The sequence below is a fragment of the Lactuca saligna genome, chromosome 3 (assembly GCF_052625555.1).
Source record: "Lactuca saligna cultivar CGN05327 chromosome 3, ASM5262555v1, whole genome shotgun sequence".
Taxonomy (NCBI): domain Eukaryota; kingdom Viridiplantae; phylum Streptophyta; class Magnoliopsida; order Asterales; family Asteraceae; genus Lactuca; species Lactuca saligna.
Genome location: NC_136419.1, coordinates 82,176,185 through 82,320,363, shown reverse-complemented (window position 1 = coordinate 82,320,363; position 144,179 = coordinate 82,176,185). Strand labels below are relative to the sequence as shown.

The 144,179-nt window shown below is 36.7% G+C and overlaps 7 protein-coding genes, 2 long non-coding RNA genes and 1 pseudogene across 12 annotated transcripts; 6 read left to right on the top strand and 4 right to left on the bottom strand.

The window, feature by feature from the left end:
* Window positions 1-5,866: 5,866 nt before the first annotated feature.
* LOC145036963 (17,18-epoxy-17-hydroxycur-19-ene N-malonyltransferase-like) lies at window positions 5,867-7,411 on the top strand. Its single transcript, XM_078985498.1, has one exon. The coding sequence runs from the start codon at window positions 5,882-5,884 to the stop codon at window positions 7,136-7,138; it is 1,257 nt and encodes a 418-aa protein (XP_078841624.1). The 5' UTR covers window positions 5,867-5,881; the 3' UTR covers window positions 7,139-7,411.
* A 19,987-nt stretch (window positions 7,412-27,398) lies between these two features.
* Window positions 27,399-29,413, top strand: LOC145033813 (uncharacterized). The gene is made up of 3 exons (XR_013677722.1): window positions 27,399-27,495; window positions 27,939-29,161; window positions 29,226-29,413. It is a non-coding gene; the product is annotated as an uncharacterized LOC145033813 (long non-coding RNA).
* Window positions 29,414-41,522: 12,109 nt separating this feature from the next.
* LOC145035728 (diaboline synthase-like) lies at window positions 41,523-42,803 on the top strand. The gene has a single exon (XM_078984232.1). The coding sequence runs from the start codon at window positions 41,523-41,525 to the stop codon at window positions 42,801-42,803; it is 1,281 nt and encodes a 426-aa protein (XP_078840358.1).
* A 23,647-nt stretch (window positions 42,804-66,450) lies between these two features.
* LOC145036962 (uncharacterized) lies at window positions 66,451-68,212 on the bottom strand. Its single transcript, XM_078985496.1, has 4 exons — window positions 67,945-68,212; window positions 67,405-67,754; window positions 67,269-67,311; window positions 66,451-67,200 (listed from the first exon to the last, which is right to left on the bottom strand). The coding sequence occupies exons 1-4, from the start codon at window positions 68,063-68,065 to the stop codon at window positions 66,752-66,754; spliced, it is 963 nt and encodes a 320-aa protein (XP_078841622.1). The 5' UTR covers window positions 68,066-68,212; the 3' UTR covers window positions 66,451-66,751.
* A 1,565-nt stretch (window positions 68,213-69,777) lies between these two features.
* LOC145036961 (carboxypeptidase) lies at window positions 69,778-70,846 on the top strand. Of its 2 annotated transcripts, XM_078985495.1 has the most exons (3): window positions 69,778-70,126; window positions 70,323-70,485; window positions 70,610-70,846. In XM_078985495.1, exons 1-2 carry the CDS (start codon window positions 69,850-69,852, stop codon window positions 70,475-70,477), a joined length of 432 nt encoding a protein of 143 aa, XP_078841621.1. In that variant the 5' UTR covers window positions 69,778-69,849; the 3' UTR covers window positions 70,478-70,485; window positions 70,610-70,846. The 2 variants fall into 2 exon arrangements, with proteins under 2 accessions (XP_078841621.1, XP_078841620.1); XM_078985494.1 differs by having other exon boundaries at window positions 70,323-70,846.
* Window positions 70,847-74,902: 4,056 nt separating this feature from the next.
* LOC145035727 (protein FAR1-RELATED SEQUENCE 5-like) lies at window positions 74,903-76,460 on the bottom strand. The gene is made up of 3 exons (XM_078984231.1): window positions 76,398-76,460; window positions 75,250-76,306; window positions 74,903-75,153 (listed from the first exon to the last, which is right to left on the bottom strand). Exons 1-3 carry the CDS (start codon window positions 76,458-76,460, stop codon window positions 74,903-74,905), a joined length of 1,371 nt encoding a protein of 456 aa, XP_078840357.1.
* A 1,523-nt stretch (window positions 76,461-77,983) lies between these two features.
* LOC145036959 (putative eukaryotic translation initiation factor 5-2) lies at window positions 77,984-80,291 on the top strand. The gene is made up of 2 exons (XM_078985493.1): window positions 77,984-78,089; window positions 78,671-80,291. Exon 2 carries the CDS (start codon window positions 78,963-78,965, stop codon window positions 80,139-80,141), a length of 1,179 nt encoding a protein of 392 aa, XP_078841619.1. The 5' UTR covers window positions 77,984-78,089; window positions 78,671-78,962; the 3' UTR covers window positions 80,142-80,291.
* A 9,353-nt stretch (window positions 80,292-89,644) lies between these two features.
* On the top strand, window positions 89,645-93,495 carry LOC145036958 (uncharacterized). Of its 2 annotated transcripts, XR_013678594.1 has the most exons (8): window positions 89,645-90,302; window positions 90,444-90,676; window positions 90,758-90,939; window positions 91,015-91,134; window positions 91,246-91,348; window positions 91,506-91,605; window positions 91,717-91,758; window positions 93,101-93,495. It is a non-coding gene; the product is annotated as an uncharacterized LOC145036958 (long non-coding RNA). The 2 variants fall into 2 exon arrangements; XR_013678593.1 differs by having other exon boundaries at window positions 89,645-90,676; window positions 93,101-93,494.
* On the bottom strand, window positions 91,811-93,097 carry LOC145036957 (putative fructokinase-7; annotated as a pseudogene). The gene is made up of 5 exons (XR_013678592.1): window positions 92,796-93,097; window positions 92,520-92,718; window positions 92,302-92,442; window positions 92,116-92,230; window positions 91,811-92,031 (listed from the first exon to the last, which is right to left on the bottom strand). The product of XR_013678592.1 is annotated as a putative fructokinase-7 (transcript).
* A 35,884-nt stretch (window positions 93,496-129,379) lies between the features above and the next one.
* Window positions 129,380-130,175, bottom strand: LOC145035726 (uncharacterized). The gene is made up of 3 exons (XM_078984230.1): window positions 129,717-130,175; window positions 129,558-129,611; window positions 129,380-129,427 (listed from the first exon to the last, which is right to left on the bottom strand). Exons 1-3 carry the CDS (start codon window positions 130,173-130,175, stop codon window positions 129,380-129,382), a joined length of 561 nt encoding a protein of 186 aa, XP_078840356.1.
* Between the last annotated feature and the right edge of the window lie 14,004 nt (window positions 130,176-144,179).

Below are 144,179 nucleotides of genomic sequence, written 5' to 3'. Positions count from 1 at the left end.
TTAGTGAGTTCCCCACCCTACCACATACCATGCATAATCCCATACTGAACATACTGGGCCACACCCGCTATCCTGGGCCTCGCCCGCTATAACGGCCCCGCTGCTCCAGGCCCCGCCTGGCTTCAAGCCTCGCTCGAATACAGATCTGTTTCACTTAGGCCTCACCTATCACAGGGCCTCGCCCGCCAACAAATAATAACACATAAACATATCACAACACATAACTAAACACATACAACTGGTTCTGTCCTAAGGCCTCGCCTATCCTGGGCCTTGCCCATGTCCTGCTACTAATGAGTCATGGAACCCCGTCCATGCTCCTACTGGTAGTGAGATACGGGCCCAGCCCACTCTCACTCCTTCCCTAACTTGGGCCTCTCCCCTGTTCTGCTACTAATGAGATATGAAGCCCCATCCATACTCTGCTATTGGTGAGAAACAGGACCTCGCCCACACTCACCTCCCTACCAGGCACATACATGTATCACACAGACAACAAGTATAAACTATCATATAAACAAATCCTTGGGCACCCGCCCGCTATTAATGGACCTTGTCCTGAATATAATACTAGTGTATTGTGCCTAGGGCTAACCCCCGGGTCTTTTACTCATAACTACATGGGCCAGCATTGTGGCCTTAGACCCATTCACACAAAGGAAAACTAACCTGTACTGGCTGAACTTGCTGATGATCTTCTCTAGCTGCTGCCCTGCGACTCACTGAACTCCTGCTCCCTTTGCTCCCCGAACTACCAATATCAATGCAACACTGAGTCTAACTGACCCCCGAAAGATAACCAAGTCAGCCCTGGTCAAAGTCAAAGTCCTGGTCAAGGTCAACCTTCCACGTCAACCCTACTCGCCGAGTCACCCTACTGACTCGCCGAGTTCATATAGACAGAATCCTTCCCTTCGCGTCTCGACTCGCCGAGTCAGTCCATGACTCACCGAGTCTACAGATTTCTGAGTCCTGACCTGTCCAACTCACCGAGTCTCCACCCGACTCACTGATTCGAGTCTCAACTCGAAGGGTTTGGGGTTTCGCAACCTGACTCGCCGAGTACAAGGAAATCTTCATCTGACTCGACGAGCTGTTCATCCCACTCGTCGAGGTGCTCCTCACCTTCATGCTACTCGCCGAGTCCACTTCAAAGGACTCGCCGAGTCCATTCAAATCTCCTTACATGCAGATGACTTTTGAGTCATGCATGGACTCCAAACTGTAGATCTACCCTTCCCAAGCCTATTTCTCACGTAAATTTGTAAACTTTACATGTAGAGAAGGAGATCTAGGCAAAATACACCATGAACTAGGGTTTAAGGCAAAGAGGCTCCATAATCAACTCATGGGCTGCTACTTTATGCTTCTCAAGACCATAATATGCTTAGATCTGAAGTAGCAACTTTAGATCTGGCTTCTAACTTGAAAGAATAACATTATGGCTAAAAAGCCCCAACAACCACACATAGATCTAGGTGCAAAAAGGGTCCAAGAACTAGTTTATTACCTCCAAATGCTCAGAAATGAACTCACAATCCCAAATCTATAGTCCTTTCTTACTCCTCCAAGTTCCTTCTTCCTTCTCCAAGCTTTAATGCACCTTCCAAGGCAACAAATGGCTCAATCAATGGATATGGCAGCTAGGGTTTGATGTTCTGGGTGAAAGAGGCAGTAAAGGAACCTTAGGGGAGAGAATGAGGCGTTTAAATAGGCTCCAAGTCCCGATTTTAGGGTTTTCCTCGCACAAACCAGACTCGCCGAGTCCCCTTTCCCGACTCGCCGAGTCGGTTACTTACTCCTCGACCCGGATCCCGCTCGGACTCACCGATTTCATCCTTGGACTCGCTGAGTCGCCCTTTAAAATTAGGGTTTTCTTTCCCTTCTTGCCCTTCCAGACTTCGGGTGTTACAGCAGGGCCATTATGATGTTTCTGATCCAATCATTGAAATTGGATCCATCAAAAGTAACCCTCCTACAGATGTCTAGGACCGAGAGTGGGTTAAAGGAGTTGTTGTTGGAGGTTGAGCCGGGAGCATTGTTTGGGTCAGACATTTGAAAAAGAAGAAAGACGATTTTTTGATTAGATCAGAAATCCTTAATATAACACCCAAATGAAATATTAAGGCTAGGACCAAAAACAATAATTCACTATTCGAAAAAGGGATGTCGTAATCCAATTGTAAATTATTTGAAAGTAGGTAAATGACGATTTACCAATTCCACCATGAAAAATGAAATTTAAATAAATTAGGTTTTATTAAATGAAATTCGTAGATCTTTTGATATTCATTGAACTTTTCAATGACATGTTTAATCTCTATTATGGCCTTCAAGTTTGTGACTAGGAGACCAATGATCACAAACAAGGTGTGAATAACCTTGCAAATTAGCTTGGTACTCTCCATGTCATTTACCATGTAATTAATGTACCAGTTAACCACACACACTCCATTGATCAATGATAATTTACGAGCTACCCATTTCCACCCTTTATTAGTCCAAGTTAGTGTGCCAGTTAACCACACACGCTCTAACGACTTGGCAAAGTGCAATGCACAATTTCATGGATTAGCATCAAATTCACAATTTCCTAAAACAATTAAGATTGGGAATTTATAAAAGCATTTAGTTACTTTATATTTATCATTATACTTATTAATGAGAGAACTAATGTCCTATCCTACCTGTTTGGCTAACGACTTTCCACTAGTCAAGAGTGCGGTGGGTAAGAATGGATACTCAATGTCAGTCATTTTATAGGTTGCTTTCTTAAACACCCCTTATAGATCAGCTTCGTGAATACGGCCTACTAATGGTAAGATTGAGTTTTCTTATACATATATAATATTAAACTTGTAATTATATATATATATATATATATATATATATATATATATATATATATATATATATATATATAGTATAAGGGTGTACTTTAAACATTTCAAAATACTAGGGTTTTTAATCTGATTTAAAATTTTCGAAATTAATACGTTTTAATTTAAAATCTCAAATATTAAAAATCTTGATTTAATAATTATCCAAAATTAAACAATTAATTAAAATTATTAAATCTCATAGGATTATTCATTAAATAATTTTTTTTAACCTAACCCTTTATCACCTAGACTTCAAAATTTTAGGAAAGGATATCAATTATCCATTTAAACAATTAAAAGATAATACCTACCCAAAACCCTAGATTTTTGAAATCTAATCTTGGGAAAGGCATATTTCGAAAAATCTAGGGTTAGGAAACCTTAAAATTCGAAAGCATGGAGGCCAAATGAACGGGTTCAAAAACCCTAATCAAATTTCGAACCTAGGGTTCTGAATCCCTAATTTTGAAAAATCCAACCCCTAGGGTTTAGTTTCCATAAACCCTAATGGTCCAGTTCACACTATTGTATCAAATCTAATTGAAAATAACAACCAAAGGCTCTGATATCACTAATGAGTTTTTTATAAATAATCCTCTGTATGTATGAAACCTAGTTTGGATCTACGTTTTCTCTATTAGACATACAAAAAATGAACACAAATAGGAAACCCTAATATGCATCTAATATTTTAGAAAATCACATATGAATGATTAGATCACATACCTTTGTTGCTATATAGTAATAACAACTCAAACTTGAAGATCCTTGCTTTTGAGAACAAGTACCACAACTGTAGTACCTCTAATGGCTCACAAACACACTAGGGCAAGAAGGTGAATATGAGAGAGAGGAAAAGGAGTGACTTGCTCTAAAAATCGGCTCCTTCTAGGGTTTCACAAGGTGTGGCCGAATTCAAGAGCTAGGGGCTCTATTTATACTTGAGGTTAGCTAGGGTTTTTAGATGGAAACTCTAATTCTTTAGCATAGGGCCTAAGCAAGTCCTTGGACTCCCTTACCTTACGGCTCGGACGAAAATACCTAGAAACTTCTAGGGATTTTCAACCCTCCTTAATAAGGGTGATCCAATGGCCCAAAGCCTCAACTATCAAATAATTACAAAACAACCCTTGCACTTTCATTCTGTTCCTTTAATCCCAAAACTAATTCCAAATTAAATTTTGATTAAATACTTATTAACAATATGATTTCTAATTAATATATTATTCTTATAATATTAATAAATCATATTTATGCCACAATTTATCATTCTAAATAATAAATTCAACATCTCTCTCCAATGGTCATCATGTCTAGTTGCAAGTGTGAAGGCAACCCAAAATGATCATGCTACCATCAAATCAAATACATACCAATTACAGTTATAGGCTTAGATACCTAATCCAACACTTTTTTTGTTGTAATCTTGTTATAATTTGGTGAAACAAATAAGGTTTGCAAGATCTACTATTGTAGACAGGTTGTAGATAGGGAAAGTTGCCATTTCAAGAACACCTGAAATCACGTAACCCAAAATTGATCTAATTGAGAAAGAAGTGAAATCATTAGTTTCCGATGTTGGACGTTCATATTGTTTTCTAGTTGGTACATGTTCTTTACCTTCAATCAAATGCCAACATAATAACATGGAGTTGAAGATTTAGACAGAGAGATCCTAGGCACCACAACATCTAAATCTATGGAACCATTTACGTTATGTAAGGTGTTGTTTGTTTTTTCGAAGCGAAAATGTCTGAAGTCTGCGGACCCCCTCTACAATCCTCTGTAGCAGAAGAGAAGGACCAAACAGCTGCATCATGTAATAAAAAGTTTGTTTGTTTTTTAACATCTGCAGACTGCTGCAATAAGTTAAAGTAAAGTGTGAAGATGTTTGAAGTAGAGGATCAAGTGTTGTGCCATGCAGCACATGCGCAACAAATTTTAATTCAGAAGTCTTCTTAAAAACAAACAACTACGAAGGGTCAAGTGTTGTGTGTGCTGCGCGGCATAACAATAAGTGGTTAGAAGATGTCTTTTAGAAAAAACAAACAGCACCTAACAATCTTGCTCCTCCAGAGGGTGGTGATTTGTACACAACATTTTTAAGGCATACACAACAATTTATGCTTTACACGATTGTACTGTACAATTGTATGAAGCATAATTTGTTATGTATGACTAAAAAATGTTGTATACATATCATCACCCCTTCAGAAAGGTTTTTTTTTCTCTTTTTTTGCATTCTTGATACGAGATCTCAAAGTACATAAGTTAAGTGCTCCCAAAATCATGTCAGCAATGGCAGTTTGTCTATAGTATCGATTATCAAAATTGCTCTTCCGTTTGTTATCGTTTTACTTATTTTGTTAGGAATATAAGTCTGGTTTTAACCACGGGAGATATGTAAATAAGTTGCTTTCAAATTCATGACATACAATGAATATGTCATCTTTAATACAAGATTTGAATTTTTCGGTTTTCAAAAATCTAAATCCAAAACCAATGGTTCAAGTTCGCATTTGGTGTCGGTTTTTCGGATTTTGGATTTCGGTTTCAGTTTTGCATGATCAGCCTTAGATGTCACGTTCCAATATATATGTGCCATGTTAAATGAATATTGAACTTTTCAATCCTGAAAATGCATGTTTTAAGTTAAAAATAACTTTCTGCTGAACTTTTGTAGAGTTGATTAATATGATTTAAAAAAAATAGTAAAGTTGTATAAAAGTAAATTTTTATCATGTAACAATTGATTAAGATATATAGAGGTAACTGCATTATGAATTAGTTTAATTAATCATCTTCTACTTTGACACTATTATCTCTTACAGAATAGATAAATATAAGTTGCTAGTTGCCACATAAGAACAAAAGTTAAATGAATAAGACGAGAGAAAATCGTTTGGTATCACTGGAAAACCGTTGACGGAATCTTAATAGTTCAAGTTGATGAATTTTTTTATGTTTCATATTTATTCATATATACTACTTATAGATACATGGCTAAAAGGGCAACGAAAATGGAAATAATCACCCAAGAAATCGTCAAACCTTCATCTCCAACCCCCAATTATCTCAAAACTTTTAAGCTTTCGTTGCTCGATCAACTCACCTTGCATTCCTATATTCCAATCTTGCTTTTATATGAATCTGGAAGCTTAACCAATACTGATGTTCTGAAACAAACGTTATCTGAAACGCTAACAAAGTACTACCCTTTTGCAGGTAGGCTTAGAAAAGATGGTATCACTGTTGATTGTGGTGATCAGGGAGTCGTTTTTGTGGAAGCAAAAATTTCGGGTTGTGGGGTAGCCGATTTCCTTCAAAACCCCATGTACGAGACCCAAAAGTTATTGTTTCCTGAAGGTTTCTTATGGAAGGGATCATGCATAGATCAGAGTTTTCTTGCAGCTCAAATAACATCTTTTGAAGGTGGTGGAACTGCGGTTACTGTTTCCATATCGCATAAGGTCGCAGACGGAACCACGATTGCTACTTTTCTAAGTGACTGGGCTTCCATGGCACGAGGCGAAGTGAGACCACTGCCGATGATACTTGCTAGATCCATTCCTTCTTCAGATCTTGGATACACAGTGCCTGAAATCATGTTGGACAATAGTACGTCATGTGTCACAAAAAGATACGTTTTTGATGCCAAAAAGATCGCCGGATTAAAAAACTCTGTGATGGGATTGGTGGAAAACCCCACAAAGGTCCAAGTCGTGACAGCGTATCTTTACAAATGCGCCATTGCTGCTTCACTGGAGAAAACGGGTTATTTTAAAAAATCAACATTGATTCAGCTGGTTAACATGCGACCACGAATGATGCCACAGTTGCCGGAAAATTCTATCGGAAACTTCAGTTGGTACTTCACAATATCAAACAGTGATCAAAACGAAAGAAGTTTAAGCAGTTTGGTGCTTGATTTGAAGGAAGGGATCAAAGAAGTTTGCAATGGTGGAGATCATCTTGATTTGAGTGATTGGTTGATGAATGTTAGCGAGTATGCAGGTAGTGTGAAGCAGTTGTTTGATGATCTTGATGTGTACAGGTGTACCAGTTTGTGCAGAAGACCTTTTTACAAGATGGATTTCGGATGGGGATACCCGAAATGGGTGACTATGGCAGATGTGCATGTGAAGAACACATTCGTGTTGTTTGATACACCAGATGGAGATGGAATTGAAGCCATGGTGAGTCTTGAAAATGATGACATGAGACTATTTCAATGCAATCAATATCTCCTACCTTGATTTGCTTCTATTCTTTGAATCAAGATCTCTTATTCTACAAAATAGTTAATGTTTGATTGTATACAGTTGTCGACTTGTCGTATTTCTAGTTTTGATCCTGCAGAGTATGATGACTTGTATGTTGGGCCCTTTGAATTAACGGATCGGCCTGGGTATGATGACTTTTATGTTGTATGAAGTGTATCTTGTATTGTATGTATTAACTTTTTGTGATGATAGTGGATATATAAGTCTTGTAACGTGGCATGATCACGTGTTATAATTATTTTTAAATACATGAACCTTTCAATTATAAGTTGTTGGTTGTAGAGCATTAAATTTATGGTTCATATACGTATAATTGCAAAAATACCAACATTACAGGGGTATATCTCCATATATTATATCTTTATCACAAAATAGTTATTCTTGTAAAAAAAATGTTGGTGATTTGTTTCACTAATGCGTTTTAAGTATAATGAGATTACTTTTGTTGATCAAAAGTGATCTTGATAAATATTAAACAAGTAAGGAAGGTGTGGGAGTGCACACTTGTTTAAGTTTATTCAAGATTAAAAGTAGATTGTCATTTAGGGGCGAAGCCCCTGAATGAACGGGGGTCCGGGGGCAGCACCCCTGGGAGCGGGGTCCAAGGGGCAGCAGCCCCTACGGGGTCCAAGAGGAGTATTGAAAATGCATCAGAAATCCAAATTTAGAATATTTGATCCGTTTTTGACTTTGTATTAATTCTTATAGAAAACCCGGATTTATGACAGTTTGTTGACTGTTACCAAACTGTTTTATGGCAGTTTTGACAGATTTCAGACAATGAAAGTATTTAACCGATTTTGGTAAGTTTTTTCTGGTAATTACGAAAATTCATACACTCATTCTCTGTTCTTTTCTCTTCTGAGTCTTATCCAATCAAAGATTAGGGAGTACCACCCAATACTTTGATTTGATAGTGAAATCACAATTCTCAGAATTTCCTAGGCTATTTTATCCCTATTATCTTACAAAAATCAAAGTGTTGTGATCATGGCAAATGGTGATTCTGTAAAGGAAATGACAAGTAAGTTTGAAAAACTGAACAAGTTTGAAGGGCAAGATTTTCGTAGATGGCAGAAGAAGATGAAGTTTCTCCTTACCACTCTGAAAGTGGTGTATGTTCTAAGTACACCCATTCCAGTCTTACCAGAATCTGTTGAAGATGAACCTTTAGAGGCAACAAGAAGAAGATCAAAGTGGGAAAATGATGACTATATATGTCGTGGTCATATTCTCAATGGTATGTCTGACTCTCTTTTTGACATTTATCAAAATTTCGGATCTGCAAAAGAACTGTGGGATTCTCTTGAATCCAAGTACATGGCTGAAGATGCTTCTAGTAAGAAGTTTCTTGTTAGTAACTTTAGACGGTTACAAGATGATTGACTCCAGACCTATTATGGAACAATTCCATGAAATGTTGAGGATTCTGAGACAGTTTGCTCAACACAATTTAAAAATGGATGAAGCCATTTCTGTGGCTGTGATAATTGACAAACTGCCCCCTTCCTGGAAGGATTTTAAACACAATCTGAAACATAACAAAGAGGAATTGACTTTGACTCAACTTGGAAGCCATTTAAGGATTGAAGAGTCCATAAGGACTCAAGAACTTGATAACAATCCTAAAGGCAAGAACCAAGTTGGTTCCTCTTCTGTGAACATGGTGGAAGGAGAAAGTTCAAAGAATCCCAAGAAGTCTAATGGAAAAAGGAAGTTTAAAGGAAAGGATGACAAGTCTTCCAACAAAAAGGCTAAGTTGGTTTGTTAGAATTGTAACAAACCGGGTCACTTCAAGAAAGATTGTCGTCTTCGCAAAGTGAACAAGGATGGTGTTGGACCAAGTGGATCCAAGGATCCAGAAAAGCAACAAGGTCAGATTTCTATTTTCATGCAGAATCCTAAATATATTCAGAATTATATTTCTGTGATTTCTGAAGCATTTTATGTGCAGGATGATAAAGTTGCATGGTGGGTTGATTCGGGAGCAACAAGTCATGTTTGCAAAGATCTATATTGGTTCAAGAACTTTCAACCAATTGAAGATGGATCTGTTGTGAAGATGGGAAATGTTGCAACTGAACCAATCAAGGGCATAGGATCTGTTTTACTTACTTTTACTTCTGGGAAATGTTTGTGTTTGAACAATGTTTTATATGTTCCAGGGATTCGTAAGAATCTCGTATCTGAAATTGTATTAAATAATTGTGGTTACCAACAAGTGTTAGAAAGTGACAAGTATATCTTGTCAAGACATGGTTCTTTTATGGGATTTGGATATATATATATATATATATATATATATATATATATATATATATATATATATATATATATATATATATGTAATGGAATGATTAGGCTTAATATTAATTATTCTTCTAGTGATAATTCTATTTGCATGGCTTCTAGTAATAGTAACAATAATTTTCATAAATTTGAATTATGGCATGCTAGATTAGGACCATTCATTACAAGAGATTAAAAGACATGTCTAAAATGAGTTTAATTCCTGCTTTTGATATGAAAAATAATGAAAAATGTAAAACACGCATGCTAACTAAAATCACTAGACAACCTTTCAAAGATGTTGTTAGGGAAAGCAAGGTGTTGGATCTTATACATAGTGATTTATGTGATTTCCATGCAACACCTTCCCTTGGAAACAAGAAGTATGTTGTTACTTTTATTGATGATGCATCTAGATATTGTTATATCTATTTGCTACATTCTAAGGATGAAGCACTTGATAAATTTAAATTTTATAAACAACAAGTTGAGCTTCATAAAAATGAATTAATAAAAGTATTGCGTACTGATAGAGGTGGTGAGTATTATGATCCAAATTATTTTGAATCAACTGGAATAATACATCAAACCACAGCTTCATATACACTACAACAAAATGGTGTAGCTGAAAGGAAGAATAGGACTTTGAAAGAAATGGTAAATTCCATGTTGTCATATTCTGGTTTAAGTGAAGGGTTCGGGGTGAGGCAATGTTAACTGCATGTTACATCTTGAATAGAACTCCAAATAAAAGGAGTAAGAATACTCCTTATGAACTTTGGTGTAAAAAGGTACTAAATTTGAGTTATCTCAAAGTTTGGGGTTGTAGAGCAGTTGTAAGGCTTACTGAACCCAAAAGGAAAACATTGGGTGAGAGAGGTATAGATTGTATCTTTATTGGATATGCTGAGCATTCCAAAGCATGTAGATTCTATGTTTTAGAATCTAATGACTTTGTGTCTATAAACACAGTAATAGAGTCAAGAGATGCTATCTTTGATGAAGAAAGATTTACATCTATACCTAGACCAAGGGACATGATTCATCAATCTTCCAGCAAGAGTACTACTCAATCTGAAGATGTTTCTGGTGGTGCAAGCTCTGTACCTGAACTTAGGAAAAGCACCAGAGCTAGAAAAGCTTAAGTCTTTTGGATTTGATTTTCAACTATATTTAGTTGAAGGAACAAGAAATGAGACTATTTCTCAACATCAATATTGTTTTAATATTAAAGAGGATTTAAAGACTTTCAGTGAAGCTATGGCTTCTAGGGATGTTCATTTCTGGAAAGAGGCAATTCATGATGAGATTGATTCTATCATGCATAACAATACTTGGGTTTTGACTGATTTACCTCCTGGTTGCAAGGCATTAGGATGTAAGTGGATCCTCAAAAGGAAAATGAAGATGGACGGCACAATTGATATGTATAAAGCCAGATTAGTTATCCAAGGCTTTAGACAAAAGGAAGGCATTGATTTCTTTGATACTTATGCTCCTGTTGCCAGAATTTCTACTATTAGATTATTATTAGCTCTTGCAGCTATACATCATCTTGTGATTCACCAAATGGATGTGAAAACTGCATTCTTGAATGGTAACTTGGATGAGGAAATATACATGAAACAACCTGAAGGGTTTGCGATGCCTGGAAATGAACACAAAGTGTGCAAGTTGAAGAAATCATTATATGGTTTGAGACAAGCACCAAAACAATGGCATCAAAAGTTTGATGATGTTGTCTTGTCTAATGGTTTTGCATTAAACCAAGCTGACAAGTGTGTATATAGCAAATTTGATACTTCTGGTAAAGGATTCATGATTTGTTTATATGTAGATGATATGTTGATTTTTGTACTGATTTAGAAGAAGTTGATAAAACCAAGAAATTCTTATCATCTAGTTTTGATATGAAAGACATGGGGGAGGCTGAGGTAATTCTTGGTATAAGAATTAGAAAAGGAAACAATGGGATTTCAATTTCTCAATCACATTATATTGAGAAGATATTGAAAAATTTTAACTTTGAGAATTGTTCTCCTGTTAGCACTCCTATAGATCCTAGTCTTATGCTTCTACCTAATAAAGGATCTCTAGTGTCTCAACTTGAATACTTAAGGGCTATTGGTTGTCTAATGTATGCCATGATTAGTACTAGGCCTGATATAGCATATGCTGTGGGAAGGCTTAGTAGATATACTAGTAATCCTAGTTCACATCATTGGCAAGCTGTGAGTAGAGTATTCAAGTACTTGAAAGGGACCATGAATTGTGGTTTAACTTATAATGGATATCCTTCTGTTTTGGAAGGTTATTCAGATGCCAGCTGGATTAACAACTTAGAGGATACTCCTCTACAAGTGGTTGGGTGTTTCTTCTTGGAGGAGGTACCATTTCTTGGGCGTATAAGAAACAGACTTGTATTACTAACTCAACCATGGAGTCTGAGTTTGTTGCATTGTCTGCTGCTGGTAAAGAAGCTGAGTGGCTAAGGAATTTGATTTATGAAATTCCATTATGGCCCAAACCGATATCTACCATTTCTATTAGATGTGATAGTGCAGCAACCTTGGCTAAGGCTTATAGTCAAGTGTATAATGGAAAATCTAGACATTTAGGTGTTAGACATAGCATGATTCATGAGCTCATCATGACTGGTGTGATATCTGTGGAGTTTGTAAGAACTCAGTTGAATTTAGCCGATCATCTAACCAAAGGGTTAACAAGAGATCTTGTGCACAAGGCGGCTGTAGGGATGGGTTTAAAGTCCACTTAAATCTTTTATATTGAGATACCCAATTCCCATCTAATGCAATATTAGATGTTGAATTCAATGTGGAAAGCTTGATATTTGAAGATTGGAACACATTTTATTATCATCCCAAGGTATGTGTTCAGTACTGCAAGTTAAGGAGGTTGAAATTTTATTTCTTAATAGTTCTTTGAAAAAATGCATTTGCAGATGCAAGAACAAAAGAACTACCTATATAAGCATGAAGTTTAGCTGCTTCAAGAAGTTAGGACTTGACTTTGATATGCTTATTGAAGGATGGGACACAAGCTAGTAAAATAAAGTGTCAAGCTAGAACTTAGAGAATGTAAATTGTTGTGTATATTATCTTCATGTATTCATTTAGAATAGAAAGGGTTCAATCCTTAGTGACACCCTGATATTCAAATATTTGGAATGAATAATATACTAATGTGAAATTCAATCGTCACGATATTTCATTTATGCATCAGTTTGTTATGTTTTTGTTTTAAATTAATCAAGATTACACTTAAATGGGGGAGGTTTGTTGGTGATTTGTTTCACTAATGTGTTTTAAGTGTAATGGGATTACTTTTGTTGACCAAAAGTGATCTTGATAAATATTAAACAAGTAAGGAAGGTGTGGGAGTGCACACTTGTTTAAGTTTATTCAAGATTAAAAGTAGACAGTCATTTAGGGGCGAAGCCCCTGAACGGGGGGTCCGGGGGCAGCGCCCCTGGGAGCGGGGTCCAAGGGGCAGCAGCCCCTGCGGAGTATTGAATATGCATCAGAAATCCAAATTTAGAATATTTGATCCGTTTTTGACTTGGTATTAATTCTTATAGAAAACCCGGATTTATGATAGTTTGTTGACTGTTGCCAAACTGTTTTATGGCAGTTTTGACAGTTTTCAGACAAAGAAAGTATTTTACCGATTTTGGTAAGTTTTTTCTGGTACTTACGAAAATTCATACACTCATTCTCTGTTCTTTTCTCTTCTGAGTCTTATCCAATCAAAGATTAGGGAGTACCACCCAATACTTTGATTTGATAGTGAAATCACAATTCTCAGAATTTCCTAGGCTATTTTATCCCTATTATCTTACAAAAATCAAAGTGTTGTGATCATGGCAAATAGTGATTCTGTAAAGGAAATGACAAGTAAGTTTGAAAAACTGAACAAGTTTGAAGGGCAAGATTTTCGTAGATGGCAGAAGAGGATGAAGTTTCTCCTTACCACTCTGAAAGTGGTGTATGTTCTAAGTACACCCATGCCAGTCTTACCAGAATATGTTGAAGATGAACCTTTGGAGGCAACAAGAAGAAGATCAAAGTGGGAAAATGATGACTATATATGTCCTGGTCATATTCTCAATGGTATGTCTGACTCTCTTTTTGACATTTATCAAAATTTCAAATCTGCAAAAGAACTGTGGGATTCTCTTGAATCCAAGTGTGGGATTCTCTTAAATTTCAAAATTTTATCCCTATTATCTTACAAAAAATATATACTATAAGAAAACAAAATAGCAAAACGTTTTGCTCAATACATAATTTAGTAAAACATTTTTCTTACAGAAACGACGAGTATTGTAACTTTATGTTGCCCTCTTTTTTGCGCAATGTTTAGATTTTGTTTATATATTGAGATGAATATTATTCATCGACGAATTAAAACAGGAATTCTTCAAAAAAAAAATGGTTCCTTTGCTTTCTAAAAAACTTTAACTTTAATCAACGTTGGCTTGTGGTTAAATACATGGTGTTTCCATTAGTTCTTTGCTGTTAAGGGCATCACAATACATTCAATTATTTGGTGTTAAATGGATAGTCACATTATTTTTCTACATTTCATATAATTCTATTAATTTTTTTCCACAATGTATTGAACTTTACCCAGTTCAATAGAAAATTACAAAAGTTAATTTAAAGTATATATTTAAGAACTAAAAATTTTCATTTTTCTCATTGAATAACTCAGTAGCCATTGAACTCAAAAACCATTGAATGTTAAGGCGGCATCCCACTATGATAGTGTTTAATCCATTGAATGACAACAAAACTCACTACTATGGATGCTCTAAGTGATGTGAGGGCAAAATGGTCTTTTCCATACCTCATGCATGGACCATCCTTGAAGCTCTATGATTTTAGTAATAATAAAAAATAGAAAAATAACCCACTACCCCCACCCTATACTACCACCTCATCTTCACCGACTTAACAAACAACATCAAACTGAGGCTACCCTCCGTCACCCTCTTCACCTTCGGGCCTTTTATTTTTGTCACAACATTAGTATATTTGGCAGGGTACTTTTTTATAATGGCGGGTGTCGTCTACATGTCACGGTTGTACTAGATCGGGGACATGGAAACCACAACAAATTGTATCGCATTGTCATGATTAAGATTTGACATTTGAAATTAGTTTTGTTTTGATTCTTTTGGGATATGATATGCATCATTTAGCCATTATATCAATTTCAAAACTTTCCTACTAGGTTTCAACTATCAAAGAGTCGTCGTTAGTGGGAGATGACAAGTGGTATTGTTGTTATACAATGGACATAAACAAAGCGCAATATCTTTTGCATATGGGAAGTCCTTTCATTCATATGTAATTAAGCTCGGAATGGAATCAAGCACATATATTAGAAACTCTATCATCGACTTCTATACAAAAGTTAGGGATATGGTTTCCATAATTAGTGTGTTTGGTTGAATGAAGACCAAGGATTATGTCTCATCGAATATTTTCATTTCTTGGCAGATTGATGATGGTGATTTGGATAGGAATACGTTCGTTTATTGAAGTTAGAGCAAGAGGATTTGAACCCAGTGTCTTCACCTTAGTCCTTGTAACTCAAACAATTCGAACACTCAAAGCTTTACACTAAACATAAAAAATACATGGGTGTATGATTAAAATGGAGTTTCTAGCCATCTCTTAATTTCAAAACTCTCTGTTGTCCATGTATGCAGATACGAGAAAACAGTATACACATAAATTGTTCGATGAAATGTCTAACAATGATGTTATCGCTTAGAATTTCATGATCTCAAGCTTTGTTGTAACTAACAAAAACCATCTTTCTTTAGAGATTTTCAAGAAAATGTAATCAAAATCCAGACCTAAACCAGATGGGGAAAACAATCCTAAGAGCCCTAAAAGCCTGCGACAATTTAAGGAGTCTTATTATACGAAGAACATTACATGGATTTATCTTTCACAAACATTTTCATCACAATATATCTTTGAGAAACTCTTTGATCGATATGTATTCCAAATGCAATGATCCAGATTCCATGTTAAAATCGTGAACATAAATCCCTCTTGAAAACATCATTTCATGGAACTCTATCATATCCAGATTAGTATACAGAGAGAAGCATTGTGTAAAGAAAAACACACCAACGATTTCCAACTTGAACAGTTTATTCACTATAAACCAGTTCGATCATACATCAACTTACAAAGGAAAACCTCTCTACATTCACACTCACACTCAAATGATTAGAAGAACCTGAAGATCAATTTCACAGAAGAGTAACCTTTTAATCTATGTAACCCTAAATATGAACAAACCCTAATATGTGAGAGTTTTTCTACTGAGATGAAAATAAACAAATGTGCTGAACAATCGTAAACTATACATTATATACAATGGGTAAATAAGTCATTAGTCGCTCAATGGAGCAACCCAAGACTCGCATAGAAACCCGAAATCCTGCATACAACTTACACAAAATACCTATCAAAAAGAAGAAATATACAATACTTACCCAAATAAGAATTAATGTTTAGTTTGCTAAAATGAGTAATATATTTCAACCCCCCCCCCCCCCCCTACACACACACACACAAACTGAACATTATTCAGAAAATTATTTTTAAAAACATTAATAAGACCAAGACGACCAGAAATGTATTCATGTTGAGCACACCCAAGTGCTTTAGTCAAAATGTCTGCATTTTGATTTAAAGAATTAATTTTATTTATTTTTAATACACCATTTTCAATCTTTTTTCTCGAATAAAATGAAGGTCAATTTCAAAATGTTTAGTTTTTTTATGAAACACATGATTTAATGCCAACTTAATGGTAGATTCATTATCACAAAAAATATTCACAAGAGTTAAACCTTTTATCCCAAAATCAAACAACAATGCCAAATTCCATATTATTTCACAAGCCATATAATCTAAAGCTCTATATTCAGATTCATCTGAATAACGAGAAATAGTCCTTTGTTTCTTGCTTTTCCAAGATACTAGTGAACCTCCAAAATACACAAGATAACCAGTAATTGATCTACGACTGAAGAGACATTTAGCCTAATCAGCATCCACAAAACCAATATGATCTAAAGAACTATGCCTTGTTATATGAACACCCTTATATGGACTATCTTTCAGATATCCCAAGAGTCTGAATGCAATTTTCAAATATGACTTGTAAGGTTTATGCATATATTAACTTAAAATTTGTACATCATACGATATATCTAGACGAGTAATAGTCAAATAAATCAATTCTCCAATTAAATTATGATATTCAGTTATATTTACCACATAATCAGAACTATCCAAATCACATTCTCGTTTAATAACCAGATTTGCTTCAAGATGAGTCTTAACAAGTTTACAAGCAAGCATTCCAAACTCATGCAATAATTCCAAACAATATTTCATTTGATTAAGACATATTCCTTTTTATTAGATGAATAACCAAGAAATATATATTTATCAGCTCGCTTAGAAAATTTATTCAAATTATTAATTTGGTTGTAAAACATAGACAACCAAACACTCTAAGGTTATCAAAAGTAGGAGAAGTTTTATAAACAAGCTCATAAGGAGAAATACCCTTTACAACAGATGTAGGTGTTCTATTAATCAGGAAAACAGAAGTTAAAACAGCTTCTCCCCAGTACTTAAGAGGTAACCCAGATTGAAACATTAAAGATCTAGCAACATTTAAAATGTGCCTATGTTTTCTCTCCACAACTCCATTTTGTTGTGGAGTGTGAACACTGGAAGTTTGATGTAAAATTCCTTTAGACTCAAACAGTTGTTTCATTTTATGATTTAAAAATTTAGTTCCATTATTACACCTAAGAGTATTAATTTTAACTTCAAACTGATTAAAAAGAATGTTAAAGAAAACAAGAACACAATCAAAAACTTCGTCCTTTGACATTAACAAGTAAACCTAGGTAGCACTAGTAAAGTCATCCACAATAGTTAAGAAACATCTAAATCCTTCTATAGTAGTCACTCTATAAGGACCCCATAGATTTAGATGCATTAATTCACAAAGTTTAGATGTGACATGTTGACTAACAGGAAAGGACTCTTTGGTTTGCTTAGCGTTATGACACACATCACAAGGAGGAAGTGCTTCATTTCCAAAATTTAGTTTGTTTTTTAAAGAATCTAAAGCTTGATCAGAAGGATGACCAAGTTTATTATGCCATGTAAGTTTAGAAACACAAGAAATGGATGAGGAACTATTAATCATAAAAGAATTACCTAAAGGCACACTTGTAACATCCTGACTCCCAGGTATTTATTTAATGTTTTAATATTCACGTGGATTCTAGAACCTACTCGACGAGTTGGAGGACCCAACTGGACGATTAGAGGTTGTACATGAAAACCCTAGTTTTTAGGCTTTGCACCCTATTTAAAGAACCTTAAGTCCTCCTTCCAGACTCCTTACCACCTTTTCATCATCTCCTCACCATAGAAAACCATAATTTCCCCATTATGTGAGTTTGTGAGCTTGGAAGTCATTTTTGGTGCTCTTTTGAAAGGAAACTTGAAGGTTGAGGAGCTTAGATCGAGAAGAAGGTTGTAGATCCGTTGTTTATTTTGTATTGGCAACCAATCTAAGGTATAAAGCTAATACCTTGACTTCTCATAGCTTAGATCTTCCTTTATTAAAGAAAATGTCATTTCTAGTGCAAAACAAAGTCACTTTTGGGTTTGAGCTTCTCATAAGGACATAGTTTCGGATCTGGACTCCTCTAGGCCCTCTTTGACATAAATCCTCAAGCTTTATGAAGCTTTAGCCCTTCTCCATGCCCTAAACTTCTTCTTAGACTTAGTTTTGGTGTTTTAAGCCTTTTGGGACCTTGCATGCATGTAAAGTTAGCAACTTTATGTGGTAACTTCACCCTAGAAAGCTAGATTTGGAGTTTGGAGCTATGAACTCGACTGGAATGAGCTGAATGCGAAATAGATGAAGGAACTCGATGAGTTGCATAGTCAACTTGACAAGTTGGATGAGGGTTTCCCGCTTTCTGTATTCTGCATGAACTCGGCGAGTTGGTTAGGGTTTTCCCGATATTATGGATGTTGCATGGACTCGACGAGCTAGTTGGTAACTCGGTGACTTGACTGGGGTTTTCGTGACTTTCTAAGTTCTAAAGGAACTCAATGAGTCTGCAATCTGTAGTCGACGAGTTGGGTCAATATGGACTGTTGACCTTGACTGTTGACCTTGACTTTGACCAGGGGTTAGCCAAGTTTCACTTCTGAGGGTATTTTGATAATTTGGGAATTTATGGAATTGGATCAATGGTAGTTGTAGGTGTTTAAGTTTGGAGATGTGCTTCGGGAGTTTTATCTTTTTTAGTTCAGTACAGTTTAACCTTGTGAGGTGAGTTGTCCTCACTATACTAACAGGATCGAAGGCACTAATGCCAGCCCTTATTGGATTGTTACCCTGGTTATTGCATGATGATATGCTTAGTGACCTATTAGGTCGTTATCCTGGTATATAGGAAGATATGTTAGTGACCTGTTAGGTCAGTATCCTGGTATATAGGATGATGCTATGATTAGTGATCTGTTAGATAGGTCTGATTGTTTGTACATGCTAGCTAGCTTATGATATCTATGTGTATATTGTTTATGTGGGGTTAGGCTGAGGCATACTTTCTCTATGCTGAAGGCCAACAAACCCAGGGTAGTCTGGAAAGACTGTAGACCCATTAGGGCATATCAGTTAGGCCGAAGGCTGGAGAACAGTCTAGACAAGCTGAAGGCCCGGGTGGGCAGACCAGACATGTTGAACGTTCTGAGAGTAGGTCAGATAGACTGCAGGCACGGTGAGGGAAATCCAATCATAATGTAGACTCTATATGCATGATGTTTACTTGCTATGATATGGTTATGATTTGTATGGCGTTGGTATTTTGGGAAAACTCACTAAGCTTCGGGCTTACAGTTTTGGATTTTGTTACAGGTACTTCAGATGATTGCGGGAAGGCGAAGGCAAGATTGTGCACCTCCTCGCATTTTTATGATTTTGATTATGGGATACTCTGATATGAAATTCTTTTGAAAACATTTTGTAATAGATATTGGTTTTTGAATGCTTGAAAAAGTTTTAAATTTTCCTGAATTTTATGGATTATACAAATTGGTATTAGAGCCTTAGTTTGAGTGAATTGGAGGAGCACTCATGTGAATCCAGTTGCAAACTAAGGAAAAGATTTTTAAAAAGATTTTCAAATGGTTTTCAAAATATTAAAGCAACATGCAGCGTGTACGATCAGCCGCAGCCAGTTAGTAGACCCCAAAATACCATACGGATATTTGATAATATGATATGTTAGAACAGATTGCTAGTGATAGGCTAGGGATCTTCAGGAATTGCATGATAGAACTGCCTGATTATATGATGCCTGATAGCCTAAGGTTTCCCTTATATGAAATTAACATCATTAATGTAGTTGCTTAGTGTATGCACCATAGTCGTACATAATTAAGCTCTTATAGCCTAAGAATGTTTGGTTTGGCCTTATTTCATGTTCTTGTTTGATGAAGGACTTAGGGTAGGATCAGATATTCGAAAGTCTATAGGGTCTAGCGTTATGTATGACTAGCATACATGAGTGTTGCGGGGTTGATGGAAGTTTCATGGATGAGTTGTGTTGGGTCAGTCAGACAGTTATGAGATATTTAGCCTTCCTCTAGGAGTGAGGATTGAGTGTGAGCCTATGTTTATGTATATTGTCAGTGTGTTGTGATTATACTTGAGAAAAATATGGGTAGGTGTGGAAGGTAGTATGAGCCTGTATTAGTGAAAGCACATGACCCATACGCGTAGCGAGGAAGTCACAAACCCTAGGGCTTTATTGGGAGTTGGTTCTCAATTGTTATATAAGATGTCTGATATGTCAGGTATATTTTTAGCATGGTGGTTACGAGGCGATTGTGACCGGATACAGGTCAGGATCACGAGCTGATAGTCAGGGTGGACCAGTAGTTCTTGAGACTATTGGTCAGATGAGTTGGACGCCAGGATTCGAGAGATCCTGCAGGATGTGATTGCTACACTAAGCTAGGCACAGTTACTGAATATGTTTAGGTCTATCAAGACCACTATGGTTGAGTACTTTGATGAGAGGTATGCAGCCATTGCTAAGACGGCAACCGCTATGGCCTCTACCGTTGTTGCAGCCACTAGTGGTGGGACCAGTCGAGCATTTCAGTACCGGGACTTCGATAACATGAACCCCCCCCCCCCCCCAACTTTTGATGGGATTCAAGACCCAATCATATCCATGATGTTTCTATCTGACGTGGAGGGATACTTCATAACATGCTCATGTCCTGCTGAGGTCCGGAGCAAAGGACTATTGGAGGTTGATGATAGGGTCGTATACTGATGATCAGAGAGCTACGGTTACTTGGGATCAGTTCAGGGAGATATTCCACACTCACTATATTCTGCGAGTTGAGCGCGAGTCGCTGGCATATGAGTTATTGAATTTGAGACAGGTTACGGAGTCAGTGAAGGAGATCACCCACATGTTTACGGAGAGGGCAATGTTTTGCCCGGAGTTTTCTTCCAAGTAAGCTCAGATGACACGTTACCTGAGCATGCTCAAGACCGACATCTGACAGTTTTTTGCTACCAAACGTTGTGATACATTGTTGGAGTTACAGGAAGCGGCTAGGCAGCGAGAGCTTGAGATTGAGTTATAGGTACGGGAACAGAGGAAGGCCCCGCCGCAGTTGCAGCCAGCGCCGAAGCGGTCTAAGACCGCTGATACTAGGTCTAGGGGTCAATGTGGCTGCACTTATGAGAAGTACATGAAGGGCCATTTAGGAGTTCATAGATCTGGTGTTGCATGCTGCAAATACAGAAGGTAGGGGCACTTTGTGAGAGATTGCCGCCAGTTAGCCCCGGTCCAAGATCTGAGGATCTGCTACCATTACGATCAGGTTGGTTACGTGAAGAACAATTGTCCATTGCTCGTTGCCCGGCCGGTGTAGGCTCCAACACCGGCTACACTGAGGATTACTGATGGGGGTCAGGGTAGAGTAGAGCCTCCAAAGGCTCGGGGATACACCTTTCAGCTTATAGCTGAGAACACCAGGACAACATCGGATGTGGTGGCTAGTATGTTTCCATCCTTTTTATCTTATTGATTATATATGTTTTATGCTTATGTGTTTGTACATATATTAGGTACGTTTTTAGTGAACTCCTTACCTGCATTGGTATAATTTGACTCTAGGGCGAGTTGGTCATTTGTTTCTTGACTGTTCAGTAAGGAGTTTGGTTTTCCTACGGGAGAGCTTGAGGATCCGTTGCGAGTCTCTATCGCCAACGAACATGGGATTTCTGCTTCTTCAGTCTACCGGGTTGTGTTCTGGAGATCTTCGGAGTATCCTTCCCGGTAGACTTGATTCCAATCCCCATGGGGGATGTATGTGTGATTGTGGGTATGGATTGGCTAAGTTGATTTGGTGCCATGATCAACTGTGAGGGTCAGCGGGTGGTAGTTTGAACCCTAAGTGGGGGAGAACCGGTTATCTACGGTAAGGGCATCATGTTGGGTTTAGGGTTTTGGTGATATTGAAGACGACAAGGTTATTATATATATCACAATTATGATTTAAATTGTTAAATGTTAAGGTGCCTTTCGTTAATAATTATAATGTTTTAATTTTAATGTAGGAGTTGGATGAGAGGATAGACAAAGCAGGGTGTAGTACAAATAAATTCGATGATGATGTGCTTGCTTTTGATGATAATGAAGTTGAACAGGTTGCTATACTTACATTTATTTTATTGTTTGTTAATAGATTCATACATTTTTAATTAATGATTATATCTTATTAATTTAGGTGTTAGAGGAAGATGTAATAATTATAGTGAATGTAAATCATTTTGATGATCATATTTTTGATGGCAACGAAGTTACACCCGATAGACATAGGCCTCGAAATCCATCAAAGTATAGTTGTACTCCTTACACCAAGGTATTCATTGAATTTAAAAGCTTATATCCTAATTATACGTTTTTATATTAATTACTTGATACATAATGATATAAACATTTGAATATTGTTTTAGTTGCACACGACACCAAAGCAAAACAGAAGACCAAAGAAGAAGGTTGATGCCAAATCAACAACCCCCGTTCCTCCTCCAGCATTCACTGTTGTTCATGACTTCTAGGTGTTGCGCCTGCAACCTTATGTAGCAGGCGGTGAGGTTGTGATACAAAATTATTTATTTCATGCATATAACATGCAACACCATTTGTAGAATTTGGTATTAGATAGAGATTTTTGGAGTGCGTTGTTTGGGCATACACACAACGGATGGTTGGATGAAGTGGTAAAATATCTTGTATTTTATTATTGTAATTGTTTTCTATTTCTTAATTAATAACAAAAGTATCATAATTTTTGCAGCATTTGACGATTTGGTTTAGACTGTTGATGGAGAGATGATTTTATAGTGATCAGTATACAATAATGCCTCCAAATTTTTTTGTTTGCCATGTTCTTGAGGATGGTTACGATTATAGGGTGTTTATGTCTGGTATTGCTATATACCCCAACTTCTTGGTTGCTTGGTGGAATGTGGATACGGTAAAATGCTATTTATTTTTTTTTAAATTAATTTCATTATTGTTGTTTTGTTTTTTGTATCGTGTTATGTAAACGTAATAATTTTTTTAAGCTTTGTACAGGTTCTAATGTTGATTCATTCATTTCCTAATCACTGGTTATTTGGGAAACTACGATTGGAGTCAATGGAAGTCCATCATTATGATAATCTCGGTAGGAGTACTTATGAAAAATTCAAGTCTGATAGAACCTTTAGCAAATTTGAGGCTCGGGTGGCAGATGATTTAGACAATATAAACTATTGGGCACGGAGGAACATCCCAAGGATTCCGTTGGATATGAAATTCATTGTGGAAACAAATGTACCCCAACAAAGTAGTGAGTAGGGAGATTGTGATGTTTTCGTTTGTATGTTTATGGAACAATTAGTTTCGGGCCAACGAATACGTGAACTTATTGACCCAAAAAAATGCAGCTTTCGAGTTTCGCCAAAGGATGGCAAAATTTTATTAGGGGTCGTTGATGGTCCTATGTAGTTGGATTATATATATATATATATATATATATATATATATATATATATATATATATATATATATATACATACATATATATACATACATACATATATATATATATATATATATATATGTGTGTGTGTGTAATTGAATGTTGGATTTGATTATTAAGCATTAAATAATAATTACTTCATATGTAGTATAGTAATAACTTCAATAGTTACAACATAACAACAACTCCACCATTAGTTTTAACGTTACAACAACAAAACTTTAAGCATAACAACAAATACACCATGTTGCAACAAAACTTTAAGCATAACAACAAATACACCATGTTACTGACATTACAACTTCAAAGCTATCAAAAAATTATTAAAAAGCTTATAACTTGTAAAAAATAATTTTAAAAAACAACACCCAACTATCAACCAAGGCTATCTTCAACTTCTTATTTTCTTATTAAAAGTGTTTATTAGACATAGCTACCTTAGCTATTACCATAGAAGATTGGTCCTTCTTTTCATCAATCCAACTGATAAACCCACATTTTCGTCCATGTAAATATAAAGATTGACAAGAAGAATAGTTATCATATAAATATGAGGGCGTAAATATCAAGGAAATTAAGATCATGATACCATATATCAGCAAGCGTAAAATAACCTTCCTGGGTTTTTAGTTGTACCCAATATCCTAATGATTCGTTCACCTCCGCAATTGCAATAGGCCATTCGCTTGATTTATTTGATTAAATATGACTTACTTTACAGATAAATTTCATGGAGTGATTATTATCCATTTATACATAAAATTTTATTACAGACAAGTCCACTGCATTGTCTTGTCAATCAGTAAAATTTGACTATGAAATCAACTGGTTTAGTATGAATCCAAAAAGTTGATCTATGAACTTCAGACAAGTACAATGTGTTGTCTTGTCGATCAGTGAAGTTTGACTATGAAATCATATGGTTTGACTATGAATTCAACAATTTGAACTATAAACTGCAGACAAGTACAATGTCTTGTCTTGGAGATCAGTGATGTTTGACTATGAAATCATCTGATGTGACTAAGAATTCAAAAAGTTGAATTCTTAACTGTAAACAAGTAGAATATCTTTTATTGTCGATCAGTGAAGTTCGACTAGGAAATCATCTGGGTTGACTATGAATCCTTCAAGTCGAACTATGAAGTGTAGACAAGCACCAACTTGTGTATAATTATAATCAGATTCTTTTGATGATTGTAAAACACTTTCATTGCTTGTGAAAATGAGTACTTACATCGAAAAAAGCTTTTCTAATCTACCAATACTCTTGCATAATCTTCAAAGAACAAATCGTAATACCTTCACAACCATCAAGAAAATTGATACCAACCGCTTTCAATTCTATTTTGTGGCTTTAGATTGTGTGGTATAACATCTTTATTTTATTTAGTTAATTAATAGTTCTAGGTAATTTACCTCGTTTAGATTTTGCTTGTTGCTACCATAAGTATGTTTTCTTATGTAGATCCGTACCTTCCTTAGGTGCATGATATCGTTAATATATGTGGGTTATTTACCCCTACTTGGTAACTATCTAACAACAATGTACTTTGCGGTGGCTTTAGACGGAAACCATGAACTCCTACTCTTAGCAGTTGGTTTGGGAACCTTCGAGTGTCAAGAATCTTGGGAATGGTTCATGACGAAGTTAAAAGAATGTTTAGGTGAGGATATAGAGGTTGGTTTCATAAGCCACCTATGTCATAAAATAGACTTTGTTGTTGAGAAAGTCAACCCATATTCGTATCATGGGTATTGCCCTAAAGATATAGCTCGAAAAATACGAGATTTTGTCAGACATAATGATACGGGAGTCAAAACGTTGTTTTGGAAGTCATGCAATGCATATAGTGTTCATGATTTTTACTTGTGTTCGGAAAGGTTGCAAAGTGCATGTAGGAAACCACCTTTATGCACCTTACTTAGGAGTCCAATTTTCTGGCTTGACAATATAACAATTTTAAAATGGGTATGATCATATTTTCCCGAAACTACGCTACAATGTTAAATCGATTGATATTCCTGAAATGGTGAAAATCATACCCACGTCCACACATGAGTTACCTATAACAACAATAATTGAGTTAATCAATAAGTCGATACAATCAATGTATTAAAACATCCCAAAAATATAAGCCAAAAATTTCGTTTTGATAATTAATATAAAAACCTTAATCACCTATAATCATAAATAAAACCAAGTGTCATGTATCTCAAAATCTCATATCAAATACTGTGACAAAACATATGACAAAAATATTAGAGTCTTAATCAATCCTAGGCTGAAGGTTGTGGTGTGTGTTGTGCGATCATCCCGAGCTCTTCCCTTTGCTAGTGGAAGTACCTGAAACCAAAATTGAAAACTATAATCACGAAGCTTAGTGAACTCCCCAAAACTACCACATACCATACAATAACACATACTGGTCCTTGCCTACTGCATCGGGCCCCGCCCACATAACTTAGGCCCCGCCCCTGCATCAGGCCCCGCCCGACATCGGACTAGAGTCCGGTAAAATTAACTAAACATAACATAATCATAAACATCTAACACAATCACATATCCTGCATCGGGCTTGCCCAGCATCGGACCGAAGCCCGGTACATATAACACATAACATACAACATGCATGAATCACTAAGACATCAATCATACATAACTACTTCTCAGGACCGCCCCAGCATCGGACCGGAGTCTGGTAACATATAAACTGCGTCGGGCTAACCCCGACATCGGGCTTACCCATATATACTACAACTATATAAACGGGTCGGTGTTGGTGCCTTAGACCCATTCCTACCGGAGGAAAACTCACATCTCAACTGTCGACTCGAAGTGATAAGCTCAAACTCTCGAATCACCGCCACAAACTCCGCCACCTATATTCAACATAGAACAATATTCATAAATTCCCAGAATGCTTTAGAAGTCAATTAATCAACTCTTGGTCAAATTCAAAGTCAACGTGTAACACCCGTATTTTCAACTAATAAAAGCAAGTATAATTTACGACATCATTTATCAAACTTTAAATTAAATTGGTCGTTAAATAATATCTATTATATATTAAGTTCTATTTTGATTAAAAATCGGAATTTATCGATATATTTTACAAAGACATCATGTGTAACAATATAAAAATATGAAGACTTTTGAATATATTAGATATAATTCAGATTATGACAAAAGTATATCGAAAAGTATATAAAAAATCTCTAATATATATATATATATATATATATATATATATATATATATATATATATATATATATATATATATATATTAAATTAATACTTCTTATAAAATAAACATGTATATAATATGTTTGTTATTAAAGTATAAGTTTATGAAATAAAAGAAAACACGTAGGTATATGCATGTAAAGCAAAATGGATTCATATTTCTTAAAGAAAATGGGTGGATCCATATTTCTTAAATGGATTCATATTTCTTACACAAAATGATCCATATTTGCTATGTAAAGATTCGAGAATTTAATATAATAAATTGAAGATAAGAATGTGGGTGGATTGGAGTTTAAGCAACAATTGATACGTGTAACAGTTGATACGTGTAATAATCTGTACAAATAAGAATTAATTAAATGTACACGTGTTGATTTTGTGTGAATGAGGAATTGTGTTGATTACGGATAACTAGAAATTTATGAATGAAAACATTAGTATAAATAGAACCTCGTAGCTTCTTATTTACTCGTTCCTTTTATTTTCAAATATCTCTCTTCTTCGAGATCTCAAGTTCTTTATAGTTCCATTTCTTGTTCTGTAGTCTAATAAACAAAATTCTGAAGTTGCAAGATTATTTAGGTGAGTTATCTCACTATACTATGTATTACAATATATATCTATGTATATTAGGATAGAGAGTTAGTAGAGTAAAAATATAGTCTTTATGTGTTTTATGTTATTATACTTGAGTCATTGAGTAGAATCGAAAATATAATCTCTATGTGCTTATTGTTACTATACTTGAACTAGTAGAATAAGCGTAATATCTATTTGTTTAAATAATTAATTATTACAGTTAAGTTAGGGGTTGATGGCGAAACGGTGAAAACTCGGGAGCCTATAGACCCATGTGTAGACGACGAAATGGTAAGTAGGCCGTAAGTCTAGATACACATTTATTTGGTGGATCGGCGAAAGGTCGTGAACCATTAATTGTATGCATGTATCTGTATTGTGATATATGGTATTTTGGAAAAACTCATTAAGCCTCGGCTTACAGTTATTGAATAACTATTTTTCAGGATGCTCTTCTGATCGTGGAAAGGCTCCAGGATGAGTGTACTCGCATCGAAGAAATTAATAATGTTTTTAGACTTCCGCTAAAACTCTCTTTTATGTTTAATAAATGTATGACAATGATATTTCAATAAATTTGGGCTTTTGGACATATTTTCTATATGTTTAAAAAAAATAGTGTTGAAAAATCGGGACGTAACACAACGGTAAAGGTCAACAGTCCATGTTGACCCGGCTCGTCGAGTGCAGTCACTGACTCATCGAGTCCTTCCAGAACTGGAATAGTCGTGAAATCCCCCAATGACTTGTCGAGTTTCCCTGCAACTCACCGAGGTCATACATATCCAAATTTCGGGAAAACCCTAGCTGACTCGCCGAGTCCATGCAGAAGTCCTTACACGACAATCTTCATCGGACTCGCCGAGTTAACCATGCAACTCATCGAGTCCCTTTACTCCTTTCTCCATTCAGATGCTTTTTAAGGCATTCTAAGGCTCTATATTGCAAATCAAGCTTCCCAATGCATGTTTATCATGTAAAGTTGCAATCTTTACTAGTATGGAAGGCTCTAAAGACCTAGGATGTCAAATCCAAGCTTGCAATGGAGTTTAACAGATAAGGAAAGGTTTACACTTGCTAAAGCTGGAAACTTTATGGACTTAGAGACCAAGGTGAGTTCAAATCTGAAGTTGCAACTTCAGATGCTAGCTCATACCCAATAATGGCTACATAACATGCTAGAAAAGCCCTAATCTTCAACCAAATGAGATATAAAAGGAAAGAAGCTCAAGGTAACGACTTGATACCTTCAAATGATGCTAAATTGGGGTAGATTTCAAATCCACACACGTTCCTTGCTTCAAGCTACTTGAACTTCAAGATCCTCTCACCAAGACCTGCCTTCTAAAGCTTAAAACACACAAGAATGGAGCACACACATGGATTAGGGTTTTCTGGACTCTCAAAAGGCTGTAAGGGAGGCTAATGACCCTTTAAATAGGGTGAAAAACCCCATAAATTAGGATTTCATCCTCCAGCTCCTACTCGTTGAGTCCTGTCTTGGACTCAGTGAGTAGGTCACTTAAACACGTGGCCAACCCGCTTCTACTCGACGAGTCAGGGTATCCAACTCGTCAAGTAGATCTTGCAAATTATGAAAATTAAAGCCATAAAGTTAATACCTAAGAATTGGGGTGTTACAATTATGATGAACAGGATGAAGTTGCAGGTAACTTTATACTTATAGTTTGTTTTCTCTTGTGTTATTATTTATAAATTAACAAATATTGCAGGGAGGTCATCTTGGAAGCTGCTACCGAGGAGGTCATCTTGCAAGCTGCTAGGAAGGAATACAATTCATTAAGTGATGGGTTGGAATTCCAGTTTTAAGCCTCTTGGAATATTTTTGAAATATGTTATGTTTATTTAATATCTATTTCTATGTTTGTACTAGGTTATTTTCATGTATTATGTATGTATTAGATGCACCTCCTCTGTTTAATGTTAATTATAAATACTCGTTGCATTAATTTTGACGATACGTTACTAACAACAATTCCATCAACCATTAAACTTAAAACATTACAAATATTCGAAGTCTCTGCCTTAAACTTAAAACATTACTAACAACAACACATTAAACTTAAAGCATTAAACTAACAACAATTCCATGAAACATTAAACTTACAACATTACTACCAACAAAGCATTAAACTTAAAACAATTACATGAGTTATTTTTAATGGAAATAGAACTGTCTACATCAAATACTAATTATTTTTAACAACCTTCCAAACTTCCTCATATTCGAAGTCTCGTCCTTCACGCTCCAAGATGTAAAAATCTTTAGCAACTTCCAAGAACTCTTCATCACCTGCATAATGAATTTTCGTAATTTTCGCATAATTACACGCTTGATTGAATCATGTGACTTCTTCCTTTACATCCATCCATTTACTGACAATATCTGATTGTTTTTGGTTTGGTCCTTCTCCCATCTCATTGTTGAACAAAGCTATTATACGGGTCCATTCATCACCTACTAGGAAATGTGGGGAAGCCGGTAACGTTACACCCTCCTTAACACTAAGCCAACATCGTGTTAGAACCAACACCTCATTTGTCTTCCATGGTCCTTCAAAATTGGAACAAGGTACTTCATTCGAAGAAGATGCTACATTCAATGACATTTATGAATATGGGAGTTGGTTTCATTTAGATGATATGGGTGTTCGTTTCATAGAGCTTAAACATCTATTTATAATAATAAAAAGAGGAGTTAACAACTCTGACTACGAAATGGTTACATTTGGACTATGATTTGCAGGTTATTGCAGTGACTTATCATGTCAAATAGTCATTTATATGTTGTCATTTTGAAGTTTGACTACGATTTGCAGGTTAATAGAGTGACTTGTCATTAATGTGTAGTTATTTCAAAGTTTGACTGCGAATTACAACTTTGACTACGAAATGGTTGCATTTTGTGACATCCCCAAAATCACGGCCAGAAAAGACCGGTTTTGTTTATACTTTATTTCAAAATCAGAGTTATCTTTTAATAAATGGTTTGCGGAATTTGTCCCAAAACAATAATATGATAAAGATTTATCAAAAGCATTTCCATAGAAATGTATTCATTAAAAGACTCGGGATGTCATGTTCGTACAGATCAAAAGTATAAACAGTACAATATAAGCCTTACTACATTATTTCATATCTACAGGTCTATATCCGTAATCCCTCGTCCAAAACATCACACCTATGCTCATGCGCCACTACCTGTAATACATAAAACTGAGTGGGTCAGGCTTGGGAGCCTGGTGAGCACATAGGGTTTTCAACCCACAATAAATAAGTTTATTAATTTCATCAATCAACAATAACCCGATTACCCGTTCCCGTTATCCTCACTTTACGTCCCTAAACACCTATCATAAGGGACCTAGCCTAAGGATTATCATCGGGACGGACACTACTGCTAAGGGGATTCCTCAGCAATAAATGTCCTAATAGGCAACCATGTGGGGGATGGAGTACACCGGTGAACACATCGTTCACAACACCTACAGGTTGCGAACCTGCTAGTGTTCCACTGGACTGTCTAGAAGAGTCCGTGGTCGTCATCTATACTCCGCTAGATGACTGGATCAACAACAACAACATCGAGGCCTCTCATCATTTTATCACACATCACCTATTACATCTACCCATGTTTTACCCCCAACATTTTCGTAGATATAAAATACATATACAGTTTAAATCATTGAAAACATGTATAACAACGTTCATATAGCATAGATAGCAAGTATTCAGATAATATGCACACATAGCACGTAATTTATATAAAATACTTCATATCTATGTGTAAGTTGAAGGTAACTATGCACTCACCGGAAAAGGTGGTGATTCCGAACTCAGACAGCGCTTCGCTTCTTAAAAAGAATTTTTCTTCGACGAAACCTAGTATTATTACCACTAGAGTTTAGTTTATTATTCGTCGAGACTAATTAATAGTCTAGCTATTATTATTATTATATAAGCGTCAAAAAAATACTTATATAACCCATAATAATAGCCCAAGTATTTATTATAAGTTCCTAATAACGTTACTATAATTAAATAAAAGTTATATTAAAAATAGCGTAGGCGTAGCTCACTTACAGCGGGTTTTATAGAAAACCGGGCTTTGCTTGGAGCAGCGTTCCCGAGCCGAAAAGCTATTCTTCTCGGAGCCTTCAAGCACTCCGGGGCTTCCGCCTCGTGCTAGGGAGGTTCCCTAGGCTTTTCGGGGGATTTCGGGGCTAGAGAGAGGTTCTAGAGAGAGAGAGAGTAAAGAGAAGAAAGAATGGGAAAGGTGTGAAGAAAATGAGGGTGGGAGAGGTGGTATTTATAGGGTGAAATGTGGCTGAACTTGGTGCCACATGTCACCATCTGGTGGCAAGCCTTGGGGAGAAAGCAATGGCCAAGATTGTGCCACATCACCCATTTTCGCACAGCACACTTCCGACTTCTAAAATCCGTAACTTTCACATACGACCTCCGTTTTTGACGTTCTTTATATCCACGCGTAGGTAATAATAAGATCTACAACTTTCATTTTGACACCGTCAGCTAATTCTCGACCGATCTTAAATTTAACAGTACAAGGAGATTATACTGTTAAACGTCTGCGTAAAATTAATAACTTCTACATACGGACTCTGTTTTTGTCTGTCTTTTTACCGTTGATTTCCTATTAATGAGATCTTCAACTCTCATTTATGTTGCGTAAGCCAAAAACCGCTCGAACTAAAATTCGAGTTTCAGGCCGTGCACTGCTAAGCCGAATCTTAGAAAAATCATAACTTCTTCATACGAAGTCAGATTTGGGCGTTCTTTTTATCGATGTTCTTAGTTTAACATATTCTACGACTTTTGTTTAGATTGCTAAGGCTAAAAAGTCTTCTATCGTAAATTCACTATTTACGTTTCCCGGTGTCGTGCCGGTTTTGTCGTAAAACTTCGGCGGACCATAACTTCTTCTTTATAGCTCGGATTTCGGCATTCTTTATATGCACGGAAACCTTGAGACATATTCTACAACTTTATGTAGAGATATCGGGATTATCTCACACTTTAATTTTGACGCTCATTTTTATTCTTTATTAATTATACATTTATAATTAAATAATAAACACATAAACACACATAATTCACATAATACTCAAATATTTCATATTTATTACTTCAAAAAGAGTTACAATAGTTGACCTAGACTATTATATTGACAAAAATGCTTAGCCCTGAAAACCCGGGCGTTACACATTTGGACTATGATTTGTAGATTACTAGTACGTATAAATACAACTTATAGCACCATTTTATTATTACAAATACTAAATAAAATCTCAACTTTATTATGAGTTCCTCCCAAAAGTTCGAAATTTACTCGTGCAATGAATTAGATTGTTACTACTATGATCCAGTCAACCGTTTTTTTACATACTCTTCAGCAGGCCCATATATGTCGAATGAAAATTTGAAGAATTGAAAAAGGCCAAAGAACAACAAAAACAGGATAAAGATTCATCCCGACTTCTCAGTCAACATTGTAATGTTATTGCATCGGAATGCAAACAAACGCAAGAATGGATAGACCTCAATAAAAAGAAAATCAAAGAGCATGAAGAATGGATAAAAAAGACTAAGAAGACAATCAAAATGATTGAAAAATAGCTTGTTGACAAGGACACGGAGATGATACAGCTTAGGGTGCAAAAAGATCATTTGGAATATAATGAGAACTAGGGATGACTATATAACAATCGAGAAAGAGAAGTACCCATTGCAGTTCCTTGAGTTTAATAATTAGTTAAAAAATTATTGTAACATTATCATGACTTGGGTTTGCTGTTTTTTTAGATTAACATGTTTGTTTACCGTTAATTTCCAAGTCACAAAATCATAACAACAACATCTTAGAATATAAAAGCTTCATCTTTGGTCATAATCTGCAAACTAAATTAAAATATGAAAGCATAATAACATCTTATAAGATTTAATAAAAACATTACAATACATAATAAGTTAACAACTCTTCAATTTAAGGTTGTTTTATATAAAAATCAGCGTCATAAGTTTGTGAGCAACTCACAAAAGCACCAATATTAAATGTCATTTCTATAGTAGAAATTTTCGTGCGATGTGCTCCACTACCGGATGGCCATCCAAAACAATTGTTTCTCATGTGTCCAGCTTGACCAAATGTAGAACACTCTTTTTTAATTGGACCCTCGCCTTGAGATGAAATGCGGTTTGTGTTTCTTGGCCTGCCTGGATGACGTTTATCCATTATAGGTGGCTTAACAACCATCAAATCATCAGGGATCTCCCATTCGGATGGCTTTGGCAAAGGGTTTATTGATTCCTCATACGTTTTCCTCAGTGTTTCGGTATAGTAAGCATTTAATTCAAACTTCGAGCAGTCTTGGTAATTGTTGACTGTTAACACTCTTATGACATAACCATAAGGTATGTCATCAAGTTGTGAATGGCTACATGTACATGTTATATGTTGGAAATCAACAATCACGTTTTGTGCCCCCTTTTTGACCTCGCATTTCTTACTTAAGATCATGCGAACATCGCAATTACTAAAAGATTTTTTGTTTTCTTTTACAATATCATCGGCCCAAGGGGTGAGTATTGTTGTTTCTCCCGCTTAAAAAAATAGAAAAAATTACACAGTTAAGATCAATAACATTTAACAAAAACATTAATATTAAAACTTAATACCTGCAAAGTTACGTCTTTGAAACCACCATTGTTGCATTGTTGCATGAAAAAAAATCGATCAACATAAGTATTGGCACCTTACGTGCGTGTCTAGATAATGCATTTATAGACTCCACACTGTTGGACGACATAAAATTGTATCGGCTCCCTCTAAAATGTGCCCTAGACCAAGTTTCAGGATTTATACTTTTTAAGTATTCCCATACTGGTTATTTTTCATAAGTTCCATGGCAGCATCAAAACCATCAACTGTATATGCCCTACAAGCCTCCTAAAAAATTCTTTTAACTGTGTTACTCTTCCTGTATCTAGCTACTACGTTGAAATACAAATGGACACCAGATATTCTGTGATGAGCATGAGAAAAAATGTTGGTAACGGATGTCGCTATAGATGGAGACCTACCAAATATAATTGTAAGTTCCTCCATATTGCCTATGTAATCACGTAGTTTTTTAAAAAACCATGTCCAAGAATCTGTACACTCATTTTTGCGTATATCATATGCAACCGGTAATATTTGGTTTTATCTGTCTTTAGTAATTGCAAGTAACATAGTACATTTGAACTCGCCCTTTAGGTGGGCTCCATGTACTACAATGGTCGGTTTACAAAAATTGACAAAAGCACGTACCCACAATACATTGTATATCTATTCAAATACACCAAAATAAAAATAATATATAATAATAAGAAAATATAATAATACTAACCCAGCAACCAAGTGCAACGTACAAAAACTCAAATAGATCATCATCATCTGTTTGAATATGTGTCACTGTACTCGGATTATGTTTGACCAAATTGTGGAAATAAGCGGGAAGTTTGGTAAAAGAATCATCTTTCGTACCCCTTAACAACAACAATGCATATTGCTTCGCGCCAAGCCTGATGGTATGAGATATTGATTTTCAATTGAGCATTCATATCATTAATAATATCTTTTCCCCGATATATTCTACTATAATCTTCAGTCAAAACATTAGCAAGATATTCACCCAAAACATATTTGTTTGCTTGTCGATGATTAGGTTGCAAAACTGTTAAAGAACATGTGTGTACATCAACAAATTTATTCACTTGGAAAAGTCTGCCAATTTTTTTAATTCCTTTGGCTCTTAGTAACCATGAATAACTTGTGACAACACACACAACCTCATACCTTGATTTGGTGGATCTAATTGTCCTCGTTTGTAAACCTTCTCGAAGACATTTTTTTTCCAATAGCTCATTTTAGAAGATCTTTGTTCTTAAATATACTGAGACATTCAATCTTTTGAAGATTGATGTCTACCATCTGTGTTGGGATTCTTCATTAATATCAACTGGACATGATGGTAAAGGGGGCATACTGTAGCACCTGGTTTCCGGTATGTGAATTTTATTTGAATATTTCCCTATTTTAGCCTTGGACTCGGCGAGTCATAGGTCCGACTCGCCGAGTAGGGACGAGACTCAGGACACGTTTAAGTTGGCGACTCGGCGAGTCCATATCCCGGACTCGGCGAGTCACCGCTGCTGGATGAAACCCTAAATTTCAAGGGTTTGCACCCTATTTAAACCCTCATTCCGCCCCAAACTCGTCCCCATTCACCCCCAGAACTCCCAACATCGTTTCTACCCTTATTTCCTTGAGAGATTGAAGTGTTTTGGAGTGTTCTTGAAGATTTTGAAGAGAAAGAAGAGTAGATCAAGAAGAGGAGAAGGAGACCAGGCATCTTTGTGTCATCTCAACGTTTTCCTTGAGGTATAGCTCGTTTCCCCTCTGTTTTCAAGCTTGTAATCTCTTTTAGCTTCATGGGAGTCCTTCTTGGGCTCTTCCCCAAGCTTTTTTGTGCTTTGTGGGTTGTAATAAGTTGTTAGCCTTTAGATCTAGGCATGATTTAGTCCCTGGAGCTTGGATCTAATGCCTTTATGGGGTCATATTGCATGAAAGCCCTAGATCTACCTCTTTTGGTGCACTTTGAGCCTTAAAATCCATATTGGTGAATATCTACACGTAAAGTTGGAAACTTTACGTGTGATTTGTGCCCTAGAAGCCCAGATCTGTGAATGGCATGGACTGGAATCGAGCAAATCGGTGTATTTGATGGATGCATGGTTGCGACTCGGCTAGTCGTATATGTGACTCGACGAGTCTGGTCGCGAGTCACTGAATTGGTCCCTTTATGAAGTATCGAGTTGAGTCGTGAGTCACAGGGGGTGACTCGGTGAGTTGGAAGCTGAACTCACCTATGATAGGACTCGGCGAGTCAATGCCCTGACTCGGCGAGTCCAAGGCAATCTTCATAGATCAAGAACAGACTCGGCGAGTTGTTCATACAACTCGGCGAGTAGGATGAAGAGGTTGAACGTCAGTCTAGAAGATGAACTCGTCGAGTCATAGCCTAACTCGACGAGTAGAAACAGGGACTCAGGACAATCGTCTGATAGGGAATCGACGAGTTGGAGAGCCAACTCGGCGAGTCGGGTCAACTGAAAGTTGACTCTGACTTTGACTTAGAGCTAGACCAGGGGTAAAATGGTCATTTTACCCAAAGGACAGTTAACAGTGTTTGATTGAGTATGTTGTGGGAATTGCAGTCGGAGGATTTCCGGAGCAGCAGTGGTCAGTTAGTTCCCGATCAGTTCAGCAGCTACTTTAAGGTGAGTTACCTTCCAGTAGTGGTGGGTCTAAGGCCACAATGTCGGCCCACCAGTAGGAGATGTATGATAGATGATTGTCTTTGTGATATCCTCTAGGTTTGCTATTACCTAATATGTTATATGCTATCATGATACGTTATATGCGATAGTAGTAGAGTTCGGTTGTTAGGACCGCAGGGTAGTCAGATACCCCAGAAACGTCTGACAGTATGTGATGATATGTTTGTATGTTGGCCTGTTATGTTATGCGATAGAGGTAGCAGGAGGGGACCAGTCCCCGAGGATCGGTTGTTAGGACCGATGGGTAGTCAGCACCCCAGAATGGCTTGACATGGGTAGTCAGCACCCCATAATGGCTTGACATGGGTAGGACGGCACCCCAGAATGGTCGTATGGGTAGGTCGGCACCCCAGAATGGCCGTACCGGGTAGTCAGGCACCCCAGAATAGCCTGGCAGTACGTATGTTATGTGTTTGTATGGTATGTGGTACGTTGGGGGAACTCACTAAGCTTTGTGCTTACGTTTACAGTTTTGTTTTCAGGTACCCCTTCACCGAAGGGGAAGGAGCCGGCGCGGTAGCGGCACATCATGCACACACTCTGGTTTCCGCATTTACGAGATTCACTGGGATTGTACTCTGATATTTTGATGGGATGTATGGTTTGACTTTTTAAAACAAGGTTTTGTTTATTAATGTTTTCTAAAATAATATTTTAAAATGAAATTTTCGGACATGAAAATTGGGTCGTTACACATATCGTAAAAAAGGTTATCATGAAACTTAGATTTAACTTCATCACCCAACTCATCTCCATCAGAATTAGCAACATCAACATAATCCCCGTAAACATGCACATTTTCATCTTTTTGAATCATAACTTTTTTTCTTTTTACTTTTATCTACTACACACCTATTCATAACTTTAACTTCTTGTTCGGGAACATCAACACAACGACCAACCATGTCATAAAGATATGTACCAACATCATCATCACCAGCATACTTGTAATTCTTAGGATCCATATAGTGAATAGGTGAATACCTAACATTAAGATTTTCAGCAACACTATGAAATTGAGGTACACTAGGAGTATTGAAAGTCCCTATTGGATTGTTGCTCCCTTTATCGCTGGATAAATTAGCAACCGACTCATTTCCACTCTGGCCACCCTCCGTAACCGCGTCACTTTCATCAGCCACCACAAATACTTTCACAACCCTTCCTCCACTACATTTGATTACACTGATCAACATTCTAACATCCATCTCTTCAACCATGACTATATAATGATTCAATTCAGGATGATGGAAACGAAGACTAATTTTATATTTGTCTAACAAACCGGTTTTGCTTCTCACCAAAGATACAAACTCACTATAACTAATATACTCAGAAAATATCAAAGCGAATTCAGAAATACATCCATGTGGACATACGTATTCAAGATTTGTTTTAATAACTTGTCATCTCCTACCAGTTACAAGACAAACAAAATATTCAATCAGTTTTTTAGAGAGATTTTAAACAAATTTTTCAAAGAAATAACAACTAAACTAATAATTTTTTGCAAAAGTTTATATATAATAAAGTTATTTCGTAGTCAAACCCATCAATTTCGTAGTAAAAAAACTCAAAATCGCAAATGAAAACGAAAGGAAATCGCAGATAGACATAGTGCATCTGCGATTTTAGACTAAAAAACAAGGTATATATATACAGGAAAAAAAAACCATCTGCGAATATACAAATGGTAAAAGCATGTCTGTGCTTTAGCCACTTGTACATTCGTAGGTGGCTTGTTGAAATCGCAGATGAGTTTAATCCATTTGTGATTTTAGTGGCTAAAACTGCAATTTTGTTTGTTTTTTTTTTTTTTTGTTATTTTCCACAAACTAATTAATGTATTTGACTAAATTTATAATTTTCTCTTTTTGTTATTATTAGCAGCAAAAAATGATATTGACTTTGTTAAAATTTTGTATAGTTAATGTAAGATTTTTATCTCTATAATTAATTTGGCAACGATGTTTTGTAACTTCATATTGTAACCTTGTGTTGTTTATTTTATTGTTATTTATTTTCATGAAGAACTTAGACAAAGAACATAGTTGCAACATTTTGTTTTTGTTTGTGGTTTTAAAGTTAAAGTAAAAGATATGAATTCTAAACCTATGCGGTTTGATATTTGTAAATGTTTGTTATAAATTTACCTTTTCGATGTACGTAATTCAATAATAATATTTGGTGTAAAATGCAAATTTAAATGACAATGATATATATCATATAAAAAGCTTAAAAGTTAAATTTTAAAGACAAGAAATAATGCTTGATCATTGTTACATAGTTTTTTTTTTTTGGTATTATGTATTTTATAAATTCATGTGTTGTTGTACCTATATCCAAACAAATTTTCTTTTATAAAAAAAAAATAAACATTCAAAAGTTGCCGTCGCAAAGCTTACTGTGTGTTTTTAGTTGATAGCTGCATCAAAAAAAAGTTAGATGTTGTTTGTTTTTTGGAAGTAAAAATTCATAAAGTCTACGGATCACATCTGCAACCATCTACAGTAAAAAAGGTTGACCAAACAGCTGTAAACTGTAATAAGAAACGTGCTTGTTTTTTTAACATTTGCATGCTGCTGCAGATATTAAAAAATTAAAATAAACTGATTTTATAATCCGAAAATAGTTTTTTTAATACCGAAAATTTAATAATATATAACATATCGGCAAATATTTATGATATTTCAATAAAAATAATGATTTTTAACAAAAAAATAATGATATTTTAGCATAAAATAATGATATTAATCAACAAATTATTATTATTCGATATAAAAAAAGAAAAAAATTTCAACAAGAATATATAAAAAAATAACAAAAAAAAAAAGACAAAATGTGAAATAAGATTTCATAAATATATAATCAATATTTTAGCAAGAAGAAGAAGAGATTGGAAGAGGTAGGAAGAGGTAAAACAGGTGTTGCACCGAGAAGAACATACACAGATTTTTTTTAATCTGAAAACTTCTGAAAAACAAACAACTGCGAGATAAAAAATGTTGCACGTGTGCTCTGCTGCACACCAATAAAAGGTGTGAAGATGTTTTTTTTTTTCTAAAAAACAAACAAAAACCTTACTAGTCGTCTACTATACAAAGAAAATATATGTAAAAGATTTTGTACAAAAAAAAAATGAATGGTTACCTCCTATAATATAGCCCCTTTGAAAATTTTAATCTCACACCATATAATATACTATTTGTTATCTTATTTGAAAACTTTTTAAGTTTTAACTTATATGTATTAAATCTAATTCTCCATTTCCAAATGTTAATGTTATTACAAATATGTAATAAGAGTGAAAGACAAAAAAAAACGTAATAATAGCAAATTATAAAGGTACAATCATATATTATTTTTTATAATAACTTTATGTATTAAATAATACTATTAAACGAATCATCTTTAATAAATAAATGTTTTTTTTTTTTTTTTGCTATTTATTACATTTTTTTTTGCTATTTATTACATTCTGATTCAATTTACCAAATTTTCATTTTATGGTTATTTTGAATTAATTTTTTTTTCACATGTTATCTTATGAATTTTTCTATTTTATTAAATTTTACATAATATTTTAATATAATAATTCAAATAAATGTAGTAATAAATAGATATCAATTTTATTAATAAACTTACCTTTTAATTTTAAAATTCTCAAAATTAAAGTTTATTAGTTTCTTTATTTATTTAAATTATTAGTTTAAATTTAAAAGATAAAAAAACATTTTTTTTATTATAATAATTTATTATTTTTCTTATTTTCTTATAAATTCAAAGTTTTCAAATATTTTAACATTTATATTTATTTTTTTAAAAAAGTTACTCATATAATATATGAGTCTCATAACTAGTTTATAATAATTTTGATATTTAGTGAAGTCATATAGACATATTTTTGATATTGTAAATCTCATAACGTATTAAGTCGAGATAAAAAAAAATTCAAAATCAAAAAATTTAAAACTATTTATGAACTAAAGTAAATACAAAATAAGAGTCTTGTTTCACATAAGACTCTTATTTTTCTTATATACATATGGAAACGACGATGAACATTTTATACGACCCAATTATTTGCATGGAAACGGGAGCCGGTTTTGAAACCGGGTTTTATTTCTCTTTTCACATAAGATTCTTTGGTCATAAGACTTGGTTGAAAATATGGTTCTTTGATTTATTTAAGTGGGTTTTATAAGCCTTTTTGTATAAGTGAGAATGATGTTTTTTTTTCTACTTGTGTGCTATACCTTCTCCTGTCTCATGCCGCCTTGCTAGGGTTTTTGCTTTCATAAAATCATTCTACTACTTTCTCCGCCGATAGTAATTAAGACGGCAAACTCACATAGAACAACTAAAACAATTTGAAACCGAAGAACAATATATTCTCTTTGAAACAAATTGAGATCATATTTATTGTAATTTAATTTGCAAGACTAATAATACAAAAACAAAAATTCAAAATTTCAAAATCTGAATGGAGAAAAACAAAAGAAGACAAATTAACATAGTGGATTGTTCAAGGCCATATATATTATTTTATGTTAATATTTATCTACTTAAATTAATGCACAATTGAGCAAAAAGAACATCGAGAATTAATGGAGATCATCTCGAAACAAATCATCAAACCATCATCCCGCACCCCTGATCACCTCAAAACTTTCAAACTCTCATTGCTCGATCAACTCACTTTACATACATACACTCCCATTATCCTCTTATACGACTCAAAAACCCAAATTAGTGGTGATGTTTTGAAGAAATCTTTATCCAAAATCCTAACAAAATATTACCCATTCGCCGGAAGACTTAAAGAAGACGGCATCACCATTGATTGTAATGATGAAGGAGTGGTTTTCGTGGAAGCTAAAATCATTGGTTGTAGACTCTCCGATTTCCTTCAAAATCCAAACTACAAAACACAAAGCTTATTGTTTCCTGAAGGTTTTTTGTGGAAAGGATCATGCATAGGTTACACCTTTCTCGCTACTCAAGCAACGTACTTCGAGGGTGGAGGCATGGCAGTGACTATATCCATGTCCCACAAGGTTGCAGATGCACCATCTGTTGGAATTTTTCTTAGCGACTGGGCTTCCATGGCGCGAGGAGAAGAAAGACCACCACCGTTAATCCTTGCTACATCCATACCTTCGTTGGATCTTGCATACACAATGCCTGAGATCGAGATTGAAATGAGTGAAACCCTAATCACGAAAAGGTACGTGTTCCATGCGGAAAACATATCGAGATTGAAACGATCAGTATCGGGGTTGGTGGAAAACCCTACAAAGATCGGGATTGTTACTGCGTTTCTTTATAGATGTGCGGTTGCTGCTTCCATGGCGAAATTAGGTTCTTTCAAAAAGTCTACTTTGATTCAGTTAGTAAACATGCGGCCACGAATGACACCACCATTACCGGAAAATTCCATCGGAAACTTCACTTGGTACTTCACAACATCAAACAATCACCAAAGTGAAACCAGTCTGGAAAATTTGGTACTTCAGATGAAGAAAGGAGTCAAAGACCTCGGAGATAAAGATGATCTCCATGATTGGTTGAATAGCGTTAGGGATTCTGCATATAATGTAAAAGAGTTGTTTGATAATCTTGAAATTTACAGGTTTAGCCATGTACGTGGAGGTTCTTTTTACCAGATGAATTTTGGGTGGGGGAATCCGAAGTGGGGCACCATTGCAGATGTGTTGGTGAAGAACACATTCATCTTGTATGATACACCAGATGGATATGGAGTTGAAGTTGTGGTGAGTCTTGAAGAAGAACACATGAGATTATTTCAAAGTAATGAAGAACTTCTTGAGTTTGCTTCCGTGAACAAAACTTTTCAATTGGTGTCGATTGCCCAGTCGCGCATGTGACATAGAAACGATGTTCGTTGTCTCAACTGTTGTGTGTGTTTTGCTATGAAATGGCAAAATTGGAAAGTTTCCTTATTTTAGTTTTTGATCTTTATTTAATGCAATGTTTGAATTGGATTTGAATTCTAGTTTCCAATGTCTTATGTTTTAATTAATCGGTGCCTTTCTTATGTTTATCAATAAAGAGCCTTTGGCACAAGTACGTTTCCCCTCCCTCTGATCGTCCTTTACCTTCTAGATTAGGTTTTTGTCCTCTGTTACTCGAATTCCTTGTGCCCAAAGGCACTAGTTGAATCTGTAAATTTACACTTGGTATTAGAGCTAACAAGACTTCAATAAGCATCAAGTACATCGTGCTATTGAAGGCTCATATATGCATTGCCTATTTTATCGGGGAGCAACTATGCGACATGGGGCATAAAAATGAAGACATTTATGCAGGATCAAGAAGTTTGGGTGTTGTGGAGGCCAAGAATCCCCAAAACCTAGTCGGTGTGAAGAAAGACAAAATGGATCTTGCCTCTATCAATCAAGGAATCCTGGAAGACTTGTTGTCAATTACAGAGAAGCATATAGCAAAGGAAGCACAGGAAAAATTAAAGGTTATGTATATAGGTGCATATATCATCCCAAAATTTCAGGGTAAATTTGTCATTTTTAATATAACTAAAAAACTATTGTAACTTTGTTCGCACATAGAAAAGCATTTCAAATAAAACAATTATTAGAGCTCATTCCCAGAAATCACACATTGTGGAAAATCACGGGTGTATGCGCTGCAATCATCCCGAGCTCCTTTATATGAAAACTGGAGGTACCCGAAACCAAAACTGAAACTTTAAGCACGAAGCTTAATGAGTTCCTCAATAATACCACATACCATACAATAAACATATTGCCTAGCATATCCGGCTGTTGGCCTACCACTTCGGTCTCTTTTAACCGATTATGGGGTCTATTTCATCCCTTTACCACTATTACATAATATCATAGCATATAAGCACATAAATCACATACTATCATACATAACCATGAGCCATATATATCATTCATATATCATAATCAGTAAAGATGATGTGTGTCACACATAGTCTTGCCATTATGCCACGGGCCACCTTGTAGTCTGCCAAGCCGGGGGCCACCCCCTCGATCTTACAGACAAGTGCCAAGAGCCACATCAGGGTCTTCAATGCAAGCATCACAAAGACAACTAGCATACATAATACTCTACTTAGTTAATTAGCATATAGTGTGCCACGAGCCACCTCTTAGTCTTTCGTATAGAATGCCTTGGGCTTACCCCCAGGTCGTCCTACAATACACAAAACAAATGGGTCGGTATTGGTGCCTTCGACCCATACAAACAGTAAGGAGACTCAGCTCACACTACTGAACTCCCGCAAATAAAGTTGTGGTTGTTGGCTGACAGATCCCCAAACTTTCAACATCAAAACAACACCCAATTAATAATTAGGTTCCAATACATAACCATAAGTCCATGTTTGGGGTAAAAAGACTACTTTACCCCTAACCTAGCTTGATCCTATCCCAAGGCCCAAACATACACTCTGAAAGCCCGAAAGCCAAACAATGAACTAAGGCCCAACATGTGGCCCAATTTGTACCAATTTAACAAATTGGGCCCATACCCTTCACACAGGCCTTACCTTAAAGCCCATCAAAATTTCGTAGTCCATATACTTGTTATTAGATGACCCATCTAGAATCCAAACATTTAAGACCAACTCAAAACCCAACACAATTAGGGTTTTCACATAAAATGACGATTTGGGTTAATTAAAAACACTTAACCCATTAAGGACTTAATACATTAAGTCTATCATTCTACTAGGTCAATCATACGGTGTGGTCAGGCGTAAATCATAATTCAATTTCGATGTCCAAAGTGCGGGTCCCTACAACTCCAAAACTAGCATATCTGAAATTAGGGTTTTCTAAACCCTACTTAGGGTTTCTAACCCAATCGCATGCCAATTATTCCAATGGTTAAATTTTTAGGTTAACTAATGCTAAATAAATTAAGCACGGCCCACTACCACCTCGGGTATTTGTGGTCAACGATGGTTCACGGTGGTGGTGGTGGTGGTTATGATTTTAAGACAAAACAGTGATAAGTAATTCCAAATATCCGTCCAAAAGGAATCATTGAACTCTAACCGTCTTTAGTCCACGTGAAGGTACAATTCCCTAGACACATCCAATGATCAAACAACTCATGCAACTGACACCACCATCTTCACGCTACCATTCCTTTCCTAGCAACTGTAGTTCCTTGAACTCCAAAGTTCTGCCATAGGCAGATGTTGATCATACTTGAACAAATGATAGAACCACTGAACCCTAACTTCACTGGAGAACTATCCCAAAAATTCCTAACCAAAGATCCTCGAAGCAATATTCCTAAACAGATTCCGACAAAAACCCAGAACAATAACGGTACACGCGGGACCTACTCCGCAAGATACGTCTATCTGAAGATTCATCAAAGAACCCTTGGCATGCAGAATGGCATATGAAAATTCTTGATAACTCAGACGATAGTAGAGATCCGACCCGGGACCTAACTTATTCAAACTCAATCAAAGTTCCAAAGCGATACAATATCCATATATCTACTTTGAAGTAGCAGAAGATAACATACCTGCAAACATCTAAAGGAATCCTGAGTTACCTCAACCATTTTGAGGATATGGTGTTACACTCCCTTCCGATGCCATTGACAGGAACTAACAGTGGGATCCTCCTTCCTGAAGGATTCTAGGGATCCACATGCTTTGGGTTCCAGATGAGTCCCTAGCTGCCCCGCGGAAATTCTGACCTGAAAGGCCCTGAGACGACTATCGAGAGCTCCCAAAATCCCTTCCTTAGCTAAAAGAAAGACCACCGAGGTCCATTCCAAAACTATGCGAGTAATCTATGATGAGATGAACTTCCACGATTGCGCATTGATTGGCCCATGTTATGCTCTTGATCTGGAGCCAGAATCTAGATCCTATTCTTGAGTGCTCCAATTCAGTCTCCTGCTCTCAGGCTCTAAAAATCATATCATTCAGGATCTTACACCCTGACACACTTACTAGCTCAGTCGTCCCTGGCTGAACTGCAGTAGCTGAAGCAACCTCTGCTCTAAACCGGCCTACAAACTACTCCCAAGACATAGTCTCCAATCCCGAAAGCGCAATCGATCGCACATTCAATCCTTACCACCCGATACAAGAGATCCAAGGCGAACCAAACCTGAACCATTTCCCTGCAAGCTCATCTCTCAACTGGAAATCGACAAGGCAACAATCGGAACATACCCAAGAATCCACCTCCCATAAGCTTCTTAGATTTTCCAAGACACTCATCGATTTGAGTATGGATCATGTGCTTTCTGTAGTACGAGCCCAATACTACCTTCCACACCTATCCATACTTTCCTCAGCAATCCTCCTTAATCCTCTAAGTCACTTCTTCAAACCATTATGCCAGTACTCACTGAACCATACTACTAACCTACTGCAGCATATCCTAGGCTTTCTTAGGTTCACAAACCCACCCAATCCTCAGCTGCTAAAGGATTCCCATAATGTCAACTAGTTACCTCATGAATATAGACACATGCAACAGAGATCAGTTAATCCTTCGAGTAAAAGACTCAATCCTAAAGCGGTTGGACTCAAACAAGAGTTGCGCAATAGGGCCAAGTCTATCACATTGAGATTATCCAGCCCGTGCCACATGTGACTTAGCATATTCACTTAAGAGCTAGATCGCATTGCTAAGAGTCCCACAAAGAACAAAGAAATCAACATTCAAAAAATGAAAAAACTAACCAACATACTCCAATCAAACCATTCTATCCTCTAATCAGGAATCTGTACTAGCATGCAATTCGAAGGCTCATACAATTAGGCATAACCTAAACAGGCCATCCTATAACTGGCTGATTAGTTCTAGCATGCAAAACTACAAGCTCATATAAGCATACAAAGGCATCACTCATAGATTCTTGGCTCTAATCTAGCATGCGAATCACATAATCATATCCTATCACATAACAAACATGTACTGATATTTTAGGAACCACTTACTTGAGCTCGGTCGATTACACGCATCACACCCCTTTCTTTTCCTAGATATTATTTTGTAATTAAATGTTTATTTTATAAAACTTTTCATCAAGTTCTCAGTTTGAGTTTAGGCACACCCGAGAGTATGCCCGAATCCCTCAAACTAAGGCTCTGATACCATCTTGTAACATCCAAAAATTTTAGGGTAAAATTTTCATTTTTAATATAAATAAAACACTATTGTAACTTTGTTCACACATAGAAAAGCATTTCAAATAAAACATTTATTTGAGCTCATTCCTAGAAATCACACATTGCGGAAAAACACAGTTGTATGCGCCGCAATCGTCCCGAGCTCCTTTATATGAAAACTGGAGGTACCTGAAACCAAAACTGAAAACTTTAAGCACGAAGCTTAGTGAGTTCCCCAATCATACCACATACCATATAATAAACATACTGTCTAGCATATCCGGTTGTTGGCCTACCCCTTTGATCTCTTTCAACCGGATACTGCCTAGCATATTTGGATGTCGGCCTACCCCTTCGGTCTCTTTCAACCGGTTACAGGGTCTATTTCACCCCTTTACCACTATCACATAATATCATAGCATATAAGCACATAAATCACATACTGCAATACATAACCACAAGCCATATATATCATACATATATCATAATCAATAAAGGTGTTATGTGTCGTACATAGTCTTCCCATTATGCCACGGGCCACCTCATAGTCTACCAAGACGGGGGTCACCCCCTCGGTATTACAGACAAGTGCTAAGAGCCACCTTAGGGTCTTCCAGGCAAGCATCACAAAGACAACTAGCATACATAATATTCTACTTAGCTAATTAGCATATAATGTTCCAGAAGCCGCCTCTTAGTTGTTTGTATATAATGCCTAAGGCTTACCCCCTGGTCATCCTACAATACACAAACCAAATGGTTTGGTATTAATGCCTTCGACCCATATAAATAGTGAGGAGACTCGGCACACATTGTTGAAGTCCCGTAGATAAAGTTGTGGCCGTTGGCTGACAGATCCCCAAACTGTCAACATCAAAACAACACCCAATTAATCATTGGGTTCCAATACATAACTATAAGTCCATGTTTGGGTTAAAAAGACTACTTTACCTCCAACCTAGCTTGATCCCAACCCAAGGCCCAAACACACATTTTGAAGGCCTAAAAGCCAAATAATGAACCAATGCCCAACATATGGCTTAATTTTCCAAATTGGGCCCAACCCCTTCACATGGGCCTTACCCTAAAGCCCATCCAAAGTTTGTAGTCCATATACTTGTTATTAGAGTGCCAATCCGGAATTCAAACATCTAAGCCCAACTCAAAACCCACAATATTAGTGTTTTCACATAAAATGACGATTAGGGTTAATTAAAAACACTTAGCCCATTAAGGACTTAATCTATTAATTCAATCATTCTATTAGGTCAATCATACGATGTCATTAGACATAATTCATAATTCAATTCTAATGGTCCAAAGTGCGGGTCCCGATAACTCCAAAACTAACATATCTAAAATTAGGGTTTTCTAAACACTAATTACGGTTTCCAACCCAATCGCGTGCCAATTATTCCAATGGTTAAATTTTTAGGTTAATTAGTGTTAAATAAGTCAAGCACCACCCACTACCAACTCGGGTATTTCTGGTCAACGGTGGCTCAAGGCGTCAGCCACCACCTCACGGTGGTGGTGATTATAATTGTAGGCAAAAACAATGATAAATCATTCCAAACACCCGTCCAAACACACACACATATATACACGCAGTGTCACAACCCAAAATTTCCATTTTGTACAAACCATATCAAGTCAATAGAAGTTAGAACAGTTACAGTGAATTCCCAGACTTTTGGGTATAAGTTTGAGTATTTTAGGATTTACACTTAAGGAGATATCAGGAGAGTGGATACACTAGGGTTTTGTGCAAATCTGTTATTCCAAAACTCTATGATATTAGAGTTCATTTCGTGAATAAAATATTTTCTGCCAAAAATCCCAGGACTATATTTAGGATTCTGAACCATATTTATTCATTAGTTACATTTCCAACTAGAGAAAAGTCGAATTCTCTCTAACGGATCTTCGGGTTTTCATCCCAAATCGTGAGTACTTCTATCTAGTTGTATTATATAGCTTAGATTGTTCCTAATAACATCAAAATCATGACAAAACAGCAATATTTGAGAGTTTACCGCCCAAGAACACTTGGGGAGTAAACTCTTTTATAAAGGCCAAATGGTGCCTAGTCCCTTCCTTAAGCAATGAAACTAGTTTGGACTTGTATACTAATGAGTTTAAGACTAGAAAACAACCTCAAAACACCAAGTAAATGGTGTTCATGGCCCAAGATCTTCTTAGACCGTGAACACTAAATTTAGGGCCAAAGAGTGCCCAATGTCCCTCCAAACTTTGGAAACTAAACCTAGAGACTAACCATGGCTTGTTTAGACATCAAAAACATTAAGAGTCAAGGGCTAAAAGTGAGTTCATGGCCAAGGATGTTCTTGGGCCGTGAACTCCATTTTAAGTTGCCAAAATGCCCTAAATGCCTTCATTAAGCCAAGAGACTAGCATAGCACTTTACCTTGATGTGTCTAGGACCCAAAACAATCAAAATACCAACACCCATGAGTGTTTATGGCCACAAACACATGACCAAATGGTCCATGGTCCGTAAACTCAAGTTAGGGTGTTTTGATGCCACAAACACTTCCTAAGGCTTAGGCTTGAAGTTAGAATGCTTCCTTATGACCTTTAGGACCCTCATAAACATAAATGGCCATGAGTTTATGGTAGTAAACTCATTAGGTCTGTGAACTCCTCAAAAACTCCAAGGAAGGTGGTCTTTTTCATCCTAGGTTAGAGCTAATGTCCCTAAATCATTCCCTATCCTTCAAACTTGCATTCCCACATGAGTAGTCATGAGTTTACGGCCGTAAACTCCCTTGGGTCATGAACTCATGGTAGTAAACTCATGTGAGTGCCTTTATACCTTCCTATGTTGAATCACATGTGATTCCAACACTTGGTCAAGGTGTTTCCTAGTCCCGGAAGGTGTTTCCTTTCATATAGATGTTATAAACACTATATTCATGTCAATATGTGTCATTATATGTCATTTAGGACTTATTATGTCCCGAGACTTCATTCGTGGAACTTCTCATCCCGACACGCATACCCGTTAGAACCATTCACAATAGGTGAGTTCATACCCCTTAATCAATGTTTTAAATGATTTTAAATGCTTTAATGGGGGGGGGGGGAATACAAGTAGAAAACAGTATGTTATTAAATCACTCATATGTATTTTATAACTGTGTTTTCATCCAGCAGATTTCACATACTTCAAAATGTGATGCATGAAATGGTTTTCTATCTTAAAATACCTTGTTATCAAATGTATCAGTTTTTGAAATGTTTATTAAAATGACATCAAGTCATTGTTAATTGTTGTTCAAAACTCTTATATGTCTTACAAAACCATTTTTACCTTCTTGAACAAAACTATATCTATACACTTATGTTCTTATATATGTATTGATGTTATAGTTTTCATCCTTTATTCAGTTCGCACAATCTTGTGTAGCAAGGGTGTATAAACCTGCTTGGACAACCAATTACCTTCCAGTTAACTATTATAGGGATAGTTAGAAGATACAAAACATTATTCCTATTACAAGGAATTACATCAGAGTCAGTTCATTCATGAGTCTATATTATACATTACAGGTTACATGAATACACTTACATGAGTACGCTTACATGGATACACATACATGAGTACTTTACATGAATACATTACATGAGTACTTTTACGTAGATACATTTACCTGTATACACTTACATGAATACTTGTATCTCGATTCATGAGGATGATTTATTAGTACCTTCTTTGTAAACTGTCCTGCCTATCCCAGTTCAACGGGATGTCTAGACGGGACTAACCATTCCGAATCCCAGCTGTTAGCACCAGTGGTTGATGAACATCTACGGATGCCTACGGTTATTACTTATACTAGGAGTACCTTTACGGGACTAACCATTCCTTGGGTCTACTATTCGCTAAAGAGGTTGATGAACATCTACGGATGCCTACGGTTAATACTTATATTAGGAATACTTTTACGGGACTAACCCTTCCCCCCACCTGCTGTAGCTACAGAGGAAAATTGAACAATCTACGGATGTTCAAAGGTTATACATTTCGCAAATCGCGATGTCGTGTTAATCCTAATACAAAAGGATAACACTTACATGATTATATTTTCCATATTACTTTATTTTGTGATACATTCACATAAATGATGAGTTAGACTAAGTACTGTTCGTAATAGTCAAAAAGAAGGAAAAAATATCATTATCATAGAAAAACATTCGGGTCTTGGTAGAAGACTACATTTCATACTAGTAGGAAATAAGGGATTTTCTAGGGTTTTCATACTTATATCAATTGTTTCATTTAAAGATTTACAAGGCATTCATAACAGCTTTCCAAAACAAGACAATGACACTTAAATACTTATGAATTCACCAACTTTAGGCTGATACTCGCTTTCAAAATAACTTGTATTCTCAGGTCACCAGTTAGACAGGTACGATGGCCAGGCTTTGAGAAGACGGAGCACAGACAAGACTCGTCTTATTTTGATTATTCATTTTATTGTTGTACATTATGAAAGAACACGCATGTATTAAAACTTTACTTTTAATGCAATGGATGATGTTGTTGCTTGTTTACTACTTTCTACTGTTATGATACTTCACATGACATCCTCCACCCCGGGACGTTTCCGTCGTTCTTGGTTTTGGGGTGTGACACACAGTCACCCAAAGCAGAGGCTGATGGCGCCAAACGGTGGCATGAGGTGGTGGTGGTTTTTCTTTAGTTTTTGGTCAAGCAACACTGAAAAACAACTTTAACTTAAATAAACGCACACATAACACCATTTGACACATACACAGGCACCTCTCACGGTGGCTAGTGGTGGTAGAAGGAGTAACATGGATGGCAACTACCATGGTTGGCTGCCATGGTGGTCTTCCTAATCGGTTTTCCTGCCAACAACACGCCAATCACGGGCATCAACACTAAATCACACACATGCGTACATGGATACATACACAAACACGTCTACAACAACCTTCTTCGGGGGTGGTATGTCGACCGGAGAAGCAAATGGGAGGGTTGTACGAGCGGTAGCAGTGGCAGCTAGCTTTTGCGGAACATTAAGAAGGCGAGGGGCGGTCAAACTATTGTGATGCGGAGAACAACAGAAAAGAAGAAGTGGCGAAGGAATGATGGTAGCAATCATTTACGGTTGTTCTGGCCTCGATGACTTCCCTTGCAGAGCTGGTCATCGTCGGTAGAAGAATAGTTGTGGTGGTGGTTCAATGAAGGGGATGGCGGTGCTGGGATAGGAGAGATAAGGTGGTAGTGGCTAGAGTTTTTGGGTTAGGGTTATGGAGTTACATGACCCTTAAAACGGGAGGGGAAAGTGACAGGTTCAAATCCAGTGTTCCAAATGAATCTTTGATACATTTTTACAAGTTTGGTCCCTGACTCCACAGATTAGGTCAATAAGGTCCAATTTTTACAATAGAGCCCCTGCTTTACACAAGTCTATTCATAACTAGTCCATATGATACCGTTTACCCCTCAACACCCAGAAAACATAACTTTTAACACCCCAATGCACACATCCCGTTAATAATACGACTTAGAATTAAAATAAAATATAAAAATTACATCATGAAGTTTTTAAGTATTATTATTTATTTATTTATTTATTTACTTATTTTGCTTTAAACATAATGTTACTGTGCAGACAAGGTAAGGATTGTGAATGTCCAAACCCTAAAGGTTGAGTTCGAGATCTTAAATATGAAGGAATTGAAAACCATAGATAATTTTTCCATGAAGGTAAATAACATGGTAACCAACATTCGGTCCTTAGGAGATACCATAAACGAAGCATATGTTGTGAAAACGTTGATTCATGTTATACTAGGTAAGTTCATGCAAATTGCTTCAATAATTAAGCAATGCGTAGATCTTTAAAAAAATGAATATCGAGGGGGTTATCAGTGTATTGAAAGCTCATGAAGAAAGGGTTGGTGGTCAAACTAAAAATAATTACTTATGAAATTACTAGTAGTAGCTCAAAATATCAAAGAAGAATGGCGGAGAAGCGCAAGGTACCACTCATTCAGGAGGGAAGAACTCTTGTGGTAGCAGTGGTGAACGTCGGAAGAGGGGACATTGGTTGTAACTGAGGTGGATGCCATATAGTGGCCCCCACTATCAAGACAAAAGCATGACCTGGTGTTAAAAATTGTCAATGTTTTGGTCACTATGTCAACGAATGTAAAAATCCACGACGTGAAAGAAACCATGAAGGAAATTTTGATCAAGGGCAAAACGTCGATGAACTAACCTTGTTATTTGCAGCGTGAAACACTTGTAGACATCATAGATGTTGGGGATTAATTGCATTAAGTACATAATAATAAGGTAGCAACAGATTTACCTAAGTGCAAATGCATCCTAGAATCAATAGGTTTTACTAGTTTTATCAATATATGTAACACCCCAAAAACGGAATGGCGGAAACGTCCGGGGGCAGAGGATGTCATGTACAGTATCACAACAATGAATAGTAGTAAACAAGCAACAACATCATCCATTACATTAATAATATAATTTTAATACAAGTGTCCTGACATGTTTAATAGACACTAAAGTATGAATCAAAAGTGAAAGATGAGTCTAGAACGAGCTCCATCTTCTCTAAACCTTGCATCGGTACCTGTCTACTGTTGACCCGAGGATACAAGTTATTTTGAAAGAGAGTGTTAGCTTTAAAGCTGGTGAGATCATAAGTATTTGAGTTACTGTATTTGTAAGAATGTATTTGTAAGACTGTATTTGTAAGTATGAGTATGTAAAAGTTTTCAATATCCTAGAAAACCCTATGCTTCCTACTGAAAGTAGCCTTCTACCAAGGCATCTAGTATCTGACTGTGTATCTTGTAAGAGTGTGTATTTTTCCAAATCTAACTATCATTAACCAAAAATATAGTATTTACATTACGGTGCATCGTGTGAATGTTCACGAAGTGAATATAATGGGGAAAAAATATAGTACTGTAGTATTATAAAAGTGACTACTGTTGTACTAACAACCTTAAACCAAATGAAATTTAAAGTAACATGTGATCGGTATGTATCCTGCTACCGACTCAACAGTAAAAAGACGATGTAAGACACCGTAAGAAATGACATTTGGCACCCGTAGACTTGCAAGTCCCACTGTAGCAAGCAGCAAGGTGTAGGATAGTCAATCCAGTATAGATCTATACGCAAACCCATACGCTCCCTAATTAAGGAGATTTTGGATACAAAAACGGTCATGACAGGTAGTTCCATGCCCCGTTTAATGGCTCACGTAACTGAATTTAATGTATATGTAATGTATGCTAGCTGTATTGTATATTCTCCCTCTGTCTAGCCTGTATGTTCTCTCTGTATAGTATTGTAATGTATTGTGTGTACTAGTTGTATTGTGTGTTCTCTCTCTATCTAGCATGTATAGTAATGTATTGTGTGTACTAGTTGTATTGTGTGTTCTCTCTCTATCTAGCATGTATAGTAATGTACTGTGTGTACTAGTTGTATAGTGTGTTCTCTCTCTCTCTCTATCTAGCATGTATAGTAATGTATTGTGTGTACTAGCTGTATTGTGTTCTCTCTCTATCTAGAAGGTAGTGACTCATGTATGAACTAACTCTTTGTATGATTCATTGTCCTAGTATTAGTATTAGTAAAACCCTAAACTACGCCTATTGTAGTTTACTAGTAATATGACTTGTACGTATGAACATGGAAGTATACCCTTGCTACCCAAGCGTATTGAATTGACTGGAAGAACCTTTATGACTATATATTTACACATGATATATAACTAATATTTAAATGACCTTCGGACGGATGATCGATGCCCTAAAGCCACATCCCAACGAGGAAAAGGAGATAAAGCAAGTTAGCCTTCCTAAGTCCTTTAAACATCACTTATATAACTATACATATCTAGGCATACAATTGACAATATAAAAGTATAAAAGAAGTTTTGTAAAACCTTTGAAGAGTTTAAGAACTAATAAAAGGCGACTTGATGTCAGTTTGTAAAACAGTTTGAAAGCAGTTTATTTGATAAGAATAGTTTAAAGTATAAAGAAACCTTTGTTTTGGAAACACAATTGTAACAGAGTTTTGAAAAGAAACATTCAGTATTGTAATACAGTTTGATAAAGAGTTTTTAAACTAGTAAAAATGTTTTGGAAAGCCATTTGAAGTAATATGTTTGGTAAAACAGTTAACGTATAGTAAATCCATTCGCATGCTAGTTATTAATCACATGTGATTGATATAATAACTAAACATGATTCAACTTGTACACACCCCCCCATAAAGCATTTATAAAAATTTAAAAACATTTAAAAGGTTAATTAAGGGGTATGAACTCACCTGTAGTGAGCGGATCGGATGGAAGTGGCGGGCAAGTGCTTGGTGTCAAGTGAAGACGTAGACACACACAATGAGCCTAATTACATATGAAGACATATGTATATAAACAATTAGTGATTATAACACTCATTAAGAATGTATAAACATCCTATTGCAAGGAAAACACTTTGGTCAAGTGCTAGGAGGCTATCGGGTTGCAACAAGGGAGTACAAGGCCTCATACGGGAGCTTATGGTCCAATGACCATGTTTGTTGGAGTTTACGGCCCAGGGGAGTTTACTCCTGGCTGTAAACTCACAATTGGTCACCAAAAGGGGCTTAAAACTCTAAGGGCTTAAGTGGTTAAGTGCTCCAAAGCTTTAAACAAGTGCTTGGGTGGGTTTAAAGGTCCTAAAATGACCTTGTATGGTGTTTACGGTCCTGGGACCACTTCCCCATGATTTTACGGCCGTAATCTCATGGTAAGAAGTACCATTTCATGAATTTTGGTCATTAGGTCAACGGTGTAAGGTTCTATGTCACTAACCAAGGCTTACTAAGGTGTTAGGGTGTCATTTTCACCCTTAAAAGGGGTTTACGGCCCAACAACATGTCTTGGCCGTAAACTCCTTGAATCCCATGATTTCTTATGCTTTCTAAGCTCTAAATATGATAAACCTAATGTACTATGAGTTGGATCAAGAGTACTTACAAAATGGAATGATTTCACGGATGAAATCATGTAAGATTACTAGTTCATGCAAGATATCAACTAGTTAAGACAATAAGCTTACGAGTTTTGAAGATCGGGGACGAAGATCGGGATGATACTTGAGAGGATTTGGGCCAAATGGAAGGGAGAAATGAACAAATGACTACCTCTTCACCATATAAGTAAGAGTTTATGGCCCACATGGATTTTACGGCCGTAAACTCCCATGTGTTGGCCGTGAACTCCTTGCAGGGGTGTTTAAGGTCATTTCCTTGAGCTATAACTTCAGCTGATAAACCCCGATATTTAAGGTTCTGAACGCTCAAATATACTCCTAATTGTGCTAAAAGATAGTAGAAATGAGTTTAACTTTTAATGAAGTGTTTGACTATATTGGATGGAAATTTTTGGGTTGTCACAATATACTTTAAAATCTACTAAAATAATGATATAAAACTTACCTCTTGATCCTTAGCTCATGTGATGGACATCTTTTGCAAAGGATGAAGAGCACAAATGAAAACCCATTCCTCTATTTTTTTTAAAATATCCTAGGGTTTCTATGGTCTTTCTGATGTTCTTAGTTATAGATTTAATAGAGAAAACATAGATCTTATTTAGGTTGCATAAAAACTTAAGGGTGTTATTTTGTTTGTTTACCTAAAACCCATCAATTGGAATGTTGGGATTCCGTAAAGTTGCCAACTTTATGGATGCCCAGAGTCCCTTTGGGGTTAGGAGTGTTGGATCTGGAATTTCTTAGAGTTTTGAACTACTGCATGTGATCTTGGCCCTTTTTACTCTATTTTGACCTAGTTTGAGTTCAAGATATGAATTGGACATGCATATCGATAAAACAATGATTTTTATGGTTTATTGGATGAGAGAATACCTTATACGAAGTTTGAATGGTTGATTTGATGGATTTAGAACTTATTAGATTAAGTTGGTCTTAACAGTCACCACAACGTGTTGGATGGCTGTCATGCGACTCTTTCGTCTTATAGTCCCCACGGCTTGGTTGGAGCTAACCATGACGTGGCGACTAGTTGAGTTAACTTGTTGACTTTGACCTTTGACCAGGGTTTTGACCATGTTTGACCTGAGGGTATTTTGGATAATATTTTGAGACAAGGTTACTGTTTATTGTATAGGTAACCCGTAGAGTTGGTACATAGAGTTGTGGTGTGATCAGCTATCTTTTCAGATTGAGAGGTGAGTTTCCCTCACTATATTCATGGGTCGAAGGCACCAATGCCGGCCCAATGAATCATGTATTCTGGTTAGAGGATATTGCTAGGTTGTATTGAAATGCTAGAATTGAGTCCTGGTATATAGGATATTGCTATACGGTAGTGATGTATAGATCAGTGTGTTTTCCTGTTAACTGGTTATACGTTATCTGTTATGTATATGTCGACATGTTATAGTTTAGGGTTGAGGCTCTACTACTTTGTGTGTGAGCCAATAGACCGGGGGTATTCCAATCCAATGATTGAGTGGACCCGAGGTTATTCCAATCTAATGACTGAGCGGGCCCGTGCATATAGGCATTCCAGTCTGATGACTGATTGGGTAGTGGTATTCCGGTCTAATGACTGATTGGACCCCGTATGCAATGTTGTATATGTTATGCTGTGTGGTGGTACTTTGGGGGAAATCATTGATCTTTAGCTTATAGTTTTAGTTTATTTTTTCATGTACTTCTGATGGTTGTGGTAAAGCAAATGCGTGATCATACACATCATTCGAAGATATATTTTGGGAGATTTTATGATGTCCTTATCTTGGGGAATATTTGTACTTGATACTTGACTTGCTATGGTTTTGGATTGAAAACAATTATTTGTTTTAATTATAAAATGAATTTTTTTTCCGTGTTTTAGGATGTTACATTATCCTTAGTATAATACGCAAGGATTGGAAGTAATGTCCAAATGGTATTATGAATTCATATGTTTGATTATAGACTAAACATATACGAGAACGAGATATCGTTTGATCCTAGGCTCAAAGAAAATCTTCTCTATGTTTCAATCGTATTTACTGGAAATATATTATTTTAGGTTACAAATCAAATGTGCATGCATAAATTCTCTTAATACTTCAGGGTACATGCAACGTAAAATTAATCTATGTCTATTTCACATCTAATAGCAACATACTTATGAAAACCACAAACTAAACCCTAAGAATCTAAATTCATGGTTAGAATACATACCTTCTATAGATCTAAGAATATTATGGACGAATTAATCATATACATACAAGGTTATATTACATCAAAGTGTGATGAAAATAAGGACATCATAATGAAGCATATGTATAACAAATAGCAAAGGTTGGACATCTTCACAAAGTTGTTAGAGGTTGTAGTTCATAGAGATGTGACAGTTGATGAAAATGAAAAGCATACCTAATTCTTAATTAAGGAGGAAAATGTTGGATTAATTCAATATCATGATTAAAATTGGAAAGTTTCCTTATTTTAGTTTTTGATTATTCCTTGCAATGTTTGAATTATATTAGAATTCTAATTTTTTTTGTATAAATAGGACCAATGTTTTATGTTTTAGTTCTCCGATACATATCCTTTGTTTATCAACAAGGAGCCTATATCACCAAGTGATTTTCTCATGTTCTTCTTCTCCATTTTCTAGTTTAGTTTTTTTGTCCCTTGTTACTCGAATTCCTTGTGCAAAAAGGCACAAGTTGAACCTGCAAATTTACAAGATGCATAATTGTAATCAATAAGTTTCACACCAAGATTATCCCTTCTAAAGATGGTGAAATTGTTGTATCAGCCATCAAGCCTATAAATTGTGTACTGATTAACTTACTTAATAAAAAATTTAAAATATACACTTGAAAATATAATTTTACATTCCACCGCTTCCACCATGGTAGTAAATTAGTAATTCAAGCATTATAGGATAGAATTTAGAAGCATTTTGGTAATAACCCAATATACCCATTGGAGAGAAGCATCACGAATCTTGTGTAACAAAAATTTCTCGTTGAAACTAAAGGGAAAATTTTACAAAGTAATTATTAGGTTGATTATGATATATGAATCTCAATGCGGGTCAAATAAAGAGCATGAGGAGAAAATAAAGTAACATAAATAAATTATCAAGATGATAGAAATTTATTGGATAAGATCCTGAACACAACAATCAAAACTTCGTTGTGAATGGCATCGTCCACCAAAATTTTTGAATGAAGGAAAGATTGAGATGTCCAAAGGAGGCACCGTCGATGAAAATTTGGAGGGCAGAATTAGTTACAGTTGACGTACGAGGAAACATAAGACCATGAAAAAGTTGATTCTTTCTAAGGAATTAACCTCCTATAAAAGGGTATGGAGGGTAAATATTATGGTAGTGGAGTAGTCTAAGTCTCATTTTTTTTTTGAACGGTAGGCATATATTAGAAAAAAACTAGCCAGGGGCTAGGAGGTATAATCAGATTAAAACAGAAAATGAAAGATAGAAACAAACAAAAGGACAACAGAATCACGATCTATGACAACATTCTAGAATTGGGTCGCAGCACCATTCAATCCATCGTATCTTTTGCCCTCTCCTCTTCCTTGCATTGATCCATAAGTGAGAATAGGCTTGTACCTCATACACCAGCATCGATTTTGAGATTAAGCTTGAGTTTGAGTTTGAGTTTGTAGCATGTGCCTTACTATTCCTGAATCTCCAAATTACCCACATGAAGACTAGCACTATAGCTTCGTGGATCTCCTGCAGACTATGGTGTCCATTACGTCGATTTTTACATTCCAGCATCTCCCGACAGGAGTTAGGGGAAGTATCTAATGTTCGCCACCATCTACGCACATGCGACCAGACTTCACTTGAGATAGGACAACCCACAAAGATGTGATCTTCTGATTCAGGAGATACTTGACACATCTTACACATGTTTGAAGAGCTAATGCCAAGATTGAAAAGGTTCAGCATACATGGAAGTTTCCCATGATAGACTCGCCAAGCTAGGATGTTCACCTTACCCGGGACTAAAGGATTCCACTTCCATATTTTGCCACTGTGGGGGAGGACCATATTGTCGATGAGAGAGCGCATAGAAGAAACCGTATATACCCCCGAGGATTCAAGAGACCATGTCCATTTTCTTGAGCCGTCAACATTTTGTACTTGCCGGAGGTGATTCAAGAAAGGAACCTGATCTTTTTCTAAAGATAGAGGGAGGCAGGCTATTGACCCCCAGCAGCCACTTCTCCTTTTTGCAGCCAAAGGGCGGGAAAGACCACCATCAGGTCCATGGATGGCTTTTATCACCAAAGCCCATGTACTGTCAGGATGAGTCCTGAAACGCCACCACCATTTTCCAAGTCGGGCGAGATTTTGCGCCCTCAAACTACCAATACCCAATCCGCCTCTTTCCTTAGCTGCGAGGGTTTTTTCCCAAGCAATCCAGATCATTTTTCTTGATTCCATGGAGCCGCCCCAGAAAAACCTCTTCCGAATCCTTTCAAGGCTATCAATTACCCTAGCAGGGGCCTTATAAATTGAGAAGTAGAATGTACCCAGGCTGCTTAAGACTGCTTTGATTAAGGTCAACCGTCCTCCAAACGAAAGTGTGGAAGCTTTCCATCTAGATTACTTTGCCTGAAATCTTTCAATGATAGGTTTCCATTGGGCTACCCTTGCCATCGAAGCACCAACTGGAAGTCCTAAATAAATGAAAGGAAAAGTGTCAATTTTACAATTGAAAGAGCGAGCCACCAGCTCCAACTCGGAACTTTGTACACCAAGACCATACAATTTACTTTTCGCCATGTTTATCTTGAGTCCTGAGGACAACTCAAAACATCTTAGGATCCTTATCAAGTTTTTTGTGTTTTCCAGCGACCATGAACCCATAAATATCACATCATCGGCGTAAAGGAGGTGGGAAATTACTGGGCCTTGGCGGGGGAGTTGGATACCTCTAAATAAGCCTTTTTCCTTCGCCGCTTCCATTGCAACATGAAGACCTTCCGCTGCAATGATGAACAAAAACGGGGATAGTGGGTCTCCCTGACGAAGCCCACGCTCCATGGCAAATTCTGATGTTGCTGATCCGTTTATAATTACCGAGACCCTAGCCGACGATAAACAACCTCGAATCCATGAACGCCATTTTTCTCCAAAATCCATTTGCAGCATGAATGAGTCAAGGAACTCCCAGCTAAGACTGTCGAAGGCTTTTTCAAAGTCTACTTTGAAAGTGAAAGCTTTCTTTTTATTCCTCTTAACCCAGCTTATGACCTCGTTCAAGATAAAGGGCCCATCGAGAATATTCCGATTTTTAATGAATGTCGACTGTGTTGAGCTGACCACCAAGTGTACCACCTTTTTTAGTCTTTCAGCTAGGACATTTGAGATTATTTTATACATGCATCCAATTAAACTAATTGGGCGGAAGTCATTTATTGTGATCGGGTCTTGAATCTTAGGGACAAGGATAATAAAGGAAGAGTTGCAGCCTTTCTCGAATTGCCCCGAAGCTTCAAAGTGTTTCACTACTAGGTATAGATCCACCCCAAACTCCTCCCAATATTGTTTTAAGAAAGCAAAGGTGAAACCATCAGGGCCTGGTGCCCGGTCCGAGCCACAAGCCCAAATGGCTGATTTCACTTCATCGAGAGAGATAGGCTCTTCTAAGAACGAGCTCGCGTAGGGGGGTAATTTCTTAAACTGAGGGCTGAGGAGTTTAGGGCGCTGCTTGAGAGGCTCAGCGAATCTCCTGGCAAAATGATTAACAGTCAGCTCTTTTATTGCAACGGGGTCGCTTATCCAGAATCCGTTATCCTTGATTCCATTAATCCTTTGGGATCTCTGGTGCTTGTTTATCACACCATGGAAGAAAGCACTATTCTCATCACCTTCTAGGGCCCAAGTGGTTCTAGATTTTTGTTTTAGATCCTCGATACGCCTAGATTCAATTTCCATAATTTTTTGGTATGCGGACTGTCGGCTTAAAAGGAGATCTTTGTTAATTAGGCCCTGCTCGGCCAATTGGTCGATGACGTTTATTCTGTTTGTAAGCTCATCCATCTCTTTTCTGGCTTTCTCGGAAACTTCCTTCCTCCAAGCTTTAATGTGCTCCTTTAAATTCCGCAATTTTCCTGCAACCATGGAGAGGGGAGAACGAAAAACCAGATGGCTTGGATTGCTGTTGATACACCATCCCCGCCTTACGATACCCACTAACTCTGGGTCTTTAAGCCAGGAATTATAGAGCTTGAATGGGGTTGGGCCAAAGTCAAGTTGGGAAGCAGATAGCAAGATAGCGCAATGGTCGGAATGCACCCTAGGCATGGCTGTAACATTTAGAGTTGGCCAGGTCTCGATAGCATTTAGAGAGACAATGAATCTGTCTAGCTTGCTATGTTTATCCCCTGCTGAGTTCATATACGTAAATCGTCGACCCCCCATTTTAATCTCCATCAGACCTATAGAATGTATGAATTCATTGAAATAAAAGGCGCTATTATGACAGAATGTGGAACCGAGTCTTTCTTCCGGCAGGCGAACGGCATTGAAATGTCCAAAGACAAACCAACAGGAGTCTAGGTCTGAATTGATGAGATCAAATAAATTGTTCCACAAGGTTCTCTTCCTCAAAGGATCTTGAGGGGCGTACACGTTTACAAGACAACAATTTTTTCTTAGCCTAAGCCAAATTCCTTTTATGGCAAGAAAGCCGACACCTTTTATTGATTCAGAAACCTGGAAAAAGGAGGGGTCCCATATGGAAGCTATTCCACCAGATAACCCCACCGGGTCAATAACCTCGCACTGGAAGTTTGGAGAGCCCCAAATTTGACTGTCTAGTTTGTTCTTCACCTCTGAGGACTTCGTTTCCTGTAACCCAACAAAAAAAGAGTGATGCTTGATGCGACAGTCTCTAAGCCAGCTCCTCTTTATTTCACACCCAATTCCACGAATATTGTTGGAGAAAATATTCATTGATTGATAATCGTCACTCCTCGAGTTTTGATCATCTGCTTGATTTGATCAGCTTGGTTACTAACCTGGAAACCAACAGATTCACCCACTGTGATTGTTTTGGCGACCTCCCAGGAAGTGGCATTTGACTCAGCGGTTATGGCCTGCGAGGTTGATTGGTGGGGCACCTGAAGAGACCTGGTCGAGGTTCCTTGTAATTGATGGGCGTCGCCGATGGGGTGGGAGAAGGAAGGGGGAATTCTAGACGGAGATGAGGGAGTATGAGGGCGAGACCTCGACGGAGAGAGAGGCCTAAGGGAATGGAACCTAAACTGGTCATTGGATACGGATGGGAAAGACCGAGATGGGGCCCTGTTTAGGTCCAAGGAGCGAGTGGGCCGATGTATTTTGATTACAGGAGAGGGGGAAGCCCGCATTCTATTTTGGCCCAAAGGGGAGAGCACACCCGCCGTGTCGCTACCTGCATCAGATGACGTAAATTCTTCACGCGGGAGTTCCAAGGTGTTATGGAGACGAGGAGACGCATTGGTTCCCGAGCCTGGAATATTTGCTTGCGACTTTTCATATTCCCTATCATGTGACTGCTGGTCTTTCGCCGGAGATGCTTCCGGTGACATTAAGCCAACCTCGTGGAGAGCAGGGGCATCACTGTTGAAGCTGCCATTTTCTCCAATACTATCTTCATCCCACCATGACATTTTCTGGTAGAAATCATTGGCAGCAAGCACCGGACTGAGTTTGCGGGATTCGAAAATGTCTTCCAAGATATTTATTTGGAATGGCTTCCCATCCACCAAGATTTTGATGGAGGAACTAATGATTCCGGGGTGTGATGTAAGTATCCCGACCCTTCCGAATGCCAGATTAGGAGAGCTTGTGTTGCATTCTTCTGGAATGACCACTGACCCCCACGAGTTTGCAATGATACTAAAGGTCTCTTCGCACTATGCATGTTGAGGCACACCTTGAATAATTAGGGATGCGATTCTTTCATTGAAATTTATACCCTCTTCCCAGGCTGATATCGTTTTGAACCAAGGTTGCCAGATCTCCCGTCCTTCGTTCAAAAACTTTTCCTTTTCTGCTATATTTTCAAATTCAAGAAGCATTTTAAGGCCTCCTAAGTATCTTAACTGGATCGACGGGCATCCCGCTTACATTTTTACATGTTTTATTTTGAAGTTTATAGTTACTATCTCTTTTCTACTCGCTTGTATCCTCTTTTTTATGTGTGTATATGCTCTATTGTTGCACCAACTTACTCAACCCCTTCTTTATGCCTTTTTACACATACACATATAAATATGTTGGAGATCATCGATTTGATATAGTCTTTGTACCCCTACTCTTACTCCCCTACTAAGAGGTGTGATTGTCAACATCTGTTACAAAAGAACCAACTTTTGACGATGACATAATTCGGCGCTACACCCCCCCCCCCCTTGGACATGACATGTCATTGCTAAGGGTTCGCTTTGTTCCTCCGTAGTTATAGCTCAAATTTCGTCATCAATACATTTGTCCCTATGGATAACCTTCTACCGCTTAACAATTCCACATCAATCAACATCTATATATCTACTAATATTCAAAATAAATAAATAAATAAATACCTATAACGGCGACCTGCCGTCTCTATATCCAATTATTTGTTCTATATTTTTATTTTTTGTTCGTTTCTAGTTTTCTTTTTCCAAAATATAATAGAAATAAATTCATATTTCCTTATTTCATGACCATAAATCTAAAAACTATGTATCTCTAATACAAAACATTTAAATTTAATTAAAAAACATTCAACTTTTATAATACCAAAAAAAAGTTATTAGAAAATCGTTCAAATTTTAATATCAAACTATAAATATAGCCAATTAGAACCTTCCTCGTCATCTTCTTGTTGGGACAGATCGTATAAGATTTGCATTAGATCCTAGTGGAATTGCATTGATGATAGTTATTGGTATATAGGATTTTGAGCCAAAAAACAACTGATTTAGACTCTCTTGTATCTCTTGAGATTGTGCACTAAATTGTTGACACATTGCTTGCATTAATGCATCCATTGTCGCTTTTTTATAGGAATTCAACCTCATCGATCGAAGATGGATAGTATGATGATCAACCCTCCTGTCTCATTGCATCAAACTCTAACAAGATATTCCCCTCCATTAAACAAATACAATAACACCATACCAAATATTAGAAAACATTTAGCACCATGACTATGATGGACATTTGTCAATATGATAAAAACATAAACCAACTCGACATTTGTCAATATGATAAAAACATAAACCAACTCGACCTAGGTAGTAGGGTAAGTCGAGTCGAACCCACTAGGAATTTATGGATGAATAATGTGTTTGATATAATCAATTAGCTAAATTACAAATTGCAAATATGTCACCAAACAATTGTAAATTAAAGTTAACAAAATGTTAGAAAGTTTTGTAATCTCAAAGAAAAAAAACAAGATGGGGTTATCATGAGGAAATATAATCGTTTTTGGTTCGATTGTTTAGATGATTAAAACTACCACGCGTAACTCCACCTAGAAATCTAGGATCCAACTTAATTACATGGACATGGACATAATTAAAGTTAATTATAAATCTGGGCATACAATATAGCGATCCAATGGATGTTTGGGATTACTTTTAATGCTAAAAAGGTCTTTTTGATAAAAATCATTTTTGATTTTTTGGTTTTTTACAAAAGATAGTTTTAAAATATGTTTGATTTTCTAAAAGCTAAAAACCCAAAAGTTGAAAAAAGTTATAAATTCATGACTTTTCAAAAGGTTATTTTTATTCTTGCCTAAAAGTTGTTTTAAAAAAAACTTCCTAAATACCCAAACATCTTTTTTTAACTTTTAGCTTTTTGGAAAAAGCTAAAAGTTCTAAAAAAATTCCCAAACACCCTCCAAATACTCTCTTGGTCCCTATGTTTATTGAATTATGTTTGACAATAATCTATCTTATTATTAAAAAGGCTAGTGATTCATACATAACAATTTTTCTATTTACACAATAATTTATGTTTTATAAGGTTGTAAAATACAATATTTTAAAGCATAAATTTTTGTTTATAAAGAAAAACCTATTTACGAATCAATTCCCATTATTACACCATTGCAATGTTAGACATTCGATATTACAAATTAGGAATATCGTATGTTTTATTTAACTATCTTAATTACTACACTATTTGAACTTGGAACGATAAGTGAATTGGTACTACAATATCTTAATTGAAATAGCAATACAGCAGAAATTCAAATACTATTAACCAAATATTTAACAATATCTTAATTGAAATAGCAATAAAGCACAAATTCAAATACTAATAACCGAATATTTAACATGAAAACGTTACCATACAAGAAAATTGTTCGGAATCAAGGTAATAATCAAAGTGTTTTCATCCTATCATAATATAACCTTACAAAAAGTAATCTAAAATCTCATCTCCTTGAAGACTTTTATTTAGTTTTTACCAATTATTGCAATTTTTAGCCTAAATATTCCATAACCAATTACCATTTAACTTTTTTTCAACTTTTTAGCTTATATGGCATACAACAATCTTGCCAACACTTTTACTCAACTTACAAAACCCGAAAACATAAAAACTTCTTAAATAGAGTTTACAGAGTCACCATCACCATCACTGCTGTCACTGTCACTGCTACTGCTACTCCCACTGCCACTTCCACTACTACTACTACTACTCCCACTCTCACTCGACGACCCTTCTTTTCTTTCCTCAGCATTCACTTGTGCTCTAAGTGCTTCTGCAGCATTAAGACCTTCATCCCCTTCATCATCACTAACATCAACTTCTGCAATTTCATCATCACTTTCGTTTTGATGAGGAATGTTGATGTCAATTCCAGTGAATGCTTGTTGTTGCCTTTCGGGTTCTGTTTCTGTTTCTATGTTGATGTCGATTTCTTCCTCGTCATCATTGAGTATGTCCAGCTGTTCGTCCAGGTCATCATCGTTTTTGGTATCTGGTGATGTGTAGAGAGAATTTGATGGGTTGAATGGATCTTCAACAACTTTTTCTTCTCGGGGTTTCCCATCTGGGATTTCAAAAAAGATTCTTGTTATGATTGTGGTAAACAGTAAAAAATGAGAAATAAGAACATACCAAAGCCTTTAAAGTTGCCAATTTCAATTCTTTCAACTTCAACCTGTTCAAGTGTGAAATCAAGAATCAAGAATCAAGATCAGATTTTTATGGTTAAATGTGTGAAGTGAAAATCAGAATTGAAAGAATAACTTACTGATGGAGGAAGTAAGTTCTTGTTTGAAGATTGAGGTTTTGATCCCTTTCCAAGTGGTGGTGAACTGGCTTCAGGTGGTGGTAAAGTGGCGGCAGCCACTGCTGCAGACTCGCCAGGTTGGCGGACATGTCGCAATCGCTTAACTGATCTGTGAAGTCTTTCTAACCTAAAACTAGTTCCATCGAAGAACAAAACTGCATCGTTGTCTTTGTAATCTTCGCTGCTACCTTCAAAGCTCACTTTGGGTTTTCCTGGGAGATTGTTCTGGAATTCAACAGCGACCTTGTTATCTTTGGTTTTGTGCAATTTCCCAGGTTGGTTTTTATCGATAGATGCTGGCTTAAATTCATCTGAAATACTCAATTGCTTGAAGATAAACATTACATTCGAAATTCGTAGATTGTTAATTAAATTTCAGCGAACAATTTAACACTGTATTACAGAAAATCATACTAGATGCATAAAGAAGTTGAATAATCTGTCAAAGAGATCAAATTTTATTGCAAATAGCACGTAGAGAAAACAGATACATATACTTACAGCGAAGAGTGCAGAATTTGGAGGAAGGATTGTCTTGAAAAGAGGAACCTAGGGTTAGGTCAAACCATCGATCGACCGGTGGAGCTGTTAAGGGTTCATCTCGCTTGTTGCTATTTGCCATTTATTGAATCTTATTCAACCAATTACACTGTTTGATTGAAGTAGAACGATCACAAATTGGAGCCCTAGAGAATCTATTTGGGATTAAGAACAGATGCATCCGTGTTTGAATCACGGTATTCGTTGCTTGTTTTAGAATAATTACAAAAATAGTCCTTTGGCTTTCAGGAAATTCCCATGTTAAACTTTGTAGTCATGCTTACATCCTTGTTTCTAAGTTTATTGCTTATGAGGACCTTTAAGTACCTAAATGTATTACGATATCACAAAAGCTTACATATCTTATGTATATGATAAATTAAGGCATGATTACAGGGTTTTCTGTTGAATAAAGCTACAAAAAAAGTAGACAATGAAGAGTAATTATGTAAATGATAAAATGAATAAGACTAAAGAATTTATATTTAAAGTCGGTTTAACCAATATTTTTTCGCCTTGAATGATATAAAAATTTGTAAATTGTAAAATTAAAACCAAAGAAATACAAGCAAGTTAATATCTCTTAAACTATAGATCAAACTGAAATACAACGAATGAGTTAAATTACAAAAAAAAAAAAATATGAATATAACCAAACTTATGACATAAAATACATTTTTTTCAAAGAAAATCATCTTTCATTAACACTTATTTATAATACGCATAAATCATAATAATAACGTCATTCGATGAACCAATAAGCGAAAACCCATAAGGATAAATTATCATAAGGACATACTTAAATGCTTATAAAGACCTCATAGTTTTTGCTATAAACCCAAGAGAAATATGATATTATATTCTCACATTTAAATTTTATATATTATTATGTCTATATAGGAAGTTAATCAGACAACTAACATCTTGGGATACATGCATCAAAATAAAATATGAGCTTTTCTAATAGCTTATTAAAACATCCATAACAGTAATTTGTAAGTTCAATAATAGAGTTGAATGAGATGACAAATCTATTTATTATTAAATGGATTAAATGTTATATTACTGAGATGTCGCATTGACATTTAATTGATTTGGTATTCAATGGTAGATCCAACCACAAATGCAGTCTTAGGTACGACTCGAGACCCATATCAGCTCCCCTATTATGGATGCTTGTTAAACGTTTTTTAACGATGGGTCACCTAAAGGTTGAAGACTATGATATTGAAACTTGGGTCAACTTCATTTTAAAGTATTTCATACCAAATGATTACCACTAGGCCATGTGCGATCTTGATGGTTGTTAAACTTTTTTGTTTATTGGTATATCGATAATGCTACAGCAAAAAATATATTGAAAAAGCTCCCTTATTATGTATGCTCTAAGGTCCCAACTACCAATTCATCTCATCATTCTAAAACAATTCATGCATGGTGTATAAAATAATTAGTAATTTTCAAATTTCAACTTAAAACTTATAAAGAAATAACAATTGTAATTCACTCTAAACATAGAAAAAAAAATCATTATTTATGTTTAAAATTACGTTGAAATGAGAACCATGGTGAGCTTAAAATAACTTAAACTTAACGGTGTAATATTGTTGTTAAGGAAATATTCAACTATATGGGTATGAAGTATATGAACTTGAATACTAATTTTAGTAAAGACTCCTAAGTGAATGTAGCAAAAAAGAAGAGCATCATTTTGAAAATAATAAATCTAAAAGGGTCCATTTTGCCAAGCTATAAGGAGTAAGGACCCATCGTTTGTCCAGTTATAGTTTCCCCAAATTATATGAATTTAATCACATCAAAACCCTAGACCATTCATAGTTCTTGAAACTGGAATCGGTAATTACGATGCAAATCTGTTCAATAAACTCGTCAATCGTGCCACTACATGCTTCCTTCGTTCATCAGAATTCCTTAAGACTTCATCACTTTCCTTCCTTAGCTGAATTGTCAACGCAGAATTCGCAACTGCGAATTCATCGGAGTATCAAAAGATACTCGATTCAATGTTCGGTAGAAGAAACAAAACCGGTGAGCTTGAGAACTTGTAAGCAATGTAAAACACAATTCGATCCTTCTCTCAATCATCCCCAAGCGTGTCGTTTTCACACTGCGCATTTTGGCGGTAATCAATCTGTTTTTCCGTTTTTCGACACCATTAATAAACTGAACTGTGTTATACTTTCTAATGTTTTACATTTGAAGATGTCATTTTTCCTGTAAATTGTACGTGTTGAAACTCGAAAGGGGTGAAATTTGTTCATGTTACAGTTTTTGTTAATCTCAGAACTGCGATTGTGACTAGTTTCTTGAATCTTCAGGAGAAACCAAGAGGAAATTCGAGAGTGTGTATAGTGGAGGCACCATGAATACGCCTGAATCTGGTAAAGTGTTCCAGTATTGGCATTGCTGTGGATCTGAAGATCCTTTTGACATTGGCTGCACTGCTTCTCCACATTCTTCATATGATGATTGATACAAAAGGTTTATTACTTCATTTCAACCCAAATTTCTTTGATCTGTTGTATCACCTATTCAAATTCTATCTTGTTCTTGAAACATATACTAATATGAGTCCACTATCTTCATTGGATTATTATGACAATAGGCAAAATGACAATTTTGCCCTCAACCTCAAATTTATACATGCTCTGCCCATCTCATGAGTTGTACGATTTGGTCAATTTTGCCCTCAGCCTTCGTATTGGAGACATGTACTTTGGCTAGTCATGCAAAAATGTTGTAGATGCAATGTGTATATCTTTAATAATTATTGTAATTTGCAAAATATAAAAAGTTTTTATGTAATTTGTGAGATATTGATATTATAGCATCATTTGGTTCACGATTAGTTTGTTGATTGCTTGGTCGAATGGGTTACAATTTGTAAGATATTCTCAATTAGGGTTCAGTCTCATTTTATTATACGTAATTAAAATTTTTTGATTGTTTGTTAATTATGTTTATCATCTAAAAAAAAAAAAAAGATTTCTGTAGTTCACGAGTTGACACTTATTTATGAGCTCAGAGATAATGAAAGATCCATAGTTCGTAATGCTTTTATGAGTTCAAAGTTCAAACAATATAAAAAGTTGTTATAATGAGACACGCATGAATTCATTCAAATAATCATTTTCATTGATCAAAATCAAGTTTTTTTTTTTTTTTAATATATTATTATTATTATTATTATTATTATTATTATTATTATTTAAATTCCAATTAAATACCAAACATACTTTTATTGATTTCCTCGTTTGGGCAACTAATATCTGTGTAGCATGAGCCACACATGTCTTTGTTTTCATATTGTTGGTGGAACTAGGGATGAAAATTTCACCTGACCGGTAGGGAATCCAATTGATCCGCCCCAATCTGGGATGGTTATTCCCCGCCAAAATGAGTACCAGGTATGGGGCCAGGGATTCCCATTATGCTAAAACTGGGGATGGGGTCGGGTATAACAATCCCCAACCCGCCTTGCCCCCGTTTTAATGACTATACATATCGATCATTTATTAAATTTGAATTAAGTCAACTAAAATGAATTGATCTATATTAGACTATCTTAGATAGAGTTTGTATATCAAATTGTGTTCCCAATTCCAAGAGTTCGTCAATCGTCACTTCGTTTGATGATTTGTATACCGAATCATCACTTTTCGTTTTGATGTTTGTTAAACTTTATAATTGATGTTAACAAAATCTGAATATTGCATCTGGTTTTCATCGTTTTTTTTTTTTTTTTTTTTTTTTTTTTTTTTTTTTTTTTGTAAGTTAAGTTTATTATGTTGATAGATTGTGGATGGTTCGGGGAAGGACTGCGGAAAAGCCCAAAATACAAAGGGGAGGGGATTTAATTCACCACATCCGTCGAGATGGGAAAAAGGTTAGACACTCGGGGATGGGGACAAGGATGGTCAACCCCACCCCAAACCCGCCCCATTTCCATCCCTAGGTGGAACATCATTGCAAGAATGACAATATGCGATGAAACTGAGGTGGTATCTAACTTGCATGATGGAAAACATCCTACAACACAAATGCGATTAAATATAGTTTTTTTTTAATTTGGATAAATATGATATTTTAAAATTTTATGAAGAGTATAAATGGTATTTTAAACTTTGATTTATAAGAGGGTTATAATAATCAATTCGAGTGTTCACCATTTTTTTTATCAAGAAGCACAAAGTTTGTATGTCAGAAGTACTATAGTAAAGTTGTAATAAACTGAGACTCTACACCTATATACACGATTGAATATGTGTCGTGAAGGTTTTTGAAAAAAAGGAAGACCATATGAGCATGGGGTGAAAAGAAAAAATTGTGTGAGATGGTTTTGCCAATGGTACTCCTGTCTACATCATCGACCACTACACCAAAACCACATCATTGGAGGTGGTGTGTACACAGTGTCGAGGGGGTCAAATCAACACCACGTCCTAGGCATTACCACTATAACATATAGCCTAGGTTGTGGGAAATGTTGATTATATGACATGGAGGTTAACATTTTTATGTGATAATGTTATAAATATACTTTATAGTGATGCCAATTTTATTTACACTTGTTAAAATAATATATATGTAAAAAGAAAACATAAAACATATAAGAGCTTTAAAAAATAGTCAAATATATTCGCTTATATTATGTATATCTTTTGATTGATAACAAGTTTCATATTTATTCTTTGCAATTCCAAAAAATGAATATAAGAATCTTTTTAATATGAAATAATTTGATAAAGTTTAACTTGATTTCTATATTGATATAGACCAACTTTGTAGACCTTCAAAATAACAAAGAAGTCTCATGCATCTTTGATAAGTTTTTTTTTTCACAATATATGAAGTGGTATAGTTTGTTATTAAAACTAGTAAATATTATGAGGCTTTTTGATGCATTTGTATTAATCTCAAACTACATTTTGTTTTAGTAGTATAATTTTTTAGAGAAATTAAATATCTATTTTTTATTCCTACAAATCCTTCTGTTCAATTAAACGGTGACATGTGTAACATTTAATGTTCCTTTAATGAAATTTAATGATATTTTGGTATACTAATATGACACATGTCATCATTTAATTGTTAAGAAGATATTTAATTTTTCAATTTTTTTATGTATATGAAGGAAAACTTTTATTTTTGTGTTTATTTTAGGGTCCATCTAATTAGACCATTTATTAGTCTTAAAGGACCCTCCTAATCATTACCTTACTTTTTTCCTCAAATAAATAAATTATTATACTAATAATTATCTTTTAATAATCATCATTACATAATAATTTTATGTCTTTTATTTATAATTATTAAGTCAAAGTATTTTAATAATCTTTTTTAAACTTGCAAAATAAAATATGTTAAATATATTTTTTTTAAACTTTCAAAATAAAATAGGTAAAATATAATTTTTTATATATTTTTTAGGTTATTAAACTTGCAAAATAAAATAGGCTAAATATATTTTTTTTATATATATTTTTTAGGTTATTTATATGTAATTTATTAAAATTGTTTTATTTTAAAATATTATAACAAAAGACTACAAATATGACATACTAATAATAAAACAAAATTTTGAAAGCAATACATATCAAAAGAGTTCAATTACATTCATACTTAATCCTTGATATGTATCCAAGGTATTTTAGAACTACGATGCCTATGTTGGTTGTATAATTCGAAACGCGACCAATACATAGTTTGCCATAAAGATGCAGACGAGCTTTTATGAGCATTCCAATATGTTGTGGTTGGAGGCATTGGGTAATTTCCTTTTAAAGACACCGAAATATAATGTCTGCCTACAAGTGCCACTGTAATGTTTCGGTGAGATTGAAACTCTTCAGGACCTCTCCAAAGAGGGAAGCAGGTTGTAGATTGTTCATGGCTTAGACAATGAACACTCACACCAAACTTGTTGGCAATCAAGTAACCAATCAAAGGCATAATCATCCAATGTCGCAAATATACAGGTGACTCGAACCAACACAAAGACTCGTATACCTCATTGAACCCATCAGTAAAACTTGTTGGTATGCATAAAATTGACTTTCTAACTCTTCAAGCAATTGTTGCCTAATGTATAGCCATTGGTCTTCACTGTGCCCTAGACTAACAGCTACCGCTCGAAACCCACAGTTTCCATCACTGAGTACATCTTGTATCTTGTCGATGTAATCATGAAATACATCAGGAATACTCTTCATTAGGAATGGATCATGCATTCGTGGTTCTTCATTTAAGTCAATGTCGTATGAATAATTATGCCTTTCAGGTTCTTTATTTAAATCCAACCCAATGAACTCTGATGTGGTAGAGTCGTTGCATCTAGTAGGAGCTTGATTTGGAGGGTTGACATTCTTTTTATGTTGTTTCTTCATACTCGGCCGTCCGCGGGTCTTATTTTGAACTGTGGGTTCTCCAACATCAATTGTGCGCGGATCGTATATCTCTTTTAGTTTTTTCAAATAATTTTTTTTCCTACTTTTGTCTGCTTGTTGAAATTTTCTTTATACTTTACAACTTCATCATCGCAACAAATATTGCCTTTTTTTTTTTTTCAGGCTTCGTATCAGAAATACTAAGCTTTCTCCAAAAGATATCTATTAAATCCAAGGGTATTTCTTCACTTGTATTAAAATACAAAATAAATATTTTTGTAATATTTAAAAATTTATATATGTTGTAATTGAACATACTAACCTGAGCTTAAGTAAACAGAAAGCATGCAAGCACATGGTAACCCACAACTGGTACGGAGTTTGCAACCACAATTTGAGGAGTCTAACTTTGACACATTTAACCTTTGGAGCTCTCCTACTATTATATAAAGAGCTTCGTTTGAAACAGAACCTCTTAGTAACCCGAAGCAATACAAATTGTGATGCTTATATCAGAAAATTAAGCTTTTTTCAAAGCTTTCATTGATTGAAGTGAGTTGTGATTGCACAATTTCATTAATTCGTTGCACAAATATATCGAGATTAGAACTTGCAGAGTCCAAAAATCTCTTTAAATTGGCATGTGCACTCTCGACTCTATTGGTTGTGTTGTTTCCAAAATTAAGATGTTGATCAATCCAAACAGGTACAAACATTTCTTTGTAGTTGTTCAACCAAGTATCTTCTATGTATTTCAAAACACCTGAATGTTGTGATTTAGAAATATAGTTAACAAATACGTAAATAAATAATAATATGAAGGTTATGATTTATAAATATAGCTAAAAAACAAGCTTACGTGGATATTTTATCAACATTGATTGAAGTCGCATGTAGTTTTTCGTGTAATCCATCAATGTTGGAGAATCAATTAGTAAGTTCCATAATGATCTAAAAGAGCGTCGATCAGCTTCCAACGTGATACTTTTATTGTAATGCTTCAAAATGTTTTGTTCAATATGCCATCTACAAAGTAATCGGGCAGCATCAGGAAAAATTGTTTCACATGCCTTGATGAGTGCCAACTCTCTGTCTGTGATTATTACACGTGGGTGCATACACGTATCAAGCGTCAAATTTAGACAATTTAACACCCAAGTATAGTTGGCCTCCTTTTCTCTATGTATAAAGGCAAAGCCTATAGAGAATGTCTTTTGAGTTGATGTAACACCAACAGTTTGCACCAACGGCTTGTTATATTTGTTGGTTTTATACGTGGCATCTATCATCAACACATGTGGAAATGCACGCCATATCTTCCAAGACGTTGGATGAACGAAGAATAAATTTTCTAACTCATTTGAATCGCCTGTAGTAAACTCATAGACATAATCATTGGTGTGTAAAAGGGACATAAGAACCTGCATTGGAGTTCTTCCTGCTTGCTCGTGCATCCGAATCTTTTGTTGTGCATTGTATATTGTTTTAATTGTCGACACATTGTTTTCTTTTTGAACCTTCAATGCTGATAGGATGTCACGTGGCGCCACGTTCTTTCTTGTTAAATTAGCCACCAAACGAGTCTCGTCGACTGATAACCATCTTGCAAATGGATGACCTTCCATATGTTGTGCCGATGGATGATTATGTTCATCACATATTACCCTTAGCGTCCATTTATCACGTTCTTTTGAATACTTTCCTTCCAATTGAAGTTGACAATTAGTCTTTTTGCTTCCAAATGCTCTACTTGTATACTCTTTAGGTTTATACTCTCTACCACGATCACATATAAGTATGACTGTATGCACGAAGCCGTTCGCATATGCCTTTGATCTTCTAGTAACAATGACATATCCTAAAGAACGTGCAGTGTTTTGTGTCCACTCTAATAATTCCTCACAAGACTTGAACTTCTGCAATCAAATTTCAAGTGAGTTAGTACATATATTGTATCTGAAAGCATCGTAATTGATATAATTATATAAACTGACTGGTGGAAAATGCCAAAGTTTTTGTAGAAAAATCTTTATCTCTAGCCGACAAGTTGATTCCTAAAAACTTAAACATCTCTAAAAAAAAAAAAAAAAAAAAAAAAAAAAAAAAAAAACATCAGATAAGTAATTAAAATATTGAAAAAATAAAAAAAATTAAAAGCAAATAAAAATAAATATTTTAAAAAATTTTAATACTAAAAAGGTTTATTAAAATAAACTTTATATAAAAAGAATTATTTTTTTAAGAAAAAAAAAAACCAATTTTCGTTTTTAAAAAAGCCCAATTTTTTAAACCCAACCCAATACTTTTAAAACCCTAAACCAACATATAAATTAAAAAAAAAAAACCCTAAAATACTAAATTTCTTATATGGCTGCCATCTTCAAGATCGAGCCAAATCTCTCATCCTCAAGATCAGCTCCATCGCAACAACACCCGACAGCAACACCTGCAAAGGGAGCATCATTGGTGGCTACCTTCGACCGTAGAAGAGGAAGGGAAGACGTCAGTGGTCGTCGATGCAGAAGAGGAAGGGAAGATAAATGGCCTTCGTTTCCAGTGGGTTCGGTGGTGAGATGCAAGGCTAGTGGGCGGTCGAAGGAAGTGGCAGTGGGCGGCGAAGGAATGGAGGTTGAAGGAAGCTGGCGGTCGAAGGGAAGCCACTATCATCGCCCCTCATCTCCGGCAAAGAGAATGACGGTCGAAGAACACCACCACCAAATGGTTTCTCTCTCCCTCTCTCTCTCTCTCACACACTTTCATTTTCCGTTCTCTCTCTCACACATTCATTAACGGCTGGAACACCGGTGGTGGGACCGGAGGTGGTGGTGTTCACTGGAGGTGTTAAAATATATTTACATTAATTTTCATTTTACCTTTTGTTAATATGAGAAGTTGTTGTTGTTGTTTGTTTACAGTATTTTGATTTTATATTAGATGTGTTGTTGTTGGATTAGTTGAAAATTAATCATAAATTAAGAGTATATAGTTTTCAATGTTTGATATTTGTAGATATCAATGGTGTAAAAAAGCTGAAAATATTAAATTTTCAAAATCAAAGTTTAATTTTTCAAATATTGAAAATTGACTAAACAACCATAATTACAGGAGGTCTTATAAGTAAATCTACGGTACAATTAGTAGGATCCTTATTTTATTGCATTTGGAATGATCTATAATTTTATGTCTATTTTTAATGTTTGAAGCTGTGATATACAAGTAGGTTGACCGATTGGTCGAACTAGATGGATAAAAGATTGATCACCATTTTGATTCAACCAAAAACCTAATTTTTAAAACATTAAATACAAGGTACCAGAAGTTAAATGAACCTTATTAAGGTCTAAATTTCTAGCAACTAAATGTTTAATCATAAAACTTATCTTAAAGATATTTATACAAAGATAAATAAATTAACATCTTTCTAACATATATCTTTTCAAGATGAGGAAACGGAAATAGGGTTACGCTTTTAGTTCACTATAAACGTTTATTGTAAACCGTCAAATCAGTTGACAAATCAACGGTTGAGATCAAATGGCATTAAAGCCTGAATATCTCCACACGATACCAACCCTATATAAATGTATTGCATAGGTAGCCTCTCCCCTCAGACCTCGATCGCTCTTCTCACATCCACAACTCAAAACCCTAAATAGCGTCTCTCCTCTTTCTCTTCTCAACCTAAGCAGTGTTGAATCGGTAAGTCTATACATACTTTTTATTTGCGTTATCATCATCAAATTGGATTCTGTTATCTGTATGTTCTCAATCTGTATCGGTTTCTATTTGTAGTTTTACACTTATGATTGTGTCGATTAATTATGGATCTCTGATTATATGTTCGTAAATCTCGATAATTTTGAATTTCATCATCTGAATGTGATCGCTGTTTTTGGAGATGTAAGCTGAATCTGACACGACTGTTTGTTAATCACGTTACTTGATTAGTTTAGTAAAAATCTATTCAGTTACGATTTGGTGTAGTCTATACGATAAGGTAGAAATCATCTTTTTTGAAGTTTTAGGTCAGGTCAGATCTAATTGAGTTTGCATTCATCATGTTGTCTCGGAGTTTCTCTGCTTTAATAATTAATGTAGTCGACATTTATTTGTTGATAAATTCGATGTACAGGCTGTTTCCATATTTCAAATTTATATACTTGCTTGAGCTAGACGGTAGTAGATACACCCAAATCATATGAGTAGATAGAATAGATGAGCTTTTGTATTGTTCTTCATGTGGTTATTTAGATACTAACAACACCATTTCTTTTTTGAAGGTTACACAGCCATTTTGCTTTTATAGATTGCAAGTTGGAGCTAGCTAAAAGTCAAAAGTGTTTTTTATGTCCGAGCAGGCTATTCTCTACTTAGGGTGGATTGGGTTGTTAGGTGAATATTCTCCAACATCAAGGAAAAAGACCTCTCTTTATATGCATCAATCACCATTCCATTTCCAACACACCACATCATTCACTGGTCACTCTTGGCCACAACCTTTTCTCTCCACCATATCTCTGAAACATTCCATCACCACCCTCCTCTAATATCTCCACTATCAACCCCCCAAAAATGGCATTACAAAACATTGGTGCTGGCAACAGTGATGACGCCTTTTACAGATACAAAATGCCCAAAATGGTCACCAAAATTGAAGGGCGTGGAAATGGAATTAAAACAAATATAGTCAACATGGTTGATGTTGCTAAAGCTTTAGCTAGACCACCTTCTTATACTACTAAGTATTTCGGGTGTGAACTCGGTGCCCAATCGAAATTTGATGAAAAGACGGGTGTGTCCTTGGTCAACGGGTCCCACGACACTGCAAAACTCGCGGGTCTTCTTGAAATTTTTATTAAAAAATACGTTCAGTGTTACGGATGTGGGAATCCAGAAACTGAAGTTTTGATTACTAAAACTCAAATGGTTCAGCTCAAATGTGCTGCTTGTGGGTTCATATCTGACGTGGACATGAGAGATAAGTTAACATCATTTATCCTCAAAAACCCACCTGAGCAAAAAAAGTCAAAAGACAAAAAAGCCCTTAGGAGGGCTGAAAAGGAGAGGTTAAAAGAAGGGGAAGCAGCTGATGAGGAGAATAAAAAGGTCAAGAGTAAAAAAAAGGGAAAAGAAGTAAAACCCACATCTTCACCACCTGCTGACGTGGCAGATGTCGACGATGACAACATCCAATGGCAGACTGACACGTCAGCGGAAGCCGCACGCCAGCGTGTACAAGAACAGCTGAGCGCGGTGACAGCCGACATGGTGATGCTGTTGGATGAGCCGGAGGAGGCGAAAACGCCACATCAGATTCTAGTGGAGAAAGTGAAGGAGGATTTGGAGAAAGGAGTGGGGCCGGATGTGATGATGTCAGCGCTGACTGGGACGAGAAAGGAGAACGTGAACGCGGTGTATGAAGGGTTATTTGACGGGGTGGAGAAGGGGTTTGCGAAGGTGGTGGTGAAGAGACGGAAGTATCTGGCGGCGGTGGTGGCGGATGGGGAGGAGGGGCAGATGATGTTGCTTGGGGCGGTGGAGGAGTATTGTGGGAAGGTGAAGAATCCGGTGGCGGTGAAGGAGGTGGCGCTTGTTTTGAAGGCGCTTTATGATGCGGATGTGGTGGAGGAGGAGTATGTGGTGAAGTGGTATGGGGAGGGGTTGAAAGGTGGGAATAAGGATTCCGTTATCTGGAGGAATGCGAAGCCGTTTGTGGAATGGCTTCAGAGTGCGGAATCGGAATCAGAGTAGGAATGATGGAATGGAATGGAATGAATTTGAGTGTTTTGGTTTTGGTCTAAAATAATTGAATTATTTTGAGGGTAATGAGTTTGAGTTTTGGATTTTTGACGTGTCACTAAATTGAGCCTTCAATTTTAATCGTATTTGTATGGGCCTCTACATTGTTTGCATTTCTTGAAATCATTGCATTGTTTTAGGCCTCTACGTTTAAAAATTGTTCACACTATGCCTAAAGCACAAAACTAAGCTCGTCATCAATATGCCTAAAGCACAAATCCATACTAAGAAATTGAATTTGATTAGATCCCTAAGTTCGTCTTCAATTTCATATTAGAGTAAATTACATGAATGGTCCCTATGGTTTGGGTTAATTTATGCGTTTGGTCTCTAACTTATTTTTTTAACTCGGAAGATTCCTACTGTTTATTTTTGTTACGCGTTTGGTCCATACTATTTGTTTATGTTAGGCGCTTTGTTCCTATTTTACCTAAAAAGATGATTATTTAAATAGGAAAAAATTGTGGTGTAGGTAAGGTAAGGTGAGGGGTGAGGTTGAGGTGTGTTTATTTAAACAAATTAAAAAAAAATCAAAAGAGAAATAGTTTTTTAGATAAGATAGGGATCAAATGCGTAATAAAAACAAACAGTAGGGATTTTTCGAGTTAAAAAAATAAATTAGAAACAAAGTATGAAAATTACCCCAAACCATAGGGACCATTTGTGTAATTTACTCTTCATAGAGTTTAATGTAACATAGAAGACAACAAAAGAGAAGAAAGGTACATTACAAGCTTCTAATTCAAGTATAAGCTTAGAAGCATTATTGGATCTTAAGTTTTGCTCCCAATTTCATCATCTATCTCCAATTCTCCAAGCGTTAGAATGAGGAATAAGAGAGGGAACTTGGTGTAAGTTCATAACTTTGACATATTGGTAATATTGGTCCTTAGATTTTTAAGTTTCTCGTTTATCACCAATTAATTTCAAATTAAACTAATATGTCTCAGATATTTTTATATGAATCCTAGAAAATTAACTTGTTATTACTTTATATCCAAACATAGCCAAGTCAAGATCATTTTGACTTTTTAATTAATATTTTGTAACACCCCTCCTTAGGGTCTATTTGTAAAATTATTTTCGATGAAGTTTTTAATTGTTAATATTCAAAACTTTCAAGTTTAATGCGGAAAAGTTTAACGGTCCCAAAAGTTTAAAGAAGCAAAGTTATTCATTAGGTATCATAACAAAGGTCCAAGTTCCTCACAAGCCGATGTTTTCAAAAATCCATGCTAACTCCTAAGCATCAACCTCTCAATTTGAACATACATCCAAAATAAGTCCGATACTGAAATGTGTAGTGAGCTATCATAGGATCAACTCATTTTGAATAAGGAATAACAATCCTAATACTCGAATTGATCCTCCCTAAACTTATAATTTATATTTTGAAAGATGCAAAAAATATTTTTCTTTCGTTTAAATAATGCCAAAAGATGTATAAGAATTTCATGTTAAATGCAATGTTATGCATGCATCCATTACCAACCCCATGTCAATCTTAAAGTCCAACTCATAAACTTGATGGTCGAATGTGAAGAACATGCGACAAACAAAATGTCAAATTTGCCCTTATATCCACAAACATGGCACTAGGGGCTATCTAACCTAGGCTACAAGAGGAGTAACACACCTCTACTTGTTCATGTGAGGATTATCTAGAAATCTAATAACAACAATAATCAATGTCCATTAGGGTACTCGGGATCTCAAGTCAAACCCGTCCTGGTATGAATATGCACACACACGATGACGAAAACATTTTTCAAAGTTTCCAAGCTGTTGAGTTTCATGGCTATTAAACAACCAAACATATTTCGGTCGGCCCTCATAGTGTAGATGGAGGATGAAGGAAGATCAATCAAAACATTTCAAGAAAATATTTTGCATAAATGCACAATTACAACATATAACAATCAATGTGTACATAAAGTACCATGAAATGAGAATCAAGTAAGTTTTATAAAAATTTAGTAGGTGTGGGATGTATGTTCCTGGTAACTCACCTTAGTTCCTACCTTCTTATTCCACTTCTCTTCAATAAGTAACCAGTCTCAATCACTACCTATATAAATTGAAATTACATTACTATACTGCTAAAAGTAATCTAAGAATTATACATAAATTCATTTAAAAACAAGGATTACAAGTCATTATAACATAGGGGATGCTTAAAAATGGAATCAAATAGAAGTCGTGAAAGAATTCGCATCATCCGGGATCTGTTGCACCAGGTGCCTCGTGTCTATACATGGATGCCCCACGTCCAAGAAATCCCAATTTCCATTAAGCACTTAACTTAAACCCAATAAGACACCAATAAAAGTACAAAATTATTGTGCCACTCTTATTAATTTGACTTAATTCAATAAGCTTTCCCAATGATTAAAAGCATCAAGTTGTCACTAAGCCACCTAATATGAAAAAGTACTCAATCCACCAAATGATTTAATGTCTTTACTAACCGCTTCCTCCATGAACATAATTTCCAATAGATTGATATATATATATATATATATATATATATATATATATATATATATATATATATATATATATAAGTATGGCAAGTTTCTCAACATTCCAATACATAAAAGTGATCTCAAGAACATGTTTTTCCTCTTTTATTCCCATTTTGCCCTTTTTGTCCCAACAATCACTAGAACCACACTAGGATGATTCTTCATGTTGACCTTCAATTCTTAATCTATAACATAATATTATGGTTATGAACCATACACACTTCTTATATCTCCAACAATCACCATTAAGGTTCATATTTCATAAATGTCCCCAAGCTTCATAATCTAAGTAAATGATTATACCATTGCTTGAATTGTGTTATTCTATGAAGATTTGCAATAAATACTTCCTCAATGGTCATGGAATCGTATAAAGGTTAGATTATCACATCATCATTATTATTGGAACATCTAGGGTTTGTGGAGATTTAGCAATTTCAACTAAATCTCCACTATATGAAAGACTTGAGATAGAAGCTAACATAATCATCTTAGTTTCCTTAGAACACAAACCCTAGTCCTCTAATGGGATGAAAATCAGATTTAACATCCAAACAAAAAGTGAAACTCGGATTTGCACACCAAGGGGGAAAGAAGTTATACCTTAGACCACTAAATTACTTCATAATGTGCTCTAAATGAACTAGAAAAGCTTGAGATCAAATTGTAGGGTCTTTCTATTCTTGAATCGCCATTTATCAACAACCATAAAGCTCCTAAGTCGATCCCATCTGTTGGAGTGCAAGGTGTGAGACTCTTATTTTGAAAATTTACACTTTCCACTCCCTAATTTCGATTTTTTGACAATTATGGCCTAAAGTTCTATTAAGTAGGAATGTAACTTTTCTAGTGTACATCCCAAGTACCTCTCCATCCAAAACAAGAGAAAAATAGTCCTAAGTAGTTAAAATGGGTCAAATTCAAGTCAAACCTATTGAAACATGAAAAGTGAACCTCTAGCAATCACAAGTAATAAAGATTTGACGCCTGTTAAGTCAGAGATATGTGAAGTCCGAGATAGAGATGGAGTACAAGATGAAGATCATTTTGAGATGAAGGGCAATTCTGAGATTTACAATCAATTCGAGCATTTAATGTTTCTTGTCTTATTATGGATGTAACATTTCAGATGAATTTCCTTTATGTATCTTTTAGATAATCAGTTTGTCAGTGACTGATTATTATCCAGTCCTAGGAATCTTTCCCAGTTTGTACGATGTTCCTCCTTAGTCTATTTAAGGAGTGATTTGAATGACAAGAAATATATGTGTTGTTACTCCAAAGATAGCAAAAATTATATTTACTTAACTTTCACTTTTCTCTCAAGTGAAGATCTTTCACAACATTCTTCTTGTTCACTGAATGTCTTTACATTAATTATACTCCTATTTTACTTCATGTAATATTAGAGTACTTTGTTGAATCTTTCTTCAAGTCCTAACTGGTATTGTTAGATTCGTCTGGAACCATTAATTAAGAGCAGACATTGATCTTAAAGATTAACTCAAGGTTTGAGTTTCCAAACCTTGTCCTTGCGCATTGATTCTTATACTCACAATTGGTATCAAAGCTTGAGTTGTTGTCCTTTGAATCCATAAGAACAAATTATAGTTTATTTGAAATTACGTTGGTATTTCAATCATTTCCGTGTTCAAGTTAAAAGTTCTTCTATATACCGCTTCTGCTCTAATATCTTAACTTTAATGGTTGCTCCTAATTCTCAACAAATGTATTCAACGCAAATAACAAATAACTTGGGTTGCTCTTCTCGTGCCCCACTGCTAGTTGTTGAAGAGTATGATCATTGGAAAGTTAGAATGGAAAGATTCTTACTTGGTAAGGAGAAAAGTGAAGCTATCTGGAGACCCGTAAAAGAAGGTCCACATGTTCCAGTAAGACAGAATGTGAGAGATGCTGCTGCAACTCTCATGGAACAGGAAGAACAACTTTCAAACCTTCTCACTGCTGATGATATTGAAAAACTGCATGCATATCAAATTACATATTCCTAAGATGGTGTTCGGTGTTCCTCCTTCTCTCTTTGAGCACATTAAGTTGTGAAAATCCGCTAAAGATATTTGGGACACACTCCAAGGCCTGTTCGAGGGATTAGAAAACATGAAGGATAAGTGTTTGACTTCCTTTGTTAACGAGTTCAATACTTTCACCACAACTCCTGGTGAATCAGTTTCCTTGACCTCTAACTAATACCAAATTGTTGAACAACATGACATCTCATGGTATTTTCCCAACTCCACTAGAATACAATCTAAAATTCATCAATAGTCTTGGTAAGCGATGGGGAAATGTGAAATCATGTCTTAAGAGTAATGGATCTCTGAAGAAGTTGAAGCTTTACCACCTGTTTGATGAGCTTCAAGGTTATGAATCAAATGTTGCACAAACTTTGAGAGAACTCTCAGGAGGTCCTCTTGATCTTGTTAGTTCTTTCGATCCTCACATCTCGAACCCCTCTGTTTCGGACCCGTTCAAAGCTATTATCCCACCTATCCTACCTGTTCAACCCACTCCATATGCTTTACCTGCTCCTGCTAGCTCAAACTATCGGTTTGATGGAGACCTCGACCCTGAAGCAATGGACTCTGAACTTTGCTTTAAACAAGAGTTTGCTTTACTTCCCATGAAATATAAGAGTCCTTTCAATCCCACTCACAAACCATATCACAAACGTTTACAAGCTCCTCATCAAAGTAATGCCCAATCATTTCCCAAACCTTCAGAAAATCAACCTACTTATAAACCTAACATCTCTACACCAAATCATCATTCAGAATCCCATGAAATTCCGAAGTCAGACAAACCAAATATCATTTGTCACAAGTGTGGTCATGCAAATCACTATGCCAAAGATTGCATGGCTGAAGTGCCACAAAAACCCAATATCAAGGACTCTGCATACTATGCATGACGAGCCCAAAGGATGGCTACTAGTGAGAACATTGAACCTATATGCACAAGAATCATTATTAAATAACATTGCTAATGGCATATGATCCTATAGGCTCACACCTTAATCAAGTTAGCACTTATTAAATATTTATTAAGTAATTTGTTATTAATAAATAAATTCAACTCTTGTATTTAATTAGAGAATAATTATTATTTTATGAAAATAATAATAAAAGAAACTAGGAACTAGCCATTATATGAGATGATATCATATAATAAGTCATGTACAAAGTTTTGGACCCTTCACTTAAGCATGATTAAGTTAAAGACTTACTTTACCATGGTTAATAAAGTTGGAGACAATTTTTGTCTTTTCCAAGTCATCATGGCCGAAATGACCTAGTGTATGGGAGATTGCTTATGTTTTCTTCCCAAGTTGGTGTCCATACTTTGTCCCCTTTTCACTTTATGCTTTAAAACACTTTGGAGTATTTCAATGGTTTGACTTTAATTTGCATGGGTGTATAAAAGGGGACTCTTGTGCATGAAATGAAACAAGTTCTTTTGGTCTTTCTCCTCTCTATTTCTCTCTAAAGCCGAGAGCACCTAAGGGAGAGCCTCTCTCCACTTTTGAAGTTGGTGTTTTAGCTTTTAGTGCTTACATTATGTCTTCCTTATAGTGCTTAATTGTTTAAGAACTTAAGGCTTAAAGAACAAAGTCATACAAGAGGAAAGCTAGCATTTTGAGTACCTCATTTTGAGTACCTTATTCTTGTTGGTGGATTACTTGTAGAGAAAATAAAGCTTATTGTTCTTGCTATCTACTTCAACACCCCAAATACAAGAGGGTCTAAAGGCATCAAAGGTTGTTGTTTCTAAACACCCTATGGTTGTTGTAACATCATTCTAACCTCTTTAAAAGGATCCTTGATGATTTGTTTTGTTGTCATACTCAAAATTTATATGAAATTTTAAAGCTCTTGTTGCTAGTTTTTTGTGAAAAACTATATATTTATGCAACAAAAACCCTTCAGTGGTATCATAACCATCTTTTAAATGTTAGAATGATTTTTTATGTGATAATCTTTGGTTTTTTGAAAACAATCATGAATTTCTTTTTGACTAAAGAAATATCTATATTTGTTTTCTTTGGCAATTTGTTGTTAAAAGTGTTTATTTTTATATAATTTTTTTTTTCATGCATTATGGTTATATAAAGGTTGCCTTAGAAAAAACAAAGAGTTGTTTGTTGGTATGTTTGATATGTTTGTTGTGTATAAACAAGCCATTAGGACTTTTGTGGTTACTATTTATTCATATGATGATGTAATAGATAAATAACTATTATTTCATGTGTTTATTTTTATATGTAATAAATTAGTTTTAGACTAGTTGTATTTTATAAAATTGTAAAGATAGACTAGTTTTACCATATACAGACAATGTGCGAATTTCGTTCAATTCGGAGACTGCATCATTCCATCCGAAAAATACGCGAGCTAGCCCAAAACCGAAAAACGACATTTGAGACCCTAAACAGTCCTGAATGACGGAAATAACATCGTCGGTAATCACGAAGTAATTTATATTTTTAGCATATACATACAATGCACGAATTTCATCTAATTTTGAGACTGCATCATTCCACCCGAAAAGTTCATGCGCCAACCCAAAACCAAAAAAACGACATTTTGAGCCCCTAAACAATCCTTAATGGCCGAAATAACATCGTCGGTGATCACAAAGTGATTTATAGATTAACCATATACAAACAATGTGCAAATTTTGTCCAATTCGGAGACTGCATCATTCCACCCGAAAAGTTCGTGCGCCAGCCCAAAATCGAAAAATGACATTTTGAGCCCTAAATCGTCCCGAATAGACGGAAATAACATCGTCGGTGATAACAAATTGCTTTATGGTTTTAGCATATAAATACAATGTGAGAATTTAGTCCCATACGGAGACTACATCATTTCACCAGAAAAGTTCGCGCCATCCCAAAATCGAAAAACGACATTTTGAGCCCCTAAACAGTTCTGAATTGCTAAAATAAAATCGTCGGTGATCACAAAGTGATTTATAGTGTTAAAATATACATATAATGTTCGAATTTCGTCCAATTCAGAGATTGCATCATTCCACCCAAAAAGTTCGTGCGCTAGCCCAAAACTGAAAAAGAACATTATGAGCCCCTAAACAATCCAGAAGGGCCGAAATAACATCGTCGGTGATCACAAAGTGATTTATAGATTTACCATATACATAAAATGTGCGAATTTTGTCCAATTCGAAGACTGTATCATTCCACCCGAAAAGACCGCACCCCAACCCAAAACCGAAAAACGACAATTTAAGCCCCTAAACAGTCCTGAATAGCCGAAATAACCTATTCGGTAATCACAAAGTGATTTATAGTTTTACCAAATACATACAATGTGTAAATTTCGTCCAATTCGGAGACCGCATCATTCCACCCGAAAAGCTCGTGCGCCAACCTAAAACTGAAAAACAACATTTTGAACCCCTAAATAGTCTCGAATACACGAAATAACATCGTTGGTGATCACGAAGTGATTTATTGTTTTATCATATACATAAAGTGTCCCAGTTTCGTAAAATTCGGAGAATGCATCATTCCACCTAAAAGGTTCGCGCGCCAACCTAATACTGGAAAATGACATTTGAAGCCTCTAAACAGTCCCGAATTGCCGAAATAACATTGTCAGTGATCACGAAGTGATTTATTGTTTTAGCGTATATATTCAATGTGCAAATTTCGTACTATTCGAAGACTATATCATTCGACCCGAAAAGTTCATATGCTGGCCCAAAACCAAAAAATGACATTTCGAGCTCTTACATACAATGTGCAAATTTCGACCAATTCAGAGACTACATCATACCACCTGAAAATTTCACGTGCCAGCCCAAAACCGAAAAGCGACATTTTGAGCCCTAAACAACCCTGAGTGGCCGAAATAACATCGTCGGTGATCACGAAGTGGTTTATAGTTTTAACATATAAATACAATGTGCAAATTTCGTTCAATTTGGAGACTGCATCATTCCACCCGAAAAGTTCGTGCGCCAACCCAAAACCGAAAAACGAGATTTTGAGCCCCTAAAAAGTCACGAATGACCAAAATAACATCTTCGCTGATCACAAAGTGATTTATAGTTTTAGCATATAAATTCAACGTGCGAATTTCATCCAATTCGGAAACTACATCATTTCACCCGAAAAGTTCGCGCAACAGCCGAAAACCGAGAAATGATATTTTGAGCCCCTAAACAGTCCGGAATAGGTGAAATAACATCGTTGGTGATCTTGAAGTGATATATAGTTTTAGCACATACATACAATGTGCGAATTTTGTCCTTTTCGGAGACTACATCATTTCATCCGAAAAGTTCACGCGCCACCCCAAAACCGAAAAACAACATTTTGTGCCCCTAAACATTCCCGAATGGCCAAAATTACATCGTCGGTGATCACCAGATGATTTATAATTTTTGCATATACATACTACGTGTGAATTTCGTTCAATTAGGAGACTGCATCATTCCACCCGAAAAGTTCACGCGCCAGCCCAAAACCAAAAAACGACATTTCGAGCCCCTACATAGTTCTGAACGGCAAAAATAAGATCGTCGGTGATCACGAAATAATACATTGTCACTACTAGAAAACAGCCCTTTAACGACACGCAAACAATGACACTCGCTGATAGAGGACGTGCATTGGTGTGTGCCCTAAAAAATAATGTTAATTTTGCAAAATTTGAAGGATAATGGACACGCATTTGTGCGTGCCCTAAAATTAGTGTAAGAAAAGAAAAAAAAATGCGGAGGGCGCCTTTCATAAAGTGTGCATCCTCTGAATGTGCCGCTTTATATATATATATATATATATATATATATATATATATATATATATATATATATATATATATATATATATATATATATATATATATATATTTACCTAAACGCGCGTTTTTAAAGGGGGAAAACGAAATCGTCTGGAATTCTAAAATTTTGTAGAACCCCGCTTCTACCCTCTCTCTGTAGTATCTCCTTTTTCATTCACTCCTTCCTTCTCTCTATAAACCCTAAGCCATTGCCACTGCCACTGCCATTGAACCTTAAAAACTCAATCCACACTAGAATCCTACAATAGAACCCTAATAATCCTTTTAAATCAGCACATCCTTTTGAATCGACTTGTCTTCCTTTACCTCTGCACTCTTTCTCTTTCTTTCTCTCTCTCTCTCTCTCTCTCTCTCTCTCTCTCTCTCTCTCTCTCTCTGCAAGCCCTAATCTGCCACCACCAACATCGAACTTGATAAGCTTTAAGAGTTTGGAGTGCATCTAGAAACCTAAGCACACACTTTCGCCATCTCAAGATACTGGTTCAAGATCGGAACGCCATGTCGTAGTCCACGATGCCATCATCATCTCCACAAACCGCCGTTAATGGCTGAGAAAACGAATGCGACTGGGTCTGGAACGAAATCAAAGCCGAAGCTCGCCATCAACCTAAGCACGCACTTCCGCCTTCTCCTCCAACCCATCTCTCCTCTTCGCCACAGTCGCTGACCTACGCGCCTCCCGTCAAGGAGACGTATCTGATCCTACTCCTTCTTGGTTCACTCCCAAAAGCTACATTCTTCATGTATCTTATCTCACAAATAAATTTTTTCTTCTTTTTGTCTTCAGTTTGACGTCCCTACAACTTCAAGGCTTCAATAAAGTTTCATTATCTTCCCCTTATATAACGATTTCTTGTTTTTGTTTCTTCTACATTCTACCCTAGCTCCAGAGCAACTTTCTTGGTGTGGAATGGACAGTGTATTGCTGTGTTGGGATGATATACTTCTGATGGTGGGCCCTTATGGAGATCCGGTTCGCTATCTTGATGATGAACCCGTTATCCTTATCCCAGAGTGTGATCGAGCTAGGATATTGTCTAACTTAAACATGGAGTTTCTTCAACAGGAGGAATTTCCTCATCCTCTATCCCGTGTCAAGCAACCAGCTGGATATAGAGTAAGTTCAATCGTTAATATTAGTAGTTCTTTTTGTTTCTATTACATAATTAACTTTTGTATTTTACATGTGTTGTTGCAGTTGTCATATCAGATAGATAGTTGACTCTTTAATCTGGCTTGGAATTCGAGACATGATAAATGATGTTAGGAAGAAAAAGTTGAATCTGTGACCTGTCACGTATTTTAGTGGTTCTCAAGGCTCTGAGACTGATATTCCACATGGATACATATGGAGTCCTCATCTTGTTCCTAAACCAAAAGGTAAATTTTCCCTATATTAACTATTTATTAGACTTTATTATATGAGATGGATTAATCAAATCATAATATTCACAGATTGGGGACCTAAAATTTATGTGGTTGGATTTTGTTTCCTTGATCTCGCATCAAACTACAAACCCCCTGAAGAACTTGTACGCTGGCCCAAAGCCTATCTACATTGGATTTGGTAGCCTTGTGAGTTTTCTTTATCCATATCATCAGTTCTTTTATGCTTTTTATAATTTATATTATAAAAAAAAAGTAATCTAAATATAAATTCCCACAATTTTATTTATCCATTATCAGCCAGTTCAAGAGCCTGAGAAAATGACACAGACAATCGTTAAAGCCCTAGAAATATCTGGACAAAGGGGCATCATCAACAAAGGATGGGGTGGTCTTGGTATCTGTAAGTAATAAGTAATAAGTAATAAGTATATATATATATATATATATATATATATATATATATATATATATATATATATATATATATATATATATATATATATATATATATATATATATATATATATATATATATGGTCTTGGTTTTTGTATTACAGGAAACTTTTCGGAGAAGGTCTGGGATCAAGCACCATTGGTGAACTACAAAAGCTTGAACAACAGCTAGAGAGGAGTGTATCCATCATTTGTGCTTGAAAGGTTGACTTTTATCACAGAAAAGAATAAGAAGTTGACTCTCAAATATGGATTTTCATTCATTTGAGCTCGAAATTCTTTGATTTATTTTGAGTTTAATTGTTGGTGTTTCAGATGCAAGTATATAATGAACGAATTCAAGAACTACAAGCAAAGGTACAATACATAAATACAATTATATAATGAACAAACTCTATTTTTTGTTCATATTTGTTCTCTAGTACATTCTACCTTGTAGAAGGCTATTTAATAATCATTTCTTCTAATTTCAAACCAAAAAAATGACACAAGTTATTTATTTTCGGATTCTTCCAACTTCTTATGAACAGCTTCCTTGGAAGGCAATGATGGAATCGCTCCTCTCTCTGTAACTGTAATGGCCCCACAAATATTTGCAAACCTCAATGCATCTCTTAGCTTATTTTCATCCTAAAACGGGGCATGACATAAATCTTATAAAACTCAATATATTCAGAAAATGATTTTTTCAACCAATTTTTTTAAATGTTTAACCTTAAATAATTGAGTATTTTTGGCCAAATTGAGAAGGAGTCCTCGAACAAAAGCATCACCTACACCAGTTGTATCAACACTTCACCTTAACACCACCAACTTTCCCATGAAAATACTGAAAATAAAACTCGCAAATTGATATCAATTAAGATAATCCAACAATCGTATTAAATTTACAAAAATAACCTTGGTGTAGTATCTGCAACCATTAGGACCTTCTATGACTATCAACAACTTGAGATTTGGGTGAAAAAGTTTGGTCAAGACAACTTTGTCATCATAGGGATCATCACCTCCAGTCAAGAACACAATTTCATCTTCACTAATCTGTAATTTCCCGAAAAGTCAATAACCCATCAAAAGGTTTATGTCAAAAAAAGTCAACCCACTATGAAATTTTGCACCTTGATAAAATCTGCTTGATCCCAAATTCTCAGGATGCCTTTTCGAGCAGCCTCAGGTGATGGCCATAAAGGTAGTCTTAAATTAGGATCATATGAAAGAATGCTTCTTGCTTTTTTTAGCAATTTTCAATGCAGCTACGTGAGCTGATTTGCATGGATCTTCAATCAAACTAATGGATCCGTAGTGAAAGATTGTCGACTGGTTAAATAACAAAAAATGGTCGCAATTTAATCTTTCTAAATATACAGCCATCAAAAAAGGATGATTGAATGAACCTTTTGGATCAAATCTGTATCGAGTTCTGCCTCTGTGAGAAGCATATCGACACTTGGATGGCGGAAGAACATGAACTCACGCTCTCCATCGGCTCTTAGGGTTACAAATGCTAATTCATTTCTTGCTTGTTTGTCAAATCTCATTCATGTGTTATCGACATTGTTTTCTTTTCCTAGCACCATTAATGTCATTTATACACCTGACCTGATCTTCCTGACTTTTTTTTTTTTTTTTTTTGTGTAAATTATCAAAAATTATGGTTGGTGGATTGAGCTGACAGATATTTATTTGGTAACTTACGCAGGGGAATTGTCCAGTCGTGACGAGAAAAAGTATAAAGCACTCAAGTGCGCTACAGAACGACAGATATCTCAGAGTGCTGATGTCATTTGTTGCACATGTGTTGGTTCTGGAGATCCTTGGTTGGAAAATTTTAGATTTTGTTGTTGACTTAATTCAGATTGTAGGACAAAAAGAGTCCTAAGGGTGTTTTTGGAATATTTAGTTTATTAAACTTTTTTGAGTTATTTTAGGAGTCTAACTCTTTTAGTATATTTTGGAACTAGGCCATAGATGACTTTTTGCATCAGGTTGTTACTGCTTCAGAATTTTTCCATTCCTTAAGTATACTCTCGTGTAACTAATGCAAGTTATAACTAGTAGGGGTACCCTGATTACAAGGACCAAAATTGTAACTAATGAAAGTTATAACTAGTAGGGTTACCCTGATCACAGGGACCAAAATTGTAACTAATGCAAGTAATTAATTATAAGGACTGGAACTGTAGTTATCAAAACTAAAAATCACACGGATTAAATCTACATATTGAAAACTATACCTATCTTAAACTAACAACTACAAGGACCAAAAATCTAATTGATATAAATTATAAACTGCATGGAATGAAATATATATTATTGAAATAAAAAACTACATTTGGTAAATCTATAGTTACTGAAATTTAAAACTACAGGGACCAAAAATGTACTTATTAATCCAGGGAACTAAAAACATGTTACTATTCCATTAATCCTGGGACCATTTCTGTAATTTCATACTATAGTCCAGTGTCCATTCACTGTTAAAAAAAGAAACATCACAAAACAAAATTAAATTCACTGCTAATGAAAGTTGGGACCTTAGAGAATTCAACTTCAATATGATGTCATTTTCTTGATTTTGTGAATATTTGTTTTCTTTGTCTTGAGCGTGTCCACACTTGTATTTTTCTTTTCTTGGTAAATTTGAATGAAATATAATGTTAAAAACATTAATAATACATATTTCGTTTATTAATAAAAGTGGAAAAAAATGAAAGCAAGTCTTCATGGATTCATAAAGTCTCCTCTTTTACGTTGCATAGCAACCTTTGACATCTTCTCATCATCATATGTAAGTTGTTGGATATTCACATCACCTGTGTCGTTATCAACACTCTTTTTCTTGTGCTCTGTAGGGGTAATGGGTGTGAGTTATACGAAAAAGTGAGTGAGAGTGATATAAATAATCTAAACTACAAAATGAAAATTAAAAATTAACAGATGTAGATCCTAACCATCTTGAAAATGTCAAAATATTTGAAAAGATAAAAACAAATATAAATGTGCTAATAAGTCATCACTCATATATGAGATAAATATTGAAACAATCATAGGATATGCCTAATGCTTGAAATAAACTTGCCCTGTTCATATTAACCTTTATTTCTTAAGAATTCAATATAATTCTAATTAGATTTAAAATGTGAAAAGAGAATGGACACTTAAGGGTGCGTTTAGTTGTGGAAAAATGGACCGTTTTTCAGAAAAATTTTCTAAGAAAAATGAGAATTTTGAAAACGCGTTTAGTTTGTCTATTTTTCTAAATTTTTCACGGAAAATGAAAATTTTCCGTTTTCTAAAATTACAAAGAAGTTGGAAAATTTTGGAAAACTGATAATCATTGTTTTCCATATTTTTCTAATTCCAAAATTTTTCTATAAACACACACCCACTCCACCCCATCCACCTCTACCTACCCCCACACACACCCACCCGCACGCACACACACACACACACACACCAACCCACAAACACACACACATACATACCCATTCACACATACACACACACCAACCCACACACACACATACATACCCAACCACACACACCCACCCACAAACACACACATACATACATATCCACACACACACACACACACACCAACCCGCACACACACACACACACACCAACCCACTCACATACACATACATACCCACCCACCCACACACACCCACCCACAAACACACACACACACATACATACCCACTCCCCCCCCCCCCCACACACACACCCACCCGCACACACACACACACCAACCTCCCCCCCCCCCCCCCCCACACACACACCCACAAACACACACACATACATATACATATCCATTCACACACACACACACACCCACAAACATACACACACACACCCACCCGCACACACGCACACATACCAACCCACAAACACACACACATACATACCCACCCACACACACACACACCAACCCACACACACATACATACCCACCCTCCCACACCCACCCACAAACACACACCCACATACATACATACCCCCACAAACACACACAAACACACACTCGCACCCCCAACCACCCAACACCATCACGACAATCACCGATCTACCATCACCACCGCCTGTCATCACCACCACTGACACAATTGCCGCCGCCACCACCATCGCCTGTCATCACCGCCACCGCCGCCGACCCACTACCGTCACCGCCCCACCCACACCTTACCACCGCTACCGTTTTTTAAAAATGAAAACCAATAGAAAAATACACATCTAAACACGTTTTCTAATTTTCTAAAACTGAAAATGAAAAATGAATAAGTTTAACTAAACACGTTTTCTAAATTTTTCAATGAAAAATGAAAACAGAAAACGAAAATCAAAAAGGGAAAACAAAAAACGAAAAATGAAAACTGTTTTTCCGTAACTAAACGCAACCTAAGAGTCTAACGGTTTTCCAAAAAAAAATTAAAGTTCATGTCTGGATTATAGATGTAAGTTTAGGTATATTTATTATTACTTACCTGTCATTGTTGAAGAAAACCTCTCCGAAATAATCCATATCCAAATATTATCTAATGTGTCTCCTACATAACTGATTCAAGCATTATTTTCGAGAAATGAGTATTCATAAGTAAAGGCATCATAAAGCATAATAATAATAATTGATGGTTGTTTATTTGAACATATGGTTTTGGGTTTCAGGTATATAGAGTTTCAGATATGGAACTTGTGAGTGTGCTTCCGAGTGCAGAAGATGAGGTCAATGTGGCTTGCTTTCATCCTCTTGCTGGAGTTGGTCTTGTTTATGGAACCAAGGTTTGTACTTTATCTAATAAAAAAAACTTTAGTCTATATTTTTATTTTTATTATTTATTTTTGGTTGTAGGAAGGCAAACTTAGAATCCTTCAGCATGATGGTGGTCATGCACCTATACCTGATCACTTTTTTGAAGCAAGAGCAGTTGAGGTACAACAGCTCTTGTATTTGTAATACATTTGCTAAAACTGGGTAGATTTGCTAAAGGTGCTTTTCTATTCTATTCTTTTTCATGAATAAACTTAATAAGTCCATGCATATGTTAAATAGGTCCAATAATAAAACCATTTCTCAGATTTTGTTTTCATTTGCAACATGACTGAGAGGTGTATGGTGTTTCAAGTGAGTTTGGTGGTGAAGTTTTGAAGGCTGAAACAGATAATGAGTGTAGTGGCGAAGGATAGAACAGGTACCATTTCTGCAGTTTTGTTTGGTATTTTTGGTGTTGATCCAAGTGGATAAAACTTTTTCCTAAACACATTTTCTAGAATATACCACGACCTGATTAAATAATAAACACAAACAAATAAATAAAATGAATGTTGCATTCACTTAAGGGATCCCAAGGTTGCATTCAAGTGTTAATCCAAGTGGAATTGCAATCTTACCTGTGAACTTGGTAGGCTTAAAAGTAGAGTGTCGTAATAAGAATTAATTTTACAGGATTGATGAAAGAGAATAGCTCTGGAGTTAGAAGAGGAAAAGAAAGCTCAAGCTGAACGAGATAAGATGCTGCAAATACAAGTGTTGCATTCTTCATTTCAATTGTTACTATGAAACACAGACTAGATTAGATGAATACAAATTTATATATTGTAATGAAATAGAACTGTATGACACTAAATTTTATGCAATGGATTGTATTTTTTGTATATGGTAATTTATTTCTATTATGAGACATTAAATGAAAATTTAATTTAAAAATTAATACATATAAAAATATAGTTTTTTAAACATTTAAAATTATGATATGCAAAAATTTGTGTCATCTTCATTTATAACATGGCCTTTCTTGACATGGGCTTTCTTGATACGCATTGCGTGTCATTAACACGCGCGTCGTAAGGTTACGACACACAAATGCGTGTCGTCTTCCTTTATGATAGGGCCTTCCTTGATACGCACTGCGTGTCGTAAACACGCGTCGTAATTGTGCGTCATAAATGAGACTCGTAAATGCGCGTCGTCTCTCTTTATGACAGGGCCTTCCTTGACGCGCATTTGCGCATCGTCTGAGCCTTTTACGACGTGCAATGAGCGTCGTAAAAGGTTGTTTTTCTAGTAGTGAGTTTTCCTATATACATACAATGTTCGAATTTTTTCCAATTCGGAAACTGCATTATTCCACCCGAAAAGTTCGTGCGACAGCCCAAAACCGAAAAACGACATTTTGAGCTCCTAAACAGTCCAGAATGGCTGATTTTCGTCGCATTCGAAGTGATTTATAGTTTTAGCATATACATACAATGTGCGATTTTCGTCCCATTCGAAGACTACATCATTCTACCCGAAATGTTCGCGCTAGCCCAAAACCGAAAAATGACATTTTGAGCCACTAAACAGTCTTGAATGGGCAAAATAACGTCATCGGTGGTCACGAAGTGATTTATAATTGTGGCATATACAAAAAATGTGCAAATTTCATCTAATTCGGAGACTGCATCATTCCACTCGAAAACCGGAAAATGACATTTTAAGCCCCTAAATAGTCGCGAATAGACGGAAATAACATCGTCTATGATCACAAAGTGATTTATGGTTTTAGCATATAAATACAATGTGAGAATTTCTTCCAATTCAGAGACAAGATCATTCCACCCGAGAAGTTTGTGCGTCAGCCTAAAACCAAAAAAACGACATTTTGAGCCCCTAAACAGTCCCGGATTCCTGAAATAAAATCGTCGGTGATCAGGAAGTGATTTATAGTGTTACCATATACATACAAAGTGCGGATTTAGTCCATTTCGTAGATTGCATCATTCCACCCAAAAAGGACGTGCGCTAGCCCAAAACTGAAAAACAACATTTTGAGCCCCTAAACAGTCCCGAAGGGTCGAAATAACATCGTCGGTTATCACGAAGTGATTTATAGATTTACCATATACAAAAAAGTGTGAATTTCAACCAATTCGGAAACTATATCATTCCAGTCGAAAAGTCTGCACCCCAACCCAAAACCGAAAAACAACAATTTGAGCCCCTAAACAGTCCCGAATGACCGAAACAACATATTCAGTGATCACAAAGTGATTCATAATTTTACCATATACATAAATTGTGTGAATTTCTTCCTATTCGGAGATTGCATCATTCCACCTGAAAAGCTCGCGCGCCAGACCAAAACAGAGAAACGACATTTTAAACCCCTAAATAATCCCGAATGCCCGAAATAACATCATTGGTGATCAAAAAGTGATTTGCAGTTTTATCATAAACATAAAATGTGCGAGTTTCGTCCAATTCTGAGACTTCATCATTCCACCCAAAAAATTCGCGCTCCAGCTCAATACCGAAAAACGATATTTGGAGCCGCTCAACAGTCCCGAATGGCCGAAATAACATCGTCAGTGATCAAGAAGTGATTTATTGTTTTATCATGCACATAAAATGAGTGGGTTTCGTCAAATTCGGAGAATGCATTATTCAACCAGAAAAGTTTGCGCACCAGTCCAATACCGAAAATGAGATTTTGAGCCCTAAACAGTCCCGATTGGCTGAAATAACATCGTCGGTGATCACAAAGTGATTTGTAGTTATAGCATATACATATAATGTTCGAATTTAGTTCAATTATGAAAATGTATCATTCCAACCAAAAAGTTTGCGCGCCAGCCGAAAACAGAAAAACAACTTTTTGAGTGCTGAACAATCTCGAATTGCCAAAATAACATCTAATGTGATCACAAAGTTATTTATAGTTTAACCATAAACATACAATGTGCGAATTTCATCCAATTCGGAGGCTGCATCATTCCACCCGAAAAGTTCGCGCGCCAGCCCAAAACTAAATGGCCGAAATAACATTGTCGGTGATCGTGAAGTGATTTATAGGCTTAGCATATACATACAATGTGTGAATTATGTCAAATTCGAAGACTGCATCATTCCACCAGAAAAGTTTGTGTGCCAGCCAAAAAACTAAAAATGACATTTTGAGCCCCTAAGCATTCCCGAATCGCCGAAATAACATCGTCGGTGACCAAGAAGTGACTTTAAGCTTTAGCATATTCATACAATGTGCGAATTTCGTCCAATTGGGAGACTGCATCATTCCACCCGAAAAGTTCATGCGTCTGCACAAAACCGAAAAACAACTTTTTAAGCCCCTAAAAAGTCCGGAATGGCCGAAATAACATCGTCGGTGATCACAATGTGATTTATCGTTTTAACATATACATATAATGTGCGAATTTCATCCAATTCGGATACTGCATCACTCCACCCGAAAAAGTTCGCGCGCCAGCCAGAAACCGAAAAACGATATTTTGAGCCCCTAAATAGTCCCAAATGGTCGAAATAACATCGTCGGTGATCACAAAGAGAGTTATTGCTTTAGAATATACATACAATGTGCAAATTTTGTAAAATTCAAAGACTGCGTCATTCAACCAGAAAAGTTTCCGCAGCAGCCCAAAAACCAAAAATGACATTATGAGCCCCTAAACATTCCCGAATGGCCGAAAGAACATCATCGGTGATCACGAAGTGACTTATAGATTTAGAATATTCATATAATGTGCGAATTTCGTCCAATTTAGAGACTTCGTTATGCCACCCGAAAAGTTCGTGCGCATGCCTAAAACCGAAGAATGACATTTTGAGCCCCTAAGCAGTCCCGGATGGCTGAAATAACATCGTCAGTGATCATAAGGTGATTTGTAGTTTTAGCATATACCTACAATGTGCGAATTTCGTCCAATTCGGAGACTGCATCATTCAACCTGAAAAGTTGACGCATTAGCCACAAACCGAAAAATAATATTTAGAGCCCCTAAACAGTACCAAATGGTCGAAGTAACATCATCGGTGTTCATAAAGTGATTAATAGTTCTACCATATATATACAATATCCGAATTTTGTCCAATTCGGAGAATGCATCATTCCACTCGAAAAGTTTGCGAGCAAACCCAATACCGAAAAATTACATTTTGAGCCCCTAAACACTCCCGAATGGCCGAGATAACATCGTCGGCAATCACAAGTTGATTTATAGATTTAGCATATACATTCTATGTGTGAATTTCGTCCAATCGAGAGACTTCATCATTCTACCCGAAATATTCACGCACCAGCCCAAAGTCAAAAAACGATACATACAATATGCAAATTTCATCCAATTCGGAGGCTGCATCATTTCATCCGAAAAGTTCGTGCACTAGGCCAAAACCGAAAAATGACATTTTTGGCTCCTAAACTGTGTCGAATGGCCGAAATAATATCGTCGGTAATCACGAATTGATTTATAGTTTTAGCATATACATACAATGTGCGGATATTGTCCACTTCGAAGAATCCATCATTCCACCAGAAAAGTCCGCGCGCCAACAAAAAACCGAAAAAATACATTTTGAGACCTAAACAGTCCCGAATGGCTGAAATTACATCATCGGTGATCACAAAGTGATTTCTAGTTTTAGCAAATACAATGTGCGAATTTCGTGTAATTCGGAGATTGTATCATTCCATCCGAAAAGTTCGCATGCCAGCCTAGAACGAAAAATGACATTCCGGCCCCTAAACAGTCTCGAATGGACAAAATAACATTGTCGGTAATGACGAAGTGATTTTTAGTTTTAGAATATACATACAATGTGCGAATTTCGTCCAATTCGGAGACTACATCATTCCACCCGAAATGTTCGTGCGGTAGCACAAAACCGAAAAACAACATATTGAGCTCCTAAACAGTCATGAATGGCCGAAATAACATCATCGGTGATCGCGAGTGATTTACAGTTTTTGCATATATACAATATATCGTGCGAATTCATCCAATTCGGAGACTACGTCATTCCACTCAAAAAGTTAGCGCACCAGCCCAAAACCGAAAAACAACATCTTAAGCCCCTAAACAGTCCCGAATGGCCGAAATAACATCGTTTATGATCACAAAGTGATTTTCAATTTTAACATATATACATACAATGTGTGAATTTCGTCCATTTCGGAGACTGCATCATTCCACCCGAAATATAGCGCGTCAGCCCAAAACCGAAAAACGACATTTTGAGCTCGTAAACAGTCTCGAATGGCTGGAATAACATTTTCGGTGATCAAAAAGTGATTTATAGTTTTAGCATATACATACAATATGCAAACTTTGTCCTGTTCGCAGACTGCATCGTTACATTCGAAACATTCGCGTGCCAGCCCAAAACTAAAAAACGACATTTTGAGCCTAGGTAGTCACGAATGGCCGAAATAATATCGTCGGTGATCTTACCATATACGTACAATGTGCGAATTTTGTCCAATTCGGAGACTGCTTTATTCCAACCGAAAAGTTCGCGCGCCAGCCTAAAACTGAAAAACGACATTGTGAGCACCTAAACAGTCCCGAATGGCCGAAATAACATCGTCGATGATCACTACGCGTTTTATAGTTTTAGCATATACATACAATGTGCAAATTTCGTCCAATTCAGAGACTGCATAATTCCTTCCGAAATGTTCGCGCGCCAGCCCAAGACCGAAAGATGACATTTTGTGCCCCTAAATAGTCTCGGATGGCCGAAATAATATCGTCGGTGATCACGAAGTGATTTATAGTTTTACCATATACATACAATGTGCGAATTTCATCCAATTCGAAAAGTGCATCATTCCACCCGAAAAGTCCGCGCGGCAACCCGAAACTGAAAAAAAAAGACATTTTGAGCCCCTAAACAGTCCTGAATGGCCGAAATAACATCGTCGGTGATAAAAAAAAGTTATTATAGTTTTGGCATATACAATGTGCGAATTTGAGTCTAATTCCGAGACTGCATCATTCCATCCGAAAAGTTCGCATGCCAGCCCAAAATAACATTGTCGATAATCACGAAGTGATTTATAGTTTTAGCATATACATACAATGTGCGAATTTTGTCCAATTCGAAGACTACATCATTCCACACGAAAAGTTCATGCGCCAGCCCAAAACCGTAAAACGACATTTTAAGCCCCTAAAAAGTCCTGAACGGCCGAAATATCATCGCGGTGATCATAATGTGATTTATGGTGTTAGTTTATACATACTATGTGCGAATTTCGTCCAATTTGAAGACTGCATCATTCCACCCGAAATGTACGTCCGCCAACCAAAAACCGAAAAACGACATTTTGAGCCCTGAACAGTCTCGAATGGACGAAATAACATCGTTGGTGACAATGAAGTAATTTATAGTTTTAGCATATACATACAATGTGTGAATTTCATCCAATTGGGAGACCACTCCATTCCACCCGAAATTTCGCGTGCCAGCCTAAAACCGAAAAACGACATTTTGAGCCCCTAAACAGTCCCGAAAGGCCGAAAAAATATCGTCATTATTCACTACGTAATTTATAGTCTTAGCATATACATTCAATGTGCGAATTTCGTCCAATTCAGAGACTGCATCATTACATTGGAAAAGTTCGTATGTCAACCTAAAACCGAAAAATGACATTTTGGGCCCCTTAACTGTCCCGAATGGCCGAAATAACATCGTTGGTGATAACTACGTGATTTATAGTCTTAGCATATACATACAATGTGTGAATTTCGTACAATTTGGAGACTGCATGATTTCATCAGAAAAGTTCACGCGTCAGCCCAAAACCGAAAAATGACATTGTTTCCCCTAAACAATTCCAAATGGTCAAAATAATATTGTCGGTAATAACGAAGTGATTTATAGTTTTAGCATATACATACAACGTGCGAATTTCGTCCAATTCGGAGACTGCATCATTGCACCCGAAAAGTTCGCGCGCCAGTCCAAAACCGAAAAAAGACATTTTGAGCCCCTAAACAATCCCAGTTGGCCAAAATAACATTGTCGGTGATCACAATGTGATTTATAGTTTTGGGATATACAATGTGCGAATTTCGTCCAATTCGTAGTCTGCATCATTCCATCCGTAAAGTTCGCTATGCCAGCCTAAAACCAAAAATGACATTACGGTCCTCTAAACAGTCTCGAATGGCCAAAATAACATTGTCGGTAATCACAAAGTGATTTATAATTTTAGCATATACATCCAATATGCGAATTTCATCCAATTTGGAGATTGCATCATTCCACCCGAGAAGTTCGCATGCCTGCCCAAAACCGAAAAACGGCATTTTGAGCCGTAAACAGTCTCGAATGGCCAAAATAAAATCGTTGGTGATCACTATGTGATTTATAGTCTTATAATAAATATACAATGTACGAATTTCGTCTAATTCGGAGACTGCATTATTCTATCCGAAAAGTTTGCCTGCCATATCTTTACCAAAAATGACATTCTATCCGAAAAGGTTGCATGCCAGTTCAAAACCAAAAATGACATTCTAGGCTTCTAAACAATCTCGAATGGATGAAATAACATTGTCGCTAATCACGAAGTGATTTATAGTTTTCGTATATACATACAATGTGCAAATTTCGTCCAATTCGGAGACTACATCATTCCGTCCGAAAACTTCGCGCTAGTCCAATACCGAAAAACGACATTTTAAGCCCCTAAACAGTCCAGAATGGCCGAAATAACATCGTCGGTGATCACAAAGTGATCAATAGTATTAACGTATACATACAATGTGCAAATTTCATCCAATACGAAGACTGCATCATTCCACCCGAAAAGTTCGCTCGCTAGCCCAAAACTGAAAAATGACATTTTGAGGCCTAAACAGTCTCGAATGGCCGAAATAACATCGTCGGTGATCACAAAGTGATTTATAGTTTCAGTATATACATACAATGTGTGAATTTCGTCCAATTCAGAGACTGTATCATTCCATCCGAAAAGTTCGTGCGCCAGCCCAGAACCGAAAAAAGACATTTTAAGCCCCTAAACAGTCCTGAATCACCGAAATAACATCGTCGGTGATCACAATGTGATTAATAGTTTTGGCATATACAATGTGCAAATTTCGTCCATTTCGGAGACTACATCATTCCATCTGAAAAGTTCGCATGCCAACTTAAAAGCAAAAATGACATTATGGGCCCATAAACAGTCTCGGATGGCCAAAATAACATTGTCGATCATCACAAAGTGATTTATAGTTTTAGCATATACATACAATGAGCGAATTTCATCCAATTCGGAGACTGCATCATTCCACCCAAAAAGTTCAAGCGGCAGCGCAAAACCGAAAAACAACATTTTGAGCCCCTAAACAGTCCAGAATTGTCGAAATAACATCATCGGTGATCACTACGTGATTTATAGTTTTAGCATATACATACAATGTGTGAATTTCTTCAAATTCGGTGACTGCATCATTCGATCAGAAAAGTTCGCGCGACAGCATACAACTGAAAAATGACATTTTGGGCCCCTAAACAGTCCCAAATGGCCGAAATAACATCGTTGGTGATTACAAAGTGACTTACGGTTTTAAGATATACATACAATGTGCGAATTTCATCCAATTCCGAGACTGCATCATTCCACCCGAAAAGTTCGAGCACCAATCCAAAACCAAAAAACAACATTTTGAGCCCAAAAACATCTCGAATGGCTGAAATAACATCGTTGCTAATCACAAAGTGACTTATAGTTTTAGCATATACGTACAATGTGTGAATTTCGTTCAATTCAGAGACTGCTTCATGCCACTCAAAAAGTTCGCGCGCCACCCTAAAACCGAAAAACGAAATTTGGAGCCACTAAACAATCTTGAATGGTCGAAATAAGATCGTCAAAGATCACGACGTGTTTCATAGTTTTAGCGTATACATACAATGGGTGAATTTCATCCAATTCGGAGACTGTATCATTCTATCTGAAAAGTTCACGTGCCAGCCCAAAACCGAAAAAGGACATTTTGGACCCATAAACAGTCCCGAATGGTCGAAATAATATCGTTGGTGATTATGGAGTGATTTATAGTTTTAGCATATACATATAATGTGCAATTTTCATCGAATTCGGAGACTGCATTATCCACCTGAAAAGTTTGCGCAACAGCCCAAAACCGAAAAAACACATTTTGAGGCCCTAAACAGTCCCGGATGGCCGAAATTACATCGTTGGTGGTCACAAAGTGATTTATAGTTTTGGCATATACAATGTGCGAATTTCATCCAATTCGGAGACTGCATGATTCCATCCGAAAAGTTCGCGCCAACTCAAAACCGAAAAATGACATTTTAAGCACTAAACAGTCCTGAATGGCTGAAACAACATCGTTGGTGAAAAAAAAGATATTTATAGTTTTGGCATATACAATGTGCGGATTTCGTCCAATTCGGAGACTGCATCATTCCATCTGAAAAGTTCGCATGCCAGTCCAAAACCAAAAATGACATACAGGGCTCCTAAACAGTCCTGTATGGCCAAAATAACATTGTCGGTAATCACGAAGTGATATATAGTTTTAGCATATGCATACAATGTGCAAATTTCGTGCAATTCGAAGATTGCATCATTGCACCCGAAAAGTTCGCGGGCCAACACAAAACCGAAAAACGACATTTTAAGCCCCTAAAAAGTCCCGAATGGTTGAAATAACATCGTAGGTGATGACAATGTGATTTATAGTTTTAGCATATACATACAATGTGCATATGCATACAATGTGCGAATTTCGTCCTATTCGAAGATTGCGTCATTCCACCAGAAAAGTTTCCACTACAGCCCCAAAACCAAAAATGACATTATGAGACCCTCAACATTCCCGAATGGCCGAAATAACATCATCGGTGGATCACGAAGTGACTTATAGCTTTAGAATATTTATATAATGTGCAAATTTCTTCCAATTCGAAGTCTGCATCATTCGACCCGAAAAGTTCATGTGCATGCCTAAAACTGAAAACCGACATTTTGAGCCCCTAAGCAGTCCCGAAGGGCTGGAATAACATTGTCGATGATCAAAATGTGATTTATAGTTTTAGCATATACCTACAATGTGCGAATTTTGTTCAATTCGGATACTACATCATTCAACTTGAAAACTTCGCGCACTAGCCACAAACTGAAAAATAATATTTTAAGCTCCTAAACAGTACCAAATGGTTGAAATAACATCGTCGGTTTTCACAAAGTGATTAATAGTTTAAGCATGTATATACAATATGAGAATTTCGTCCAATTCAGAAAATGCATCATTCCACTCGAAAAGTTTAGGAGCCAGCCCAAAACCGAAAAATTACATTTTGAACCCCTAAACAGTCCCGAATGGCCGAAGTAACATCATCGGTGATCACAAGTTGATTTATAGATTTAGCATATACATTCTATGTGTGAATTTCTTCCAATTGAGAGACTGCATCATTCCACCCGAAATATTCACGCACCAGCACAAAACCAAAAACGGATACATACAATGTGCGAATTTCGTCCAATTCGGAGAACGCATCATTTCATCCGAAAAGTTCACACACTAGCCCAAAACTGAAAAATGATATTTTGGACCCCTAAACAGTGTCGAATGGCCGAAATAATATCGTTGGTAAACAAGAAGTGATTTATAGTTTTAGCATATACATACAATGTGCGAATTTCGTCCACTTCGGAGAAGGCATCATTCCACCCGAAAAGTTCGCGCGACAGCCCAAAACTGAAAAAAGACAGTTTGAGCCCCTGAGCAGTCCCGAATGGCCGAAATTACATCGTCGCTGATCATCAAGTGATTTATAGTTTTGGAAAATACAATGTGCGAATTTCTTCCAATTTGGAGACTGCATCATTCCACCCGAAAAGTTCGCGCGGCAGTTCAAAACTGAAAAACAACATTTTGAGCTCCTAAATAGTCCTGAATGGCGGAAATAACATTGGTGATCATGAGTGATTTATAGTTTTAGCATATATACAATATATTGTGCGAATTCATCCAATTCGGAGACTACGTCATTCTACTAAAAAAGTTAGCACACCAGTCCAAAACCGGAAAACAACATTATGAGCCCTAAACAGTTCCGAATGGCCGAAATAACATCGTCGATAATCACAAAGTGATTTTCAGTTTTAGTATATACATACAATGTGAAAATTTCATCAAATTCGGACACTGCATCATTCCACTCGAAAAGTCGCGCGCCAGCCCAAAACCGAAAACGACATTTTGAGCCCCTAAACAGTCCCGAATGGTCGAAATAACATTGTTGGTGATCACAAAGTGATTTATAATTTTACCATATACATAAAATGTGCGAACTTTGTCCTATTCGGAGACTGCATCATTCCATTCGAAAAATTCGTGCGCCAACCCAAAACTGGAAAACAACATTTTGAGCCCTATACTGCCTCGAACGGCCAAAATAATATGTCGGTGATCTTAACATATATGTGCAATGTGCCAATTTCGTCCAATTCGGACGCTGCTTCATTCCACCCGAAAAGTTCGTGCACCAGCCTAAAACCGAAAAACGACATTTTGAGCCGCTAAACAGTCACGAATGGTCGAAATAACATCGTCGATGATCACTAGGTGTTTCATAGTTTTTGGATATACATACAATGTGCGAATTTCGTCCAATTCTGATACTGCATCATTCCATCCGAAAAGTTCGTGCGCCAGCCCAAAACCGAAATATGACATTCTGGGCACGTAAACAGTCCCGGATGGCCGAAATAATATCGTCGATGATCATGAGGTGATTTATAGTTTTAGCATATACATACAATGTGCGAATTTCGTCCTATTCGGCGACTGCATCATTCCACCCGAAATGTTCGCAAGGTAGCCCGAAACCGAAAAAAGACATTTTGAGCCCCTAAACAGTCCCGAATGGCCGAAATAACATCGTCGGTGATCAAAAAGTTATTTATAGTTTTGGCATATACAATGTGCCAATTTCGTCTAATTCAGAGACTGCATCATTCCATCCGAACATTTCGCATGCCAGCCCAAAATAACATTGTCAATATTCACGAAGTGATTTATAGTTTTAGCAAACACATAAAATGTGTGAATTTTGTCTAATTCGAAGACTGCATCATTCCACACGAAAAGTGCGTGTGCCAGCCCAAAACCAAAAAACAACATTTTAAGCCCCCTAAAAAGTCCCAAATGGCCGAAATAACATCGTCGGTGAACACAATGTGATTTATAGTTTTAGCATATACATACAATGTGTGAATTTCGTCCAATTTGGAGACAACATCATTCCACCCGAAAAGTTCGCATGCCAGCCCCCAACCGAAAATCGACATTTTGAGCCCTAAACAGTCTCGAATGGCCGAAATAATATCGTAGGTGATCATGAAGTGATTTACAGTTTTAGCATATACATACAATGTGCGGATTTCATCCAATTCGGAGACTATTTCATTCCACCTGAAAACTTTGCGTGCCAACCTAAAAACGAAAAACGACATTTTGAACCCCTAAACAGATCCGAATGGCCGGAATAAGTCGATGATCACTATGTGTTCATAGTTTTAGCATATACATATAACGTGCGATTTTCATTCATTTCAGAGACTGCATCATTCCAACCGAAATGTTCGCGAGCCAGCCCAAAACCGAAAAATGACATTCTAGGCCCCTAAACAGTCCCAGATGGCCGAAATAACATCGTCAGTGATCAAAAAGTGATTTATAGTTTAAGCATATACATACAATGTGCAAATTTCATCCAATTCAGAGACTGCGTCATTCCACTCGAAAAGTTCGCGCTCCAGCCCAAATCCGAAAAAAGACATTTTGAGCCCTTCAACAGTCCCGAAGCACCAAAATAACATCGTCGGTGATCACAATGTGATTTATAGTTTTGGCATATACAACCTGTGAATTTTGTCCATTTCGGAGATTACATCATTACATCATTCCATCCGAAAAGTTCGAATACCAGCTTAAAAACAAAATTGACATTACGGGCCCCTAAATAGTCTCAAATGGCCAGAATAACATTGTCGGTCATCGCGAAGTGACTTATAGTTTTAGCATATACATACAATGTACGAATTTCGTCCAATTCGAAGACTGCATCATTCCACCCAAAAAAGTTCAAGCGGCAACGCAAACCCGAAAAAAAAAACATTTTGAGTCCTAAACAGTCCTGAACAGTCAAAATAACATCGTCGGTGATCACTACATGATTTATCGTTTTAGCATATACATACAATGTGTGAATTTCTTCAAATTCAGAGACTGCATCATTCCATCAAAAAATTTCGTGCGACAGCATAAAACCGAAAAATGACATTTTGGGCCCCTAATTAGTCCCAAATGGACGAAATAATATCATCGGTGATCAGAAAGTGATTTATAGTTTTAGCATATACATACAATGTGAGAATTTTGTCCAGTTCGGAGATGATTTATAGTTTTAGCATATACATACAATGTGAGAATTTCGTCCAGTTCGGAGACTGCTTCATTCCACCCGAAAAGTTCGTGTGCCAGCCTAAAACCGAAAAACGTAATTTTGAGCCCCTAAACAATTCTGAATGGTCGAAATAACATCGTCAATGATCACTACATGTTTTTTTTATTTTTACCGTATACATAATATGTGCTAATTTCGTCCAATTCGGAGACTACATCATTCCATTCGAAAAGTTTGTACGCCAGCCCAAAACCGAAAAATGACATTCTAAGCCCGTAAACAGTCTCGAATGGCTGAAATAACACTTTCGGTAATCACAAAGTGATTTATAGTTTTACCATATGCATACAATGTGCGAATTTCGTCCAATTCGGATATTGTATCATTACACCTGATAATTTCGCGTGCAAGCCCAATACCGAAAAACGACGTTTTGAGCCCTAAACAGTCCCGAATGGCCGAAATAACATCATCAGTGATCAAGAAGTGATCCATTGATTTAGCATATGCGTATAATATGCGAATGTCGTCCAATTCGAAAACTGCTTCATTCCATCCGAAAAGTTCGCACGCCAGCCCAAAACCGAAAAGCGACATTTTGAGCCCCTGAACAGTCCCGAATGGGCGAAATTACATTGTTGGTAATCGCTATGTGATTTATAGTCTTAGCATATATATACAATGTATGAATTTCGTCCAATTCAAAGACCGCATCATTCTATCCGAAAAGTCTGCATGCCAGTTCATAACCTAAAATGACATTCCGGGCTCCTAAACAGTCTCGATTGGCCAAAATAACATTTTTGTTAAACACGAAGTGATTTATAGTTTTCGTATATACATACAATGTACAAATTTCGTCCAATTCGGAGACTGCATCGTTCCACCTAAAAACTTCGCGTGCCAACCCAATACCGAAAAACGTTATTTTAAGCCCCTAAACAGTCCCGAATGGCCGAAATAACATCGTTGGTGATCACAACGTGATTTATACTTTTAACATATACCTACAATGTACGAATTTCGTCAATTTCGAAGATTGCATCATTCCACCCGAAAAGTTCAAGCACCAGCCCAAAACCGAAAAAATGACATTTTGAGCTTTAAACAGTCTCGAATGGCCGAAATAACATCGTCGGTGATCACAAAGTGATTTATAGTTTTAGCATATACATACAATGTGCGAATTTCGTTCAATTCGGAGACTACATCATTCCACCCAAAACCGAAAAAAGACATTTTGAGCCCCTAAACAGTCCGGAATCGCCGAAATAACATCGTCGGTGATCACAATGTGATTTATAGTTTTGGCATACACAATCTGCGAATGTCGTCCATTTCGGAGACTGCATCATTCCATCCAAAAAGTTCGCATGCCAGCTTAAAACCAAAAATGACATTACGGGCCCCTAAACAGTCTCGAATGGCCAAAATAACATTGTCGGTCATCACGAAGTGAGTTACAGTTTTAGCATACACATACAATGTGCGAATTTCGTTCGATTCGGAGACTGCATCATTCCACCCTGATGAGAATTGTTATCGAGAATTTAGAATCAAAAAGGTAGATTTGAATGATTTAAGATGAAGAACACAGAGAGTAAATATTAATCAGATCTTATATTGATAAAGTTTGATTACAGAGTTAAGCAGAAGTGAGTTCAAGCATTGTTCTACAACTTCTAGCGTAAGTCCCTATTTATAGGGAACCATCAAAAAGTATACTAAGTCTATACATTTTATCTTCGCATAAAAATGACTTAGTAAACTAACATAAAATGCAAAACTATACAAAACACTCTATTCGACTTTTACAATATACATCAACACACCCAAAAAGTTCAAGCGGCAGCACAAAAACGAAAAACAACATTTTGAGCTCCTAAACAGTCCTGAATAGTCGAAATAAATTCGTCGGTGATCACCACGTGATTTATAGTTTTAGCATAGACATACAATATGCAAAATTCCGTCAGAAAAGTTTGCGCGACCGCATAAAACCGAAAAATGACATTTTGGGCCCCTAAACCGTCCCGAATGGCCGAAATAACATCGTCGATGATCACAATGAGATTTATAGTTTTAGCATATACATACAATGTGCGAATTTCGTCCAATTCGGAGATTGCATCATTCCACCCGAAAATTTCACGCGCCAGCCCAAAATCGAAAAACGAAATTATGCGCCCTAAACAATCTCGAATGGCCGAAATAACATCGTCGGTGATCACAAGGTGATTTATAGTTTTAGCATATACATACAATGTGCGAATTGTGTCCAATTCAGAGACTGCTTCATTCCACCCTAAAAGTTCGTGTGCCAGCCTAAAACCGAAAAACAACGTTTTGAGCCCCTAAACAGTTCCGAATGGCCGAAATAACATCGTCGATGATCACTACGTTTTTTTTTTATAGTTTTAGCATATACATACAATATGAAAATTTCGTCCAATTCGGAGACTGTATCATTCAATCCGAAAAGTTCGCTCGCCAACCCAAAACCGAAAAATGACATTCTAGGCCCCTAAACACTCCCGGATGGCCGAAATAACAACGTCAGTGATCACAAAGTGATTTATAGTTTTATCGAAAAAAGACATTTTGAGCCCCTAAACAGTCTCGAATCACCAAGATAACACTGCCGGTGATCACAATGTGATTTATAGTTTTGGCATATACAATGTGCGAATTTCATCCATTTCGGAGACTGCAATATTCCATCTGAAAAGTTCGCATGCCAGCCCAAAATTACATTGTCGGTAATCATGAAGTGATTTATAGTTTTAGCATATACATACAATGTGTGAATTTCATCCAATTCGAAGACTGCATCATTCCACACGAAAATTCGTGCTAGCCCAAAATGGAAAAATGACATTTTAAGCCCATAAAAAATCCTGAATGGCCGAAATAACATCGTCGGTGATCACAATGTGATTTATAGTTTTAGCATATACATACAATGCGCGAATTTCGTCGAATTCGGAGACTGAATCATGCCAGCCGAATAGTTCACGCATCAGCCCAAAACCGAAAAACGATATTTTGAGTCCTAGATAGCCTCGAATGGCCGAAATAACATCGACGGTGATCACGAAGTGATTTATAGTTTAGCATATACATAAAATGTGCGAATTTCGTCAAATTCGGTAACTGCTCATTCCACCCGAAAAGTTCGCGTGCCAGCCTAAAACCTAAAAACGACATTTTGAGCCCCTAAACGAACCGGAAAGGCAGAAATAATATCGTCACTGATCACTACGTAATTTACAGTCTTAGTATATACATTCAATGTGCAAATTTCGTCGAATTCAGAGACTGCATTATTACATCCGAAAAGTTCGTACGCCAGCCCAAAACCGAAAAATGACATTTTGGGCCACTAAATAGTCCCGAATGGCCAAAATAATATCGTTGGTGATAACTACGTGATTTATTGTCTTAGCATATACATACAATGTGCAAATTTCGTAGAATTCGGAGACTGTATCATTTCATCCATAAAGTTCACGCGCTAGCCAAAAACCGGAAAATGACATTTTTCCCTTAAACAATCCCGAGTAGCCGAAATAATATCGTCAGTAATCACGAAGTGATTTATAGTTTTAGCATATACATACAACGTGCGAATTTCATCCAATTCGGAGACTGCATCATTCTATCCGAAAAGTTCGTGCGTCAGCCCAAAACCGAAAAAAGACATTTTGAGCCCCTAAACAATCCTGAATAGCCGAAATAACATCGTCGGTGATCACAATGTGATTCATAGTTTTAGCATATACATACAATGTGCGAATTTCGTCCAATTCTGATACTGCATCATTCCACCAAAAACTGAAAAAAGACATTTTGAGCCCCTAAACAGTCCCGAATCGCCGAAATAACATCGTTGGTGATCACAGTGTGATTTATAGTTTTGGCATATACAATGTGCGAATTTCGTCCATTTCGGAGACTGCATCATTCCATCCGAAAAATTTGCATGCCAGCTTAAAACCAAAAAAGACATTACGGGCCCTAAACAATCTCGAATGGCTAAAATAACATTGTCGGTCATCACGAAGCGATTTATAGTTTTAGCATATACATACAATGTGCGAATTTCATCCAATTCGGAGATAGCATCATTCCATCAGAGAAGTTCGCGCGACAGCATAAAACCGAAAAATGACATTTGGGCCCCTAAACAATCCAGAATAGCCGAAATAATATTTTCGGTGATCACAATGAGATTTATAGTTTTAGCATATACATACAATATGCGAATTTTGTCCAATTCAGAGACTGAATCATTCCACCCGAAAAGTTCGCGCGCCAATCCAAAACCAAAAATGACATTTCGGACCCCTAAATAGTCTCGAATGGCTGAAATAACATTGTCTGTAATCAAGAAGTGATTTATAGTTCTAGAATATACATACAATGTGCGAATTTCGTCCAATTCGGAGACTGCATCATTGCACCCGAAAAGTTTCTGCGCCATGCTGAAATTAAAAAACGACATTTTGATCCCTAACCAGTCCTTAATGGTTGAAATAACATCATCGGTGATCACGAAGTGACTTATAGTTTTGGCATACATATACAATGTGTGGATTTCATCAAATTCCGAGAATGCATCATTCCACCCGAAAAGTTCGTGCGTCAGCCCAAAACCGACACATTACATTTTGGGCCCCTAAACAGTCCCGAAAGGCCGAAATAACATCGTCGGTGATCACAAAGTGATTTATAGTTTTAGCATATATATACAATGTGTGAATTTCATGCAATTCGGAGAATGCATCATTCCACCCGAAAAGTTCGAACGCTAGCCCAAAACCAAAAAACGACATTTTGATCCCTAAACAGTCTCGAATGACCGAAATAACATCGTCGGTGATCACGAAGTGATTTATAGTTTTAGCATATACGTGCATTGTGCAGATTTCGTCTAATTCGGTTTCTTATTTCTCCATTTTTGGGGCTACAAAAAGCCAAAACAACCCTGGTTCTTTCTTTCTTTCTTTCTTTATAATCTCAATTTTTTTTTAATGTCGGTTTATTGAGATTAAAAAATGATTTAACAAGAAGCAAATGTTAAGGATTTCAATAGGATATAGCAGATTAGTGAAGGTTTCAATAACTCTTATGCTTAAAGAGTATCATACCATTAAATAATATATATATATATATATATATATATATATATATATATATATATATATACACACACACACTGAAGTCCCAATATTTTCAACAATTTGAAAAAAAGTCATAAACTTTATTTTTTTGACAGTAAAGTCCTAATTGACGATTCCACAAGAAAGTCCTAAAGTTTATTTTTTTGACAAAAAGTCCTAATTACCGGCTAACCGGGAAAAAAGGGTAAAAGTGTCAAAAACTGTCGGGAATTTGGATTTTACTGTCAAAAAAATAAAGTTTAGCACTTTCTTATCAAATCGATGAAAATATTGGGACTTTACTATATATATCCTCCTAAGCAGTCTCGAATGGCGAAATAACAATTTCGGTGATCACTAAGTGATTTATAGTTTTAGCATATACATACAATGTGCGAATTTCGTACAATTTGGAGACTGCATCATTCTTTCCGAAAAGTTCGCCCGCCAGCCCAAAATCGAAAAATGACATTTTGGACCCCTAAACAGTTCTGAATGGCCGAAATAATATTGTTGGTGGCTACAAAGTGAGTTATATTTTTAGCATATACATACAATGTGGGAATATCATCCAATTCGGAGACTGCATCATTCCACACGAAAAGTACGCGCACGAGCCCAAAATCGAAAAAAAAAAATTATTTTGAGCCCTAAATAGTTCCGAATGGCCGAAATAATATCGTCGGTGATCACGAAGTGATTTATAGTTTTAGCATGTGCATACAATGTGCAGATTTCGTCCAATTCAAAGACTGCATCATTCCACCTGAAAAGTGCGTGCGCCAGCCCAAAACCGAAAAAAGACATTTTGAGCCCCTAAACAGTCCGGAATGGCCGAAATAACATCGTCGGAGATCACAATGTGATTTATAGTTTTGGCATATATAAGGTGTGAATTTCGTCTAATTGGGAGACTACATCATTCCATGCGAAAAGTTCGCGCGCCAACCCAAAACTAAAAATGACATTTCGGGCCCCTAAACAGTCTCGAATGACCAAAATAACATTATCGGTGATCACAAAGTGATCTATAGTTTTAGTATATACATACAATGTGCGAATTTCATCCAATTTGGAGACTGCATCATCCACCTGAAAGTTCGTGCGCCAGCCTAAAACCAAAATAACATGGTCGTTGATCACAAAGTGATTTACAGTTTTGGCATATATATACAATGTGCGAATTTTGTCCAATTCGGAGACTGCATCGTTGCATCCGAAAAGTTCGTGTGATCACGAAGTGCTAGCCGAACATAAAGTAACAACTTTTTGCAACGTCGAAAGGGTGCTGATGGCCCTTCTTATCATTTGTTGGCTAGCCCTTTGTATTTCATGGCATGGCTACATGTGCCCTTTAGATTTGATGACACTTCAACCGGGGGTCTTTTTTCATCCTTCGATGCTAACTTTAAACTCCGACTTCCAACTCCAGCTTAAGTACTTCTATCGATCAATTCTGGTTCAAGATTTGAAACTGAAAGTCGAACCCAACGAGTGAAGTATATGTAAGGATTCAGAAAAAAGCAATAAAAAAAGAAAGATTTCACGACGATATCAATTCCGTCATATCTGAAAGAAATTCCTGAAATAAATAAATAATTTTGTCACTTCAAGAAAGAAGGAAGGAATTCCATCAATAATTGCCAAATCCTAAATTCAGTATTCACTGATAGATAGAAAGATAAATCCTGTAAAGAAAAGAAAAGCGAAGGCTTGAAATCAAATCCATCTTAATACGAAATTTAGAAATAAAAAATCTTTCCACTTCCAGCGCACCTCCTTTCCATGCTACTTCTTTCTTTTCCACTTCGTGACCATGAATTATAGGTTGGCATTTCTTTCATTCCATCATGAAAGGCACCTTTGGACGTCTGCTTCAACTTCAAGCCGGGGGACCATGGATCAAGATTTCTGGTTCCCCTTTGATTTTCAACTTCACATTCTGCTACTATTAGAGGGATATGGATATATTTCCCCCGGATATCGATTTATCGGGAGTGTTACTCTTTCCATCAAAGCAATCAGATTGGATTCGATCGTAGAGACTGATTAATCAGTCACCAACCTGCAAGACCAAGAATTTGAAGAAACATCTCTTCTTAGGCTTAAAATCTCTCTACCTCTCAAAGTCACCACTCCTTCCAAGTGTGGAGGTCAGAATCCCATCCTATCCACCCGGGCCATCGTCACCACCTTCTTTTGTCCAATCCTTCTCCTTTTGAATGATTGTCACGCTTCTCTTATCGAGATCAGCTTCCTAAGTTATAACTAGAAAGAATAGTAAATAGCACCGCTGATAGACTTCATATGAGAAAATGGGATGATTCCTCAGGCAATGTAGCTTTGTTGGGGTGCACCTTTGGTAGCAGCGAAATCTCTCTTTCTCTCTGCAAATGCGTCCCATTGAGACTTCTCCCCCTGGGCAGGATCTTCCAACCTTTCATTCATTTCTTGATCCATCAACCTGGGAGCGATGCCCTTCATCTTTCTCTTTTGCTACTAATAATTGGGCTTCCCTTCACCACAAGATGCAAATGATTGGAAGACTCACTTGAGAGACCATCCGCCCAACCTGTCCGATATTCCTGGACTCGCTTTGAACCAAAAGAGATGCTACTTGATCCAAGTATTCTACTTGCGTAGTAGATCTAGCCATATCAAAGCGTCTTTCCTACTTGAGAAAAGGAGTTATTTGTGCTTGTCCGATTGAGGGCCCTTCTCGCTTAGTGGAAAATGTACTCAAATTGGCAATATGAACCTAATGGTTAGCTTTTGATGCCACCATACCATAGGGGCTCTAGCTTACGACTATAAAAAAGAAGTCGATATGGAAAGGCACCGCTAGATCGACTTTCAAAGTCCAGCTAGATGGGACTGATTTCCGGGGAAGAAGCCCCAGCTGCTATGTCACACCCCAAAACCGGAACGGCAGAAACGTTTGGGGGCGGAGGACGTCATGTTTAGTATCACAAGACATGCATCATAGTAATCAAAGTAATGAACAACCATTTCATTAGAAAGAAAGTGTTTACAAAGTATGTGGTCACATAACATAGACTACAAAGTAAATAACAAAATAAGACATGAATCTATACTGCTCCATCTTCTGAATTCCCAAAGCGCGTACCTGTCTGCTGGTCTCATGAGAATACAAGTTATTTTGAAAGCGTAGATCATCATTTAAGATGGTGAGTTCAAAAGATTTTAGTGATGTAATAAGTTGTAATAAAGTTGTAGTAAGTTGTAAGTTCTTGTTTAGAAAAGTTCGCCTGTTCCTCCAGAAAATCCTATATTTCCTACTTTGATGAAAAATAAGTAAAAATGACTCTACAATCCTTTCTATGAGTACTAAATGGATACAAGTTATATAAAACCCAGAGTAAACAAACAATCGATTGTGCGTATCTGCACTAAGCCCACAACCAAACAAGGAACAGGAGGTAAGGCGGAAAACACACATCCCATTGTTTGTTAGATCATTGTTGTATATAACCCTGACGTATTCACTTGGTACTCATGGAGTTAACTGTAATAGTTCCTTTATATTTGATGAAAAGATTCTTTAAGAAAATCCTTATTTCTTTTAGAATGAAAATGGTAACCACAGTGGTTCCTTCTATAATCACTTAGTTTATACTAGTTATATATAATCTAATATCGAATAGACAGTTAACTGTGTGAATCTGCCCTAAGCCCACAACCAAACAAGGAACAAGAAGTAAGGCGGAAAGCACACATCCAACTACCTATCGGGTATTAATTATATATAACCCTGATGTATAAACTAAGGTATTGTAGAGTTAACCACCTAAAGTCCTTTAAGTTTATACTGGTTTAATAAAATGGATTAAACCCTTTACTGGTAAGTTTCTAGTTTTTTCTACCAAATGTTCTATTTTAGAAGTATGTTTTGTACTAGAAAACGATGTATTGAATTTGTATACTATGACTTGGCCCATACCTGGTACCCCTTATGATTACTTGGTGTATACGGAATATATATATAACTAAGATCAGATAGATAGTAGGTTGGGTGAATCTGCTCTATGCCCACAACCAAACAAGGAACAGGAATGAAGCGGAGAGAACACATCCTACTACCTGTCAGATCCGATTAATATATATCCCTGATGTATACACTAAGAAATCATAAAGTTAGCATTAGAGGCCCCCTTTCTACTGAATGTACTAGACTCGATTGTTCTGTTTGTCGTTTGTAAACCGTAAGTTTTTCCTAGTTTATAACTATCTTAACTCGAAAATAGTTTGCCTTAGCTTTCAAGTGGAACTGTCACAATATGAAAGTAATGGAAAAAAGTAAGTACACAGCTGTCTTTTAAATTGACATACCGACGTACTGTATACCTTAAAACAAGTTTGTTTTTTCTATTAATGTCCGGTACTTTGTAGATGTACCCCATATATATAAATCATGGCATATTGTAGATGCACCATATATATATATATATATATATATATATATATATATATATATATATATATATATATATATATGATCATGTATACCCAATTTACTATCACCTTTTGTTTAGAACAATGAGTTAGGGATTGTTGGTATAGTTAGATCCTCTAGTGTTCTCCTGTTATAACACTTAGTATGTCCGTTCTGTTATAGTATCTTAGTATGTTCTTTCTGTTATCATGTATAGTGTATACTATGTCTCTCTGATGTATTGTATCTACCTCCATGTTTCTCTTTATAGTATGCTCTAGTATCTAGTATGAACTGAACCTCTAAACTATACCCCTTATAGTTTACTAGTATTTTACTTGAACTGCTATTGAAAAGACTCATTTTACTACTAACTTATGCTTGTACTTTAAAAACGGAGTTTTGTTAAACTATAAAGTAACATAACTTTAAAAGAGTTTTTGAAATATTTTGATTACTTATAAAAGAGCAATCTTTTGAAAGATGTTTAAAACAAACATTTACACAATTATCATTGTGTTCAACTTGTATCCCCCCCCCCCCTAAAAGCATTTAAAACAGTTAAAAGATTCATTCTAGGGGTATGAACTCACCTTATGTGGGTGATTCAAACGAATATGCGCGTAAGGATGAAAAGTTCCACGAATGAATTCCCTAGACACAAACGAGTCCTAAATGACATATATCACATGTATTGGCATGAATATAGTGTTTATAAGATACTATACAAAAGGAAACACCCCTAGGGACTAGGAAACACTTGGACCAAGTGTTAGAATCACATGTGATTCATCTAAGGTATGTTTAAGGCCAAAAAAGGGTGTTTACGGCCATGGGTTTACGGCCATGGTGTAAACTCATGGTAAAATGTGCATAAGAGGGTGTTTGAATGCTAGGGAAACTTGAGGGACCATTGCTCTACACAAGGATGAGAAAAACCAACTTAATGGAAGGTGTTGAGGTGTTTACGACCACACCTTAAAGTGTATGGCCATAAACTCTCCAAATGGTCTCATTTTGGGTCATAAGGGCAAGGGGTCTCAAAGGTTCATGTGATCCAATGGTTAGCAAGTGATTATAGTTAGCAAGTGATTAGGGCTGATTACATGTTCAAAACTAGGGTTTACGGCCAAGGGAGATTGCTCATGGCCGTAAACTCTCATTGATCTTGGATATTGGTTGATTTCAAGGATGTAAATCATGTACTTCTACTAGATAACAAGTGTATGGAAGGAATACTCACTTTTTGAGGGCCTTTGAGGAGTTTTCGGCCACCAAGAACAAGTGTGTGTTCTTGGTGAAAGATGAAGATCTAGCCAAAAGCTGATTTCCATGGATGAAATCAAAGGGTGATTCAAGAGTAAGACGGATAATCAACAACTAGAGGGAAGAGTCACTTACTTTTGGAAGATCGGGAATGAAAATCTCGATGATACTTGAGAGAGAAATGAAGTGTTCTTGAGGTGGAAGTGAAATAATGAAAGAAAAGTGAATGAAGTGAGTCTTAAGGAAGGAGTTTATGTCTCACCTGGAGTTTACAGCCGTAAAATCTAGTGTTGTGGTCGTGAACTCTTGTTGGTGGTCCTAAGGCATGAAATGTTGCACAATGTCTCTAGTAGGTACATTCTAACACTCATTCCTTAAGTGTACCATGCTTAAAACCCAATAGAATGACCTTTAACAAGGCTAGAAGGCAATAAATTTTTGGGTTGTCACATGATATGCCAGGTCAATCTAAGGTGGGAAGGGATCGAGACCTTTCTCGCGAAGATGGTCTTCTATAGTTTCAAAATCTCAACTTTAAAACAAAACTACTTTCTTTCTTCCATGCCGTCGTCGAAGGCCCGAATTAAGACATTGACTTGGGTCTTGCAGCTTCCAACCTTCAAAGTAGGAGTTTAGGATCTTGTCATGAGCATGCTCCAGAGAAGGCTTTTTCCTTTATTTATCTACCCGTGACCGAGCGGGGATGATCTTCTTCATGATCGGCCAAGTCTGAAAGCTACAAGAAAAGGGGGCCAGAGAGAAGATCTTTTCATCACCTCCTTTGGCTCTTATTGGTTCTCTTGATGATGATTGGTCAGGGCCTTCGTTCCCTATTTTAAGTAGAGAGATGTTCCCGTGGCGAAGAAGTGGAATGATCATCAGAAGGAGGTGAAGGGCTTAACAGCGCCTGGCAGGAATAAGAAAATAAGGAAATTGGGTTGGGTTTGGTCATTCATTCTTTCTTTTTTGGGACTGAAGGATAAATTACAAGCAAGTCGTCTTTGGAGCGAACAAATTACCTCCTTTGAAAAAGAATTTCTTTGGTTATGGCCGATACCTATTGTTGTCGCTGAGAAGATCAACCTGGAAAGGGAAAACAGGATCAAATAGTTAGGCAGACGCTCCCCTTTGGGTGTGGCTGTGTATGGATACGCTAAGGCACCTTAGTGTGCGAGAGGCTGAGTCGTTCATTCAAGGACCGAAGCTTTCATGGAGCTTTCATCTGAATTCCCCTATGTTAGAGACCCTTATTTCTTAGAGTCGTTGAAGGAAAAAGTTGGACAGAGAGGGCGGGTAAATGGTCCAAGGGTCCTTGTCCAGAGGTGGCTAAGCCCTTTCCAGACACATGGAAGAGGAGAGCTTGCTCAGGGAATTCAAATGGGAGACTCTTGTTTGGATGACTGTCGGTATGATGATGTGCTTGATGCTAAAGTTGCCTATTCTCGCTGTGATTCTTGTCGAATCCAATCTTCTTTCTGGAGCACCTATATGAAAGGGAAATCCGGATGAGTAAAAAGGGGCCTTCCTAGTCCTTGAAGTTGTTAGAGTTTGTACTTATCGACTTGTGTGGTAATAGAATGTGCAAATTTCGTTCAATTCGGAGACTACATCATTCCACACGAAAAGTTCAGGCGCGAGCCCAAAACCGAAAAATGACATTTGGAGCCCTAAACAGTCCTGAATGGCCATAATAACATCGTCGGTGATTACGAAGTGATTTATAGTTGTAGCATATACATAAAATGTGTGAATTTCTTCCTATTCGGAGAATGCTTCATTCTACCTGAAAAGTTCGCGTGCCAGCCCAAAACCAAAAAACGACATTTTTGGCTAGGGATGAGATTTAAAACCGGAAAACCGAACCGGAACTGTTATAACCGGAATCTATAGAACCGGTTTCGGTTTCGGGTTTAAAAATTGGCTTTATCTGGGTTCTGGGTAATTCGGGTTTGGGTCCATCGGGTTCGGGCAAACTGGGTCTAAGAACCGGAACCGGTGTTAGGAACCGGAACCACTTTTAGGGACCGGAATCGGTTTTTGTGAAACATTTAAAACATGCATATCTCATTCGTTTCAAGACGAATTGACATACGGTTTTTTCCAATGTGTAGTTTAGAGTTTGTACATGATTTTAGACTATAAGTTTGTCATTTTTAGTTTTATATTGATTGATTTACAGTCCCCCAATGTCGATATATCAAAGCTGGAAGTTTTTAGTTTTTCAGCTTTTTTGTATTCTGTGAAAGTTTTTAAAACATGCATATCTAATTCATTCGAAGTCAGATTGACATGTTGTTTTTTTCCAACTTGTAGTTTAGAGGTTGTACATCATTTTAGACTATAATTTTGTCACTTTTGATCTAATATTTAATGACTTACACGCCCCCAAAGTTAGGATATCAAAGCTGAAAATTTTCAACTTTTCAGTTATTTGTTTTTGTACATTCAATTCTGTGAAAATTTTAACCCGTGCATATCTCATTCGTTTAAAGTCGGATTAACATGTGGTTTTTTTTTCCAGAGTGTGGTTTAGAGTTTGTACATCATTTTGGACTATAAGTTTGTCAATTTTGATTTCATATTAAATGACTTACAGTCTCCTGAAGTCGGGATATCAATATGAAAATTTTTAAAGTTCAACCCACTAACTAGTAAGTAATTACAAAACAAATCCAGGTTTTTCGGGTTTTCCGGTTCTAAACCCGCTTTATCCGGTTCCAACCTACCCACTTTGATGTTTCCGGGTTTTTCGGTTCTAGACCCACTTTACCCGGTACCGTACCCAGAACCGGTTCTTATATACCGGTCTGGTTTTCGGTTCTACAAAATCCCGTTAACCGGTTTCGGGTTTTCCGGGTCCGGGTCCATCCAGTCCAAGTTTGGACCCTGTTGCATCCATATTTTGGGCCCCTAAACAGTCCCGAATGGCAAAAGTAACATCGTCAATGATCGATCACTCAGTGATTTATAGTTTCGGCATATATATACAATGTGCAAATTTCGTAAAATTTGGAGACTGCATCATTCCACCCGAAAAGTTCGGGCGCACCAGCCCAAAACTGAAAAATGACATTTTTGGCCCCTAAACGGTCCCGAAAATGAAATTTTGAACCCCTAAATAGTCCAGAATGACCGAAATAACATTGTCGGTGATCACGATGTGATTTATGGTTTTTGCATATACATACAATGTGCAAATTTCGTCCAATTCGGAGACTACATCATTCCACCCGAAAAGTTCGTAAGCCAGCCTAAAACCGAAAAATGATATTTTGATCCCCTAAACAGTCTCGAATGGCCGAAATAACATCGTCGGTGCTTAGTAAGTGCTTTATACTTTTAGCGTACACATACAGTGTGTGAATTTCGTCAAATTCGGAGACTGCATCATTCCACCCTAAAAGTTCGCGCGCCATCCCAAATTTGAAAATCGATATTTTAGAACCCTAAACAGTCCCAAATTGCGGAAATAACATCATCATTGATCATGAATGATTTATAGTTTTAGCATATACATAGAATGCGCAAATTTCGTCCAATTCGGAGACTGCATCATTCCACCCGAAAAGTTCTTGCGCGAGCCCAAAACCGAAAAACAACATTTTTAGCCCATAAACAATCCCGAATGGATGATATAACACCGTCGGTTATCACAAAGTGATTTATAATTTTAGCATATACATACAATGTGCGAATTTCGTCCAATTCGGAGATTGCATCATTCCACCCGAAAAGTTCGTGCGCGAACCCAAACCCGAATAATGACATTTTAAGCCCATAAACGGTCCCGAATGGCCGAAATAACATCGTCGGTTATCACTATGTGATTTATAGTTGTAGCATATACATACAATGTGCGATTATCGCCCAATTCGGAGACTGCATCATTCCTCCCGAAAAGTTTGGGCGTGAGCCAAAAACCTAAAAACGACATTTGGAGCCTTAAATAGTCCCGAACGGACGAAATAACATCGTCGATGATCACGAAGTGATTTTTTAGTTTCGGCATATATATACAATGTGCGAATTTCGTCCAATTTCGAGACTACATCATTCCACCCGAAAAGTTCGCGCGCCAACCCGAAACCGAAAAATAACATTTTGGGCCCCTAAACAATCCCGAAGTCGGTGATCACAAAGTGATTAATATTATTAGCAAATACATACAATGTGCGAATTTCATCCAATTCGGAGAGTGCATCATTCCACCCGAAAAGTTCGCGCCAGCCCAACGCTAAAGATGGCATTTTAGGCCCCAAAAAAGTCCAGAATGGCCGAAATAATATCGTCGATGATCACGAAGTGATTTATAGTTTTAATGTAAACATACAATGTGTGAATTTCGTCAAATTCGGAGACTGCTTAATTCCAACCGAAAAGTTTGCGCCACCTCAAAACCAAAAAAACGACATTTTGGGCCCCGAATAGTCCCGAATGGCGGAAATAACGTCGTCGATGATCACTCAGTGATTTATATTTTCAGCATATATATACAATGTGCGAATTTCGTCCAATTTGGAGACTACATTATTTCGTCTAAAAAGTTCGTGCGCCAGCCCAAAACCGAAAAATGAAATTTTAGGCCCCTAAACAGTCCCGAAATACCAAAATAACATCGTCAGTGATCATAAATTGATTTATATTTTTACCAAACACATACAATGTGCGAATTTCGTCCAATTCGGAGACTACATCATTCAAACCGAAAGTTCGGGCACGAGTCCAAAGCCGAAAAACGAAATTTTGAACCCCTAAACAGTCCCGCATTACCGAAATAACTTCGTCGGTGGTGTCAATGTGATCTATAGTTTTTGCACATAAATATAATGATCGAAGTTCGTTCATTTTGGAGACTGCCTCATTCCACCCAAAAAGTTCGCGTGCCAGCCAAAAACCAAAAATGATAATTTGGACCCCTAAAAAGTCCTGAATGGCCTAAATAACATAGTCAATGATCACGAAGTGATTTATAGTTTTAGAATATACATATATATATATATATATATATATATATATATATATATATATATATATATATATATAATGTGCGAATTTCTTCTAATTCGGAGACTGCATCATTCCACCCAAAAAGTTCGTGCGCCAACCTAAAACCGAAAACGACATTTTGATGCCCTAAACAGTCCCGAATTGCCGAAATAATATCGGCGGTTATCACAAAGCGATTTTTAGTTTTAGCATATACATACAATGTGCGAATTTCTTCCAATTCGGAAACTGCATCATTCCACTCGAAAAGTTCGTGCACGAGCCCAAATTCGAAAAACGACATTTAGAGCCCCTAAACAATCCCAAATGGCCGAAATAACATCATCGTTTCTCATTAAGTGATTTATAGTTTTAGCATATACATACAATGAGCGAATTTCGTCCAATTCAGAGACTGCATCATTCCACCCGAAAAATAAAAGTGTCATCCCAAAACCGAAAACGACATTTTGATCCCTAAACTGCCCCGAATAGCGGAAATAACATCATGGATGATCACAAATAGATTTATAGTTTTAGCATATACATACAATGTGAGAATTTCGTCTAATTTGGAGACTGATTCATTCCACCTAAAAAGTTCACGCGGTTGCCCAAAACCGAAAAATGACATTTTTAGCCCGTAAACAGTCCTGAATGGCCGAAATAACATTGATGGTGATCACTATGTGATTTATTGTTTTTACGTATACGTACAATGTGCGCATTTCGTCCAATACGAAGACTGCATCATTCCACCTGAAAAGTTCGCGCGCCAGCCTAAAGCCGAAAAACAAAATTTTGAGCGCCTAAACAGTCCCGAATGGCCGAAATAACATCGTTGGTGCTCATTAAGTGAGCTATACTTTTAGCTTATACATAAAATGTGTGAATTTCGACCAATTCGGAGACTGCATCATTCCCCCCGGAAAATTTGCGTGCCAACCCAAATCCAAAAAACAATATTTTAGGCCCTTAAACAATCCCGAATTGCCGAAATAACATCGTTGGTGATCACGAAGTGATTTATAGTTTTAACATATACATACAATGTGCAAATTTCCTCGAATTCGGAGAGTGCTTCATTCCACCTGAAAAGTTCGCGCGCGAGCCCAAAACCGAAAAACGACATTTTTAGCCCTTAAATAGTCCCGAATGGCCGAAATAACATCGTCGGTTATCACAAGGTGATTTATAGTTTTAGCATATACATACAATGTGCGAATTTCGTCCAATTCGATGACTGCATCATTCCACCCAAAAAGTTTGTGCGCGAGCCCCCAAAACCGAAAAACGACATTTAAATCCCCAAACAGTCTCGAATGGCGGAAATAATATCGTCAGTGATCACGAAGTGATTTATAGTTGTTGCATAAACATACAATGTGTGAATTTCGTCCAATTCGGAGACTGCTTCATTCCACCCGAAAAGTTTGCGCGCTACCCCAAAACCAAAAAAACGACATTTTGGGCCCCTAAACAGTCCCGAATGGCGAAAATAACATTGTCGGTGATCACAAAGTGATTTATAGTTTCGAAATATATATATATATATATACAATGTTTAAATTTCATGCAATTCCGAGACTTCATCATTCCACCCGAAAAGTTCGCGCTCTAGCCTAAAACTGAAAAATTACATTTTGGGCCCCTTAACAGTCCCAAAGTCGGTGATCACAAAGTCGGTCATCCAATTTGGAGACTGCATCATTCCACCGAAAAGTTCGCGCCAGCCCTACGCTAAAGATGACATTTTAGGCCCCAAAATAGTCCAGAATGGCCGAAATAACATCGTCGATGGTCAGGAAGTGATTTATAGTTTTAACATATACATACAATGTGTGAATTTCGTCCAATTCGGAGACTACTTCATTCCACCCGAAAAGTTTGCACGCCACCCCAAAGCCAAAAAATGACATTTTGGGCCCTAAACAGTCCCGAGTGGCGGAAATAAAGCCGTCGGTGATCATTCAGTGATTTATAGTTCCGGCATATACATACAATGTACGAATTTCGTCCAATTTGGAGACTGCATCATTCCACCCAAAAAGTTCGTGCGCCAGCCCAAAACCAAAAAATGACATTTTGGGCCCTTAAACAGTCCCGAAAGACCAAAATAACATTGTTAGTGATCATAGATTGATTTATATTGTTAGCACACACATACAATGTGCGAATTTCGTCCAATTCGGAGACTGCATCATTCAACCCGAAAAGTTCGAGCGCGAGCCCAAAACCGAAAAACGAAATTTTGAACCCCTAAACAGTCCCGAATGAACGAAATAACTTCGTCGCTGGTGTCGAAGCGATCTATAGTTTTTGCATATAAATACAATGATCGAAGTTCGTTCATTTTGGAGGCTGCCTCATTCCACCCAAAAAGTTCGCATGCCAGCCCAAAACCGAAAATGACAATTTGAGCCCCTAAAAAGTCCCGAATGGCCTAAATAACATCGTAGATAATCACAGAGTGATTTATAGTTTTAGAATATACATATAATGTGCGAATTTAGTCTAAATCGGAGACTGGATCATTCCACCAGAAAAGTTCGTGCGCCAGCCTAAAATCGAAAACGAGATATTGATGCCCTAAACAGCCCCGAATGGCCGAAATAACATCGTCGGTGCTCACTAAGTGATTTATTGTTTTAGCATATACATATAATGTGCGAATTTCGTCAAATTCAGAGACTGCATCATTCCACCTGAAAAGTTTGCGCGTCTGCCCAAAACCTCAAATGAAATTTTGGGCCCCTAAAAAGTCTCGAATGGCTGAAATAACATCGTTGATGATCACGAAGTCACTTATAGTTTTAGCATATACATACAATGTGCAAATTCCGTCCAATTCGGAGACTGCATCATTCCACACGAAAAGTTCGCGTGCTAGCCCAAAACGAAAAAACAAAATTTTGAGCCCCTAAATAGTTCCGAATGGCCAAAATAACATCGTCGGTGCTCACTAAGTGATTTATTGTTTTATCATATACACACAATATGCGAATTTCGTCCAATTCGGAGACTGCATCATTCCACCAGAAAAAATTTTGCGTGCAAGCCCAGAACCGAAAAACGACATTTTTAGCCCCTAAACAGTCCCGAATGGCCAAAATAACATCTTCGGTGATCCCTAAGTGATTTATAGTTTTAGAATATACATACAATGTGCGAATTTCAACCAATTCAGACTGCATCATTCCATCCGAAAAGTTTGGTCGCCAGCCCAAAACCAAAAAATGACATCTTAGGACCCTAAACAGTCCCGAATGGCCGATATAACATCGTCGGTGATCACAAAGTGATTTATAGTTTTAGCATATACATATAATGTGTGAACTTCTTCCAATTCGGAGACTGCATCATTCCACCCGAAAAGTTCACGCCAAATAACCAAATTCGTTTCTTGTATTCCTATTAATGTCAGTTTGTTATCATGCCTTAACTTCCTTACCCAATAAAGTTTGTGTTTTTCTCCCATTCCCCGAATATTGATAGACATTATCTTCATTGATCAACGGCCTGCTCTCCATCCATCCCCATGATTTCCGCCAAGATTTCATTTCCTCCATTTATCTCAAATCCGACGATACGACATACTTCAGCAGTTTTTTCAATTTCTGAGATACGAGGAATGATTGGGGGTCAAGCAATTTGAGTTGGGCAAGGCACGATTTGAGGGGTACTATTGAGATCTATGGAGGAGGATTTGCGCGAAGCAATATCTGGAACATCCTGGTTTACCTGATCATAACAAGATTCTACATACAATGACTATGCATTTGATTTTGACTATATAACAATCAACTAATTAAGTTTAAGTTTCGGGATTTATTACATTGTCAACAATCAAGCCTAGTAGCAGTCAAACTTAGAGTCTCAATAGTTTGAATGTTTGATGTCAAATTTATTACTTACATAAACATTCTTTTTTTATATTAAAAAAAAAAACATTATTATAAATCATTAATGGAACTTATCTTACAGTATCTAATTTATTCTTAATTGTGACTATTCAGAGAATATGATGTATAAAATTAACTTTAATAGTTTGTACTTTGTATACATCAAAAACAGAAATTGCATTCAATTCCAAAAACAAAGTATATTTCTACATAATTTTCCAAAAATGAAACAATAGTTTCATGGAAAATTGAAAAAAGAACAAAATTCATAGGTATTATATGAGTAAATAAACTGATCATCGGGAGCAAACTTGCTCTTCCTCAATGGTGTCTAACAATGGCTTCTTTGATCTACACATCGAAGCCCGACGTTTAAACTCAAAGGACGACACTTCTTCTTCAATATCATCCAGTTTCATACTCGGTGGGGTTGACACGTTTTCTGGAGCAATCCTTCCAATCTTTTTAGCAGATAAAAAAAGAGAACCTAAGTCAGTACTGGTGACAACTGAGTGAACTCGTTTCATTGGAAACATGACATATACACATGCAAATTCAAGGTCTTCATCTGCATTCATGGCAGAAAACCGTGCCCCAATGCGAAGAGATTTGGAGTTGACAACAAACGAGTTCGGTGATTCCATCATCAGTTCAGCCACTTTGATTGGTTCTTGAAACTTATGGATTTCCCCGTTGGGAAAAATTACTTTTGTAGCCTTTGAGTACTTCCCGTTTCCATGCATTAAGGAACATGAAACGTAGTTACCCATTTGATGATATCAAAGCAACAAGATGATACGAATTTTTTGTTGAGTTGAGATGAGGAAGAAAGGTGAAGGAGGAGTGTGGACTTTATATAAGAGATTAGGTAATAAATTAATATTTTAGCAAATAAAAAAGAGAAAGACAAACACGAAACATGACAGTTGAGGATGTGGGATGAGTTGACATATGATTGGGTCTCAAACCGCGTCCCGGTTTGGATTAAAAAAAGGAAATGTTATGGTTATAGATATAGATTTTAATAACAATACCAAAAATATGACAAAATCTTTAAAAAAATATGGTAACAATTCTTAAGTTCTGTAAGTTCGTCGTATTATTATTGTTATTATTATGTCAACTTAGTAATTTAAAAACAAAACACAAGACAAATTGACAAAGTGGTAACTATATTTTTTGTATATTTTTAGATATTTATGTAAAAACTTTAAACAATAAAAAGAACATTATAATGCAAAATTTGGAATCATGACCTTCCCTAGATGATTTACATTTGTTTATTGGATAAATATTAGACAAAAATTATGTAAACTATATGATATAAACATACAAAATTTCATATAACTCTTCTGTTTAACCATATAATTTATAGAGTAAATCCAAAATTTAGCGCATATGTTTCACTCAAAATCTAATGTTCCGTCAAAATTTTGAAAGCGTATTAATCTTTTACTTAAGTTTATGTTTCGTTGTTGATACTGTCTTTGTGTTTTACATGGGCCGTGGAGTTATATTTGCAACGAAATACAAGGATACAATTGTTCAAATTTTAGACTGAACTTACGATTTTGAGTAAAACAGAGGGTCCAAATTTGTAATAAATTATAAAATTTAAAAAAAAAAAAATTAAAATTTAGTATTATTTTTGTAACCATTTTCCTTTATATTATGGCTTAGTTAGTTTGTTAGAACCACTGGTTGTGTTTGTTATGATTTGCAATTTTTAGATATCTTGAAAAGATGTTTTATTTATCTTAAGATACGTGTAATATCATATTTTAAAATGTATTTTACCCAAACGAATATCTTACATGTTCATGGGGTAATTAAGGAACTATATTGTTCCATATTCACTTTAGGACATAGCCAAGTTTGATAAATTTAGAAGACACTACGAATACATATTTATAAATAAAAACGAAGATCTTACAAGTAGTAAATCGTAAGTTCATGATTATATCAATCATAAAATAAAAAATATTGAATTTGGTTGTTAAGCAGTGGCTTACAAGAATAAAAAACCATCATTATTATATAAAAGGGTTTTCTTCGTTTGGACTCAAAACACAATAAATTTGGTTGGTTTTTGTCCACTTCAATGGTGGGGGAATAATTCGGTAAAGTATCAAAAAACCTTAAAATTTTTAAATCTGGTTATGTTGAGATAGTTTTTTCAAATAAATAAATAATACAAGTTCATATATTTGATAGAAGAGCCTTTGACATTTTCTTGTGTAATTAAGTTTTTTAATTATTAAAATATATAACATTATATGATTTTTTTAAGACTTGTCTATTTTTTGGAATGAAAGAATTTCAATAAATAAAACAAGTAAGACATAAAAAAAAACTCATTACAAATAAAGAGAAGTTATAACTAGGTTTTGCAACCAATAAACCCAACAACTTAATTTTTTTTTATGCCTATTAAAAATCTAAAAAATGATTTGTCTATTAAATCTACTACATCATCAAAATAACGGATTTATTAGGTGTGCTTGTCGAAAAAATAAATAAATTCCTAAAATTCTAAAGACACTGGAAAGTAGTTAATATGTAACAACGTGAAAATTTTAAAACAATTTTTTATTTTAAAACAAACATAATTCACATAATTCATTTCAAAAACCCAAGTGTCACATGTCATCTCAAATAAACGTATTCCAGAATCTCAAAATCCATAATTCTCCATCAGTGTGTACAAATCATGTCGACGCCTTCATGCGATCCTCACCGGTACCAGAAACACATCATACAAAACATTGTAAACACACTACTAGAAACTTGAGTTTCAGCTACGGATTTAGATAGGGATTTATTCCGTAGCAAAATTTTGGCTTATAGAGAGGGAATTACGAGAGATCTACGATGGTTTAAACAAGTATTTTATTTATTCAACATATAGCGTATTAGAGAGGGTTTAGCGAGGGATAAGTTACGGATCTTACAAGTCTTTATCGAGGCGCCCTTATTCGTCGGGAATCGGTGGAAAACGAAGGCATTTGGCGAGGGTTCAACGAGGGAAAAAATCGTCGACTTTTTATCCATCTGGTATGTATTTAGCGAGAGAATGCCGACGGAGCATACACACATTATGTTTTTTTAATTGAAGATCTCTCGCTGAAATTGACGAATCCAATTCCAGTTTCACGAAGTTTGTGTAAGTCTCCTTCCCTCCCAAATCTGCTTTATCACTCCAATTGAACACGAAGTTTGTGTAAGTTTGACTCTCGAGTTGCAGCTTAACCTAATCTCACCATCTTCGTTCAAACAGATGACGACACCATGGATCATTGCAGCTTCCGATTCCGACAGCCTCCACATTTTTGAAATCTAAAATTATTCTTCCTTAACTTCCGATTCAGGTAAACCTCTTCATTTTATTTGCTTTAGTCATATATTAGGTTAGGTTTGGTTCAATTGCACAATATATTACGTTAGGGTTTAATTTCTCCATTTTTTTTACTTTTTCAATCGTCATTCCTCTTATATCGATTGCATCTATATTAGAATAGATACTTAGAATTAGAACTTGATATAGTGCTTGATTGGTTGCTTTAGTCCTATATAAGCCTGGTAGCATAAGTTTTGTGCATCAAAGCTTCACCCTGAAACTCTCCTGTCATCTCTGTACATGCATCCATATGCGCTGCAACAAGCCCAACAGCACCAATTTCATAGGCAATCATAGTAAACTGATAAATCCTCCAATTCGTGTCAGCTGTTTTCACCTGTGTAATATGCCTAAATGCAAGTCAAAATAAGTTTACTGATCAAGTAAAAAAACATTATATAGAATGGCCTAAAGTGATCAAGGTCTATGGGATTTTGAAATAGTGGTGGAGATAAATTCTTATTACTAGTATGTCTATGGAGAACTTTTTTTAAGGTGGGACACCTAGGATCCCTGTCACAAGATCAAACAGGCTGTCAATAGTAAGTTGTCACTATTGTTCTCTGATAGCTCCTAGACTACTCCTGAACCAATTAAATGAGAAGAACTCCAAAACAAATTAATGGAACAGTGACAAATGAATGAAAAACATTGAATATTCAAATAGATAGCCCCATATTCGAGAGAGGGGAATTCTCCATGTTCTAGAAGAATTTTACAATGGTTTTCTGCGTACCCAAAAGGAACAAATGACCACCTATAAATAATCACTAACAGAGGAAACAAACAAAAGATCCTTCATGACAAAAGGATATTGCTCCCCCATTCAAAAAGCTAAACGCACAGAGATAATGGCACGAACAACTAACTAACTAATAAAAAGACAGAATTACCCTCCTGCTCCCCACTAACAAACAAAATCATTTCTTTGGGATATTCTTCCGTTTGTTCCTTTGGTAAACTTTCAAGGGTTGGGTGTTATCATTCTCATGGCTTTATTGTGTTATGTGGAGACTTTGTAACGAGGTTGAATTGAAGAAAAAAAAGATAAATATAAAAGAAAGAAAGATGATAGTTAAATGTATGAGAGGTAAAAATGTAAAACATACAGCAGGGGTTTTTGACATTCTTTGAAAATGGGGAAGACTTCTATCTATGAATCCGTTTGGAGCTCGTTGACCTCCTACTGATTTGTTGACCAACACATGCAATCATTTGACTTATGTTGATTGTTTGGAAAAGAAATTAATTCTATTGAATTTGTTGTTCATAGAGTTATGGAAGATATTAGATTGAAGTTATTTGGTCTTAAATTTGGTTATTTGGGGCTGAATATAGAGATTTATAAAAGTTGGAACATCCCAATCAAAAATGTCAATGGTTCTAATGGGGATTGATTTGAATTGTTTTTGGTTAAAAGGAAGTGCTGGCAGGTTTGCTGTCGTGGTTTCAGGTTGATGAGAATAAGGATGGATTATAATAAATGTGTTGTTTTGAGCAATTGGCTTAAAGGGTATTTTTGTCAATTTTGGAAAATAAGAAATTTAGAAGAAGGTATCGTGAGTTGCAATTTCAAAAGTATCTATTTTTCTTTGATCTTTTTGGATTCTTGGTGGGATAATATTTTGAAGAATAGAGATTGTTGGATGCGAATTCAAGAACAAGGTCTGATTGTGATTTTTTTGGATAATGAGGAGGATTGGATTTTTTTATCTCAGGCCTGCTATCGCATGATCATATGGAGGGAGGGATACTTGTGATTTGGAGATTTTTATTACTAGGATGGGAGAATTTTGGGTCAAGGGCATATTGGGTATATCCTAATTTTTGGTGAGTTTCGTTTCTGGTCGGAAGAGATTGCTGGTCGGTATAGGGTGAATAGTACTTGGGATTTTTCTTTTAATGGAGGTTTAAGTGGTGAGGGCATTTTGGGAATTTCTTTTTTCCTCAATGAATTTTCGGGTTGGAGCGATCTGATTGTTGGTTGGATTGCTGTGCATATTAATTGCTTTCGTGTATTCGATTTCCTTTTCATATATTCTTCTGGGTTTTCTTATTATCGGAAATGGTGGGAGTTCTTTTTTGACTGTTATGAGAAGAAAGGTGTGATGCAATTTAATCAAAAAAAAATTTATGGTGGTTTGGACCTGTGATTGGCATTTGAAGATTGATGTTGGGATTGGGAGGCATATTTGGTATTGTTTTGATCATTTGGATGGTGAACATGAGGTGAATAAAAGTTATTGGGTTGTAAATATGGCTCACGGTGTTCGATTTTTTAGGAGTTTAGGTTTTTCTGGTCCAAGTGTATCTTGTCTTTACCACGAACAAATTTCCTTGGTTAACAATAATTGTAGTTTTACCAATATTTGCGGGTTCTTTTATTTTATTTCTTCCACATAAAGGAAATAGGGTCATTAGGTACCAGGGGCATTTTGGTCATATATATAGAGATTGTGTTAGAATGATTGAGAAGGGGTTTAAACATGATAAGGATTGGGTTCTGACTTTATTCATTTGTTATTACAAGCATGAAGAGAGGTTTTATGGCAATGCATTGGATGTTGGATGTTATTTGTTATTACAAGCATGAAGAGAGATTACAGAAAAAAAAAAAAGAACAAAAAAAATATTTTTCATTCTGATCAAAATTGAAATGCATTGGATGTTATTTTGTTTGCCCCTGGTTTGCTTTTCTTTTTTCTGACCATTTTACCCCTGGACACCAATGCATGGATCTTTGCTCTATTTTGGTAACAACTTTAATGTCTTCAAGTTTCAGCCCCTTTCCTTGAATTGCCAAACAATTTGAACAAATACCAAAATACCCTTTTAACCCTACAATTTCACAAGAAAAGTTTCAATTTCAATTCCAATTCCAATTCCTTCAATACCAACTCTTTATCTACTTCCTTGATTTGTGATATTTGTGACATTTTTCAATAGATTCACGTGATGGACCTTGTTTCTACAACAACATTGCCCCTGCTTCTTAATCCAAAAAAAATCAAAAATAGAACATAATATTTACCACTTCTCAATTCCAATTCCAATTCTAGTTCCTTCAATACCAACTCTTTAGACAGATTCCATTCCTTCCAAAAAACATTAACTCTCTTACCAAACCAATGCTGCAATCAACCTTCTTGTCCTTAACTCTCTTAGCCTTGTTCTTCCTTCTTTTCGGCTTCTCTTTGGCTTCAGTGTCATGTCATTCACAAAGAGCTCCTCGGCATTATCCTCTTCAACAAGTCTGTGCAAAAACTTGGGTCATTAATCACTCATATATACAATAATGTAAATTTCCATTATTTGGTTAATTAACCTTGTTTAATTCACGTGTGTCTGTGTGTATGCATGCTTCATTTCTGTAATTTTATAACTCATATTTTCTGTAAAACTTCATTTCCTTTCTGTATCTGTAATAAAATAATTACTTTTTTTAACATCTCCCTAATTGCCCTGATTCTGTGCGACCAGGGAGCTTCTGAAAGGTGAATCAGAGGGACTTTTGAAACTTCCTACATTCCGCCCTTATGTTGAGCTCTATGCAAAGGTATATTGTGAACTTATTATTATTATAATATAATAACCAAATGTGATGCCAGGTACACTTTGATCTTTTATTCACAGGAAACCTAAAAGTGCACTTTTAAAACAAAGCCATTCCCATTGCTTTAATTAAGTAGAATTTTAATATAAAATGTTATGTTTTAATAGAATTTAGTTTTAAGCCATGTCATGGTTGTTTATAGGTTTGACTGAAAGGGTGATCCAAAGTTCCATCAGTGAAAAACAAGCTGAACAGCAGGTAATCTAACTCTTGTCAATAACTTTTTAACTAAAATGATCGTTTTCTTTTTCTATATACATTGCATTTTTGTATTATAGCATGTTACCTTCTCTTACTTCTATAATTTTCTAGTATAATACATACTTGTTCTAACCAATAGTTTATTAATTCTTGATTTTAAGGGTTATCTTTTGAGTAATGGCGCCACGAGGAGCCCGTGGTGGTGGTCACAGTGGTAGTCACATTGGTGATCGTGATGCTAGAGATAGAAATGCATCTCAATCACACAATAATGCAGAAACTCAACCTTCTTCTTCAGTTAGAAGATCAAACATCTTGGAACAAGTTCGAAGTAACCCATCAAAAAGGAAGTTCATTGAACTCGATTCTGAAAACGAGTACTAATGTTAATTTTACAATTGTTTATGAAAATGAATTTACTTGTTAATGACACTTTGGTAACCTTTGATAGTTTTGGTATTGTAATGTTTGTTTGTATAGTTATTCGATGTTTTTTAGTATAAAAATTTGATGATTGTAGTATTTTTTTTTCTTTTAGAATCATAAAAAAATGATATTACAAGTTCGCGACGGATTGGTGAGAATAAAAAAAGTATTTTAATGCATCAACTTTGCGAGGGATTAGCTACGAAAAAAATATCATGTCTAAAGTTTGCGACGGATCAGTGATGAAACAAAAAAAAATTAATGTATACATTTTGCAAGAGATTAGCTATGGAATAAACCATGTCTAAAGCTTGCGACAGATCAGCGACGGAAAAAAATATGTATATGAATTTTGCAAGGGATTTGCTACGGAAAAAAAAAACTGTTCAAGGAAATTTGCAACAGAATAGCGACATAATGACTTTATCAAATTTTGTCGCTAATGCCCTAAGTAAATGTATTGAGTGACATTTAGCGACGGATATTCTATCGCTACATTTGTCGCAAGGAAAAACCTCTCCGTCGCTAAAACCCTCGCTGAGAAATTAGCCACCTATTAATTACCTATGGAGTGAATCCGTCGCTAATCCATCGCAAACAACATTTAGCGACGGAATAGCGACGGATACTTCCGTCTCTAAAACCCATGTTTCTAGTAGTGACATAAATGTTTAGTGAGTTCCCCAAAATACCACATACAACACATAAGCCACTCGAGGCTATAACTCGGTATGACCCTCCGGTCAATGTGTCTCAGCGGGACCCTCTGGTCCGGTCTAGCTCGTTGGACCCTCCGCTCCGGTCAGATTAAGGACCCTCTAATCTCATGAGTCGTTGGACCCTCTGGTCCGGTTATATATCACATAGAATACATATAACACATTGCACATAATCACAAACATACACATACACATACACATAAGACCCTCTGGTCTGCACATAGATACCACTCTAGGTAATGTATAGTGAGAAGACTCACCTCTTACGATGTCAGATAATCTATAGCTCGATGACTCGACCTAGCCTCCTCCTCTTATCAAAATAACAATATCTCTAATCAATACGTTCTCTAGTCCTCATCCCTAAATATTGGGTAGAAGACCATTCTACCCCTTCCTGGCCTCTCTAGATTCGGCTTGACCAAAACTCAAGGTCAACTGAAGTCAACTCTAGTCAACGGTCAAAGTTTGACCAGACTTATCGAGTGCACATGGGTGACTCAGCGAGTCCAAGTGTATCCTCTGGATCCTTCTAAAACTTGACTCAACTCGTCGAGTGAACCTTCCCCTTGACGAGTTACCACTGGTTATGAATCTTGGGGTAACCCTGACTCGACTCATCGAGTTCTCTTATGGACTCGGCGTGTTTCTTCCATAGATACACTCATTTGACTTTCTGAGGTCAGATTTGTTTCTCTAACCTATAGATCTGACTTCCCAATGCTTGATAATCACGTAAAGGTCCAGTCTTTGCACTCATGCAACGTCTATAATGCTTCTTTTGATGAAATAGTTTCTAAAATGGCACCCTAGGTTCATACCTATAATGGAACAACATAAAGTAGAATGGTTGGGACTCTCTGGACCTCCTAAGGTCCAGATCTAAGATCTATTCCACATTGGGACCTTATGAGCTTCGAATCCAAGATAAAGAAGGGATAAGAAAACCCTAGATTCAAGTAGATCACCATAAACACAAGATTGAGCATAGATCCATACCTCTAGTAGCCTCTTCTGATAAAATGGTAGCAGATCTGAGCTCCTTAAGCCGTCTAGCTTGCCCTCCTTCCTTCTTCCTTGCAAAATTACACTAGAGATGATGAAAATGGCTTCCTCTCTCTCTTTCTCTCTACGCTCTCTGGTTCTCTGGCGCTCTCAAGGGTGAAGGTGGCCGCAAATGAGAGCCATAAGATCCCTTAAATAGGGCACAAACCCAAGGATTTAGGGATTTTGCTCACAACACGGACTTGTCGAGTCGACTCCCCGACTCGTCGAGTCTTTCAATAAATCCAGTCTGCAAATCGCGATCCTACTCGACGAGTTTAAGCGTCAACTCGTCGAGTCCTTCTTTTGACAAAAATAAATAATTACAATATGATACCTGGAATTCTGAATGTTACAATTCTCCCCCACTAGAATCAGACTTTGCCCTCGAAGTCTCGCTCTACAAACAACTCTAGATGCTACTCTCGCATTTCCAACTCCAGCTCCCAAGTCAGCTCGAACCCTCTCCGATGTTGCCACTTGACCTAAACCAGGGGCACCTCCTTGTTCCTCAGAACCTTGATCCTCCGATCTAGGATCACGATCGCCCTCTCCACATAATTCAGACTTGCATCCACCTGTATATCCTCTAGTGGCACTACCACCGACTCGCCGACTATACACTTCCTCAACTAAGGCACGTGGAAGGTATCATGTATCTGGCTCAACTCCGTAGGTAGCTCTAAACGATATGGTACCCTGCCCACCCTCCCGATCACCCTGAAAGGTCCAATGTATCGGGGCTCCAACTTGCCCCTCTTCCTGAATCGGATCACTCCTTTCCAAGGAGATTGTAACGACCCAGTTTTTAAGGCCAAAAATTTCATTTTTGGTTTAACGCATTTAACAAACTTTTTACCAAAACATTGTTAATAAAACATCCATTACAAAATCATAATGTTGTATTTCAAACCATAACATCAAAAGTATTGAAAATCATAGTACAGTCCCAAAAAATTCTTACGGAACATGTGTATGTGCGTGTGATGCGCTGCTACGCCGCCGACTCTTTCCCCTTCGATGAAGAGGTACCTGAAACCAAAACCAAAATTGTAAGCACAAAGCTTAGTGAGTTCCCCCATCATACCACATACCATACAATATCATCGGTATCTTTCAACCGGTAACATTCATCGGTATCTTTCAACCGGTAACCTTCATCGGTTTCTTTCAACCGGTAACCAACATCGATATCTTTCAACCAATGACCATCATCGGTATCTTTCAACCGGTAATCAGCATCGGTATCTTTCAATCGGTAACTGGGGACTATTTCACTCCCTACTACTAACATGAAATCAACAGATATAAGCATACAGTCAGGCATATCCGCGTACTAACCTACCATTGGGTCCTACGGACCACTGTTAGGGAAACTAATCCCTACTAAACACATAACATATAATCCAGATAAATCACATAACCAGACCAAGATAATTATCACAAAGAGCATTATCTTCTAAATATCCCTTTATAGTGGGCCGACATTGTGGCCATAGACCCACCCTTACTGGAAGGTAACTCACCTCAATGTCATGTAGTGTCTGAACTATCCTCGGCGCATACGTCGACTCCCTACAACTCCTCGATACCTACACGACAACCTTCAAGTCAACATACATCACATACAACCCTAAACAGGGTCGGTCCAAGTTCAGTCAAAGTCAACACTAGTCAAAGTCAACATTCAGTTGACCTGACTCACCGAGTTGGCCTACCAACTCGTCGAGTCCCTGCTTCACTAAACCTACACAAAACCCAGGCTCCACTCATCGAGTTTAGCGAAACTCGATAGGTTCTCCTTCAGTCATAACATCGGGACCATATTCATCCAACTCGCTGACTTCCATCTTGAACTCGTCAAGTTCATCTCCAACTTAAGAACTTGTCCAGTCTATGACTCGCCGAGGTGTATGAACAACTCGTCGAGTCCTTCTTCAAAGATTGGGAGATTGCTATGGACTCGCCGAGTCTGCTCATACCACTCACCGAGTCCCAAGGCTTCCAGGTCCCTTTTCGCGTCTAAACCCACAAAGGACTTCCTTCCTATCATTTACCCATTCACAGGAAGGGTTTGGTGCACAATCGTCACCGACTCGTCGAGTGCCAAGAACAACTCGTCGAGTCCAATCTTGACCAACTCCATACAGTCGATTTAAATGAGGTCTAATGTAACACCAAATTTTCAAACAATTTTTTTTTTTTCGATTTTTATAAAAACATAATTCCATCAATATTCATAGAAACAACCATTTTAATTGTTCAACAAAATAGTACAAGATCCCAAGATCAAAATGTCAAGCTCCAAACGTGTGTGTACGGATCAAGCCGGCGCCTTCCCGCGGTCGTCACTGGTACCTGAAACAATTAACATCAACACTGTAAGCACAAGGCTTAGTGAGTTTCCCAAAATACCACATATAGCACATATTAGCCACTCTAGGCTATAACTCTGTGGGTCCGTGCACCCAAACTCTGTGAACCCTCAGGTTCCAACTCTGATAATCATGCACCACATAAATCACATAGAAATCATGCAGTACAACACATAACATATATATAGCACACAAATACTCTATCACATAGCTCTGATTACCTACTCAAGGTAAAGTATAGTGAGAAGACTCACCTCGCGTGTCTCGGTAAACCGTAACCCTAAAATCGCTAAACACTCGATCTACCGAGCTGAAGTCCCCTATAGCACAATACATCTCTAATTAACACTTTCCCAACTAGGGTTGACCACACTATAACAAGACAATCTAGGTCAACGGTCAACTTAACCGGACTCGGCGAGTGCACTATAACGACTCAGCGAGTCTGAGCGCATACACCAATTTCCCTGGAATCCTCTCTTGACACGTCGAGTATTTCCCCCAACTCGACGAGCTCCACCTGGCACGAGTTGTGGGGCCACCACGACTCAACTCTCCGAGTCTCAAGAACAACTCGGCGAGTCCGGTTTGACTCGGTCCACCTGACCATCCTGACTCCCCCTTGACCCACTGAGTTCACTCATCCCAACTCGGCGAGGCCACTCGCTGAGTGGTCGTGCAGTATTCAAGCTACTCGCCGAGTCTGTTCTTCGGACTCGGCGAGTCCGTGCCATGCACTGACTCAATCTTGCTCTAAAGGCCAGATCCAATCCATTAATCCATAGATCCAGTCCCTCCAAGCTTATTTAGCACGTAAAGTCACAATCTTGATGCACATATAACCTCTACATGACCATAAATGATGTTTTTGACTCAAATACTTCAACACAAGGTTAAGGACTCCATTTCCACCCATAAAGCTTGATGAGTGAGGCCCTCTGGACCTCTATGGATCCAGATCCATGGTCTCAACTCAAAGAGGGAATCAAAGGGGCACCAAATCACCCCATAAACAACCACATTAAGCCCTAAATTGCATCAAACTTCACCAAACAGAAAATGGTCCGAAAATAATACCTCTAGGTTGATGATCCAAGCTCCAAATCCACGAAATAGCAACCTCCTTTGCTTCCTCTTGCTTAGGGCCTCCTTCTTCTTGCTAAACAACACACACAAGATCAAGATTGGCTCTCTTTCCTTCACAAAACGCTCAAGAACTCTAGGGACACTCTCTGGGGTTTGGGTGAGCACAAATGACGGCCATAAGGCCCCTTAAATATGCCTCAAACCCGGAGATTTAGGGTTTCATAACACAGCGCAGACTCGCCGAGTCCATACCCTGGACTCGCCGAGTCCAAGTGCGCACCCTCGATAAATCCCGCGTCCCTACTCGGCGAGTCCGAGCTCCAACTCGCCGAGTCTCTCTCACAATATATAAAAAAATTCAAACTTACAAGATACCTGGTAAAAATCCGGATGTTACATCTAACACACCAAAACCATAGATCCGGCCTCATAATGTCCATTTTATACGTAAAGTTCCAAACTTGATGCACATACATGGGGTTTTTAGCTCAAAAATCCATATAAAGTGTCTTACAATGTGCATGGGGCTCTCATGGCGCTAAAGTTGGCACCTTTATGCCATGAGACCCCTCTTAAGGTCCAGATCTGAAGCTAAAGTCCACATAACACTCCTTAAATCCGAAAATGGCTTGAAAAGCCCTAAATGCACCCAAGATCCACATTCTAAAGATGAACAACCAAATGAAAGACCAAAGCATGAGCATTTTACCTTGATTAAGCTGAAAATGGAATGAGATTTCTGGATCCATAAGCCCCAAGTCGAATACTCACACTCCTTTTCTTCCTTCCAAGCTTCACAAGTCAACAAAAGCACCAAAATAGCCTTAACACACACATATACAGCTAGGGTTTCGATATGTAGCTCTAGGAGAGTGTTAGGGACAAGGGAGGCCGAGTTAATATGTTTATATAGGGTGCAAACCCTCATATTAGGGTTTTTGTCCAGACAACACGGACTCGCCAAGTCAGCCACTTGACTCCCGGGTCCAATTCGCTTCTACTCAACGAGTTGCCCACCAACTCTCCGAGTCCCAGACCAAAATGCCAAAATTCTTAATTTAAAATACGTACCAGGAACCACGTGTTACAAAGATACTTTCAGTAGTACGAAGTTGCCAACCCAAAACTCGAGCTCGGATCGTCGCCTATCCGCATAACTTTTATGGGGACTCTGAGCTGTCAGCAACCTTTGTCTGACCTAATGTATCTACTCGGTCGTCTGAAGCACTATCTCAGTGCTTCCCATCACTCGTTGCCCTACCTCTCCCCAACAGATGGGAGTCCAACACCTCCTCCCATATAACAACTCGAAGGGAGGCATACCAATACTCGAATGGTGGCTGTTGTTATAAGAAAACTTAGCCAATGGTAGGCACGTGTACCAACTTCCTCCAAAGTCCATCACACACGCTCGAAGCATGCCCTCGAGCATCCGAATCGTCCGCTCGCTCTGTCCGTCCGTCTGTGGATGGTAAGCTGTGCTGAAATGCAACCTCGTACCCAACTCCTCATGGAATTTCTTCCAGAACCTGGAAGTGAAACGTACATCTCGATCTGACACAATAGAGATCTGTACTCCATGTCGTGATACTACCTCTCTCACATACATCTCTTTCAGTCTCTCTGCGGATGAACTCTCACTGATAGCAAGGAAGTGAGCGCTCTTCGTCAGCCGGTCAACGATCACCCAAATTACATCGACACCCCTTGCGGTCCTCGACAATTTGGTAATGAAATCCATGGAAAACTGTTCCCATTTCCACTGGGGAACCTCAAGTGGCTGCAACTTGACATGTGGACGTTTGTGCTCGGCCTTAACCTTGCGACAGGTCAAGCACCTCTCAACAAACCACGCCACATCCCTCTTCATACAGGGCCACCAATACTCTTTCTTTAGGTCCAAGTACATATCA

Coding starts and splice junctions, on each gene's coding strand:
- LOC145036963 (XM_078985498.1), top strand. CDS start 5,882: ATGGCTAAAAGGGCAACGAAAATGGAAATAATCACCCAAGAAATCGTC.
- LOC145035728 (XM_078984232.1), top strand. CDS start 41,523: ATGGAGATCATCTCGAAACAAATCATCAAACCATCATCCCGCACCCCT.
- LOC145036962 (XM_078985496.1), bottom strand. CDS start 68,065: ATGGCAAATAGCAACAAGCGAGATGAACCCTTAACAGCTCCACCGGTC. Junction 67,755..67,944: donor CAAATTCTGCACTCTTCGCT/GTAAGTATATGT, acceptor TGAGTATTTCAG/ATGAATTTAAGCCAGCATCT. Junction 67,312..67,404: donor AGAACTTACTTCCTCCATCA/GTAAGTTATTCT, acceptor ACACTTGAACAG/GTTGAAGTTGAAAGAATTGA.
- LOC145036961 (XM_078985495.1), top strand. CDS start 69,850: ATGCAAATCTGTTCAATAAACTCGTCAATCGTGCCACTACATGCTTCC. Junction 70,127..70,322: donor TCACACTGCGCATTTTGGCG/GTAATCAATCTG, acceptor TTGAATCTTCAG/GAGAAACCAAGAGGAAATTC.
- LOC145035727 (XM_078984231.1), bottom strand. CDS start 76,460: ATGTTTAAGTTTTTAGGAATCAACTTGTCGGCTAGAGATAAAGATTTT. Junction 76,307..76,397: donor ATTTTTCTACAAAAACTTTG/GCATTTTCCACC, acceptor ATTTGATTGCAG/AAGTTCAAGTCTTGTGAGGA. Junction 75,154..75,249: donor AATGTTGATAAAATATCCAC/GTAAGCTTGTTT, acceptor CACAACATTCAG/GTGTTTTGAAATACATAGAA.
- LOC145036959 (XM_078985493.1), top strand. CDS start 78,963: ATGGCATTACAAAACATTGGTGCTGGCAACAGTGATGACGCCTTTTAC.
- LOC145035726 (XM_078984230.1), bottom strand. CDS start 130,175: ATGGGTAACTACGTTTCATGTTCCTTAATGCATGGAAACGGGAAGTAC. Junction 129,612..129,716: donor ACACCATTGAGGAAGAGCAA/GTTTGCTCCCGA, acceptor AAAATTATGTAG/AAATATACTTTGTTTTTGGA. Junction 129,428..129,557: donor CTGTTTTTGATGTATACAAA/GTACAAACTATT, acceptor ATATAAAAAAAG/AATGTTTATGTAAGTAATAA.